We start from the raw sequence: 111,656 nt of genomic DNA, 5'->3' as shown, positions 1-111,656 counted from the left end.
AGACTCAAAGTTCCAGCGGCTGCCCCCACCTGCGCTCGCAGGATCCCATTCTGGGGGCTCCCAGCTGGCTGTTTGTATAACATGACCTTCATGATTATTTTTGCAATCACGTATTTCTGGTTTCTGGAGGAAAAACACCCCTTTGCAGACGGTCTCTTTGCTTAACTATCGCCCCTCCCCAAAAAGGTCATAAAATCAGATCATTCAGATTTATAAAGAACCCCTGCAGAAGATCTTCCAGCTTCTAGGAGCTCTATCGCAGGGATGGCTTACCTTTTCCAGGCTCAGTGCCCAAAGCACGTGTGCATGTGCACAGATGCATGGCCAAACCTCCAAAATACAATGCGCGCATGACATCCATGCGTGTCCCCGCAGCTCACCCCATGCATACATGTGCGGGGCCCCCCACACCCCGCACATGCACATGTGCATGCGCCCCACCCGCTCGCATGCATTGCAGGGAGCCAAAGAGTAGCTGGCTGGTGGGAGGCATGCGTGCATGCGCCGTGGAGCTGAACTGGGGCGACGGCTCGTGTGCCATCAAAGAGCGCACTCTTATCGCAGTAGGTTTCAAACATGGTGACTTTAAGAGTTGTGGACTTCAACTCCCAGAATTCCCCAGTCAGCCTTGCTCTATTGTGTGTAGACATTCCACCAGGTTTGCCGTGACCACCAGCCACCTTCTAAGTAGTTCTTCGGAGCCGCCATTATGGCAGGTGCCGTGTGAATCCAAGACAGGGTTGACTTGGCACAAGGAGCTCTTCCCAGGCTGAAGGACGTGGGGAGTGGTTGAGTGGCCTGTCCCTCATGAGCCAGGGCCAGCCCCGTCTCCTAGCAACTCAGAAGGAGAACCCACTGATGACGACATCTCCCTGCTGTGGCACCACTTGAACAATGGGGAACAGATGCCAAGAACCATAGCTGGGGATGGAGACCCAGCCAGGGCTGCTCCTGCCAATCGTGGTCTTGTTGCAGTTGTGGGGGTCACAGGGCTACAATCCAGAGAGTGAGTAGGGTCTGCAGGAGGAGGAGGAGGAGGAAGAGGGTATCCCTGTTGAGGACTACACGTGGTTGACGGCCGGGTAGGGTCCTGTTTTAAGTCCACCTGGCACTTCTCAATATCCTTGGGACACAGGGCGTTCATTGCCCAGTTGGGGGAACTGGGGAGAACCAAAGTGGACCCATCAAAGGTTCTCACCTGATCTAACCAGCCTCTAAAACCATAAAAAGACCAAACATGACAATTTTGTGCCCAGATTGTCCCAGTGCCCAGAGGAGTCATGTTGTTGCTTTAGGTACCTTTAAATGCAGCTCTGGTTAATTACTTTATTAAGTTCAGTTGTTACTTAAGACTTTTAATTCCAGATCCAGATTTCAGGTTTGCCATTTCTAGCAACCACGTGCGCTGTGGGCTGTGAATCACCCACCCCGAGGCCTTTACAGTTGCTTAAAAAAACACGGCACGCCTCTCCTTTTATAAGCACTGGGAGCAGCGATGGGGCTAATGCTGGGTGAGATCATCAGTGGCTTCGGTGTGAGGTACCAGCTGTACGCTGATGACACCCAGCTGTACTTTTCCACCCCGGGCCACCCCAACAAAGCTATCAAAGTGCTGTCCCGGTGTCTGGAAGCCGTACGGGTCTGGATAGGGAGAAACAGGCTCAAGCTCAACCCCTCCAAGACGGAGTGGCTGTGGATGCCGGCACCCCGGTACAGTCAGCTGCAGCCGCGGCTGACTGTTGGGGGCGAGTCATTGGCCCCAATGGAGAGGGTGCGCAACTTGGGAGTTCTCCTGGATGGACGGCTGTCTTTTGAAGACCATTTGGCGGCCGTCTCCAGGAGAGCTTTTTACCAGGTTCGCCTGGTTCGCCAGTTGCACCCCTTTCTAGACCGGGATGCCCTATGCACGGTCACTCATGCTCTCGTGACATCTCGTCTGGATTACTGCAATGCTCTCTACATGGGGCTCCCCTTGAGGAGCACCCGGAGGCTCCAGTTAGTCCAGAATGCAGCTGCGCGGGTGATAGAGGGAGCCCCTCGTGGCTCCCATGTGACACCTCTCCTGTGCAGACTGCACTGGCTGCCTGTGGCCTTCCGAGTGCGCTTCAAGGTTCTGGTAATTATCTTCAAAGCGCTCCATGGCATAGGGCCGGGTTACTTACAGGACCGCCTACTACTACCAAATACCTCTCACCGACCCGTGCGCTCTCACAGAGAGGGACTCCTCAGGGTGCCGTCGGCTAGGCAGTGCCAGCTGGCGACGCCCAGGGGAAGGGCCTTTTCTGTGGGGGCTCCCACCCTCTGGAACGAACTTCCCCCAGGACTTCGCCAACTTCCTGACCTTCGAACCTTTCGCCACAAGCTTAAGACACATCTATTTATTTGCGCAGGACTGGACTAGAATTTTAAATTTTGAATTTGGTTTTAACGGGGTTTTATTATTTTTATTGCTATTTTAAAATATTTGGCCTTATTTAATAAGTTTTTTAATTGATGTTTTATTCTGTATTTATATGTATGTTTTTTTATCAGGCTGTACACCGCCCTGAGTCCCTTGGGAGATAGGGCAGTATAAAAATGCGAATAAATAAATAAATAAATAAATAAATAAATAAATAAATAAATAAATAATGCAAGGAATGGCCCCATCTATCTATCCTTTCTCACAAAACCTTGAGGAATTCTCTCTTAATAAATCATAATAAATAAGAAAGCCATTCAGAGTTGTTGGATACTAGATGGGCAGCAAATAAATTTCCTAATAAAATAAAATAAAGTCTTCAAAGAGCCAAAGATGCTCCTGGAAATGGAGAAGAGCTAAAAACTCTGTTGAGAGCACACGATGCCTGTTAGGAAAGTTTTCAGTGGCTCAGCCAGAAATCAACCACTGGACATGATGTAAGAGGTACAGTGGACTGAATCACTCTGGCCCTGAAACCCTGAAAATCTGGGCCATGAGCACCAAAGAATGTCAGAATGCTTATTAAAGACTCATCTCCTTTCTAAGTAGGTGGGTCAGCAGATAACGGCCCTCCCACTGCATCTGCCTATGACTCCCAGCGGCCCCAGACACCTTGGACAGTGAAAGGAATGTCTATTACCTATAGCAATTGTCTTTAGACTTATGTATCACTTCACAGTGCTTTAGAGCCCACTCTTACGTGCTTTACAGCAGGGGTCTCCAACCTTGGTCCCTTTAAGACTTGTGGACTTCAACTCCCAGAGTTCCTCAGCCAGCTTTGCTCTGGGAGTTGAAGTCCACAAGTCTTAAAGGGACCAAGGTTGGAGACCCCTGCTTTACAGTGTCAGCCTCTTGCCCTCAACAATCTGGGTCCTCATTTGACTGACCTTGGGAGGACAGAGTGCTGAGTCAACCTTGAGCCTGGTGAGATTTGAACTGCCAAATTGCAGATAGCCGGCAGTCACCAGAAGTAGCCTGCAGTACTGCACTCTAACCACTGTGCCATACTGCAGCTCATACCAGAGTACCGGATGTCTCCTGCTCTAAACATGCAGGGCACCAAGCAGAGGTGAATCTAAGTGACCTGTGAGAGCCATTCCCATTAAAGGACCATTGTCAGAAATCTCTGGATGGTGTCAATGCTATTTTTGCCACTGTCCATCCGGCTTCACAGCCAATCAAATGTCCCCCACAAGAGTGGTACATGACAAACTACTTCTAAAACTAAAATCCTACGGCATCTCCATGCCCCTCCATAATTGGATAACTGCATTCCTGTCAAACAGACAAGAAGTGGTCAAAATAGGGAGCACCCTATCAAATGCTGCACCTGTTAATAGCAGTGTCCCCCCAAGGCAGCGTTCTAGGACCAACGCTCTTCATGCTATACATAAATGACCTTTGTGATTATATTATAACTAACTGCATTCTCTTCGCCGATGATGTTAAACTATGTTAAACTATTTAACACCACCAACAATGCTGCTACCCTTCAAAAAGACATTGACTTTGTGTTGGAATGGTCAAAAATTGGCAACTCCAAATCTCAACCAACAAATCCTCTGACTTACACATTGGCAAAAAGAATCAGAACACAAAATACAAGCTAAGTGGACATGACCTTGTAGATGACTCTCACTCTGTCAAGGACCTTGGGGTACTCATATCAAATGATCTAAGATCATACTGTAACAACATCGCCAAAAAGACATTAAGGGTTGTAAACCTAATCTTTCATAGCTTCTTCTCCAGTAATATTACACTACTAGCTAAAGCATACAAAACATTTACTAGACCAATTCTCAAATACAGCTCATCTGCCTGGAACCCGCACTGCATATCAGACATTAATACAATTGAGCACGTCCAGAAATATTTCACAAGAAGAATCCTCCACTCCTCTCCTTGCAACAAAATACCTTATGTCACCAGACTTGAAATTCTGGGTTTAGAAAATTTAGAACTACGCCACCTTCAGTATGACCTAAGCATAGCTCATAAAATCATCTGCTACAATGTCCTTCCTGTCAATGACTACTTCAGCTTCAACCACAACAATACACGAGCACGCAATAGATACAAACTTAAAGTGAACCGCTCCAAACTTGATTGCAGAAAATACGAATTCAGTAACAGAGTTGTTAATGCCTGGAATGCACTACCAGACTCTGTGGTCTCATCCCCAAACCCCCAAAATTTTAAATTAAGACTGTCTACTGTTGACCTCCCCCCATTCCTAAGAGGTCTGTAAGGGGCATGCATAAGAGCGCCAGCGTGCCTACTGTCCCTGTCCTAATGTTCCCTTTAATTGTATTCACTTTATGTATTCAATTCATGCTTATACTTATATATATTAATATGTACTTGACTAAATAAATAAATAAATAAATAAGAGTCAGCCAAGAAAAACATTGGCATAACCATCTCCTGCTTATGCGTTGGAAGACTATTGCCTCTGAACCGGGAGATCATTTAGAGCCATAATGGACCTATTGCTCCAAAAGTCCACCTCACCCCCCCTTGCAACGTTCCAGCTGATCAATTAAACAGATATAGACATAGGCGTGCACAAACACACACATCATGTGACATTTTCTTTGCAAGGTGATAATTGCAGGCATTGACAATCTTGCAGAGCAAAAGGTGCTGAAATAGCCATTAAAAAAAAATCAAGATCTACAGGAAAGATTTACAGGAAAGGACATCTTTAATCAGCCCAGATGAAGGTCACAATCCTGGGTGGAAACAGTTGTTTCCTGTAAGGTTCTGCCAGGATGGGAAGCAAACAGATCAGAAGAAAGGGTGTGGTGTGATTGATGTCAGACCAGGGAGAGTGAGATGGATGCAGTCTTCCAATACTTGAGGGACTGCCCGGGGGATCTATCTTCAAAGCACCCGAGGGCAGGACAAGAAGCAATGGGTGGAAACTAACCAAGGAGAGAACCAACCTAGAACTAAGGAGAAATTTCCTGACAATGAGAACAATTAATTAGCAGAACGGCTTCCCTTCAGAAGTTGTGGGGGTTCCATCACTGGAGGCTTTTAGGGGCAGCCGCTTGTCTGGAATAGTTTAGGGTCTCCTTCTTGAGCATAAGGTTGGACTAGAAGATCTTCAAGGTATCTTCCAACTCTATTATTCTGTAACTGGAAGGAAGGCCAGTTTCTGCCCCCGTGTATCGTTTCCGATGTGTACCATCCCAAAGGTGCTTTTTCAGGAGGAAACTGGACTTTCTTGTTTGTTCTTTGAAGACGTTTCACTTCTCACCCATGAAGCTTCTTCAGCTCTGATTGGATGGTGGGGAAGGGAAGGATTTATACTCTTTGCAGACAGCTGGTCCTTGGCATTCTTTGAGAGAGTCGTTGAGGCCACTTGGAGGTTTATCTGTGTCTTCAGGGTCACCTGGGTGGTGCAGATGGGTGTGGGGCCTTCTTGGCTGCAGGATGTTTTCTGCCCTGTGTCCCTTCACTGTTGGCACAGGCAGCCTCCGTTGTCTGCATCTCAAACTGAAGTTTGACATGCTTGCTTGAGATGTTTCCAATACTATTGGATATGTGAATTTAACAGATTAACAGAGTTGGAAGGGACCTTGGGGGTCATCTAGTCCAACCCCCACTCACTCAAGCAGGAGACCCTACACCATTTCTGAGAGATGGCAGTCCAGTCTCTTCTTGAAAGCTTCCAGTGATGAAGCTCCCAGAACTTCTGAAGGCAACTTCTCTTCCATTGGTTGATTGCTCTCCCTGTCATAAAACTTCTTATTTCCAGGTTGACTCTCTCCTTGATCAGTTCCCAGCCATTATTCTTTGTCTGGCCTTCAGGTGCTTTGGAAAATAGCCTGACCCCCAATTCCTCTCTGTGGCAGCCCCTCAAATATTGGAAGGCTGCTATCATGTCTCCCTTGGTCCTTCTCTTCATTAGACTAGCCAGGCCATGCAACCCCATGATGGTTTTTTTTTTATTTGCATTTATATCCTGCCCTTCTCCAAAGACTCAGGGCGGCTTACACTATGTCAAGCAATAGTCTTCATCCATTTGTATATTATATACAAAGTCAACTTATTACCCCCCCAACAATCTGGGTCCTCATTTTACCTACTTTATAAAGGATGGAAGGCTGAGTCAACCTTGGGCCTGGTGGGGTTTGAACCTGCAGTAATTGCAAGCAGCTGCTGTTAATAACAGACTGCATTAGTCTGTTGAGCCACCAGAGGCCCTTGAGAAGTTTGGTGGCTTCTACCAAGATTTGCTCTGACAGTTCCACTCAGCTAGAATGGGATTGTCTTAGTCTTAATCTGACTCATTTCTGTTTCCCTTTCAGCCTGCGGGAAGCGGCCCTTGGCGCCCAAGCATGGCAGAAATGTGCGGATTGTGGGTGGCATCGACGCCATGCCAGGAATGTGGCCTTGGCTTGTTAGCATCCAGATCCCCACTTCCAACGGATCTCGGCACTCGTGTGGGGGATCCCTCCTGGCCGAGCATTGGGTCCTCACCGCGGCTCATTGCTTCAAGACAAAGAAGAGGTATGTACAAAGTTGGCATCTGCCTGGGTCTCTGTAACAAAGAGGCTGGTGAGGCTGTCCCCGGGTAAACCCCCAGAGTCACTCATTGGGGAGATATAAACTTAACAAATACTATTGACCCATTGAGGCATCAGCCCTGGGTGAGGAATATACAATCTTTCTGGCCATGTACATAACCTAATCAGCCTTCAGTGTGGTGTCTTCAGAGGCTGGGCTAGAGGAATATGGAGTTGACTTTGGGATAGGAAGAAGGGAGCCATTCAGAAAGGACTTTCAAATAAAGATTACACAGTCCAGAGTTTGAAGGAAGCGTGAGAAAGAAATTGAAGGTAATCCCAAGTTTCCTAGATTCTGTTACTTCGCCCTAAATTAAGGGTAGCATTCCTGAAATCCCTGAAACCTTGACTTGACCTTTCCCAAAGGGCTCCCATCAACCTCCGAGACCATCCCATTTTCTCTCTGCTCTGACTGGGAACCAAGAACAACATCTTCTCTCCCTGGGACACAGCACAGTGGAGCTGTGGCCCAGTCAGTCTTATCTTCTTTTGGCCTCAATCCAGTGAACGGTGCTCTCCTTCCTTCGCAGCGTCAGACCCAAATGCAAAGACGGCACAACGAAACCCAGTTGAGCCACCATCCTGGTCAGGAGGAGGGCTTAAGTGAGGAATCAGCCTAGACTCACTACATAAACACAAGAAGGAGAAGTCTGACTCTTGCCCCCCTTGAATGCCTGACAGCCTTGTTCCCATGTGAAATCTGCTAGTTTGGGAAGATTCCTGTATTATAGGCAGTGAACAATAAAGTAGCTAGTTTGAAGTTGACACATGTGAGACTGATTGGATGTAGTGGATGTAGAAGAAGAAGAGGCAGAGGATGGAGTTAAGTGCATCATTAGCTTAGAGTTGTTACATTGCAACATACGATCCAAGTTGAATCCTTCTTAAATTCTGTTGACTATTATTTAGTGCCAATTTACTATTGAACTTTAGTTGACTAGATTATTAGGTTACATAGGCTTCATATATGACCCTGATCCTTTGCATCCTTTATTTGCTTAGACTTAATGGACGGAATCTCACCAGACTAAAGTTACAGCCTCCTAACTTGCTAGATATACCCTGACAGATTTCAGGGTGTGGGTATCCTAACCTCTTCTCCCCTTCCCCATCCAGATCAGGACTGTGCAGCCTCTTGTCTTGGGCATCACCCTGAAATGTGCTGGATCCACCCTGGGAAACTGGGGTGCTCCTAAGATTCCCCCCACTCTTTCACCAGGTGCACATGCAGATTGTCCACCTGGCCAGACCTAAAGAAAAGCTGGCCATACTAACCTGGCCACAAGGAATTATTAGAAGTAGTAACAATTGTTATCTAACTTGGAAATCATCCTTCTTGACAACCTGGGACCCTGGGAGAGCTTTCGCTCAAAGCTTCCAGTGTAGGGGTGTCAAACTCAAGGTGCTTAGATCTGCCCTGCTGGCCCACCCTGGAAACAGTGAAGGGCTGGCCTGCGGTCTCTGCCAGTGAAAATGGAGCCTGAACGGGCCACGTGCAGCTTCTCCAAGCTCTGTTTTTGGTGGAAGAGGATTGTAGGAGGCCGTTGTGGCCAAAAACGGAGCCTCAATGAATGACACCCTGGCCATGCCCCCCCACCCTGAGGTCAAACACAACCCTGATGTGGCCCTCAGTGAAATCGAGTTTGATACCCCTGTTCCAGTGGGTCTCCTACTAACTGCGCTGTTTTTCTGCAGCTCGTTGCATCTTTGGCGGATTGTGGTGGGTGCCAACGATCTCTCTAAGTTGCCAGAAGATGTGCAGACACACACCGTGAGCAAAGTTGTCCTCCATCAAGATTATAATCCTCTCACGGAGGAAAACGACATCGCGCTGATCAAGCTGGACAGCCCAGTGACGTTCAATGACTACGTGCAACCGGCCTGCCTGCCTCGGGTCACGATGGGCTCCGAAACCACCTTCACCAGCTGCTTTGCTACCGGCTGGGGGATCACTGCCGAAAACAGTAAGGAGACGGACTTCTGTAGGGCCAAAGGAGTGCTTTGCAAACCCTGCAGGGCAGAGATTGCTGAGTTCCTAATGAGCCTTCCTTTTCCGCTGAAGCAGCCAGTATTTACTTACTCCACTCCCTTCAGACTTTACAGAACAAGGGTTATCCTTCACTGCATGCAGGTTATGCTTGTGTGTGTGTGTGTGTGTATGAGGGAGGGAAGGTGTCTCTTCTAGTTAACTCTTCTAGTTGGTGTCTCTTCTAGTTAACTCCTGCAATTTTAAGAAAATGTAGAGATGCGATGAAGTTTTAGCTCATACCATGACCTGCCTTCTTCTACTCAACCTCCAATGAAGGGTCCAATAAGTTATAATCAGAAGGGATACTGGAGGTCTCCTAGTCCAGCCTTCTGCTCCAGCAGGAGACCCTAGACCACGTCAAACAAGCAGCTGCCCCGTCTCTTCTTAAAAGCCTCCAGTGATGGAGCCCCCACAACCTCTGAAGGGAAACTGTCCCACAGGTTAATGATTCTCATTGTTAGGAAGTTTCTCCTTAATCCCAGGTTGCTTCTCTCCTTGATGGGTTTCCATCCGTTGCTTCTTCTCTTGCCTTCAAGTGCCTTGGAGAATCAGTCGATCCCCTCTTCTTTGGGGCAGCCCCACAAATACAGGAACCCTGCTATCATGTCAGCCCTTGTCCTTTTCTCTAGAGTTTAGACTAGCCAAACCCCAAATCCTGCAACCGTTCTTCATGTTTTAGTCTACAGGCCTTTAGATGAAATAACCTTTAAGATAACCTTGGTTGTCATTTTTTCTTTCCTATAGGCACACTGGCAAACATTAAAAATGAAATTCTGTTGCCTGGTCTCAAAAGTGTACACATACATAACACACATATAGATATGCTACATACATACATACGTAGTACATATGTATATACCTACACCCTAATATATAAATGCATATAAACATTAATCACTGTCCACCTTTAATCCTCTTAGTTGCTCTTCTCTGCATTTTCTCCAAAGGCTCAGCATCTTTTTCGTAATTTTGCTGACCAAAACTGGACGCTGTGGCCTTGCCGAGGCTTCATAAAGAGTTCTTGTTCTCGGGACACTTGTGGGGGTCTTGTTCTTGGTTCTTAAAGGAATCTGGGGCAGGGGGTGTTGGGAAGGGAGGAAGTGTGAGCATCCACCAGGTGGCAGAAGCCAAATTCATCGACTTCCTTTATCTACTCGGAGGTGTGAGGACCTCCGATGTCTTGCAGGAAGCCAAACTGAACATCTTGGACAGCCAGAAATGCAACAGCAGCGATTGGTACAATGGGGCCATGAGCCCACACACCTTGTGTGCTGGCTATGAGGAAGGAGGGATCGACACTTGCCAGGTAAGGAACCCCCTAGTCTTACTCTGATAGCCTCGGTCTTGTGGTCAATCTTGCCCCAAAGGTGACTTTTTCAGGAGGCAACTGGACTTTCTTGTTTTTTCTTTTGAAGTCGTTTCACTTCTCATCCAAGAAGCTTCTTCATCTCTGGCTGGCTGGAGGGGAATGGAGAGATTTATACTCCTCGCAGACAGCTGGTCATTTGCATCCTTTTAGAGGGTCGTTGAGGCCACTTGGAGGTTTTATCTGTGTCCTCAGGGTCACCTGTGCTCCTGGTTCCTGTAGTTCTGCATTTTTTCCTCTTTCAACAACCCGCCAAAACAATGCAAATGATCAGCTGTCTGCAGGGAATATAAACCTTTCCATTCCCCACCATCCAGCCAGAGCTGAAGAAGCTTCTTGGATGAGAAGCAAAATGTCTTTAAAAGAAAAAAAACCAGAAAGTCCAGTTGCCTCCTGAAAAAAGCACCTTTGGGACAATCATTACCTGGATGATGGAGAATCTCTAGACTTGTGGTGAATCCTGGTTTGCTTTCTTCCCTACTTAATGACGAGGTGGCCCTTTCCCCGCAGCCCTTGAAATGCAAGCTTGTACCTTGTTATCTGTCTCTGCTTCATTAATCAAGGTGTCCCCGTTACAATCAGTTTAAAGGGCAGCCTGAATGCCAGCCTCTGTTTGAGGGCCGTGCAATTTTCCGCTGACACACGGGGAAAACAGGATTCAAACAGAAAAATCAATGTCTTAAACGAGGAAATCTATTTTTAAAGGATTGTAACTTTTTAATTAACAGCAGCTGGCTCCGTTCCCTTTGTCTCTCTCCAAACATGTCCGGATTCATAAAAAGGTGACTCCAGTGAGTCATAAGTTGAGACCGTTTTAGGACAAAGGGAAGGATTGTTTTGGAAGGGTCAAATCAAACTGTGGGAACCAGAAAGACGGGAAGAACTGTCTGGTGACCAAAACTGGATGCAGCATTCCAGGTGGGTGGTCTTCCTAAGGTTTTATAAAGCGGCACTTTTATAAAGAGTCTCCTTTGCATGTAGTCTGATGTGACAATTCTGTAGAATACAATAGAGCAGGAAGGGGCCTTGGAGGTCTTCTAGTCCAGCCCGCTGCTCAAGCAGGAGAATCTCTACGATTTCAGATAAATGACTGTCTAGACTTCTTCTTGAAAACCTCCCATGATGGAGCACCCACGATTTCTGGAGGCAAGCAGTTCCACTGGTTAATTGTCCTCACTGTCAGGAAGTTTCTCCTTAATTCCAGGTTGCTTGTTTCCTTGATGAGTTTCCATCCGTCGTTTCTTGACTTGCCTTCAGGTGCTTTGGAGAATAGCTTGACCCCCCCCTCTTCTTTTTGGCAGCCCCTCAAATACTGGAACACTGTTATCATGCCCCCCCCAATCCTTCTTTTCTTTAAACTGGCCAAACCCAAGTTGTAAATGCTGCAATACTGGCAGTTTTTAAGGGATTTGGATAACCATTTGTCTGAAGTGGTGTTGGGATTCCTGCCTAAGCAGTGGGTTGGACTAGAAGACCTCCAAGGTCCCTTCCAACTCTATTATTCTATTATTCTAAATTCTAAAATTCTAAAGTCTCATGCACTTCAGACTTGCTCCTCCATGCTTCTCCATCCAGGATCTTCAAGTAGTTCCAGGTAAAAGTGTGTGTGTGTGTGTGTGTGTGTGTGTATCAGAAAAAATAGCTTGGTAGCCTTCAACAGGCAGAGACATGTCTTGAGTCCTGCACTTGTCTAGATCACGCGATTCTGCCACGCTATGCCCAATTGTTATAATAAACAATAGCAATCTGCTTTAATATGAAGCCAAATGGCAGAGATTTGAAGAAACAGGGGTTTAAAAAAACAAAAAACAATGTTATAAAAATGCCCTAATATGAGTTCACTGGGAGGCCACTCTGAGAGTCCTGACAAAAGTCAGACAAAGGGTAGAGAAGGGGCATGAAAAATAATGGATAATTAATTCCCAGTTTGGTGTAGGTGAAGGTACTGGGCTAGAAACTAGGAGAGGGATTGTCTTCCTCCCCCTCCCTTGCGCATGGAAAGTGGCTGGGGGACTTTGGGCCAGTCTCTCCCTCTCATCCCAGGCTACTTGTGATGGAAGGAGCCCTTGGGGAAGGAGAAGCGGGGGTGTCTTGACAGGAGCACCGAGGTTTCCCCATTCCAGAGAGGGTCCCAAGACAAGAGACTGCACAGTCCTAAACTGGATGGGGAGGGAGGTTTGGGGGGGGGCGCACTCCAGGGCCTCCCATATCTGGTATTTTAGAAGGTGATAGCTTTAGTCTGGCAAGATTCTGTCCATTAGGCGCAAGCAAGGATTGGATTTCATGGGGTGGTCTTTGGGCTTCGCAGGTTTGCTGTGATGGGGAGCATAAGAGTCAGGGGGATTAGGCATGCTTTCCACCTTGAGTTGTACATAAAAACTGTGGCATAAAATAACAGCAACAAGAACCTCACCTATGCAGGAAATTAACAAAATCAGCAATATGGTGGTCAGCCGGAAGTAGCCTCGGTCTTGTGGTCAATCCTGGTTTGCTTTCCTTCCTATTTTATGACGAACTGACCCTTTCCCCACAGGCCTCAAAATGCACACCTGAATTTTATTATCTGCTTCGTTCATCAAGGTTTCTGCCTAACAATCAGTTTAAAGGGCAGCCGGAGTCCCAATGCCGTGCAATTTTCCGCTGACACTGGATCCGAGATTCAAAGAAAAAAAAATCAATGTTTTAATCAAGAAAGCCCACTTTTTAAATACTTATTAATTTTTAAACTCAACACAAAAAACGCTGATGTTAAAGCTGAAATGTGGGGCGTTCTGTCAGGTGTTTCAACGGATCACCTGACAGAATGGGTCACTTTCTATCAAATGGTTGGTGATATATGCATGAGCCCAGATGAATGAATGGAAAAATTCTAATACTCAAAAAGAAAATGGTGTACATGAATAAATAAAGAGTAACTAAGATGATTAAAGTCCTGGAGACTAAAACATACGAAGAACGGTTGCAGGAATTGGGTTTGGCTAGTTTAGAGAAAAGAAGGACTAGGGGTGACATGATAGCAGCATTCAAATATTTGAGGATCTGCCACAGAGAGGAGGGAGATCAACTTATCTTCCAAAGCAGAAAGCAAGACAAGAAGCAACAGATGGAAACCAACCAAGGAGAGAAGCAACCTAGAACTAAGGAGAAACTTCCTAACAGTGAGAACAATTAACCAGTGGAACAACTTGCCACCAGAAGTTGTGGGGGCTCCATCACTGGAGGTTTTCAAGAAGAGTCTGGACAGCCACTTGGCTCATACTGGTTAAGGTCTCCTACTTCAGCAGGGGGTTGGACTAGAAGACCTCCAAGGTCCCTTCAGCTCTATTCTGATTGATTGAGAATCAAATCCAATGTATGGATATTTAGGCAGCATTCAAATTATCAAACAGGACGATGATGTTATCCATCCAGTCGTGGCAATTCTTTGGGCCAGGTCTCTTCATGGTTTCCAATCTGACGCTATTTCTGTGGGTCTTTCTATGTTTTGGAAGGCTGGTGTCAGCTTTGATGGTGTCCAGCCACTGTATTCTTTGGGGGCCTGGTTTCCTTTTATCACCAACTCTTCCAAACATATTTATTTTCTCCAGTGAATTCCCCTGCATGACGTGGCCAAAATGAGTGACACGCAGTTTTGTGATTTTGCCTTCCAGAGAAACGTCTGATCTTATGCGCTTGTTTGTTAGTCACCTTTGATTATAGATGAAGCGGTAGAAGAACTTGTCTTCCACGGCCAGGGGCAAGAGATGCTAAAACCAGCATCCTTACTGGGCACAGAAGTATTAATGGCTGTGTTCCGACCCAGTTCCCCAAACACTACAAACCCTCTGAAGTCAACTCAAAGATTCCTTTATTAGGAGCGCGACGGCAAAAAGTTTCTCTCTCACTGCAGGCTAACAAGTCTGTCTGGCAGGGAGAGGAATAGTTGTCTGCCCCATTTATTCATCTCCGCCCCCTGCCTTTGATCCCCAGAGCTAGGGAGGGGCTTCACTTTTGTCCACCTACTGAGTCCACCACAAGGACCTGGAATAGGCAGATGTGGATGTTTGATGATGTCAGCTGTTCCAAGGCTTTTGCAATTGACTGATGGGGAATTTGTCCATACTGGTGGTGTTCAAGAGGTGCTCCAGATGTTCTGGGATTGCGCCCAAGGCTCCTGATACTTTGGTGGTACTTATTATTTTTTGTTGCACATTCAGCCAGATGCTCTGACTGGATTTGGCATTTTTGTCCTTCCCAAGGACCAAGGGACAGGGAAAGGCTCTTGTTTCAGGGTGTTAAAGGTCCCATTGCAAGATGTCAGCTCTTCCAAATCAAGCTGCCTTTTGCAAGTGACCAAGGGCAATTTTGGTCTTCAAGTGGTGCTCCAGATGTTCTGGGATTGCACCTATCCCAAAGGCGCCTATGAGTATTGGGACAGATAGTCCTTGACTTACTACAGCTTTTTTAGTGAAAGTTACAATGGCACTGAAAAGAGGGACCTAGACCATTTTTCACACTTATGACCGTTGCAGTATCCCCATGGTCACGTGATTTACATTCAGATGTTTGACATCTGACTCACATTTATGATGGTTACATTGTCCCAGGGTCATATGACTATTTTTGGGTGATATTTCAAGGCGGAAGCCGGATTCACTTAAGAACCGTGCTACTAATTTAACAACTGCAGTGATCCACTTAACAGCTGTATCAAGACGTTGTAAAATGGGACAAAACCTACCTAACAAATTTTCCTCTTAGCAACATAAATCCTGGGCTCATTTGTGGTCGTAAGTTGAGACCGACTCTCACCCTGGTTTCCCCGTTTCCCTTTGCCCAGCTGACGTTTCTCCCTTTGCTCCCTCTCTCTGCAGGGGGACAGTGGAGGCCCGTTGATGTGCAAGACGTCCCCCACTTCTCTCTTCTACCTTTGGGGGATCACCAGCTGGGGCAAGGGCTGCGGTGAGGCCAACAGCCCAGGAATTTACACGTCTGTCCAGCAATTCCTGGAGTGGATCCTGGGTGAAATGATTGAAATTGATGAAGGAATGGCCCCAGGGGGGGAACAGCACCTCCTAAAGCCCAGGCCCAAGAGTGCTGTGACCCTCCTTCCTATCAAGACGGGGACGTCACAACCTGTAGAAGAACTGGAAGGAAACTTCATAGGCAGCTCTCTGGAACCCTTCCCCAACGAGGATAAGGACCAGCAAGAGGAGGCCACTTTGAAGGCTCTGTTGAGAGAAACGGAACCCACCATCGCTCTTCAAGATCCCTTCGTCCCTTCGGGGCTCTTACCTCCCTCTCTAGAACCTCCCTATGTCCCTGTAGAGAGACTGGTCACCTTGGAACCACCCTTCTATCCTAAAGAACTCTCTCCGACGGCGTTGCCTCTTCCGTATATCCCTAGAGAAATCCCCCCGACATCTCTGAAGCCCCCCTTCGTTCCTCCTGAAGTCAAGATCAGCCTGGAACCTCCATACATTCCCGAACAGACGCCTTATATCACTCCGGAGCCCCCCGTCCTCCCCACGCAGCCCAAATATGTCTCCACCCTATCAGCTGACAAGACAAGGGCCCATCTCTTTCTATTTGCACGGGCCTCTTCTAGAAGTGCTCTAGACCCTCCCTATATTCACTCACAAACCGCCCCCTCTATTGAGGAACCTTACATCCCTCTCGATCTCCCTTACACTCCTCCAAGTCCTCCCCACACTCCTCCAGATCTCCCAGACACTTCTCTAGATCCCCCCCACACTCCTCTAGATCCCCCCTACACTCCTCCACGCCTTCGGTTTATCCCCCCAGCAGCAACAGTCCCTCTGGAGCGCCCCTACATTCCTCCTGAGACACATCACCACATCGAGCGCCCTTATACACCTTCAGAAGACCTATACGTTCCTCCAGAGCCCCCCTTTGTTCCTCCAGAGAGCCATAGGTCATTGGAGCATCCCTACACCCCCGAGCAGCCCCCATACACTCCTCTACAACCCCCTTTCATTCCTAAAGAGGAAACCGCTCTCCTGGAGCAACCGTATCTTCCTCCAGCAAGAGCTCCTCAGGGTTCTCCGAAGCCCTTCCTGACTCCCAGATGGTTTCTACACAACTCTGTGAAGAGAGAAGCACCTCTGGAGCCCATGGATGTTCCTCCAGAGAAGGTTGACTTTCTAGAGCCCTTCTATGCCTACCGAAGGAAAACTCACCCCCTGGAGCCACCAAAGATGCCCCCGAGGGATGTCCCTCAGCAGCTCTTAGCTGGTCCTCCAGCTGAACCACAAAAGGAAGAAGTGCCCGTGGACCTGAAGGCCCCATATCTCACCCCAGAGATATTTGCGCTCCAACAGCAGCAAGAAACTCCTCCAGACAAACTCTGAAATCCTCGCATCTTCTCAAGATGTGATGAATGAGCACTAGGTGGAGCACACGGCCTCTCTACTGGAAATCTTGGAGATCCACTGGGAGCCAAAGGACCTATGACGGCATTCAAACAATCAATGGGTTGACTGAGAAAGGAGCAGCCAACTTTGGTGCAGCCTGTTGGGGCCCCTTCAAATAACCCCTTCATGGTGGCAGAAAGCGAACAAGCCAGCTACAACCATCACTGCTTCCGTTTGGGCAAGCTGCCTCTGTTTCTCCTAATGGACTTTGTTGTTATTATTATTGTTTAAAAGGATGCTATTTAAGCTGCCCTGGGAAACCTTTGAAAGGGAAAGTATATAAACCAACAAATATAAACTTGAAGTACTTTCTTGCTCTTCTTGAGTCTGGCAGTTGTGAGTTGCAAACACTCAGTTTATATCCCGGATGGTCAAACATCTTCTGGTGATTTTGGAGCTGTGGTGGCGCAGTGGTTAGAGCACAGTATTGCAGGCTACTTCTGCTGCCTGCTGGCTGCCTGCAATTCAGCAGTTTGAATCTCACCAGGCTCCAGGTTGACTCAGCCTTCCGTCCTTCCGAGGTGGGTAAAATGAGGACCCAGATTGTTGTTAGGGACAAGAGGCTGCCTCTGTAAACTGCTTAGAGGGGGCTGTAAAGCACTGTGAAGCGTTATATAAGTCTAAGTGCTATTGCTAAATGCTATTTGCATTTCTCAAGAGGGTTGGTCTTTGGGATCAGATGGATCCTTGCTGGAGCCCATCATCAAGCAATGGACAATACAAATTTCCCAGAGAAACATCTCCCCGTGTAAGCTGGCAGGAACAGCCCACAAATAATGCTCAGAATCTTAACAGATTTGCAAAACAGCTCCTTCTCTGAACGCAAGTAGTCCTCACTTAGCAACTGCGATAGAAACCAGCTATTGGGACGTTAAGCGAAAACACAACTGTCCATACTATCTAACTTCAGCTTTGCTTCTCTTTACAGACCCATAAGGTCAGTTGGTTGGAAAATGAGATAGTTGCTAAACAAGGACTACATTTAATTCTTAACAGGGGGTGCTAAGAAGGAAGCCCTGCAGGCAGATGGGAGGCCTCCTTTGGTGACCCCCAAAACCCACTCAGAAAGGATGGGTCAGACATGTTGTTAGAGGAAGATAAAGAGCAAAATAAGTGAGTTTATCTTACTAGATAAGTAACAAAGAGAAGGACTAAGGGGGGACATGATAGCAGGGTTCCAATATCTCAGGGGTTGCCACAAAGAGGAGGGGGCGTTCCACCTATTCTCCAAAGCACCTGAGGGTAGAAAAAGAAGCAACGGATGGAAACTAATCAAGGAGAGAAGCAACTTGGAACTAAGGAGGAATTTCCTACCAGTGAGAACAATTAACCAGTGGAGCAGAAGTTGCCTCCAGAAGTTGTAAATGCTCCGTTGCTGGAGGTTTTTAAGACGAGATTGGATAGTCACCTGTCTGAAATGGTATAGAGTCTCCTGCTTGAGCAGGGGTTTGGACTAGATGACCTCTAAAGTCCCTTCCAGCCCTAGGATTTTATGATTCTATGCAGATTCTATTAAGACATTCTCTTTCATGTTAAACAATGCTAAGTAGCGAAAGGGTGAGTAGCAGGAAGACAAAGAAATGATGTCGGTTAACAAAGACGGGGACAATTAGCTAAAGGTATGCAATGAAAACCAGCATAACCTAGTATCCCTGTTCGTGCTTGTCTGCCTTGCAAACCATCCTCGCACCCACCACAACCAGGCAGTGTGTCATGCACAGCGTTGTCTTCTTGAAGGTCTTCAGCTGTCCCTTTCTGAGGCTCTCTAGACTTCATCTTGCCACAGCTTTGTCCCTCTTTCCCTTCCATCGGCCCCCTTCACACACGGCTTTGCCGGCTGGTTTGATCCCCACTCCTCCTCCTCCTCTGTGTGGCTCAAGCGCTTCCGAATAATTTATTTATTTATTTATTTATTTATTTATTAATTAATTAAACTTTTATACCGCCCTTCTCCCAAAGGACTCAGGGCGGCGTACAGCCTTCATTTAAAACAGTTAATATACATATTAAAATAACAATTAAAAAGCTTATTCAATAAAAGGCCGAAATTAAAACCGTCCAATTGACCATATAAAATACCCAGTAAAATTACCATTAAAAATTTAAAATTTAAAATTTAGAATTTAAAAATCAGGCCAGTCCCGCTTGTATAAATAAATAAGTTTTCAGTTCCCGGCGAAAGGTCCGAAGGTCAGGCAATTGGCGTAAACCGGGGGGAAGTTCATTCCAGAGAGTAGGTGCTCCCACAGAGAAGGCCCTTCCCCTGGGGGCCGCCAGCCGACACTGCTTGGCGGACGGCACCCTGAGAAGACCCTCTCTGTGAGAGCCACGGGTCGGTGGGAGGCATGTGGAAACAGCAGGCGGTCCCGTAAGTACCCGGGCCCTAAGCCATGGGCCGTGACCCTTTCTGTGTCCCAGGGCAGTGGGGCTCTTTTCCACCTGGGGCTGCTCTCTGCTTTGCCAAGGGCAACACACGACGTGGAGAAACAAAGGCTAGGAAGGGTCTGCAAACTAGCACTGATGATGTTGGGTGATGAAATCTCTGCGAGAAAACCTCAAAGAGCACCAAGCACCCCACAGTTGTTCTCTTCCTTCTCCTCCTCTTTGTCCTCCTCTTCCTCTCCTTCAATCCCCTCCCCTTCCTCCTCTTCCTCCTCCTCCTCCTCCTCCTCTCTGCAAAGCCCTCTCCCTTCTAGCGCTGAGGATGTTGGGCGATGAGATGCCTGCAAAGAAACCGCCAAGCTCAGAGAGTGGCAAGTAAGAAAACTCACAGAGAAAAGACATAAGAATATAGTCTCATATAACTGAGCCCACTTCTTCCCTGGGACTCATTCCAGAGTTGATAGCTAAGCCTGTGAGTCTACGCGGGCGTACCAACCATACCAGCCGTGAGCAAGAGAGGGTGGCCCCTTGGGTTGTGTCCTCGCCAGTCCCCCCTTGGGAGAAAGTCAGGACCTCCTGGGCCTCCCCATTGACTGCCCCAGCCCAGCCCCGTCTCCTAGCAACCCCGTAGGAGAACCCACTGATGTCAGCCTCTGGATACTGGGGATGACTTGAACAATGAGGAGCAGTTGATGCCCGGAGCCATCATTCAGGATGGCTGTGCCAGGGGAGTGTCTTTGGCTGGCCGGGGCCTTCTTGCAGCTGGTGGCAACACACAGTGACAGTCCCAAGAGTAAGCCAGGGACGGGGGGGGGGGAGGGAGGAAAGGGGTCCCCTGTATGTTCTGATTAGCTGGTATGGCTGGGGACGCCTCAGCAGCTCTGCTTAGCACTGGGTCTATCACAACTCACCATGGCCAATTAGCTGCAGGTCAACTTGCCATGGCCAACTCACTGCAGGGCAAGAGTTACACTCATATAGAAGAAATGGTGGAATCGTTAAAGAAAGGATGCAGAAGGAGGGACAGAATGAAATGCGGATGGCAAAAACTAAAATAATTTATATTTATTGTAAACCATTAAATAGAATTGTTAAATTGTCCCGGGTGCAAGTTGGCCATGATGAGTTGCCCCGTTCCCTCGGGACCTTCTCCCATCTGCTTGCAGGCTGCCTTCACCCATTTCTCAGGACTTCTTATCAGAGAGGCGAGGATTAGGGTTATGGGTCAGCATCCCCTTCTGATTAGCAAGAGCAAGAGCCCTTAGACATATACCGCTTCACACAGGTGCTTTCCAGCCCCCTCTGAGCGGTTGACAGAGTCAGCCTCTCTTGCCCCCAACAATCTGGGTCCTCATTTTACCCACCTCGGAAGGATGGAAAGCAGAGTCAACTTTGAGCCTGGTGAGATTCGAACTGCCGAACTGTAGTCATTCGGCAGTCAGCAGAAGGAGCCTGCAGTGCTGCATTCTAACCGCTGTGTGCCACCGTGGCTCTTATTTGTTGGGGAAGGAGGTTGGGGCTGGAACCGTTAGCGCTTCTGAAGCAGGAGGGGGCCAGAACGGCTTTTGGGGTCACTGGCTCTCGCCAAATACTTGGGTACACAAAAGGCTATGAAATCCCATCAATTATTTAGCACTTCCTTCAAGGATTTGCTTCGGTTACAAGAAATCCTTGACTTATAGCCATCCATTTAGTGACCTCTCAAAGTTACAACAGCACTGAAAAAAGTGACACAACCATGTTTCACACTTACGACCGTTGTAGCGTCCCTGTGGTCACGTGATCAAAATTCGGACGCTTGGCCACTGACTCATATGTATGACGGTCGCCGTGTTCCCGGGGTCACGTGATCCCCTTCTGCAACCTCCTGATGAGCGCGGTCAATGCAGATGCCAGATTTATTTAACGACCGTGTGACTCACTTAGCAACTGCACTGATTCACTCAACAACCGTGGCAAGAAAGAAAGGTTATAAAAACGGGGCGAAACTAATTTGGCAATTGTCTCACTTAGCAACAGAAATGTTGGGCTCACTTGCGGTTGTAAATTGAGGACATTTCCACCCAACCCACATCTGAAGCCTGACCTCCTTGTTTCCTCTCAGCCTGTGGGGAGCGACCGCTGGCCCCCGACCAGGGCAAGAGCGTGCAGATTGTGGGCGGCATCAACGCCTTGCCTGGAACGTGGCCGTGGCTGGTCAGCATTCAGGTGCCGTCTTCCAAGGGGCCTCAGCACCTGTGTGCAGGATCCATCCTAGCCCCCCTCTGGGTGCTCACAGCTGCTCACTGCTTCAGGTCAGGGATGAGGTAAGAAGCCAGCAAGGCCTCTGCAAGGCCAGGGCTGGGGGAGGGTGGTTTGGGTTTTGTCCCTTGGAGGCAGCTGTGGGGAAACATTTCAGAAATTCAATATCAATCCAATCCAGAATGGAGCTGGAAGGAGCCTTGGAGGTCATCTAGTCCAACCCCCTGATCAAGCAGAAGACCCTGTAACATTCCAGGCTCTCCTTGAAAGTCTCCTATGATGCAGCACCCAAAACTTCTGAAGGCAACTTCTGTTCCACTGGTGAATTGTCCTCACTCTCAGGAAGTTTCTCCTCAATTCCAGGTTGTGTGATTAGTTTCCATTTTCCTAGATGCAGAATTCAGGATTTGGAAGCCCCCTCCCAGTTATCCCAAATGTACACTCCCTCATTCATCTATGATAACACGGCACCTGATCCAAAAGAGATGGGGAGACCCTAGAAAGGTGGCAGAGGAGAGCAAGGAAGACGGCAGGGGGCTGCAGGTTACATCCTAGGAAGAGCAGCTACGGGTACGTTTAGCCTTACAAAGAGAAGGATGAGGGGGGACCTGGTAGCATCTTTCAATTCTTGAAGGGCAGGACAAGAAGCAACGGATGGAAACTAATTGAGGAGAGAACCAACCAAAAGCTAAGGAGAAATTTCCTGACACTGAGAACGATTAATCAATTCAACAGCTTCTCTTCCAGAATGGTAGGTTCTCTGTCCCTGGAGATCTTCAGGAAAAGATTGGACAACCATTTGTCTGGGATAGCAGAAGGATGCCTGCCTCGGGCAAAGTATTGGGTTAGATGACCTCCAGGTTCCCTTACAGCCCTATAATGCTATGAATGTTTAGCTAACTCTTCAGGACTGCAGTATTCTCACAATGGGGTTTATCCTGAAGATCTCCTTCCTTTCCGAGTTTAACATGTGCCCTCAAAGCAATTATTTTCGGCCCACACGTCATTCACGTGTGACATGCTAAGAATTTACATGTGCCGTGGCCTTCAGAGTTCAGCAGTTTGGGAGGTGCACCGCAAGAGCTTAGATCGGAGGTCCCCAACCCTCAAGCTGTGGCCTGTTGGGAACCGGAGGGTGCAAGCGGTGGGGCACTGTGTGTCTGAACCACCATGCGTGGGAGCAGCAACCACTGGTGCTCTCGTGGCAATCTTCACACGTGCCAGCAATGGGCGCTTGCAACCCGCATGTGAATCTCCACTTGTGCGAGTGACGGGCGCTTGTGCTGTTCACAGAAATGGAGTTGTGTGTGTGCACCCGTGCACCTCCCGCTCGCATGGAGCAATTGCTCCCCCCCCCATCCTCCCAGTGGAAGTTAGAGAGAGCTCATGCTGAATCAATGATTGGCCTCCCACTCACAGATCGTTGCAGTCCCAGAGGATTGTCATTGGTGCCACAGACATTTCCAACTTGCTGGACACCGTACAATTACGCTCCGTGCAGCGCATCGTCCCCTACCAAGGCTACAACCCACAGGGTGAGGCCAACGACATCGCCCTGGTAGAGCTCAGCAACCCCGTGGCTTTCAACGACTACGTCCAGCCAGCTTGCTTGCCGCACAGCAACATGAATTCCGAAGCCTTGTTCTCCGACTGCTACGTCAGTGGCTGGCGCACCACCACACAGAGGGGTAAGTGAGGAGGTTAGGGTTAGGAATTTCCTGACAATCATCCTCATCCTCATCATCCTCATCATCATCAAACGACCCTATAATCCCTTGCAGGGTGGAGTCTGGGCAACTGAATGGAGTAGCAGAGTATTTACTGGCCGGATGCCCTTCCTGTTGCCAATGTGGGGTTTCGCTCAGCAGATATATACTCACTGTGCCCAGAGAGAGAAATATCTGCCTCTACCTAGGATCGAACTCACATCCTCCTGATTGTGAGGCGAGAGCTCCACTCCTAGGAATTTCCTGACAATGAGAACAATAAATCAGTGGAACGGCTGAAAAGTTGTGAAGAGATTGGACAACCATTTGTCGGAAATGATTTGGGATCTTCTGCTTGAGTGGAGGGTTGGACTAGGAGACCTCCAAGGTCCTTCCCAGTTCTATTATTCAGTTCTTCTGCTAAGATGTTGTGACTGATATGGGCAACAACCAGAAAGTAAAAAAAAGAAAACTTGTCAAGATCTTCAACCCTGCATATTGGTTAAATACGACCAGTTTTTTTTGCCTTGAGAAAATGCTGTTGGTGCTACGAGTGATGGTTTGTGTGGTGAACTCTGCTAGTTCGGGCTCCTGCCTTAATATTAGGCCCCTTCAGGAAATGGGGTGGTGACGTCATTGTGGAGTTGCAGTTCATTTGGCTTTCTGGGCTTGTCCAGTGATGCATTCAACAGAGAATAGCTTTGGAGCTACCAGTGCAGAGGATTCAGGCTGGGAAATAGGGGAGGGTGAGGGTGAAAAGGAGGCAAAAGTTTCCTATAGAAGCAAGAGTCACAAAGAGCAAAAATCTCAGAAAATAATAATATCCAGCTAATCTTTCATTTTCGCTCCAGGCAGGCAGACCTCTGCCATCTTGCAGGAGGCCAGAGTGAAGATTCTGGAGACCAGCAAATGCAACAGCAGCTGGTGGTACAATGGGGCCATGAGTCCTTACACCTTGTGCGCCAGATATGAGGATCGGGGCATTGACACTTGTCAAGTAAGGAGCTGTTTCTTCTAAGCCTGAGGGTTGATAGTTCACTGGCCCTCCGAGTATCTCTGCTAATCTCCTGGTTTCTCCCTATAAGTCAGCCTAGAAGTGATCTTCTCTAGATGATCATGGACCTTCTCAATCACCAAGGTCATGGCTGTTCCAAAGGTACTTTTTCTGAAAGGCTCCTACAAAGGTGAAGGGGGTCAAACTATTCTCCAAAGCAGCAAAAAACAATGGATGGAAACTAACCATGGAGAGACGCAACCTAGAATTAAGGAGAAATTTCCTAATGGTTGGAGCAATCAACCAGTGGAACAACTTGCCTTCAGAAGTTGTGGGTGCTCCATCACTGGAGGTTTTCACAAAAGAGACTGGACAACCATTTGTCGGAAATGATTTGGGATCTTCTGCTTGAGTGGAGGGTTGGACTAGGAGACCTCCAAGGTCCTTCCCAGTTCTATTATTCAGTTCTTCTGCTAAGATGTTGTGACTGATATGGGCAACAACCAGAAAGTAAAAAAAAGAAAACTTGTCAAGATCTTCAACCCTGCATATTGGTTAAATACGACCAGTTTTTTTTGCCTTGAGAAAATGCTGTTGGTGCTACGAGTGATGGTTTGTGTGGTGAACTCTGCTAGTTCGGGCTCCTGCCTTAATATTAGGCCCCTTCAGGAAATGGGGTGGTGACGTCATTGTGGAGTTGCAGTTCATTTGGCTTTCTGGGCTTGTCCAGTGATGCATTCAACAGAGAATAGCTTTGGAGCTACCAGTGCAGAGGATTCAGGCTGGGAAATAGGGGAGGGTGAGGGTGAAAAGGAGGCAAAAGTTTCCTATAGAAGCAAGAGTCACAAAGAGCAAAAATCTCAGAAAATAATAATATCCAGCTAATCTTTCATTTTCGCTCCAGGCAGGCAGAATATCGCAGGCAGAAAGGCCAGGGTGGCTTTGGAAGGATTCCTAGAGGCATTGAGTTCATATCAGGCCAGGTTCTATTGGGCTGGGCATAGACTGGCTAGCCTTGCAGTCCCAGGTCTGGTTCTGGACATTGCAACTTAAGTAGAAGGGGAGAAGCCAGAGCAGGAAGGATCCAGGCTTGGAAGCAAATCTGATCAAAAAGGTTCAAGGAGTTGGGCCCTTCAACTTGCAAAAGAAGGACCCAGAAATATTGTGTGGGTGTTTTGTTCCCCAACCACTGGATACTCCACAGCAGGCGAAGATACTGCAGTCAATGCTTTATAGCAGAGGTCTTCAAACTTGGCAGCTTTAAGACTTCTGGACTTAAGAATTCTGGGAGTTGAAGTCCACAGGTTTTAAAGTTGCCAAGGTTGGACACCTCTGATCTAGAGGATCTGGTGGATTGCCAGGCAGGCAGACCTCTGCCATCTTGCAGGAAGCCAGAGTGAAGATTCTGGAGACCAGCAAATGCAACAGCAGCTGGTGGTACAATGGGGCCATGAGTCCTTACACCTTGTGCGCCAGATATGAGGATCGGGGCATTGACACTTGTCAAGTAAGGAGCTGTTTCTTCTAAGCCTGAAGGTTGATAGTTCACTGGCCCTCCGAGTATCTCTGCTAATCTCCTGGTTTCTCCCTATAAGTCAGCCTAGAAGTGATCTTCTCTAGATGATCATGGACCTTCTCAATCACCAAGGTCATGGCTGTTCCAAAGGTACTTTTTCTGAAAGGCTCTTACAAAGGTGAAGGGGGGTCAAACTATTCTCCAAAGCAGCAAAAAACAATGGATGGAAACTAACCATGGAGAGATGCAACCTAGAATTAAGGAGAAATTTCCTAATGGTTGGAGCAATCAACCAGTGGAACAACTTGCCTTCAGAAGTTGTGGGTGCTCCATCACTGGAGGTTTTCACAAAAGAGACTGGACAACCATTTGTCGGAAATGATTTGGGATCTTCTGCTTGAGTGGAGGGTTGGACTAGGAGACCTCCAAGGTCCTTCCCAGTTCTATTATTCAGTTCTTCTGCTAAGATGTTGTGACTGATATGGGCAACAACCAGAAAGTAAAAAGAAAACTTGTCAAGATCTTCAACCCTGCATATTGGTTAAATACGACCAGTTTTTTGCCTTGAGAAAATGCTGTTGGTGCTACGAGTGATGGTTTGTGTGGTGAACTCTGCTAGTTCGGGCTCCTGCCTTAATATTAGGCCCCTTCAGGAAATGGGGTGGTGACGTCATTGTGGAGTTGCAGTTCATTTGGCTTTCTGGGCTTGTCCAGTGATGCATTCAACCAGGTGCAAGGGAAACTGATATGCCACCATACTCTCTACAACCTTCGCCACGAAGGGAAGGTTGGAGACCGGACGATAATTACCTAAAACAGCCGGGTCCAGGAAGGCTTCTTGAGGAGGGTCTCACCACCGCCTCTTTCAAGGCGGTCGGAAAGACTCCCTCCACCAAGGAAGCAATCGTAATAGCCTGGAGCCAGCCTCGTGTCACCTCCTGAGTGGCCAGTACCAGCCAGGAGGGGCACGGGTCCAGTAAACATGTGGTGGCATTCAACCTCCCCAGCAACCTGTCCATGTCCTCGGGAGCGACAGGGTCAAACTCATCCCATAAAATGTCCCCAAGACCACCCTCAGCCGTCTCACCCACGTCACTGCAATCTTGGTCTAGGCCCTCCCGAAGCTGAACGATTTTATCGTATAGATAACCGTTAAACTCCTCAGCACGTCCCTGCAGCGGGTCATCCCGCTCCCCCTGATGTAAGAGGGAGCGAGTCACCCGAAACAGGGCGGCTGGGCGGTTATCTGCCGATGCAATGAGGGAGGAGGCATAGCTACGCTTCCTCATTGCCACTAGGTAAGCCCTAGTATAGGACTTCACTAGTGTCCGATCAGCCTCGAACGGCTAGACCTCCAAGGTCCCTTCCAACTCTATTATTCTATGTTCTGTGTACCCCCTCCCTCCCTTTCCACTCTTCCTCCTAGTTGGGGAATTCTGGGAGTTGAAGTCCACAGGTTTTAAAGTTGCCAAGGTTGGACACCTCTGATCTAGAGGATCTGGTGGATTGCCAGGCAGGCAGAATATCGCAGGCAGAAAGGCCAGGGTGGCTTTGGAAGGGATTCCTAGAGGCATTGAGTTCATATCAGGCCAGGTTCTATTGGGCTGGGCATAGACTGGCTAGCCTTGCAGTCCCAGGTCTGGTTCTGGACATTGCAACTTAAGTAGAAGGGGGAGAAGCCAGAGCAGGAAGGATCCAGGCTTGGAAGCAAATCTGATCAAAAAAGGTTCAAGGAGTTGGGCCCTTCAACTTGCAAAAAGAAGGACCCAGAAATATTGTGTGGGTGTTTTGTTCCCCAACCACTGGATACTCCACAGCAGGCGAAGATACTGCAGTCAATGCTTTATAGCAGAGGTCTTCAAACTTGGCAGCTTTAAGACTTCTGGACTTAAGAATTCTGGGAATTGAAGTCCACAAGTCTTAAAGTTACCAGGTTTGGGGACCCCTGCTTTATAGTTTTCCTTCACCCAAGGAGACTTTCTCTCTTTCTCTCTCTCTCTCTCCTCTCTCTTTCTTTCTTTCTCCCTCTACAGGGGGACAGTGGAGGACCTTTAATGTGCAAGACCTCCCCCACCTCTCCCTTCTACGTGGTTGGGATCACCAGCTGGGGCAAGGGCTGTGGTGAGGGAACCAACCCAGAAGTCTACACTTCCACACAACCCTTCCTCGAGTGGATCCACGGGGAAATGTCGAAGATGGAGGGGGAGCCTCTTCAGGAGAAGAAGAGACCCTCAAAGGAAGCTTGGGCTAAACATGCGACAGTATTTCCAGAGTTCAAAATTATGTTCACACAGCGCCCCGAGAAATATTTGAAGGAAGACCTGATCTACTTCCCTGAGACTGAACTTCCAGAGGTGGTCACCTTCCCTTTGCCCAAAGAGCCCCCTCCAGAAGCCCCTGGCACCATGCAGGAGATAGGCCGAGTGCTTCTGCCTGCAGAAGGCCCTTCCTCCCCCCCTCTGAACCCAACGATGGCAATAGCAGATCATCCTAGATACTCCCCTAGCAGAAGATGACACTCCCCAAAGCTTTTCAGAAGGCCAAATTATAACGCTGTCCCCCCCCCACCTCCTGACATGCCTTTCCCCAGAGACAAACCAAGCATCCTTCTGCCCTCTGTATTCATCCACCCTAACACTTCATCCTCATCGCTTGAACTTCTAGACGTCTCCGTAGAGGCAACGCTCCTCACCTTAGAACCTGCACACAGTTCCCCCCAAACCGGACCCACAGCTCTAGTCCCTCTCAATATCCCTGCAGATCAAGCCTTGTGACAGAGCCCCCATTTCACCTCAGGAGTAAAAGCAAATTTGGACCGTCTGTATCAGAAGAAGTTCGATCAGATACCGATGTCCACCATTTGATGGTGCTGTAGATAGAACTTTTATATAGAACAGGGCTGGGGAACCTTGGCCCTTCAACTTGCAAAAGAAGGACCCAGAAATATTGTGTGGGTGTTTTGTTCCCCAACCACTGGATACTCCACAGCAGGCGAAGATACTGCAGTCAATGCTTTATAGCAGAGGTCTTCAAACTTGGCAGCTTTAAGACTTCTGGACTTAAGAATTCTGGGAGTTGAAGTCCACAGGTTTTAAAGTTGCCAAGGTTGGACACCTCTGATCTAGAGGATCTGGTGGATTGCCAGGCAGGCAGAATATCGCAGGCAGAAAGGCCAGGGTGGCTTTGGAAGGGATTCCTAGAGGCATTGAGTTCATATCAGGCCAGGTTCTATTGGGCTGGGCATAGACTGGCTAGCCTTGCAGTCCCAGGTCTGGTTCTGGACATTGCAACTTAAGTAGAAGGGGGAGAAGCCAGAGCAGGAAGGATCCAGGCTTGGAAGCAAATCTGATCAAAAAAGGTTCAAGGAGTTGGGCCCTTCAACTTGCAAAAAGAAGGACCCAGAAATATTGTGTGGGTGTTTTGTTCCCCAACCACTGGATACTCCACAGCAGGCGAAGATACTGCAGTCAATGCTTTATAGCAGAGGTCTTCAAACTTGGCAGCTTTAAGACTTCTGGACTTAAGAATTCTGGGAATTGAAGTCCACAGGTTTTAAAGTTGCCAAGGTTGGACACCTCTGATCTAGAGGATCTGGTGGATTGCCAGGCAGGCAGAATATCGCAGGCACAAAGGCCAGGTTGGCTTTGGAAGGGATTCCTAGAGGCATTGAGTTCATATCAGGCCAGGTTCTATTGGGCTGGGCATAGACTGGCTAGCCTTGCAGACCCAGGTCTGGTTCTGGACATTGCAACTTAAGTAGAAGGGGGAGAAGCCAGAGCAGCAAGGAGCCAGGTACGTGATCAGCAAACCCATCTGACACCTATGGCCCCATCTCACAAAGAGGGATTCACACCCGGCAATCTGAGGTACAGTGGTCTCCCTCGGCTCTAGACTCTCTCTAATCACAACCGCCACCCCCCCACCCCTACCCTGAGCCCTCGGCTGATGGAATGCACGGGAACCCGGCGGGCACATCTCAACAAGGGGCACACCCCCTTCCGTGCCCAGCCAGGTTTCCGTAACGCCTATAAGGTCCGCGGCGCCCCCCTGAATAAGATCGTATATTAGGGGGGCCTTATTGACTACGGACCGTGCGTTGCATAACATCAGCCGAAGGCCCAGGCTCTGAGGGTCTTGACCATCCGGGGAACGGGAAAAGGACGAGGGATCGGGGCGCGCGATCGCCTGCAAACATCGAGCGCGCGTCCCCCTAGGACGATATGATCCCCCCCTTCCGCCATATCTGCCCCTCCCACTTACCATGCAAATCAGACCACCCTCACCAACAGGAACGCAATCTTCCCCTAACCTCCGAACCCGTTAAAACCGCCACGAGCACGCGCAAGGACTGGCTCCCACCCGACGGGCTACCCCAACGCCCGCCTAACCCTCCCTCCCTTAAAACCCTATCTAAAACCCCAAAGGCTCTTTTTTCGCATGCCACCTCTGTGGGTCCCAAGACCCGTCATTGAGGCCGGCCCTTGATAGTGGGCCATTCCTGAGGCGGGGGCACCTCGCAGGCGCAAGAGTTCGAGTGCTGAATATCGCATAAATAGAGTACATAAATAGAGGATAGAGGCCGACGAGAGGCGATGCTGTCCGGAGTGGTCAAATGTCATACCAAGTTCAAATGGACACCCATTGACTAATGAAGATCAAATGGTGGCTGGCTAAAGATGACGAAAGCTGGAACATAGGCAGAGCAACGTCCATGATGACAAAAATACTACTGCTCTGCCCAAAGCTCAGTCCTAAAATCCATGACCTGGAGGAGGTGGTGTCACTCTCCCTGACAGCGGTATCCATAGATGATTCCAAAATAGATGTTTCCAAGATGTTTCCAAGTGAACACGTCCAGAATAGTTACGTCCAGAAATATTTACTGGCCGGATGCCCTTCCTGTTGCCAATGTGGGGTTTTGCTCAGCAGATATATACTCACTGTGCCCAGAGAGAGAAATATCTGCCTCTACCTAGCATCGAACTCACATCCTCCTGATTGTGAGGCGAGAGCTCCACCTCTAGGCCACCCCACCACTCCTAGGAATTTCCTGACAATGAGAACAATAAATCAGTGGAACGGCTGAAAAGTTGTGAAGAGATTGGACAACCATTTGTCGGAAATGATTTGGGATCTTCTGCTTGAGTGGAGGGTTGGACTAGGAGACCTCCAAGGTCCTTCCCAGTTCTATTATTCAGTTCTTCTGCTAAGATGTGACTGATATGGGCAACAACCAGAAAGTAAAAAAAAGAAAACTTGTCAAGATCTTCAACCCTGCATATTGGTTAAATACGACCAGTTTTTTTTGCCTTGAGAAAATGCTGTTGGTGCTACGAGTGACGGTTTGTGTGGTGAACTCTGCTAGTTCGGGCTCCTGCCTTAATATTAGGCCCATTCAGGAAATGAGGTGGTGACGTCATCGTGGAGTTGCAGTTCATTCATTTCTGGGCTTGTCCAGTGATGCATCCAACAGAGAATAGCTTTGGAACTACCAGTGCAGAGGATTCAGGCTGGGAAATAGGGGAGGGTGAGGGTGAAAAGGAGGCAAAAGTTTCCTATAGAAGCAAGAGTCACAAAGCAGTTGACACTGATGTCTTCTAGCTTGAGTATCACACAAAGGAGTACTGGGACAAAAGTTCACGTCAAAATGAGTTGCATATGAAATTTGATAACTTTCAAAGTAGTTGAGTACGGAGGTACCCATTGTACAGGAACCAGTTGGGGCAGGAAGGAAAACCATCGCTGTGGTTTTGGTTCTCTTTCTCTTGCAGGAAGCCAGAGTGAAGATTCTGGAGACCAGCAAATCCAACAGCAGCTGGTGGTACAATGGGGCCATGAGTCCTTACACCTTGTGCGCCAGATATGAGGATCGGGGCATTGACACTTGTCAAGTAAGGAGCTGTTTCTTCTAAGCCTGAAGGTTGATAGTTCACTGGCCCTCCGAGTATCTCTGCTAATCTCCTGGTTTCTCCCTATAAGTCAGCCTAGAAGTGATCTTCTCTAGATGATCATGGACCTTCTCAATCACCAAGGTCATGGCTGTTCCAAAGGTACTTTTCTGAAAGGCTCTTACAAAGGTGAAGGGGGTCAAACTATTCTCCAAAGTCCCCATAAGTTCCTTTAGAGGCAGCCGAAATGTGAAAGTTCTTGAGAAACCTGATATTCTTCATCCATCTTCTAAAAGTAACATTGATTTGGGAACCTCCAGAGACTGCAAAGCAAATGCTCATGTTTAGGTTCCCATAGATGCATGCCTAGGCCCTAGAGTTTCCCTCCAAGCTCCATGGTCATTTTCTGTGTCCTTTGGCCAAAGCAACACCTCCATTATCAATGGCCCTTCTCAGGGTCTCCTGAGCAGGTGGCAGCCCTTTGCCCAAGACAACTATTTGGCCCCATCCTTCAGGGCTGGTCCTGTGTGTTCCCAAAGATGCCATGATGATGGGAAAACACAGTTGTGGTACAGCCTATGGCAGATGTTTGACTCGGGATAATCAGGATCAGATCTTTTGATGAGCATCTTTGCACAAAAGGCCCCATTTTAACCATGGACATCACTACAACACATGGACATCTGATCGAATGGTCAGTACACCAGGCAGACAAACTCTCTGCTTTGGCTTCCTTTGTTTCACTGATGACTTTGGGGCTGTGAGGCGGTTGGGATGATTAAAAAGGTCACCAGATGTGCCAAGAATCCCTTTTCTTCCTGGTAAATGTAAAGACTGAGGCAGACAGCGCAAAACGTTATTCCACTGAGGTCTCAGCCATATTGGTGGCCAGAAAACATGGTGCTTAGGCATTTGTGGATCTCATATGTAATTAAATATGATTCTCTGTTGTTTGAACACGAAGTATGCTTCCTTTGCAAAAAAAAAAACCCAAAAAACCAAGACAAGTACAGTGGTACCTTTGATATTCATTGTTAATTGGTTCCGGAAGGCACAATTATACCAAAAACAATGAGTACAAAACAATTTTTTCCCATAAGAAAGTGAGTCACAAAGCAGTTGACACTGATGTCTTCTAGCTTGAGTATCACACAAAGGAGTACTGGGACAAAAAGTTCACGTCAAAATGAGTTGCATATGAAATTTGATAACTTTCAAAGTAGTTGAGTACGGAGGTACCCATTGTACAGGAACCAGTTGGGGCGGGGAAGGGAAAACCATCGCTGTGGTTTTGGTTCTCTTTCTCTTGCAGGAAAAGAGGTCCTAGGCTGGTCCAGTTGACTACAATACTTAACATGTTGCGGCAATGAATTTCTTCAGGTCCTTAGATGAGATGCATCTGTTCCAATCTGATGCTCCCAGATTTAATTGGGCCAGCTGAGAATGAGAGGATATATCATCTGAAGTAGATCAAAGCACCAGGTTATTAAAAATAGAATATAATGAGATGATACAAAAGGAAAGGAAAGAGGAAAGAGGAAGAGAAGGGAAGGGAAAAGAAGGAAAGGGAGGGAGGAATATGAAAGGAATGAAAGGGAAAAAGGGAAGGAAGGGAAGGAAGGAGACAGGAAGAGAAGGAAGGAAGGAAGAGGAAGGAAGGAAGAGGAAAGGAAAAGGAGGAAAGGAAATGAAGGGCAGGGAGAAGGAAGGGAGGACAGGAAGAGAAGGGAAGGGAGGAGAAGGAAAGGGATGGGATGGGTAGCAGGAAGAGGAAAGGGAGGGGAAGGGATAGGATAGGATGGGATGGGAAGTCCACACATTAAGGACAGTGAAATTGCATTGATAGAGCTCAGGAGCCCAATCAGCTTGGACAGCCACGTGCAGAGCCTGCCGGCCTGCCTACATCCCGTCACTGGGGGCTCTGAATCTTCTTCTCAAGAGTCCTCAGTGCTGGCTGGAGGAGGGGGGTGGGGGGAGGAGGGGTGCTGCCATCCAGAAGAGTAAGCATGGTGTGGGGGAGGGTGACACGGGCCATGTAGGTGCACAACTGGAGAAACAAGGATCTCAGCCTGGCTAACAAACGGAGGCCATTCCACTTATCGTCTTCCCCACAGCTACTGATGGCTGTGAAAGCTGGACCTTAAAAAAACAAGACTCATTGGAGCTGCGATACTGGAGAAGGTCCTCCTGTGTCTTCCTCAGATAGCAAAGCAAGTCCTGGAGCGCACAACACCAGACACGGCACTGGAAGGAAAAAAAAATCACAAAACGGTGTCTCGCTTATTTTGGCCCTGTCATGTGGGGGAATTCACTGGAAGAAGCGATTATGTGGGAAAGAGTTAGTGGTCAAAGGAAACCAGGCCATCAAAGAACACGGGGTGGCTGGACAACCATTTGCCTGTCCAGTCTCCTGCTCAAGCAGGGGTTGGGGACCCTTGTGCTAGAGGACCGTGAGACTAGCCGCCTCCTCCTCCTTTCTGCAAACCTCCTCCCTTCTAGCACTGAGTAGGTTGCCTGTTGGGTCATGAAACTTCTGAAAGAAAACAACCAAGCTCACAGGACGTCAATGACTCCACAGTCATCGTTCTCCTCCTCCTCCTCCTCCTTTACTCAAACCCCTCCTCCCTTCTAGCAGTGAGTAGGATGCCTCATTGGGTCATGAAACCTCTGCAAGGAAACAACCCAGCTCAGAAGCAAAGCACTACTTTCCAGGCCTTTTTCTTCCACCTTTCCTTGGCGCCTGGTGAAGGTCCCCCCTGCGCTTGGCTGTCCCTCTGTCTTGCTCAGAGGCTGCCCTGCCCAGCCTTGAAGGCCTCCCTTCAGCCGGCTGCTCTCCCGCATTCCACAGAGAATGTTAAGGGCCGCAGGCGGCTCCGCCTGATGTCACACAGCACCCATTCTATGATGTCAAGCGCGAGAGACCTGGAGGATGAGGAGGCTGCTCCTCTGCCTTCTGGCCCTCATCCCAATCTGGACGATGCATGGCCAGGAGGACAATTGCAAGTAGGTGGGGTCCCTGTCCAGTCCCCTCCCTCTGCAGAGGAAGAGGGACGGCTGGCAGTTCCACAGGTTACAAGGCAGAAGCTCTGTCAACTTGGAGAGCCATTGCCAGGCAGGCAGAATATCGCAGGCAGAAAGGCCAGGGTGGCTTTGGAAGGGATTCCTAGAGGCATTGAGTTCATATCAGGCCAGGTTCTATTGGGCTGGGCATAGACTGGCTAGCCTTGCAGTCCCAGGTCTGGTTCTGGACATTGCAACTTAAGTAGAAGGGGGAGAAGCCAGAGCAGGAAGGATCCAGGCTTGGAAGCAAATCTGATCAAAAAAGGTTCAAGGAGTTGGGCCCTTCAACTTGCAAAAAGAAGGACCCAGAAATATTGTGTGGGTGTTTTGTTCCCCAACCACTGGACACTCCACAGCAGGCGAAGATACTGCAGTCAATGCTTTATAGCAGAGGTCTTCAAACTTGGCAGCTTTAAGACTTCTGGGAGTTGAAGTCCACAAGTCTCCTAACAAACCTAGCAGACAACTTTGTTTCCCAAAAAATAGAGAAGGCGACAAGGGGGTCAGCCATATTGGACTTAATTCTCACTAACAGAGATGAAATGATAGAAGGTGTTGAAGCTACAGGAACCTTGGGGGCAAGTGACCACGCAATATTGGAATTCAACATTAAGCAAATACAAGTAGTAGAACAAAGTCAAACTAGAGTCTTGGACTTTAAGAGAGCTAATTTCAATAAACTTAGAGAGATCTTGAGAAGGATTCAATGGATGAGAATCCTCAGGGGGAAAACAGCTCAAGAAGCTTGGGAAATTTTGAAAAGTGAGATTATAAAAGCACAGTCTAACACAATACCAATGAAGAAGAAAATAGTAGATCACAAAAGAAACCAGCATGGATGCATAAAGAACTATCTGACAAATTGAAAGACAAAAAGGACAAATATAAAAAATGGAAAGAGGGGCAAATAACTAAGGCAGAATATCGCAGGCAGAAAGGCCAGGGTGGCTTTGGAAGGGATTCCTAGAGGCATTGAGTTCATATCAGGCCAGGTTCTATTGGGCTGGGCATAGACTGGCTAGCCTTGCAGTCCCAGGTCTGGTTCTGGACATTGCAACTTAAGTAGAAGGGGGAGAAGCCAGAGCAGGAAGGATCCAGGCTTGGAAGCAAATCTGATCAAAAAAGGTTCAAGGAGTTGGGCCCTTCAACTTGCAAAAAGAAGGACCCAGAAATATTGTGTGGGTGTTTTGTTCCCCAACCACTGGATACTCCACAGCAGGCGAAGATACTGCAGTCAATGCTTTATAGCAGAGGTCTTCAAACTTGGCAGCTTTAAGACTTCTGGGAGTTGAAGTCCACAAGTCTTAAAGTTACCAGGTTTGGGGACCCCTGCTTTATAGTTTTCCTTCACCCAAGGGACTTTCTCTCTCTCTCTTTCTTTCTCCTCTACAGGGGACAGTGGAGGACCTTTAATGTGCAAGACCTCCCCACCTCTCCCTTCTACGTGGTTGGGATCACCAGCTGGGGCAAGGGCTGTGGTGAGGGAACCAACCCAGAAGTCTACACTTCCACACAACCCTTCCTCGAGTGGATCCACGGGGAAATGTTGAAGATGGAGGGGGAGCCTCTTCAGGAGAAGAAGAGACCCTCAAAGGAAGCTTGGGCTAAACATGCGACAGTATTTCCAGAGTTCAAAATTATGTTCACACAGCGCCCCGAGAAATATTTGAAGGAAGACCTGATCTACTTCCCTGAGACTGAACTTCCAGAGGTGGTCACCTTCCCTTTGCCCAAAGAGCCCCCTCCAGAAGCCCCTGGCACCATGCAGGAGATAGGCCGAGTGCTTCTGCCCGCAGAAGGCCCTTCCTCCCCCCCTCTGAACCCAACGATGGCAATAGCAGATCATCCTAGATACCCCCCTAGCAGAAGATGACACTCCCCAAAGCTTTACAGAAGGCCAAATTATAACGCTGTTCCCCCCCATCTCCTGACATGCCTTTCCCCAGAGACAAACCAAGCATCCTTCTGCCCTCTGTATTCATCCACCCTAACACTTCATCCTCATCGCTTGAACTTCTAGACGTCTCCGTAGAGGCAACGCTCCTCACCTTAGAACCTGCACAGTTCCCCAAACCAGACCCACAGCTCTAGTCCCTCTCAATATCCCTGCAGATCAAGCCTTGTGACAGAGCCCCATTTCACCCCAGGGACTTTCTCTCTCTCTTTCTTTCTCCTCTACAGGGGACAGTGGAGGACCTTTAATGTGCAAGACCTCCCCCACCTCTCCCTTCTACGTGGTTGGGATCACCAGCTGGGGCAAGGGCTGTGGTGAGGGAACCAACCCAGAAGTCTACACTTCCACACAACCCTTCCTCGAGTGGATCCACGGGGAAATGTTGAAGATGGAGGGGGAGCCTCTTCAGGAGAAGAAGAGACCCTCAAAGGAAGCTTGGGCTAAACATGCGACAGTATTTCCAGAGTTCAAAATTATGTTCACACAGCGCCCCGAGAAATATTTGAAGGAAGACCTGATCTACTTCCCTGAGACTGAACTTCCAGAGGTGGTCACCTTCCCTTTGCCCAAAGAGCCCCCTCCAGAAGCCCCTGGCACCATGCAGGAGATAGGCCGAGTGCTTCTGCCCGCAGAAGGCCCTTCCTCCCCCCCTCTGAACCCAACGATGGCAATAGCAGATCATCCTAGATACTCCCCTAGCAGAAGATGACACTCCCCAAAGCTTTTCAGAAGGCCAAATTATAACGCTGTTCCCCCCCATCTCCTGACATGCCTTTCCCCAGAGACAAACCAAGCATCCTTCTGCCCTCTGTATTCATCCACCCTAACACTTCATCCTCATCGCTTGAACTTCTAGACGTCTCCGTAGAGGCCACGCTCCTCACCTTAGAACCTGCACAGTTCCCCAAACCGGACCCACAGCTCTAGTCCCTCTCAATATCCCTGCAGATCAAGCCTTGTGACAGAGCCCCCATTTCACCTCAGGAGTAAAAGCAAATTTGGACCGTCTGTATCAGAAGAAGTTCGATCAGATACCGATGTCCACCATTTGATGGTGCTGTAGATAGAACTTTTATATAGAACAGGGCTGGGGAATAAGATGGACAGGATCAGCCCAAGCCTGGAGTGAGCCCAGGAGGCTTCCAGCATGGCTGCTGACAGGTGGATCTTCTCCAACCTAGATTGGACCCAGATTGTTGGGGGGGCAATAAGTTGACTTTGTAAAATTATACAAATAGAATGAGACTATTGCCTTATACACTGTAAGCCGCCCTGAGTCTTCGGAGAAGGGCGGGTATAAATGTAAACAAAAAACCTATCCAGGTTTTGCATTTCAGACCCACCTAGTGGTGGGTTTTCAGCAGCTCAGCAAGGGAATGGCTTTGGAAGTGTGCCCTCTGTATTCATCCACCCTAACACTTCATCCTCATCGCTTGAACTTCTAGACGTCTCCGTGAGGCAACGCTCCTCACCTTAGAACCTGCACAGTTCCCCAAACCAGACCCACAGCTCTAGTCCCTCTCAATATCCCTGCAGATCAAGCCTTGTGACAGAGCCCCATTTCACCCCAGGGACTTTCTCTCTCTCTTTCTTTCTCCTCTACAGGGGACAGTGGAGGACCTTTAATGTGCAAGACCTCCCCCACCTCTCCCTTCTACGTGGTTGGGATCACCAGCTGGGGCAAGCGCTGTGGTGAGGGAACCAACCCAGAAGTCTACACTTCCACACAACCCTTCCTCGAGTGGATCCACGGGGAAATGTTGAAGATGGAGGGGGAGCCTCTTCAGGAGAAGAAGAGACCCTCAAAGGAAGCTTGGGCTAAACATGCGACAGTATTTCCAGAGTTCAAAATTATGTTCACACAGCGCCCCGAGAAATATTTGAAGGAAGACCTGATCTACTTCCCTGAGACTGAACTTCCAGAGGTGGTCACCTTCCCTTTGCCCAAAGAGCCCCCTCCAGAAGCCCCTGGCACCATGCAGGAGATAGGCCGAGTGCTTCTGCCCGCAGAAGGCCCTTCCTCCCCCCCTCTGAACCCAACGATGGCAATAGCAGATCATCCTAGATACTCCCCTAGCAGAAGATGACACTCCCCAAAGCTTTTCAGAAGGCCAAATTATAACGCTGTCCCCCCCCCATCTCCTGACATGCCTTTCCCCAGAGACAAACCAAGCATCCTTCTGCCCTCTGTATTCATCCACCCTAACACTTCATCCTCATCGCTTGAACTTCTAGACGTGATCTCAGAACCACTGAACTATATCTTTCAAAGATCCTGGAGCACAGGGAGCTGCCAGAGGACTGGAAAAGAGCTGATGTAGTTCCCATCTTCAAAAAGGAAAAAACAGATCCAGGAAACTACAGACCTATCAGTCTGACCTCAATACCGGGAAGATTCTGGAAAAGATAATCAAGCAACGAATCACCGAACACCTAGAAGCAAACAAAGTAATAACCAAAAGCCAACATGGGTTTGTCAAAACAGATCATGCCAGACTAATCTTATCGCATTCTTTGACAAAATGACAAAATTAGTAGACCAGAGGAATGCTGTTGATATAATTTACTTGGACTTCAACTCCGGAGTTGAAGTCCACAAGTCATAAAAGGGCCAAGGTTCCCCACCCCCGATATACAACTCCATAGATATGTCAGAACTGGTGCATTGGAGGATCTATAAATGTCCAAAGAGACACTGTGAAGCACCAGCTCACTCATCCAAATTATCCCTAAATAGTTGTCTAGTTCAGGGATCTCCAAACTTGGCAACTTTAAGACTTACGGACTTCAACTCCGGGAGTTGAAGTCCACAAGTCTTAAAGTTGCCAGAGTTGGAGACCCCTGGTCTAGTTGCCTCTTTGTGGATTGCGTGTCTACTACTGCAGAGTCACCAAACATTCTCCAAAGTCCCCATAAGTTCCTTTAGAGGCAGCCGAAATGTGAAAGTTCTTGAGAAACCTGATATTCTTCATCCATCTTCTGAAAGTAACATTGATTTGGGAACCTCCAGAGACTGCAAAGCAAATGCTCATGTTTAGGTTCCCATAGATGCATGCCTAGGCCCTAGAGTTTCCCTCCAAGCTCCATGGTCATTTTCTGTGTCCTTTGGCCAAAGCAACACCTCCATTATCAATGGCCCTTCTCAGGGTCTCCTGAGCAGGTGGCAGCCCTTTGCCCAAAGAGCCCCTCCAGAAGCCCTGGCACCATGCAGGAGATAGGCCGAGTGCTTCTGCCTGCAGAAGGCCCTTCCTCCCCTCTGAACCCAACGATGGCAATAGCAGATCATCCTAGATACTCCCCTAGCAGAAGATGACACTCCCAAAGCTTTTCAGAAGGCCAAATTATAACGCTGTCCCCCATCTCCTGACATGCCTTTCCCCAGAGACAAACCAAGCATCCTTCTGCCCTCTGTATTCATCCACCCTAACACTTCATCCTCATCGCTTGAACTTCTAGACGTCTCCGTAGAGGCAACGTTCCTCACCTTAGAACCTGCACACAGTTCCCCCCAAACCAGACCCACAGCTCTAGTCCCTCTCAATATCCCTGCAGATCAAGCCTTGTGACAGAGCCCCCATTTCACCCCAGGAGTAAAAGCAAATTTGGACCATCTGTATCAGAAGAAGTTTGATCAGACACCGATGTCCACCAGTTGCTGGTGCTGTAGATAGAACTTTTATATAGAACAGGGCTGGGGAACCTTGGCCCTTCAACTTCCAGAATTCTTCTTCTTCCATGCGGGCTCAGGAATTCTGGGAGTTGAAGTCCACAAGTCATAAAAGGGCCAAGGTTCCCCACCCCCGATATACAACTCCATAGATATGTCAGAACTGGTGCGTTGGAGGATCTATAAATGTCCAAAGAGACACTGTGAAGCACCAGCTCACTCATCCAAATTATCCCTAAATAGTTGACTAGTTCAGGGATCTCCAAACTTGGCAACTTTAAGACTTGCGGACTTCAGCTCCGGGAGTTGAAGTCCACAAGTCTTAAAGTTGCCAGAGTTGGAGACCCCTGGTCTAGTTGCCTCTTTGTGGATTGCGTGTCTACTACTGCAGAGTCACCAAACATTCTCCAAAGTCCCCATAAGTTCCTTTAGAGGCAGCCGAAATGTGAAAGTTCTTGAGAAACCTGATATTCTTCATCCATCTTCTGAAAGTAACATTGATTTGGGAACCTCCAGAGACTGCAAAGCAAATGCTCATGTCTAGGTTCCCATAGATGCATGCCTAGGCCCTAGAGTTTCCCTCCAAGCTCCATGGTCATTTTCTGCGTCCTTTGGCCAAAGCAACACCTCCATTCTCAATGGCCCTTCTCAGGGTCTCCTGAGCAGGTGGCAGCCCTTTGCCCAAGACAACTATTTGGCCCCATCCTTCAGGGCTGGTCCTGTGTGTTCCCAAAGATGCAGTGATGATGGGGAAACACAGTTGTGGTACAGCCTATGGCAGATGTTTGACTTGGGATAATCAGGATCAGATTTTTTGATGAGCATCTTTGCACAAAAGGCCCCATTTTTACCATGGACATCACTACAACACATGGACATCTGATCGAATGGTCAGTACAGCAGGCAGACAAACTCTCTGCTTTGGCTTCCTTTGTTTCACTGATGACTTTGGGGCTGTGAGGCGGTTGGGATGATTAAAAAGGTCACCAGATGTGCCAAGAATCCCTTTTCTTCCTGGTAAATGTAAAGACTGAGGCAGACAGCGCAAAACGTTATTCCACTGAGGTCTCAGCCATATTGGTGGCCAGAAAACATGGTGCTTAGGCATTTGTGGATCTCATATGTAATTAAATATGATTCTCTGTTGTTTGAACACGAAGTATGCTTCCTTTGCAAAAAAAAAAACCCAAAAAACCAAGACAAGTACAGTGGTACCTTTGATATTCATTGTTAATTGGTTCCGGAAGGCACAATTATACCAAAAACAATGAGTACAAAACAATTTTTTCCCATAAGAAAGTGAGTCACAAAGCAGTTGACACTGATGTCTTCTAGCTTGAGTATCACACAAAGGAGTACTGGGACAAAAAGTTCACGTCAAAATGAGTTGCATATGAAATTTGATAACTTTCAAAGTAGTTGAGTACGGAGGTACCCATTGTACAGGAACCAGTTGGGGCAGGGAAGGGAAAACCATCGCTGTGGTTTTGGTTCTCTTTCTCTTGCAGGAAAAGAGGTCCTAGGCTGGTCCAGTTGACTACAATACTTAACATGTTGCGGCAATGAATTTCTTCAGGTCCTTAGATGAGATGCATCTGTTCCAATCTGATGCGCCCAGATTTAATTGGGCCAGCTGAGAATGAGAGGATAGATCATCTGAAGTAGATCAAAGCACCAGGTTATTAAAAATAGAATATAATGAGATGATACAAAAGGAAAGGAAAGAGGAAAGAGGAAGAGAAGGGAAGGGAAAAGAAGGAAAGGGGGAGGGAGGAATATGAAAGGGAATGAAAGGGAAAAAAGGGAAGGGAAGGGAAGGGAAGGGAGACAGGAAGAGAAGGGAAGGAAGGAAGAGAAGGGAAGGAAGGAAAGAGGAAAGGAAAAGGAGGAAAGAGGAAAGGAAATGAAGGGCAGGGAGAAGGGAAGGGAGGACAGGAAGAGAAGGGAAGGGAGGAGAAGGAAAGGGATGGGATGGGTAGCAGGAAGAGGAAAGGGAGGGGAAGGGATAGGATAGGATGGGATGGGAAGTCCACACATTAAGGACAGTGAAATTGCATTGATAGAGCTCAGGAGCCCAATCAGCTTGGACAGCCACGTGCAGAGCCGGCCGGCCTGCCTAGATCCTGTCACTGGGGGCTCTGAATCTTCTTCTCAAGAGTCCTCAGTGCTGGCTGGAGGAGGGGGGTGGGGGGAGGAGGGGTGCTGCCATCCAGAAGAGTAAGCATGGTGTGGGGGAGGGTGACACGGGCCATGTAGGTGCACAACTGGAGAAACAAGGATCTCAGCCTGGCTAACAAACGGAGGCCATTCCACTTATCGTCTTCCCCACAGCTACTGATGGCTGTGAAAGCTGGACCTTAAAAAAACAAGACTCATTGGAGCTGCGATACTGGAGAAGGTCCTCCTGTGTCTTCCTCAGATAGCAAAGCAAGTCCTGGAGCGCACAACACCAGACACGGCACTGGAAGGAAAAAAAAATCACAAAACGGTGTCTCGCTTATTTTGGCCCTGTCATGTGGGGGAATTCACTGGAAGAAGCGATTATGTGGGAAAGAGTTAGTGGTCAAAGGAAACCAGGCCATCAAAGAACACGGGGTGGCTGGACAACCACAAAGCTGATAGCTGCAGTCCCCAATGTTTGCAGCTTGGCAGCCTGGCGGGGTGGGGGGGGGCGAGAGGGGGAAACCAGGCTGTGCAAGTGTCAGGCTGGCGTGCACATGCAGCTCAACTTGCATGAGCATCGGGCTGGCGTGCACAACTTCCACAAGCTGAGCTGCACATACAAACACCGGCCCACTGCTCATGCAGGTTGAACTGCTTGCGTACATGCATGTACCAGCCCACTGTAGGCACAGCCCAGTTGCGAATAGGCCAGTAGTGGGCCGTAGCCCAGGGGTTGGGGACCCTTGTGCTAGAGGACCGTGAGACTAGCCGCCGCCTCCTCCTCCTTTCTGCAAACCCCTCCTCCCTTCTAGCACTGAGTAGGTTGCCTGTTGGGTCATGAAACTTCTGAAAGAAAACAACCAAGCTCACAGGACGTCAATGACTCCACAGTCATCGTTCTCCTCCTCCTCCTCCTCCTTTACTCAAACCCCTCCTCCCTTCTAGCAGTGAGTAGGATGCCTCATTGGGTCATGAAACCTCTGCAAGGAAACAACCCAGCTCAGAAGCAAAGCACTACTTTCCAGGCCTTTTTCTTCCACCTTTCCTTGGCGCCTGGTGAAGGTCCCCCCTGCGCTTGGCTGTCCCTCTGTCTTGCTCAGAGGCTGCCCTGCCCAGCCTTGAAGGCCTCCCTTCAGCCGGCTGCTCTCCCGCATTCCACAGAGAATGTTAAGGGCCGCAGGCGGCTCCGCCTGATGTCACACAGCACCCATTCTATGATGTCAAGCGCGAGAGACCTGGAGGATGAGGAGGCTGCTCCTCTGCCTTCTGGCCCTCATCCCAATCTGGACGATGCATGGCCAGGAGGACAATTGCAAGTAGGTGGGGTCCCTGTCCAGTCCCCTCCCTCTGCAGAGGAAGAGGGACGGCTGGCAGTTCCACAGGTTACAAGGCAGAAGCTCTGTCAACTTGGAGAGCCATTGCCAGGCAGACTCAGGCTCCTCAGCTACCCTCAGTCCAAGCAGAACCCAAAATTTGCAGGGGGGGGTGTAATGAGGGGCAGGCCAACCCCCCCCCCCCCGCTAGCATGGGCTGGGGAATAAGATGGACAGGATCAGCCCAAGGCTGGAGTGAGCCCAGGAGGCTTCCAGCATGGCTGCTGACAGGTGGATCTTCTCCAACCTAGATTGGACCCAGATTGTTGGGGGGGCAATAAGTTGACTTTGTAAAAATATACAAATAGAATGAGACTATTGCCTTATACACTGTAAGCCGCCCTGAGTCTTCGGAGAAGGGCGGGGTATAAATGTAAACAAAAAAAAAAAACCTATCCAGGTTTTGCATTTCAGACCCACCTAGTGGGGTGAAGGTGAATGCCCCCCTTCAAATTAGAAGCTGCAGAGCAAAAGCGGGGGGGGGGTGTTCCTCCATCTACATTTCCTTCTCCCCTCTCATCCACCTTTCTGGAAATTTTCCACCAGGATCAGGATAATCTCCTCCTTTGCATTCATGACTCTGAAGCCACTGTTTTCCATCACTGGAGGCTTTTAAGAAGAGTCACTTGTCCAGATTGGGATAGGGCATCCTGCTACAGCAGGGGGTCGGACTAGAAGACCTCCAAAGTCCCCTCCAACTCTGTTATTCTGTTATTCCAATGACATTGAAAAAGAGTTGCTCGCTCCTTGATTTGAAGGGAACAGCGATGTCTCTTGCTACAAGAACACACACAAAAGCCCACAGACACACAGACATAACCCAGAGAGAGAGAATTTATGAGTAAGATAAACCCAGCAACCAACTGGTGCGTTGCACTCCTCTGCCACCTAGTGGTGGGTTTTCAGCAGCTCAGCAAGGGAATGGCTTTTGGAAGTGTGCCCTCTGTAGGGCAATCATTGCTCCTTCATCACTGCTTTCATCAGCCCTTCACTCCCCAAACTAGTTGTTCCCAATGATGCCGGTTCTTCAAGCCACGAAGCTGTTCAAGAGAATCCATTATATCCAGCAATGGTTTTTTTTTGCTGAGAACTGGAAGTAAACTCTGGTGTCTAGAAAAATAATGCCAAAAATCATGGTCATATGACAATGGGATACCACAAATAATTATAAATGCAAATGGTTGCGAAATACCCAAAATGCAATCACCTGTTCTTGGGAGTCCCAAAGGTGCTTTTTCAAAAGGCAACTGGACTTTGTTTTTCCTTGAAGCTGTTTCGCTTCTCATCCAAGAAGCTTCTTCAGTTCTGACTAAATGGCGGAGAATGGAAGGCTTTATATTCCTTGCAGTCATCTGGTCGTTAGCGCTCTCTCTGGGAGTCATTGACGCCACTTGGAGGCTTATCTGTGCCCTCAGGGTCACTTGAATAGTGGAAATGGGTGCAGAACCTTCTGGAAACTGCTGAAAGGACTGTGTTGCAAACAGTATATAAGTGGTGTCGTATCCCCCCCCTCTTTCAAATCACGGTTGCCCAAAAGGTGCCTTGAAAAAGCACTTTTGGGACACGTGTTCACGGCAAGGGAAGGGCCATCGGAACTTAGGAAACTGGGTTGTAAGTAGCTCTGGAGCGGTCCATCGTAACTTTAAACAGTCATTAAGCACCAAGTCATAAATGGAGGATTACCTGCAAAGGCTACCGAGGTTTCCTTGCTCTTGCTGTTTCTAGAGGTCTTTGCGGCAGGCGCCCCTTGGCACCCAGCCACTCCCTCCCCGTTGTGGGAGGCATCGACACTATGCCAGGCACCTGGCCCTGGATGGTCAGCATCCGGACCCCGTTCAAGTCTGGCTACCAACACACCTGTGGAGGGTCGCTCATTGGCACCAGGTGGATCCTCACGGCAGCCCACTGCTTCAAAGACATAAGGTGAGTGAAAGCAGGTGAGGGAGGGGCCAGGTGTGTAGCTCAGGGTGTGTGCAGGAAGTGCTGCCTGTTTTGTAGGAACGTCATGTGGGCACATAAAACAAGTAATCTAAATGCTGCCTCTGTAGTTTTTGCCCGTAAGGGAGGAAATATCCAGTTCAGTTGATGCATGTGTAGTCTTTTAGCCGTGAGTTAAGACAGAACACTGGCTGGGGTCCACCATTGTGAAGGTAGTCTGCTTGCCCTGTCTATCCCATCGCTACTCTATAGTGCCATATTATGGTGGTTTTATTATAGTTTTAACTATTTTATCTTGTATATTGTATTGTTCTCTCTGTCTCTCTCTCTCTCATTGTCTTTCTGTCTATCTATCTGTCCATATCTATCTATCTATCTATCTATCTATCTATCTATCTATCTATCTATCTATCTATCTATCTATCTATCCTAACCTAACCTAACCTAGCTGACACTTTAAGTGATCATTTGCATATCAGTGATTGCCTGAACTCTGTAGATGCCATAGGCTAAATAAATAAATAAATAAGTGAAGCTTTCATTTACACCATCACAGCTGCCATCTTAAACACACTCCGTAGAAACCCCTGAGTATGCAATGAGTCTTTGTTGATGCATTTCAGACCAATCTGAGTTCCAGTTTGAGGCCCTGGGGACTAGCCAAGTCTAGGGAATAGACCCTCTGTGGGTTCTGCTGCCTCTATGTGGCTTTGGTGTCTTCGACACAGCATCTGTCAGGCCCAAGTAACCAGATCCACATGTGAAAGTTTCATATTGTCTACTTAATTTTATTCTACCTATAGTACAAGAACCTCCCCAGACTGCACTCTTTCTCTCGGGAACGAACAGATAAGGCCCCATGGAACTTAGCAAGTCCTCATCTCTCGCAGCTGCGCAGTGCCTCAAGGCTAGTTCCCCACTTAATACCTCCCTCCTTGCCTGGCTGGGAATTCCCCAACAGCATCTTTCCTCACAGCCACATAAAAACAGAATGACAGAGTTGGACGGGACCTTGGAGGTCTTCTGATCCAACCCCCTGCTCAAGCATGCCATTCTGATAGCTGACCAGTGTTGCAGCACCCACAACTTCTGAGTCAAGTTGTTCCACTGATTAATTGTTCTCTCAGGAAATTTGTCCTTAGTTCTAGGTTGGTCCTCCCCTTGATTTCTCCTTGATCTCCAGCCACAGGTTGAGGGCTCATTATTTTGAGGCTGCTTGAAGATGCTCATTCTCCTTCCACCCTGAGGGTTTTCTTGGGACGGCTTCCTGCTTTGTGCGGTTGATGGCGATGTAGACAGTACAGCAATGGTGCGACAGGAATCCATGAAGCTTTCATGCTCTTCTCTCTCCCAGGCACCTGACCAATTGGGAACTGGTGTTCGGCACGAACAAACTGTCCCACCCAGGCCCTGATGCAGAGGTCCGCTTCCCCAAGAGGGTGGTGCAGCACGAGAACTACCAGCCTCGCCAGCAGATCAATGACATTGCCCTGGTAGAATTGGATGACCCCGTGAAGTGCACCGACTACATCCAGCCCGCCTGCTTTCCAGACAGTTCGGTGGACGTCTCCAGCATGGTCCATTGCTACATTGCTGGGTGGGGCTACACGCGGGAGAAAGGTGAGAGTCTATCAGGCACAAACAACCAGACCCCCCCCCCCATGTGTAGAGTTCAGATTGGCTACACAATTCCTAAGGGCACAGTTGCTTGAATGACTGCAGGAGGATTTCACCACAAGGCTTTTTGCCAATGGATGCTCCCATCAGAGACAACTGCCCACTGAACATCACTACCTCAGTGAACAGGGAGAGGGGAAGGCCTGCTGATTCTTGGCAGTGGAACATGGAACTGCTTAAATATTAAAAAAAGAAGAAGAAGAAGGCAGTTCAATGCAAAGGAATGTGGGGTCTTTGGTGGTTTTCTTGCTGACATTTCACTAAAGAACATCATCAGTGCTGGAGGGAAATGACTTCTCTCTTTGTTTAAATGCTCCCCTTCCGTCTAGCACTCATAATACCTAGTTGGAACATCTGCAAACCACCAAGCTCAGAGAGCACAAAAGACACCTCTTCCCCCATCCTCCTCCTCCTCTTCCTCCTCCCCCCCCCCTCTTCCAACCCCTGAGAATGCTCTTTAGTTGGGTCATGAAACATCTGCAAGAAAACCACCCAGCTTACAGAGCACCACGGACCCCAAAGTTCAGCCCTGATCTACAAATGTTCTTTTGCATCAGCAAAGAAATGTGTGTGGAAAAATTCAGCAACTATCTTTTCCTTTGCAGACAAGTCTCCATCAGATGTCTTGAAGGAGGCCAAGGTGGACCTCATCCCCACAGAGAAGTGCAACAGCAGCAACTGGTATTACGGAAGCATCTCCGCCAGTAACTTGTGTGCTGGATTTGAAGGAGGAGGCATTGACACTTGCCAGGTGTGTGATACCCACATCCGTTCTGGACTGTCATTCTGATTGATTGATTCTGATCATTCATCTTAGATGTAGGTAATTTTGATTTAATGTTCATGACAATGTTATAAAAATCACAGGCTGTATGATTTTTATGTTCTGCTTTGGTATTCATCCAGAGTTAAAACTGTTGGGGGTAGCTTACAAATAGTGCAAATACATGAATACCAGTTTGACCCTGGGCTACAAATATCCTCTTCCATTGGTAAATAAAATGGTCTTCAGGAGATTATCCTGATTTATGGTCTACACAAAGCCTATTGACTGATTGGTCATATACACAAGATTAATCCACCAATGGAAAGGCTTCCTTCCAGAACTTGTGAGTGCTCCATCACTGGAGGCTTTCAAAAAGAGTCTGGACAGTCATTTGTCTGAAATACAGGGTCTCCTGCTCAAGCAAGGGGTTGGACTAGAAGACCTCCAAGGTCCCTTCCAACTTGGTTATTCTGTGTTCTGTATTCTATTGCACCTCCTTTCCAAGACACCAGCAAGTTTTTTATTCCTCACGTCTCTTCCTGGTTGCTCCCTCCATAGCTGACCTTTCTTCCTACTGCAGGGTGACAGCGGAGGGCCTCTGATGTGTAGGGAAAACCGGTCCGAACGCTACTGGATTGTGGGAGTGACTGCCTGGGGACTGGGCTGTGCCAGGGCTCAGAAACCTGGAGTCTACACTTCTACCCAGAACTTCTACGACTGGATCCTAGGCTACACAAAAGAAAAGGCTACCCATGAGAAGGTGGTGTTGCAGGTGCTCCCAGGGACAACACCATCAACCACATCTAGTCCATCGACAACTAAACCGACAACGTCCACAGAAGAAACAAGCCCACCTCCACCCGAACAAACTCCAAGGAAGCAAGAAATATCTTTCCAAACCCAGTCAACCTCCAAAACAGAGACAACATCCCTACAGCGAAATCCATGGCCTTACTTACAAACAGAAAATACTACTGGTTCTTTGATGACCACTTCAACAACCACTGTTACTACCACTGAAACCACCACCGAGGCCACTATGGAAACCATCCCCGAAGACACCACCAAAGAAATCATTGAAACTACCACTGAAGCCACCACTGAAAGTAGTACAACCAGCACCACTCCCACCACCACCAAAGCTCCTCAGCCACAAGTCCCACCTCCCAAGCCCAAACGACACAAGACAATTACGCTGGGCTCCTACTATGGCTACAGTGGGAATCTAAACTGGCCCAAACATTGGCCTTTCAGACACCCACAATCTTGAACCCAATCCCAGACCCAACTGTTGCTGGTCAGTGGCCCATTTTATTTGCTTAAGGGGTCTTCCCTTATGCAGATAAAATATTCTGTGCAATGGAACTTCTCAAGTGATCCAATGAACGTAAGAGATGATTAAAATGATTAAAATGCATGTAGTTCAAATAAATTTTTGTAAAAATGTACAAGACTGGTTTTGGTTGTGTTGGTTGAAACTGCTTTTCCTCTTTCTGGTCCCAAAGAATTGGGCAAAGACCAGTGACAAAAATTTTGATGGTTGTGTCAAAGTATGTACTAAAACAGTGTCAAAGAATAACATCGCCATAGGTGTACATTACAGGCCACCCAACCAAGCAGAAGAAATAAATGAACTTTTTCATCTATATGTAGGAAACACACCACAGTAGTAATGGGGGACTTTAACTACTCTGATGTCAAGTGGGAGATTGGACACCTTCCTTATGAACCTAGCTGACAATTTTGTCATCCAAAAGGTAGAGGGGGGAACTAGAAGGCCAGCTATACTGGACTTAATTCTTATATCAGAGATGAATTGATAAAGGGGGTTGAAGTTGCAGGAACTTTCAGAGAGCACAACCATGTCATACTGGAATTCGACATAACGCAGACACAAACCAACAGAACATAATTGAGCCAGTGTCTTAGACTTTAAAAGAGCTGATTTCTACAAACTTAGAAGAATTCCATGGGTGGAAATCTTAAAAGGGAAAACAACACAAGAAGCTTGGGAAACTCTGATTATAAAGGCCCAGTCTACCACAATACCACTGAAAAAGAAAATTAAGGAATCCAAGAAGAAACCAGCATGGTGTCTTTCCCCAAAGGGAATTGCTGTTAGCCTGAGAGAAAGCTGGGCTATTTGAGCTAGCTGACAATTGGCCTGTAAAAAAATGGAAAAGTCTTTGGAATCTAAATTATGTTGAGAATCACATAATACAACCACCAATTGTATTCACTTTTTTGGCTGCCGTTGCACACGGCTGGCTCTTGTTTAAGTGATCGTCCACTAGGACTCCAAGGTCCCCCTCGTACTTCCTGTTTTTGAGCCAGGTTTTGCCTAATCTATACTTGTACCTTTGGTTTCTCCTGCTTAAGGGTAAAAACTTGCTTTTCTCCACATTTAAATTTCATTTTGTGGGATAGGGATCTTTGTTCAAGTCTGTCAAGATCTTTCTGGATCCTGAGCTTGTCTTCTGGGGTGTTGGCTGTTCCTGCCAATTTAGTGTCACCTGAAAATTTGATGAGTTCCCCTTCCATCCCCTCGTCTAAGTCATTAATGAAGAAGTTGAAGAGTCCAGAGCCTAAGACAGTCACTGTCCACCCTGTTACCTCTTAAGAGGGGTGGTACTAAGAGGGTCCAACCCACCCAATATTTTCTTGTCGATTCATGATGTGAGTTTGGAATCTTACTGAAAATATCACTGTGGCCACAAAATCTGTGACAGGAAAATCAAATGAGCCTGCTCACTGCCTGTCAACCTTAGTTGCTAAGCAACCATGCTCCAGGCCAACCCCTTGGAGAACTTTCATTGAGGGTCTCCTCTGGAAAGGAAGCAGAGAACTGGTGTGATGTCATATTGGCTGCATGCTGATTGGAGGAAGGCAAGCGGTCTGTGGTTTGTGACATCACGAGGAACGTCCTAAGGCCAAGATGGAACTGAGCACTTCTTGAGATATGTAGGATGAAGCAGTTACCTCTTCATATTTTGGTCCTTTTTCTGTTATGGTCTACACATGCATACGATAACAGATGTGGGTGAGTCATGTCAAATCCAGGGGTTGTTCAGAGGAAGTGCCTTTAATGCTCTACAATGCCTGTTCCTCAGCAGACTTGGCTTCTCTGGTCTCCAGATCCATCAGCCGCAGCACTTGGGGCCCACAGAGGAAACCCTGCCTGGGACCTTCAGGCCTCCTTTACATCAGATGTCCACATCGCGCAAGGAAGGCGGGTTGCTGCAGACCCCCAGGCTTCAATTCCCTTCCTGTATCCCCACCTTCCTTGGACTAGCTTGGCCAAGAGGGAGGAGCAATGGCTGCTCCCCATCAGATTGCTCTCAGCTGGATGAATGCCAGACAGCTTCTCTTGAACCTTTGTGATGGATGCCCTGTTCTTGGCCTTCATGTGTTTATTGGGTTCCTGTGGTAGAAAGATTCTTGTGGGGTTTCAAGACAGCATCCATGCCATCCCCACATCCATAGCAAACTGTGATGATGCTCAGCGGATGAGCATGGTCAACATGGTTGAATTGACAACAAACCAAACAGATACATTTGGACAATATGCTAAGTTTGGCTGGTAACATCCTGGCTTAGAGTGTAGTGTCTGCTTCCTAGGACTTCATTCACAAAGCGGCTTCAATACGTTGCATGATTGTGCTTTGATTTTGAGTGTTTTCCAGTTGTAGATTTCTCAGGGTTTTAAACTGCTTCATTCAAATGTGGCTGTGTATGAGTAGGACTCTGTAGGATGGAAGACACTGCTTTAAGCCTCCTTCATCTGTCTCCTTGCCACCCTGAACCTCCCTTGCATTAGTGGGGTCTACAGTGGGGCCTTGCTCACATGATAGGATGGGATGTTCCCATATCTCAGAGGCTGCCACAGAGAAGAGGGGGTCCACCTTATTTATTTTTTTTATTTTATTTATTCTATTCCCCAAAGCATCCAAAGGCAGGACAAGAAGCAACGGATGGAAACTAACCAAGGAGAGAAGCAACCTGGAACTAAGGAGAAATTTCCTGACAGTGAGAACAATTAACCAGTGGAACAGAAGTTGTAAATGCTCCAACACTGGAGGTTTTTAAGAAGAGATTGGACAACCATTTGTCTGAAGTGGTAGAGGGCTTCCTCCTTGAGCAACTCGGTTATTCTGCCTGTGACCGCTATCTTGACCTTTTCAGCCCTCTTCTCACAGGCATTGCTGTCCCACATCTAAGCAACGTTTCTCTCTTCCCTAGGGATATCTGTGGCCGCCGTCCTTTGGCCTCCAGTCACAGTAGCAACCTGCGGATCGTGGGTGGCACTGATACGCTCCCAGGAACGTGGCCTTGGATTGTCAGCATCCAGATACCCACCATAAGTGGCTACAAGCACACCTGTGGGGGGGCCCTCATCAGCCCTCGCTGGGTCCTCACAGCGGCCCACTGCTTCCTCAACAAAAGGTGAGGGGAAGGAAGGGCCTCCTGTCCCGACTGGCTGAGTCAGGGGTGACTAGTTAGGTTTGCAGATGGAGATGGTCAGGCACAAGGAATCAAGAATGACACGATGAATTGCTCAGAATAGTTTCTTTATTGCTGTTCGCCCATACGCAGGAATCTTGCCAGACTAAAGCAACTATCTGAATAACCATCAGAAAAATCCTATAAAGCTTTAGGGACGACCCATCTTGGACCTCTTTCTGCATACCAAACACTCAAGACAGTCAGAAATAGTGTAGGGTCTCCTGCTTGGGGTAGGGGAGGGTTGGACTAGATAACCTACAAGGTCCCTTCCAACTCTGTTAATCTGTTAAAGCCTGCGCTCCTGCAACTGTTCATTGCACAGTTCAGCATCCAGACCCCTAATCAGCTTTATTTATTTTTATTTATTTATTTTGTCACACAGTATATATGTGTGCATGAAATAACTATACAATATATAAGTATATATATAAGTATGAGTATGTAATAACTATATTAATTGGATATAATGAAAGGAAACAATAGGACAGGAACGGTAGGCACGCTTGTGCTCTTATGCATGCCCCTTACAGACCTCTTAGGAATGGGGTGAGGTCAATAGTAGACAGTTTTTGGTTAAAGCTTTGGGGATTTTGGGAAGAGACCACAGAGTCAGGTAGTTTATTCCAGGCATTAACAACTCTGTTACTGAAGTCATATTTTCTGCAATCAAGATTGTTTTGATTCAAAAGCTTTTGATTCAAGAGCTTTGTTGCTCTTCTCTGCACACTGGACAGCCACTTGTCTGGAATGGTATAGGATCTCCTGCTTGGGCAGGGGGTTGGACTAGAAGACCCCTAAGGTCCCTTCCAGCTCTATTCTGATTGATTGAGTAGTTAATAGGGTTGTAGGATCAAATCTACTCTTAAATGGACAGAGTGATGGTCTGAGCACCTTCCCAGACGCAGAAGACACACACAGAGATTTTGAGTCCTAACTCCTTGTAATGAAGTCCATGAACCATCTCCATCCCCTTGTCAGCCTTTCTTAGTTTTGGTTTAATCCCACTTTTCGTCCCCGCTTTCCATACGCTGCGCTTAGGGGCTCCCCTTTCCTTCTCTGCTCCAGATACCTAGAACACTGGAAGCTGGTTTTTGGTGCTGCTCAGCTTTCTCGGCCTGGTCCGGATGCCCAGGAACGCACCATCAAGAACCTGGTGGAGCACCAGCAATACATACGTTCCACCCATTTCAACGACGTGGCCTTGATGGAGCTAAGCCACCCAATCAACTGCAGTGACTACATCCAACCTGCCTGCTTGCCGGACATGGGTGTGGAGATTTCATCGCTGACCCACTGCTACGTCAGCGGCTGGGGAGTGACCGATGTCTCACGTGAGTCCTCCAGCATGTCCATCAAGAGGGAATCTCCAGTCACAACACAACTTGAGCAGCTGTTTTCTTCTCTGGTGGGACTTCCTGGTCCTTCCAGACCGGAGATGCTGAAAAGCTGTTCAGTGGAAACAGCATTTTAAGAACTTAGCCAGATCTCAGCCCTCTCAGTCCTCTCTGAGATCTTCCCTCAACAAGAATTTTTATCAGAAGAATAATTTGGGGTTCCAACTCGAGTCAGGGTTGGGCAGGAGCAAATCAAAATGAAATCCAGACACATTGTCAGGAAAGGAGATTGATTTATTCGCAAAAGCAAAGAGGTTTGCCTGTGGAGGTAGCTAGAGAGAGAATGGAGAACGAAAGGGCGGCTTTATAGGGGAGCTTGTCCTTACTGTAGATGTCTGTAAGTGCTGATTCAAGCTTGATTTCATTGAGGGCCGCATCAGGGTTGTGTTTGACTTGGGGGCCAGGTGGGCATGGCTGGGGTGCAGAGGTGAAATTCAAATTTTTTTTACTACCAGTTCTGTGGGCGTGGCTTGGTGGGCATGGCAGGGGAAGGATACTGCAAAATCTCCATTCCCACCTGACTCTGGGGCCAGCCAGAGGTGGCATTTGCCAGTTCTCCAAACTGCTCAAAATTTCTGCTACTGGTTCTCCAGAACCTGTCAGAACCTGCTGGATTTCACTCCTGCTTCCCCAGGCTCCATTTTTGCTGGCAGAACGGGGCCCTGGGGGACCGTGTGCAACCCCCCCCCCCCAGTTCTGTTTTTGTTGGCAGAGGCACTGTGAGCCAATCCTTCGCTGTTTCCAGGGTGGCCTCAAAGCCAGGGATGACTCTCACCCTGGTCATCACTTCTTTACCCTCCTACCATTGGGAAGGAGATATAGAAATATAGCCAGCCGTACAAACAGGCTGAAGAACAGTTTTTATCTGTGGGCTGTCAGACTCCTGAATGAGAAATAACATCATAACTATGTAGTATGATGGACTGCAGGGCCGGCACAATGTGTAACATGTTCACACTGGTGCAATAGGACTGAGTGTTTGTTAATATGATTTATTGGGTTAGGGATTATCTGTCTTCACTGTGACTTGTATTGTGTTGGGGGGGAGCACTGAGGGAGTTCAACCAATCTCATTGCACATATGTTGTGCACTGACAATAAAGATTTGAATTTGAATTTGAATTTAAGCACCCCATGGGCCGGATGTGGCCATGGGCCTTGAGTTTGACACCCCTGTTCTAGAGTGACCCTTGGGGGAATGGGCTTGTGTAGGCAAGTATCATCTGTGATGTTTATTCTGGTGAACATGTGTTCCTTTGTCATTGTGTACTTTATTGTCCTATTTTATTTATTTTTGCTTCTGTTTACATGCCTTTCATTTTTCTTCCCTTTTGTTATTGTAAATCGCCCAGAGAAGACTCACAGCGAGTTAGGAGGCAAATAAATTTAATAGATAAATTTAACAAATAAATCTCTGACAAAGATTTAACAAATCTTTTAACAAATCTTTTTTTGCATACAGAGCCCAATGTGACCTCGGATATCCTGCAAGAAGCCAAAGTGAACCTCATCCCCACAAGCACCTGTAACAGCACCACCTGGTACAACAAGAAAATCCATCATAACAATCTCTGTGCCGGGCATGAGGAAGGAGGCATTGACACTTGCCAGGTAACAGAAGAATAGAATAACAGAGTTGGCAGGGACCTTGGAGGTCATCTAGTCCAACCCCCTGCTCAGGCAGGAGACCCTATACCAGTGATGGCCAACCTTTTTGCCATCGCGTGCCAGGAGGGGTGGGCTGGGGGTGGGGGTCATGTGTGTGCGTCCCCCACACCCATAATTATATGCGCCCCACGCATGCGGGTGCGACCACCCCCGCTCCCCTTGCTCCTGGTAGGCCCGTTTTTCTCCAGAGCCTTTCTAGGAATCGTGTGTGTGTGTGTGTGTGTGTGTGTGTGTGTGTGTGTGTGTTTGAAAACGACCTCCCCCCCTCCCGGAGGTCCTCTGGAGGCTGAAAACACCCCGTTTGCCAACTTCCGGTGGGAGCGGAAGGCCCATTTTTTGCTGTCCCCAGCCTCTCTAGGAGTCTGGGGAGGGTGAAGATGGCCTCCCCTCCCTCCCGGAGGTCCTCCAAATGCCAGAAATGGCCCATTTGCCAACTTCTGGTGGGAAGGTATATTTTTACTAAAGCCAAGTGGTTACAGTGTACGCAAAGCCAAATCTGAGACTTCCTGTGTAAACCGGGTATTTTCCCTTTCTCCCAGGTCCTCCCCTCCGGTTATCCTGTTTCTGCCCAATGAGGTTCAAATTAGTTGTTTTGTTAACAGTCTTAAGGTTTGGAGCCTCTGGTTCCTGTCAGGCCCCCTCACTACATCCCTCTATTCCCACTCCTCACTTTTGTGGCAGGCTGCTATCAAAGCGAAGTAGGGCTGAAATGGTTTGATAGCAGATCTGATACTATTTCAAACCAACGGTTGTCCAGTCTCTTTTTAAAAACTTCCAGGGATGGAGCAACTACAACTTCTGGATGCAAGTCATTCCACTTGTTAATTATTCTCACTGTCAGGAAATTCCTCCTTAGTTCCAGGTTGCTTCTCTCCTTGGTTAGTTTCCATCACTTCTTGTCCTGCCTTCAGGTGCTTTGGAGAATATCTTGACCCTCCTCTTCTTTGTGGCACCCCTCAGAATATTGGAAGGCTGCCATCTGCCTTTGCACCCCTAAGAAATCTAAGCCCAATCCTACTTGAATCCCATTATCTGCTGCCAATTTGCCTTGATTGTTAGTAGATAGAATAGAATAGAGTTCTTTATTTTTTTCTTTATCTTTTCTTTTATGTACACTGAGAGCCTATGCACCAAGACAGATTCCTTGTGTGTCCAATCACACTTGGCCAATAAAAAATTCTATTCTATTCTATTCTATTCTATTGGCCAAGTGTGATTGGACACACAAGGAATTTGTCTTGGTGCATAGGCTCTCAGTGTACATAAAAGAAAAGATACCTTCATCAAGGTACAACACTTAATGATAGCCATAGGCTACAAATAAGCAATCAGGAAACAATATCAGTATCAATCGTAAGGATACAAGCAACAAAATTACAGTCGTAAGTGGAAGGAGATGGGCAATGGGAACGATGAGAAGATTAATACTAGTGCAGATTTAGTAACTAGTTTGACAGTGTTGAGGGATCAGATTCTTGTAGAGAATTAGCACATATTAAACTTGTACACATTTGAACAGCCTGGCTTCCTGATTTCTTGCACCTGACAGTTCCTGTATTTGACGTTTCCCCCCTTCTTGTTCCCGCAGGGTGACAGTGGTGGTCCTCTCATGTGTCGGGAGCAAAGGTCCGAGCGTTTCTGGCTTGTCGGTGTCACCAGCTGGGGGGCTGGCTGTGCCAGGGCCATGAGGCCTGGCATCTATTCCTCCACGCAACTTTTTCTGAACTGGATCAAAGACATGACAAAGGAGAACTTCTTCAAGACTCCTCGCCCACCCAAAATAAGACCTCCGGCAAAGCCGCTTGATCAGCTGTGGCAACAAACCGCCCCCTCAAATGGAAACCAGCAGCTTGAGAGCTGGGTTCAACCCAGGCCGAGGCCAACAATGTCCCCTTCAAGGCCATCTTCCGCAAACGAAATCCAACAGTTTGAGAACTGGGCTGCAGCTCATATGAGGCCTAGTATGCAACCCACCACACCGTTCAGTATGCCTTGGCCTCAGGACCTTCTGCCTTCGCAGCCATTAGCACCAACACTACTCCCCCCATCCCCGGCCCCACTTCCTGTTCAGACCCCCTCCCCATGGGGTTCACAGAATGGGCAGAACTGGGGCCAAGGCTGGGCTCCAGCTTACCGGCCTCCCCCCAGAACCAGGCCCACCGCGGTGCCTTGGCCAGGATATGGTGCACAGCAGCCCCAGACATGGGGCAACGTGGCTGTGACCAAGACAAGAGCTCCTTATTATGGCGGATACTACCCTAACTGGAACATGCTCAGGCCTCCCCTTCGCGCCACTGCCCCTTCAGGGTGGCCTGTCCAGAAATGGTCTCGCCCAACGACATCCTTGAGTTACCTCTGGTACTCGAGATGGAGCAGGTCCCCTAAGTAGCCCCAGTGCCCCATTCCACAATCAGCCAGTCATTTTCTGCCTTCCCCTTCCTTCAAGAGCACACAGTTTGGGGATCTGTCCCCTCCCTTCCTCCTCCTCCAGGTCTCAAGCTGGGTTGCCCAAGAGAAGACAGTCACCCTTTAACAGATTGATGTAAACAGAAAGAGAGAGAGAGAGAGAGAGGAGACACAACAGATGCTGGAGGTGTGCAGTAGTAAAACAGCTGCTGCTGCAGGGTTGGCTGTGGGGCTTGGTTCTCAGGCCTTGATGTTTCGGAGGACTCACGGGGAAAGCTTACTTGGACAAGGAGACACCTGGATCGTTCAGTAGCTGGCTTCATTCATGCCTACCAACTATTGGAGGCTGCCCCTTTCCCAGGGCTGGTCTTCTGTTGAGCAGCATTTGTAATTCTATATTAGCAATAAAGTGGTGCTTCTTCTAATGGGTTGCACGGCTTATTCCGCTAAACAATAATCTTCATTTATTAGAGCCTTTAAAATGTTGACAGGACAACTTTCTGGCTGTGTTTGTTCTTCACACCTTGGATGAAAGCCTCTCTCTAAATGTCTGAGTGGATCAAGCCGATTTGTGAGATGCATCGGCTCTTACTTGCAGACGTTCACCCTGGATAGAGTAAAGTTAATCTCTGGGGCAGCTTCTGCGTTGCCAGACAGGGTACAGTTGGCACTCCTGACAAACCATGAATGTAAGAACCTGAAGTATAGCCTAGTCCTGTCGTCTCCTGGTGCTCAAACCCATGGAGAATTGCTGCCCTGCAGTCTCCTTGTGAGGACCAGCCGTCCAGGGCAGGGGTCTCCAACCTTGGTCCCTTTAAGACTTGTGGACTTCAACTCCCAGAGTTCCTCAGCCAGCTTTGCTGGCTGAGGGACTCTGCGAGTTGAAGTCCACAAGTCTTAAAGGGACCAAGGTTGGAGACCCCTTGTCCAGAGTACCTGTGGGTAATCACCCGTCCTCTCTTTATCAGGAGAAGGTCCAAAGAACAGATTTACTCACAAGTTCCCAGGTCCTCCCCACTTTTGCAGAGCTGTCTTTAGTTCACCATATTTCCCCCTGGAAGTTTTACACCTCAAATATTCTTAACCATAAAAATTCAAGCATTCTTTTGGTCATGAACTTCCTCACGGTTCTCTTGAACTTTAACTACATATGTTCAATGCATTTAGGACTAGTTTCTTCACCAAAGGTTCTTGAGCAGGAAGGTTTCTTGTGGGGTGGAGTCAAAATCTACAAGATGATCCAAGTTATCTGTAAGGGCTTCCCTAATGCACAGTTCGGGGCAATTTGCAAACACTCTTGGTGCTGTTTGGTTGCTCTAATCATTGCCATTGTCTTAAGGACCTGGATATTTGTTCCTACCCCACTGCACCTAATATGGCTTTTTGTGACTCTCAGACTTGTTCTTAGCCACCAAACCCAACCAATAATGAATCATATTTGAATATTTTTTTCCACCATTCCCCAGTCAGGTGACCGAGTTACAAATCACAGGCTGAGGAAAGTTCAAGGATCCATTGAACTTCTCCAGAACACAGCAGGCATCCAGGTTGATCTAGATTGTGCTATGGTAGCTTTGACCTGAATACTGTCTGGAGCCAGAATCAGGATAGTCCGTCCTGGTCAAAATTGGAGTCCCTCTTAGAGAAGCCCTCAACACTAAATGTAGCTGGTGGTTCTTGCCCGGCTTTCCTGTAATCCTCCAATTAAAACAACAATAACAAAACCACACCTTCCTTTTTAAAGGCAATGTACGGAAGCATAGTTAAGACAGCTGAAATCTCCTGGCAGTTAGAACAATTAATCAGTGGAACAACTTGCCTCCAGAAGTTGTGAATTCTCCAACACTGGAAGTTTTCAAGAAGTGATTGGACAATCATTTGTCTGAAATGGTACAGGGTTTCGCCTGAACGGGGTTGGACTAGAACAGGGGTCTCCAACCTTGGTCCATTTAAGACTTGTGGACTTCAACTCCCAGAGTTCCTCAGCCAGCTTTGCTGGCTGAGGGACTCTGCGAGTTGAAGTCCACAAGTCTTAAAGGGACCAAGGTTGGAGACCCCTTGTCCAGAGTACCTGTGGGTAATCACCCGTCCTCTCTTTATCAGGAGAAGGTCCAAAGAACAGATTTACTCACAAGTTCCCAGGTCCTCCCCACTTTTGCAGAGCTGTCTTTAGTTCACCATATTTCCCCCTGGAAGTTTTACACCTCAAATATTCTTAACCATAAAAATTCAAGCATTCTTTTGGTCATGAACTTCCTCACGGTTCTCTTGAACTTTAACTACATATGTTCAATGCATTTAGGACTAGTTTCTTCACCAAAGGTTCTTGAGCAGGAAGGTTTCTTGTGGGGTGGAGTCAAAATCTACAAGATGATCCAAGTTATCTGTAAGGGCTTCCCTAATGCACAGTTCGGGGCAATTTGCAAACACTCTTGGTGCTGTTTGGTTGCTCCTAATCATTGCCATTGTCTTAAGGACCTGGATATTTGTTCCTACCCCACTGCACCTAATATGGCTTTTTGTGACTCTCAGACTTGTTCTTAGCCACCAAACCCAACCAATAATGAATCATATTTGAATATTTTTTTCCACCATTCCCCAGTCAGGTGACCGAGTTACAAATCACAGGCTGAGGAAAGTTCAAGGATCCATTGAACTTCTCCAGAACACAGCAGGCATCCAGGTTGATCTAGATTGTGCTATGGTAGCTTTGACCTGAATACTGTCTGGAGCCAGAATCAGGATAGTCCGTCCTGGTCAAAATTGGAGTCCCTCTTAGAGAAGCCCTCAACACTAAATGTAGCTGGTGGTTCTTGCCCGGCTTTCCTGTAATCCTCCAATTAAAACAACAATAACAAAACCACACCTTCCTTTTTAAAGGCAATGTACGGAAGCATAGTTAAGACAGCTGAAATCTCCTGGCAGTTAGAACAATTAATCAGTGGAACAACTTGCCTCCAGAAGTTGTGAATTCTCCAACACTGGAAGTTTTCAAGAAGTGATTGGACAATCATTTGTCTGAAATGGTACAGGGTTTCGCCTGAACGGGGTTGGACTAGAACAGGGGTCTCCAACCTTGGTCCATTTAAGACTTGTGGACTTCAACTCCCAGAGTCCCAACTTTGCTGGCTGAGGCACTCTGGGAGTTGAAGTCCACAAGTCTTAAAGGGACCAAGGTTGGAGACCCCTGGACTAGAAGACCTCCAAGGTCCCTTCCAACTCTGTTATTCTGTAGCTGTCAGGTTGATTGCACGGCATTGCTTTAAAGCAGCATCTCCCAACCGTGGCAACTTTAAGATACCTGGACTTCAGTCCCAGAATTCCCCAGCCAGCAATTCTGGGAGTTGAAGTCCACCTATTTTAAAGTTGCCGAGGTTGGGAGACGCTGCTTTAAAGGGCCGTGAGGGTGGAGTAGAGATGGAGACACTTTGCAATCCTAACTTTAAAGTACCCCAGCAAAATGCTTAGAGAATGCTCACTTTGTGTGTGTAAGCAAAACATACGCTAAATAAAATATTCTACAGATAGTTTACTTGCTTCATCCGATTACTTTTCTCCCCAAATTCTGTCAGACAACATTCACTGGAAGGCAGATAAAACAAATTCACCAATACAGATTCTGATTTGAGAAATGGCTAGACCCAAATTCTTTTTTCCAAACCAGATTTATTTGGGAAACTCAAGGATTAGAGTGTTTAGGGTAAAGAGAGTGTCCACTTGCATTTTTCAAATTTTGTCTCACTTCCTTTTCTCAAATCTTTAGGCTCCAGAGAGCAGATGCAAGCATGACTTATCGGATTTGATGGGCTGACTGCTTCCCCCCCCCCAAACCCCCAAAACTTTCCTAAAGAAAAATGGGATACGGGCTGGAAGGACTGGCAGAACAGGGGGAGTGATGAAAAGAGGGATCAGCCTAGAATCACTACATAGTCACCAATGAACTAAATCCAACTATTCTTGACTGCCATTGAGCTTTATTTAATTCTAGCCAGGTGCCCACGTGGTTGAGAAGATTCTTGCACAAGGGCTTTTAGCAATAAATCAGTTAAATTGAACCATCATGTGTGGCCCTTTGGCTTGCTGAGATGTCTCTGGTTTCTTGTTCTTGTTTTCCCATGTCTTCCTGGTGGTTCTATCTTATCTTGCTTGTCCAATCACCCACTTGCCTCCTCCTAGGCGGGCATTGATGTCCAGCTGGGTTGCTGAGGAAAGAGAACCAGGAAACCTGGGTTTTATGATGTCATGGGTTCTAGGAAGATGCAAGAGGAGCAGCAGCACCTGAGCCTGTCAGGAGATGGGATGGCAGCTCTTGCCAGTCCTGGTCCTGGCCATGTTGCAGGAGAAGCTGGCCCCTGGGGCCGCTTTGTCAGCCAAAGAGAACACCTGCGAGTAAGTGGCAAAGGAGGGCTCTGTATGACTGTCCTATGGGTAACACCCCTGCCAGATGTGACTGCCATATCTGCAAGACATGACAGGTACTGGAGGCAGAGATGGGGCCAAGCAAACATTCCAGATTAATAGCATCAAAGCTCCAGGAAGGAAGAATTTGTGTGTGAAGATCCAGGGCAAGGCACAAAGACAACACAGGCAGCTGATCGTTCAAACCGCCCCTTTATTGCCCCAACTTCCCCCCAAACGCTCCCACGTTTTGACAGTCCTAGAGCAAAGTGATCTCACATCCACACACCTCCAGCAGCCTCTGGCTGCAAGTAGTTTAGCAAAAAGCTGTGAGCACAATGGCTGCAAAGTAAGAAATCCAGCAGGGCAAAGGAATAAGTCAATGAATCCAGGAAGCAAAGGGATAAGGCAATTAATCTAGGAAGAAAGAAATAAACCAAAAAGTCCAGGAAAGGCCGAACATTGGCAATGGCACACAAAACTCCTTGAATTCAGTGTTCATTCCCGACAAACACCCCTCCCCATAGAATCTCCTTAAGTCTCAATCCCCAGGTGTGCCTTGTGAAGAGGGGCGGGGCGCTCTCCTCCTGAGTCGTCGGGTTAGTCTGCATTGTTCCTGCCTGGTCTCCACTTTCCATGATCGAGGATCTGAGCAGGTGGTTCTTTCTCATCGCCTGAGCTCTGTCTCTCATGTTCACTGCTTCGCCTCTCTTGGTCCTCCTGCCCCCAGGGTTCCTCCCTGCAAGCAAGCCGTCCCACTCTTGAGGGGCCCTGGCCTGCCTCCTCCCCACATTCCTCCAAAGCCAATGAAGCCGCCCTCTCGGCCTCCCTCGTCTCCAACTCTTGCTCATCTTCCTCCACAGATTTAGGGTTCCACCGGGACATGACACTGTGCTCCAGGGTGGAGAGGGTTGCTTATCCTTAGGATCTACGGTTTCTATCTCCTGACCATTCTTCATTTGTGCTTCTCTTCAGTGGCGTCTGTGGACGTCGTCCGTTGGCAGCTAGCCACGGCCTGCTCCGAGTTGTGGGGGGCACCGATGCTCTCCCAGGGACGTGGCCTTGGCAGGTTTGCTTCCAGCTACCAACGCAATTGGGCTACGTCAACGCCTGTGGAGGAACTCTGCTCAGCTCTCGCTGGATCCTGACCGCTGCCCACTGCTTTCAGATGAAATAGTGAGCAAGAGAGTTGCTGCTTCTTGGGGGTGGGGGTGGGGGTGTCGGTGAGATGCGGGAGGACCCTCCAATCAGGTAGCCTGGATCCTTATGGGGTTAAGTCCATGGTCCATTGATAGGGCCACATGCAGGTCTCTTCCTCTGCTTTCTTCCAACGACCTCCAGAGGTTATCAAGGGTTCCATCCTTCCTTCCTCTCCAGCTTCCTTTCTCAGACTGACCGCTTTAATTTGGGAATTTGATCTCTCCAGAAAGAAGGGCAGCAAAGAACAAGCCCCTCACTGTAGTTAGGCTGAAATAACTTCAGATTACCTTATGATTTCCTGAATAAACTTTCTCTTTCTTTCTTTCTTTCTTTCTTTCTTTCTTTCTTTCTTTCTTTCTTTCTTTCTTTCTTTCTTTCTTTCTTTCTTTCTTTCTTTCTTTCTCTTTCTTTCTCTCTCTCTCTCTCTCTCTTCCTTTCCTATCTCCCTCCCACCTTCTCTCCTTTTCTCTTTCATGCACAAATGTTTCCTTATAAAAGTTATACTATATTCAGTGTCTCTCTTACATTAGTTTCAATGAAGTAATGAAGGAAGGGAAAAAAGAAGGGAGGGAGGGAGGGAAGGAAGGAGAGGGGAGGGAGGGAGGGAAGAAGGAAGGAAGGAAGGAAGGAAGGAAGGAAGGAAGGAAGGAAGGAAGAAAGGGCTGTCCAGACTTTCTGTTTCTGTTGTCCTTACCAGCAGAGCTTCCTTCCCTGTGTCCAGGGCTCTGGGCAGACCCTCAACCTTCTGTTGACATGGATCTGTTCTTCGTTCCAGTGAGATCCGATGGTATAGGGTGGTGCTTGGGCTCAATCGGATCTCCCAACCTGGTCCTGATGCCCAGAACCGTTTAATCAAGAGGGTGATCAACCACAAGTTCTACAAGAACGAGCTCAACAGCACAGATGGAGGGATCCAACACGACATTTCCTTGGTGGAGTTGACTGAGCCGGTCAGATGCAATGACTACATCCAGCCGGCCTGTTTGCCTGACAAGACTGTGACGATCTCAAAGCTGGTCCAATGCTCTGTCAGTGGCTGGGGAACCATGGAAGTCAAAGGTGAGAGACTTGGGAAAAGGGGCCCTGACAAAGGTTGGCTCAGCTCAGGGGGTTTGAGTTAACATGTCTCCGGCATCTCCAACATGGAGCAGCATCCCAGGGAGACGTCCAGATAGTCTTCAGTCTGCCACCTCAAATGGCAGAGGTCTTATTGAGAGATCTTGAAGGGGGTTCCAGATAAGATCACATGAGATGCGATGTCTCTATTGAGGCTGTACTTAGAAATTGTACCCCATCAAGCACTGGACACCCAAAAGGATATGCTGGAACTGGAGAAGGTGTAGGAAAGGGCTATCAAAGTGATTTAGAAGAAAGAGAACCATCGTGGAGGCTCTTTTGTCCCAAGTACAGAACCATCTTTGGGGCAGGTTTGTCAGAAAAGTCAACATGGCAGCCACAGCCGTGTGACCAAAATCCTTTCCCTTTTTAATGTGGATCCAGGCATTTGCTGATGTAAGTCAGTAGTCTTAAGGAACTCAAGCCGGTAAAATTGGATTATGCTGATTGTCCTACTTATTTTTGTTTGTCATTATTTCTACTAATTCTTCTGCGACAGAATTTCAGTTGGATTTGGCCTTTAATTTCCCTGAGAAAGGGGTCATCTCTGAGACCCTAGGTAGAAACCCCTGTCATATTGACTGCCTGAATGTAAGAAAGTTCCAGGCTACGTCCTGGTAGGAAACTCCAGGATCCTAGGTTCTAGAGCTGAGTTCCTGAATCAGTGGTCCTAATGCCACAAAGAAGAGAGGGGTCAATCTATTCTCCAGAGCACCTGAAGGCAGGACAATGGATGGAAACTCATCAAGGAGAGAAGCAACGTAGAACAATTAATAAGTGCAATGGCTTGCCTCCAGAAGTTATGGGTGCTCCAACGCTGCAGGTTTTTAAGAAGAGATTGTTACCATTTGTTTCAATTGGTATAGAGCAGGGGTATCAAGCTCGATTTCATTGAGGGCTACATCAGGGTAGTGCTTGACCTTGGAGGACCAGGATGGGTGTGGCCAGGGAAGGCATGGCCAGCTCAACATCACTCATGTCGGAGGCACCTGTGATGGCCTGAATGCTCTGCCAGCGAAACCGGGTTCCCGAGCTCTGTTTTTGGCTGGGATGGGCTCCTGCAACCCTCTGCCAGTGACAATGGAGCATGTGAGGGCTGCGCATGGCCTTCCCGAGCTCCATTTTCTCTGGCAAAGGCACCATGGGCTGGCCCTTTGCTGTTCCCAGTGCTGCTCCATGGGCCAGATCTAAGCACCCTGTGGATTTGGCCCGCGGGCCTTGAGTTTGACAGCCCTGGTATAGAGTCTCCTGCTTGAGCAGTGGGTTGTGTTAGAAGGCCTCCAAGGCCGCTTCCAGCTCCTGTTATTCTGTTGTTCTGGTTCTCCACGGTAGAGAGTGTTGAGTCCTTGGGCATGGGACAAATGCAGGCTGGTGATTTCTTCTGGCTTCCATTCACAGCCCAAAGGCAGCCAGATGTGATGCAAGAAGGGGTTGTTAAACTCATACCTCACAACACATGCAGCAGCTTATTATGGTGGGACAAGCGTATCCGGCCCGAGAACATATGCGCTGGACACGAGAGTGGAGAAGTTACTACATGTCAGGTAGGTGGATCTAGGCTGGTGACTTAGTTGGGCCTCTTCAGTGACTTGAGTAGAGTTCCAAAAGTTGATCTCTGGAATGTTAGGCCTTTCTTCTGAAGATGCTGCTAATTTTGAATGTTTTCTCCTTCTTCCTTTAGGGCGACAGTGGAGGGCCTCTCATGTGCAGGGAAGAAAGGTCCGAGCGCTACTTAGTCATTGGAGTCACCAGCTGGGGACCAATGAGCTGTGTTGAAGTTCGGAAGCCAGGTGTCTTCACCTCCACACAACTCTACACTGACTGGATCACAACCATGACCAAAGAGAATCTTTACAAGGCTACCCACAAGCCGGTACTGGCTGAGGTCTGGCCTCCTGCAAAGCCAACACCCCCAATCCAATCCAACACCCAAAATGTGATGTGGAAGCGCCCCAAGCCCCCTCCCCCACCCAGGCCTCCAACTTTCCCTTCGCTCACCCCTGGGCCCATGGTTCCACCTTTCACTCAGTTCACACCTAGGCCCAGGCTTCCCCCTCGGTTCACACCTGGGTTTAGGCCTCCCCCTCGGTTCACACCTGGGTTTAGGCCTCCCCCTCGGTTCACACCTGGGTTTAGGCCTCCACCTTCCTCTAGGTTCCCGGTTCGTCCCAGGCCTCCAACTTTCCCTTGGTTCACACCTGCTCTCAGGCCTCCTCCTGTGTGGAAGCCCTCACGGTGGTACTCCATTCCTCCCACACGATGGTACTTAGTTCCTGGGACAAGACCGTCAAAGTGGGGAACCATGACTCCTTCATGGAGAAGACCCCATTCTACTCATCGTCCCTGGACAGGGCCTGCCCTATGGGGAATGACACTACCTTTGAGGACAACTCCCAGAAAGTGGTATCATAGGACAAGGGCTCCTGGGCGGTTTAGGGTGACTTGGGCGTCACGTCAATTACAACTGCAGCCAAACCCAAAATTATCACCCCCTGGTCATTATGTCTCTCACAACTGGAATCCAAGTTTTGGCCAACCTGGCAGTCAGTCCGCTATGCTCTTGCCCACCAGAGGACCAGAAAGGGGATAGATATCTTAAGAGAAGCATGGCAGAAGAGAACAGGAAGGAAGATGATGGCCTGGTCCCCATCCTTCTTCCACTGGGATCCCCAATCCCAACCCCTCATTCTTTCCAACATTCCGAGTTGAAGTTAGGCTATCTTGCAACACGGACTTCACCTTCTTATAACTAACTTTCCTTGGAATTCCTCATAGGACTTTAGTTATACTGGGTTCTTTAAAGTGCACGTTGAAATAAAACAAATATTAAAATTAATATCGAACATCTGAAGATGTTTGTGGTCTGGAATTATATACTGGGAAATTAAGCCTCTTCAGATTTAAGTAAAAATGGGGCCAACGTGGATTAGAGGATTGAGAAAGGGGTTCCTTTTCCCTCCTCCCAAGAAAGTTGAAGTCAATGAGAAGCTGGGCGAAGTTGATAGTGCAGAGATGATGGAGGATATGTTGACCTTCTCAACAGAGAAGATGTCCTCTTGTACAGGAGACATCTCTTCAGCAAACTACTCAACTAGGGAACTCAATTAGTGCTAGAAGGAGGGAGGAGGAGGAGGACGATGACGACGACAACAACAACAACAACAACAACAACAACATTTGTGGGGTCCTTGGTGCTCTCTAACCTTGGTTGTCATTCTTGCATGATCCAACTTTGATGATGTTACCTGGTCATGAAACATCTGCAAGAAAACCACCAAGGTCGAAGACTACCAAGGACCACACAGATGCTGTTATTTTTGTCATCCTCCTCCTCCTCCTCCTCCTCCCTCCTCCTAGCACCAATGGAGTTTCCTAGTTGGCTCATGAAACATCAGCAAGAAAACCACTAAGCTCAGAGAGCAGCAAGGACTGCACAGTTCAACCCTGAGCTGCAAATATTCTTTTCTATCAGTAACATCTATATTCTTTCACCATTCTCAAGGGACTTGTCTTACGTGCTCTTTTTCCTTTTGGCAGCTCTTCTCTGAACCTGCTCTAGTTTCTTTACATTTTTTGTAAATATAACTAGACAAAGTCCTCCAAAAACAGTCCAAGAATCCAAAGTAACAATAACCTTCCGTGATCTGGGAGCAATTCTTCTTTAATGGCAACTGAAGAATGCATGGCAAACATCTGACGTCTAATGTTACTTCTCAATTATTGATCCTGAAAATGGGAAGTATTAGCTGGTATACTCAACTTGGAGTGAGGAACCTCTGGCCTGTAATTCCAAATTCCATCATCCCTCACTCTTAACAAAGCTGGCTTGGACTCCTCAGAGATTTAATTTAGCAACATCTGGCAGACCGCAGGGCTCCTGTAAATGGGCTGCAGAAAACCCAGACAACCAAGGGATAGGAACAAAGAGTTGACAGTTTTGTTTCAAGTTGTCATCATTTAGTGGTTATCCAAAGATTAGCTGCTTATGGGGTGTGGATACTGTGTCACCTTCATCTGGAGAACTTTAGAGGCAGCAAGCTGGGGTTGGGAGGCTTTGCAGGTCTCTCTTTCAGTAGCCTCTGAGTGGCAGGACCTGGGTTCAATTGGCAGAAATGGGGGTCCTGGTAGTATTCTTACTGAAAGTAGGTGAGGACAAGACATAACTGGCTGCACAACCAATTTTCTTACAGTTGTTGTTAGTTGTGAAGTCGTGTCTGACCCATCGTGACCCCAAGTAGCGTTTTTCAATCTTGGCAACTTGAAGATATGTGGACTTTGGGATGCCAGGGTTGAGAAATATCGCTTTAAGGCTTTCCCAGAACAAACCACAGATAAACAGACCTTCTTTTCATTTGTCAAAAGAGAAACCAGCAGAACAAGAAGCAACAGATGGAAACTAGTCAAGGAGAGAAGCAACCTAGAACTAAGGAGAAATTTCCTGACAGTGAGGACAATCAACCAGTGGAACAACTTGCCACCAGAAGTTGTGGATGCTCCAACACTGAAGGTTTTTAAGAAGAGATTGGACAGTTACTTGGTCTGAAATGGTTTAGGTCTTTTGCTTGAGCAGGGGTTGGACTAGAAGACCTCCAAGTTCCCTTCCAGACCTATGATTCTATGATCTCTATAGAATTAAGGAGAAATTTTTAAAGTGTGAGAACAACTTGTCTTCAGAAGTCTTATGGGTGCTCCAACAGCATTAGGATTTCCTGCTTGAGCAGGGAGTTGGTGTAGAAGACCTCCGAGGTCCCTTTCAACTTGTTATTCCATTATTCTGATGGGCAGAATGATGTAAATGACTTCCTAGCAAAATATGCTTGCAGATGACTGCAAAACCATGATTGCTTGTCCATCCCATGTCTACGAAAACATCTTCCATGCCACCACTTCCTCCACAGCTGGCTGCTTGCTGGGGCCTCCTGTTGTTGCTGACTCAGCAAGACAGGTTTCCGTTTCTGAGCCCCTCTGCCCCCCCCTCCCCGGTGCCATGGGTTCCATTCCTAGGCAAGGTTGAAGAGTTTCGAAGGCCACGCCCAGATGCCCAAACTGGGACCCTGCCATTAACCCTTCTAAAGCCAATGGTAGCAAAGAATTGTGGTTCTTCAGTGTGATGTCATATTGTCTATTGGCTGATTGGCTGGGCACTGAAAGGACAGTTTGTGATGTCACGAGCCCTGGGAGCAGGAGGTGGGACCTGACATTTGTTGAGCGATGTAGGATGAAGAAGCTGCTGCTGCTGCTCCTTTGGGCAGCCGATGTGCTCTGTCTAATCTATGATGATGCAGAGGACACTTGCACGTAAGTGAGGGCCACAGCTGGAGTGGGTGATGCCATTGGTAACATTTGATTGTCCTGGTGCCATGGGGCCTCTATACTTCAGCCAGAGTGTGCTGGACGGTTGTTGGAGATGGGCAAGGAAATCAACGGTGGGAAGTGTGACCTTGAGGTACTACTGGGGTTGTCTCAGAACTTTCCAGACTGCGATGACTGGACCCTGGAGGAGGAGGAAGAAGAGGAAAAAACCTGGGTCTCCCATATTTCTTTCCTACCATTCTTGAGAAGAGCAACGAAGAGGATTAGGGGACTGGAAGCTAAAACAGATGAAGAACGGTTGCTGGAATTGGCTAGGTCTAGTTTGATGAACATGGGAGAACATGATAGCAGAGTTCCCATATCTCAGGGGCTGCCCCAAAGAAGAGGGGCTCAACCTATTCTCCTAGGCACCTGAAGGCAGGACAAGAAGCAACAGGTGGAAACTAATCAAGGAAAGAACTAGGGAGAAATTTCCTGACAGTGAGAACAATTACGGGTCTGGATGGGGAGAAACAGGCTCAAGCTCAATCCCTCCAAGACAGAGTGGCTGTGGATGCCGGCATCCCGGTACAGTCAGCTGAGTCCACGGCTGACTGTTGGAGGCGAGTCATTGGCCCCGATGGAGAGGGTGCGCAACTTGGGCGTCCTCCTGGATGAACGGCTGTCTTTGGAAGATCACTTGACGGCCGTCTCCAGGAGAGCTTTCTACCAGGTTCGCCTGGTGCGCCAGTTGCGCCCCTTTCTAGACCGGGATGCCCTATGCACGGTCACTCATGCCCTCGTGACGTCTCGCCTGGATTACTGCAATGCTCTCTACATGGGGCTCCCCTTGAAGGGCATCCGGAGGCTGCAGTTAGTCCAGAATGCGGCTGCGCGGGTGATAGAGGGAGCCCCTCGTGGCTCCCGTATGACACCTATCCTGCGCAGACTGCACTGGCTACCTGTGGCCTTCCGGGTGCGCTTCAAGGTCTTGGTAACCACCTTTAAAGCGCTCCATGGCATAGGGCCGGGTTACTTACGGGACCGCCTACTGCTACCGAATACCTCTCACCGACCCGTGCGCTCTCACAGAGAGGGACTCCTCAGGGTGCCGTCAGCGAGGCAATGTTGTCTGGCGACACCCAGGGGAAGGGCCTTCTCTGTGGGGGCTCCCACCCTCTGGAACGAACTCCCCCCAGGACTCCGTCAACTTCCGGACCTCCGAACCTTCCGTCGCGAGCTTAAAACACATTTATTCATCCGCGCAGGACTGGATTAGATTTTAAATTTATATTGGTTTTTAATGGGTTTTATTATTTATACTGCTTTTTAATAATTCGGCCTTTTAGAATAAGTTTTTTAATTGTTATTTTAATTTGTATTTATATGTTTTTACTTGCCTGTGAACCGCCCTGAGTCCTTCGGGAGATAGGGCGGTATATAAATGTGATTAATAAATAAAATAAATAAATAAATAAATAAATAAATAAATTAACCAGTGGAACAGAAATTGCCTCCAGAAATTGTGAATTCTCCAACACTGGAAGTTTTTAAGAAGAGACTGGAAATGGTGTAGGGTTTCCTGCCTAAGCAGGGGGTTAGCCTAGAAGACCTTCCAACTCTGTTATTCTATTCTAACAGAAAACTTCCTCCTGAGAACCACCTCTTGGTGAAAGAAGCTTCTGGGCGAGAAGATGAATATTGTCAAAGACAAAAAAAATCCAAGAAAGTCCAGGTGTCCTTTTGGAAAAAGCACTTTGGGGACAACGAGGATCCACATGAGGGAGAATCTCCATAGACAACCTTTCCATCTTCTTTCAATTTGCCTTTACAGTCACATCAATGGGCTGGGTTCATACAACTCTCTCTCTCTCTCTCTCTCTCTGTGTATTTGCTGATGCTCTGCAGGTAATCCTTAACTTATGACCACAATTGCACCCAAAATTTCTGTTGCTAAGTGAAACATTTAAGTGAACTTTGCCCCATTTATAAGCTTTCTTTCCACCGTTGTTAAGTAAATCACTACAGTTGTTACATTAGTCAATGTTGTTAAGTGAATCTGGCTTCCCCATAGACTTTGCTTGTCAGAAGGTCATAAAAGGGATCACGTGACCCTGGGACACAGCAACCATTGTAAATATGAGTCAGTTGCCAAGTGTCTAAATTTTGATCATGTGACCACAGGGGATGCTACTATGGTCATAAGTTGAAAACTGGTCATAGGTCACTTTTTCAGTGCCATCGCAACTTCGAATGGTCACTAAATGAACTGTTGTAAGTTGCGGATTACCTGTGCATAGCCTTATATTATTTGTGTTTGTATGTATAATGTGCTTAATTAGTCTTGTGTCTCAGTGATTGCAGGACCTCTGTGGAGGCCATACGCTTCATCCATCCATCCATCCATCCATCCATCTTTCTTTGCAGGAGGGTGTGTGGGAGCCGGCCACTAGCCATGAGCCATGGCATGTTGCGGATTGTGGGCGGGGTTGATTCCCTGCCAGGAACGTGGCCCTGGGCGGTCAGCTTCCAGTTCCCGACCCGGGAAGGATTTCGCCATTTCTGTGCTGGCTCCTTGATCAATTCTCGTTGGGTCATTTCGACAGCGAAATGCTTCCTCATTCAAAGGTGAGTGTAACCCAAAACACCCAAATCACCAACTCAGCAGAGTCCAGAAGGTCCAGGTGTCCCAAGATCAGAAATGGAGACCAGTGTCTCTAGGTCAACGTTTCTCAAGTCTAGCAACTTGAAGATGTATGGATTCCAACTCCCAGAATTCCAAGATGTATGGATTCCAACTCCCAGCTATGCTGACTGGGGAATTCTGGGAGTTGGAGTCCACATGTCTTCTGGTTGCCAAGGTTGAGAAGTTGTCATACTAGGAGGAAGGAGTTGATGACTCTTTTTATCCCTTGGACTTATTTGGCACCTTCTTTGGCCTTGTCTTCTTCCAGACTGGCCCAGTTGACCTTGAAGAGAAATTGTATTGTGTCAAATATCTTATCAAGGAGTGATCCAACCTAGTTCCATTTTCTGCAAGACATGAACCCTCCGTAACGATTTCTGGATGCCACCGTTCCAGATGACTTCCGCTCTAGAAGCATTGTTAAGGCTGATCTCTGGATGCCACCATTCTAAGCATTCAGCACTAGAACATGGTTATCACAGTCCAACCATCGCCAGAAAGTTGCATGCTTCCAACTTTAAACCAGATTCCACTCAGAACGTTCTTTTTCCAAGTTTTTTTTATTTTATAGACAAATAAACATATAATACACAATCCAACATCCAGTGTATCATCTGAGTACATCTTTTGTGTCTTCTTCTTACTCCTCCAATATTTATCATTTCTTAATATCATCATTTCTTCTATTATAACATTTCTCCCACATTTCTTGATTTTTCACTCAGAACTTCTTAAGGGGTCTCCCTCAAAAGGAAAAAGTGTAGAAACATACAAATTTCTAGAGAAACGTCAGCCCCAGAAGTCCGGAGGTGCCTTCAGAAGATCCCTTTTCAGTTAGAACATAAAGCAACATGGCTGGAAGGGACCATGGAGGTCTTCTACCACATGTCTTTTCATGGGGTCCCTTTTGGCATTTCAACCTAGACTCACCGTTATTATTGCTTGATTTGCTGGGGCTTTTTTTGAGACTCTTTGTCTTCTCTTGAGTCTGGGGGTTTTCTCACTGTTCTGACCCATTTCCCAAACATGGCAAACTCTCTGTAGTTATATAAACGTTCCCTCTCTCACCGCTGGCTAACAAGTCTGTCTGGCAGGGAGATGAGTAGTTATCTGCCACACCTATTCATCTCCGCCCCCTGCCTTTTATCCCCAGAGCTAAGATGGGGCTTCGCTAGCAGAGGTGGTTCTTCTTTCCCCAGGATCGGCCCATAGATTTCCACTGCTCTCCTCTCCTCTGCCTTCTCCGCATCTGTGAATCAGGCACTGGACCCAGCTGCTCCTTCTCCTTCCTCATCAGCCACCTCCAGACCTGGGGACTGTTGACTCTCCATCTGGGGGCTGACCGACAGCCCAGGCTCCACCTCTCTCTCTCTCTCTCTGCCAGCTCCATTCCCTCTCCCCCCTCGGAGCTCTCAGGTTGCCTTGATGCCTTGGTCCTGATTCCCACGCCGCCTCCTCCTCCTCATCTGATTTGGCTGCTGGAGGGGCCACAACACTTATGCTTGTCACTCCTCCCCTCAGCATAAGAAATAATCTTAGGAAAAAGCACGAGAAGACTTCCTTCAGGGCTTCTTTCATCCAGCAGGTAATGAACGAAAGGCTACACGATCCCTTTGCCAGCTAGATGAAGGCTCCCTTCTTTCAGCCGAGCCTGAAGTTCTCTGCTGTTCCTCCTCCTTCCCCATTGGCATCCCAAGTTCCTAAACTGCAAGGGCTCATGTGGGGATTGTGTGGGGAGGTCAGTTGCCTTCCTATTCCAAGACATCGTTGGACCTCTTCAAAGTTGACCTCATCTTATCTAACGTGATTTCCTATCTTCCCCTTTCACCCAGGTACCTGAAAGTGGAGTATTTTCGAATACAGATTGGGGCCACCCAGCGCTCCAAACCTGGGCCTGATGCCCAGAACCGGGTCATCAAGAGACTCGTGGACCACAAACAGTACAACCAGGACAAGCACTTGAATAACATTGCCTTGGTAGAGCTGGACAAACCTGTGATTTGCAACGATTACGTCCAACCTGCCTGCTTACCGGAGGGAGATCTGGTCATAGACTCGCTCACCCACTGCTATATCTGCGGCTGGGGCATCACGATCAATTGGAGTGAGAGCTTCCAAAAATTAAATAAATCTATAAATAAACCCCACCCACCCCTTATCCCCATCCCTAGGAACATTGGGGCTCTAGGCACTCTCCGGGTTCCATTGTCAGGTGTTTGGAAGAAAGACTGAGAGTCACCCGACCATCGGCCAGGAGCTCTTGAAGGCATCACACCATAGTTTTGGGATGTATTAAAAACTACGTGGTGCTGAAGTTGAGCACAGGAGTATCAGAAGGGAAACAGGGACAGGAAAAATGGGTCTTCTGTATCCCTTAAGGAAACCTCCCCCACCCCCCAATAGCATTCTTGGTCCTAGTGAGGGCAGGAAGGAGAACGTTGTCCTACAGTTGACCCAGAATTTGGCCAGTTGTGTCCTCAGGAACCTTTGCATGCATCTCCTTAAGCGTATGGCATTGCTTTGGGGTACGGGCTCTCTCTGCCATGTCCATTGAGCGGCAGAAGCTGATCTGGAGAGCCAGGTGAGCCAAGCATAATATTTTTAAAAAATGCTTCTCTTGCATAGACAGAGGTCGGCTGAGTTTGATGTTTCGGTGTGTTCTTTTGAAGAACAGGACTTGGAAACCAAAAACTAGACCTCCCTGGCTGCCCTCCCAAGATGGGCTTTAAAAGTTAGCGGTGCCATTCACACCATGTTCTAAACTTAAACATAGAAATAGAATAGAATAGAAATAGAATCCTAGAAGGAAGGGACCTCGGAGGTCTTCTAGTCCAACCCCCTACTCCAGGCAGAAGCCTTCTCCCAGTGAAACGGTTGTGCAGTGTAACTTGGTTAATTTAAACCAGAGAGAGGGTTGGGGGAGGGGTGTGAGTTTGTTGTGTTAATCCAACTTTGTTAGTTTAGGATTCGGTGCACAGCGTGAAGCCAGCAAATGGCTTAATTCAGTAACAAGGTCAAGGGTGTTATGGGAGTTTAGTCTCAACACAGATAGTCCTCGATTTACGTCAGTTCATTTAGTGACCATTCAAAGTTACAAGGGCGCTGGAAAAAGTGACTTATGACCATTTTTCATGCTTACGACTGTTCCAGCATCCCCAGAGACACGGGATCAAACTTCAGACTCTTGGCAACTGACTCATATTTATGACGGTTGGGGGTCACACGACTCCCTTTTGTGACCTTCTGACAAGTGAAGTCAATGGGAAGGTTGGATTCACTTAACAACGGTGCTACTAAACTGTTAACTGTGGCAAGAAAGCTGATAAAATGGGGACAAATGTCTCACTTAGCGACAGAATTTTTGGGCTCAATTGTGGTCGTAAGTTGAGGACTACCTGTCTAAGTAAAGGGACTTCCCATAATGGTTCTCTGCCTATCAGCCCTTCCGTCTGACCCCACCTGAGGCTCGGGGCCAAGACCTCCGTTGAGGCCAGGGTGATGTGAGGGGGTCCCTGGCCGGGAAGGGGGTCGTGGTGGGGAGATGCAGCCCTCTCTTCTGTTCACAGAGAGCGCCCCGTATTCGGATATCCTGCAAGAGGCCGAAGTCTCGCTGGTCGCCAGGGATGCCTGCAACAGCTCTGAACAGTATTCCACGCTCATCAGGCAGGAGCACCTGTGTGCCGTCTCTGAGGATCCCACCAAGGGCAGCTGCCGGGTGAGTGTCCCTCCTTCCATCGGATCGGGTCTTCGGGCTCTCTCTCCTGGCCGCCTCCAAGAGGGGTCCGAGAGGGGTCACAGAGGGAACCACAGGTAGTCCTCGTTTAAGGGCTGCTTGTTCAGCCGTCGTTAGAAGTTACTATGGTGCTAACTGAGGACATTTTTCCAAAGATGCTTTTACCGAAAAGGCAACTAGACTTGGTTTTTTTGTTGTTGTTTTTCGCTTCTGATCTAAGAAGGTTCTTCAGTTCTAACTTCAGTCCCTAGTTCTTCACCTAGAACTGAAGAAGCTTCTTGGATGAGAAGCGAAACTTTTTCAAATAAAAACCAAGGGAAAAAAAGGCCTCTTTGGAACAACCATGAGCTGGGTGATGGAGACCACAAGGGGACTGACTGGTCCTCATGGCTGCGGCCATCATAGCATCCCTGGGATCATGTGATCACAATTCAGGTGCTTAGCAATTGACTCCCAATTATGACACCTGTGGGATCCCATGGTCATGAGATCTCTATTGGCAAACTTCATTGCCAAAAACAAAGAGGAGGAAGATGGCAGGAGAACACCAATGGGTGATCACAATGAAGTAGCCAATTTAGCCCCCACTGCTAACTCCATCAACTTTGGCAGCCGTTTGTCCATTGTTTATAAGCATTTCTAAAGCGGTATAAAAGTGATTGCTGAGACTCTAGCCTTGTGCTGTTGTATGCACGCTAGGGATGGGTCATGCCCCCATCAGATCCTGAATTGACAGAGGAAGGTGAGCCGGAACTGGATCCTATACAGATCGAGGGAGCAGCTTCCTTGGCTTGGGAGGAAAATGGGGAGGAGCGGGGCCAGTCAGACCAGGGCCCTTCAGGATTGGGACGGCTTGTAGGCAGGGAGGAGTGGGAGGGGAAGGATGACCAAGAGAGGCTGAGCAGTAAATATGAGAGACAGAGCTCAGGCGATGAGCAAGGACCGCCCCCTCCTGATCCTTGAGCACGGAGAGTGGAGAGAAGGTGAGAACAGTGCAGGCTGACCCAAGTACTCAGGAGGAGAGCACCCCTCTTCACAAGGCATACCTGGGGATTGAGCCTTAAGAAGACACTGTGGGGAATTTAAAAAAAACATATTGGGACTGACAATGACAAAAACAGAAACGGTGGAAAGAGACAAAGGGAGAAAGAAGTGGGGAAGAGAACAAATATGAAAAACTTAAATGATCACACTGGGATTAACAGTGGCAAAATAAGAAAGATGGGGAATAAGGAGAGCAGATAGAAATACAGAGCAAATCAGGAGAATAGAGGAAAAGAGAGAAGGTAGAAAGAGAGAAGCAGAAAAAAAAGTGGGAAAGATAAAAAATATTAAAAACTTTAATGATTATATTGGGATTAACAGTGGAAAAATAAGACAGAGGAAAAGGGGAAAGAAGAAAGTAGATAGAAATACAGGGCAAATAAAGAGAGCAAAGGATTTTAGGAGAAAGAAAAAAAGGAGAAAGGTTGAAAATACAATAAACGGATTTAATGGTAATAATTGAATTTGGTTAAAATATTTGAAACTAAAGAATATCTTAAATGGCAATTACGGAACTTACTTAAAATATTTGAAATGATATTATGTTATAAAGATTAAGTTTTCTTGTTGATTATGGTTTAATATGAAGCGATATAAATATACATGTATCTGAATATTATATGAATTTTTTTTAATTTCAAATATGAGATTAGTTTAAAATATTTGAAATTATATTATATTGTGAAGATTAACTTTGTTCAAAGAGCAATGGAAATGAATGATCTAAATGTTAGATAAGTTGTATAAGTAAAATTGTATGAATATCAATTTTTGTGATTGGAATAAGGGAACCTGGGGAAAATACTTTAAATTATATTATGAGATGAAAAGAGAGTAATGGAAAATTAGTTGAATAGGATGTTTTAGAGTTAGGGTCAAATATTAGAAAAACGATTGATTTGAAACTAAAGGGTTTAATTTGGAGGAAGTAATGAGAGAGAAAAAAGGAAAAAAGAAACTGATTAAGGATTAGAATATAGGGCGAACAGTAAGACTAGTATAAAATAGAAATAAAGAAAAGAAAATAAGAATTAGAGAGAAGAATATTAGAGCAAAAAGTGAAACATATAAAGTGTGCTGGAAGATAATCAAAAGTTGTATAAATTGGGAACTTGGCTAATACTTTGTTCATAAAAAATTCATTGTATGTTTGTTTGTGTGTGTGTGTTAAAAAATAAAAAACTTTTTTCAAAAAAACAGAAGACACTGTGGGGAGGGGCGTTTGTGGGGAAGAAACACTGAATTCCTGGAGTGTTGAGTGCTGACCTTTGAACTTCCCAAGAGCCCTTGCATTCTTTCTGGATTTCTTGCTTTGCAGCTGTGGTGCTCGCAGCGTTGGGCTGGACTAGATGCAGCCAGAGGCTGCTTGAGGGGTGTGTGTGTGTGTGTGATCACTTCGCTCTGGGACTTGCCAGAAACGTGGGAGCGTTTGGGGAAATTTGGAACCATTTTGAACTGCCGGCTGCCTGTGTTGTCTCTGTGCCGTGCCCCGGGTCATCCCACGATGTGTCTTCTCCCTCTCTCCTGCAGGGCGATGGCGGTGGGCCCCTGATGTGCCGGGAGTCCCATACCGAGCGCTACTGGCTGATCGGTCTCAACAGCTGGGGCAAAGGCTGCGCCAGTGGCAAAGTGCCGGGAGTCTTCACCTCCACCCAGTTCTTCCTCACCTGGATCAAAGACATCATGGCGAACCCCCCCGCCTCTGGTCTTTCTCCTCCGTTCAGACCAACCACCCCTCGCACCCCCTCCCCTCCACCTCCAAGCCGGTTCACGGGAGTGTATTACCTCGACCCCATTTACAAAAAGGTCAACGGGATGCTAGTTGGGTACTTCCCCGAAGCCAACACGTACAGCCTTCCAACACGCCAGTGGAGACCGGCGGTCAGACGCACCACCTGGCCCTGGTACACGGGACCCCCAAGGACATTTGCACCCTTCACCTTCTATCCAGCCTGGTGGTCCCATCCCACTCCCACCTTCCCAACCTGGGGCAAGGGACCTAGTATAATTTATAGGATGCCCCGGAGAAAGTTCACAGCTGTTCCTCACACCACGCATTTTCGCTGGCCTAGTCCTCATTACTGGAAAAGGCCCAAACTTTAAGGAAACCAGGGTCTTCCATCCCATCATGGCCCAGATGAATCGTCCATGACCAGCATCCTTTTGGTGTAATCCCTACCACCCAGCTCCTGAACTTTTGACAACCTGCCTCCTATTTTTCATTCGCCCCATATTTTATCATTTATCAGATTTCTGTAGCCACTTTTATAAATGCGCCTCCAATGCCAGCTAAATTTTGGAAGGCTTAGGAACATGGCAGCCAACTTTCTTCATGGGCCCAGAGAAAATCCTCAGGAAACCTTACGGTGCAAACGGCCGGTTCCAGGGCCCCGGAGCCAACGTTCTGGCAAACATCTACCCAGCCTGAGCTCCCATTTCTGGAAGGAGAAAGAGCTTCAGCAGAGCCCCCATGGCTTCACACCGTCACCTGGTTAGCTGAGACCCAGTGAATTCTGGCAGATGTTCTCCTGTAAAAACACACCCAAAATAAAGTGTTTCCTTCCAGAAAATGTCTCTTATTTATTTCATGGTAGGAATGCTAAGATGCTTCACTGGGTGCAGGAGCAACACCCATCATTGTGCAGCTGGCATTGAAGAGTAGGCATCTACCCTGGCCAGAGATTGCAGAGATCTACTGAGAAAGGAAATCAGAAGAATATTGGCATTCAGTGATTTTTTTGGCAGAAGAGCTTATTTTTAAAAAATGGTGTTAAAAGAAGGGCCAGTTATGAACCCACTGTTTAAAGTCTGGAGAAATGCCAGCCAAGGCCCTGTTTTCTTGGTGTGGTAGATCAGTGTTTCTCAACCGTGTCAATTTGAAGATGTGCGGACTTCAATTCCCAGAATTCCCCAGCCAGACAACACTGAAGCCATATTTATGACACACATAGGGAATTTCTAAAAATTCAGAGGGAAGAATCCTTACATTTCAATGCTGACTGGAAAATTCTGGGAGTTGAAGTCCACACATCTTCACGTTGTCAAGGTTGAGAACCTTCTGGTTTTGATGTTGTCAGGCTGTGGAATCTCCTCCTTTCTTCCTTCCTTCCTTCCTTCCTCCCTCCCTCCCTCCCTCCCTTTCTTTCTCTCATAGAATAGTCCAAAGAACATATTCCAGAAGAGAGAAGTTCCCTTAGGATGGGTTCTAGCATGAGTCCAAGAGCTCGGAAGAGCAAACTTCTGGTCCAGGTGACAGATCCAGATTGGATCCTGTAATATTATCATGGGACACATATATTTGCCTTCATTCATCCCTCCTCCATTTCTGTTCTACTGCCCACAGAGGGAGGACCATGAATGATGGGTGCTTCTCAAGAGAACCTCCCAAAATGCATGCCAGATTGCGGCTAGCTACTCCTCCAATGATGCGGCTTCGTCTCCACTATCATCTGGGCCAGTTGTTCCAAGGCTTTTGGAAGGAGACCAATGCTTGCTTGCAGCTGTGCGTTCCATGTGAGGTCATACTGCCTGGGTGCTGATTGGCTACAATCGGGCTGGGTGCGCTTGTGACATCACGGCCGGTGGGAGAATGCGGCAATCAGAGGAGCCTCTGGAGCCATCAAGAGGATGAGATGCATTCTTCTCCCACTCCAGATTCTGGCTACCGTCTGGCCCACTCACACCATAGTTGATACTTGCGAGTAAGTAAGAGAGAAGGAGGGAAAAGGAGGGATGGCCCCGATCCAGAGAGGGTTCCAAGAGGCAGCCCTTGGAATGAGGCTTCCAAGCAGACCAGGTGCTTGGGAGAAGAAAGGAGGACATGTGGGTGAGGGGCCAGGCACCATCTTGGTTAGCACGGGTAGGGTTATAGAGCCATGGTGGCACAGTGGTTAGAATGCAGTACTGCAGGCTAATTCTGCTGAGTGCCGGCTGCCCGCAACCAGGAGTTCGATCCTGATCGGTTCAAGGTTGGCTCAGGCTTCTGTCCTTCCAGGATCAGTAAAACAAGGAGCCAGATGGTTGGGGGAAATTATGCTAACTCTGTAAACCAATCAGAGAGGGCTGTAAAGCACAGTGAAGTGGTATATAAGTCTAAGTGCTACTGCTAAGAAGGAAGGAAGGAAAGAAGGCAGGCAGGCAGGCAGGCAGGCAGGAAGGAAGGAAGGGAGGGAGGGAGGGAGGGAGGGAGGGAGGGAAGGGCCGTGGTGGCGCAGAGATTAGAATGTAGAATTGCAGGCTAATTCTGCCCACTGCCAGGAGTTCAATCCTGACCAGTTTAAGATTGACTCAGGCTTCCATCCTTCCAACGCTGGTAAAACGAGGACCCAGATTATTAGGGGCAAGAGGCTGATTCTGTGAACCGCTTAGATAGGGCTGTAAAGCCCTGTGAAGAGGTATATAAGTAAGTGCCCTTGCTGTTAGCTGTAGGGAGGGGGGCAGATGGGCTGACGGTCACCATCCAGCTGCTAGTCAGGAAGCAATGCTTGTTTCTCCATCCAGTGTTTGTGGAAGACACCCCTTAGTGCCCAGACATGGGCGAAGTGAGCAGGTGGTGGGCGGAGCCGATGCCCTGCCTGGGGCGTGGCCTTGGGTCGTCAGCTTGCAGCTCCCCACGATAACAGGACACAAGCACAGCTGCGGAGGCTCCCTCGTTTCTGGCCGGTGGATTCTCACTGCGGCCCACTGCTTCTCAAACAAAAGGTGAGTCCCTCCCATGTGGCGGCACCAAGCGTCAGAAGGGGAAGGACCTTTCAGAGGGAGGGGCTCCCTACGGAGTCCAAGGGGGAGAGAAAGAGTAGGGGACCAAAGGCCAAGACATACAAAGAACGATTGCAGGAATTGGGGCAGTGGTGGGATTCAGCCAGTTCGCACCACTTCGGGAGAACCGGTTGTTAACTTTCTGAGCAGTTTGGTGAACTGGCTGTTGGAAGAAATCATTAGGGCAGAGAACCGGTTGTTAAATTACTTGAATCCCACCACTGAATTGGGGGTGTCTCGTTTAATGAAGAGAAGCACTAGAGGTGACACGATAGCAATCTTCCAGTACTTGAGGGGCTGCCCCAAAGGAGAGGATGTCTGCTGACGAAGACGGAAAGGTGGGATCCTTTCCACCTCCAGGATGACATGTCAAAATGGTGGGTGTGGATTCTTACTTCAGTGAGTGGCTCAAAGGAAACAGCCTTCAAGGAAAAACAAGAAAGCTCAGTTGCCTTTTGAAAAAAAAACCCACCCAAAAGCACCTCTGGGCCCCAGCTGTTGAGGTGCCAGAAAGGGCTGACCCTCCGTCTCTCCCCAGGGACCTTCCACACTGGCGGGCGGTGATTGGCGCATGGAGGCTTTCTTCCCTCGGCTCCGAGGTCCACGTGCGCTACATCAAGCGGATAGTCATCCATGAGGACTACCAGAGGAGCACGGAGACCAGTGACATCGCTCTGATGGAGCTGGACCAGCCGGTGAAATGCAGCGACTACATCCAGCCGGCTTGCTTGCCTGACATGACTGTCACCGTCTCCCTCCTGAACCACTGCTACATCAGCGGCTGGGGCATCCTCGGGAAAGCTGGTGAGATCCCTTCCTCTGTGCCACCTGGGCTCGGCCACCTCCCCGTGCCTTAGAAGCCCAACGCCAGGAAGGCTCTTCCTTTGCTCTCCACCAAAGGAAGACCGAAAACATCCTTCATCGGGTGCCCTTGGCAGCTTCTCTGTTCCTTCACCTGGGGCGTTTTCCTGGCTGGGTGTTGAGGGTGTGGCTGGGTGGGATTGAAGCGCCCTTCCATGATATTAACTGGTTGCGGAGAACTTTGTGGAATCTGGAGCTCTTCCAGAAGTTCAGAATGAGTGTGTTCTGCACTCGCAACGTGGCTGCCAGGGGAGACTTCCCAGTTCCCCTAAATAGCTGTGACAGTGAGCGTGGACAAAAGGCCCACTTGGTCAGTCACTCTCTCTCTCTCTCTCTCTCATGCACACACATACACACACTTCTTCCCAGGGGCTGTGTACCATCCTAGTGTATCATTGTGGAGCAAAAACGCATTCCTGAAAATAATTTCTTTGCATTTTGCCAGCTTCTGATGCATCATCATCATCATCATCATCATCATCATCATCATCATCATCATCACCATCACCATCATCTGCTTGAACCATTTTGGGTTTTGCCAGTGCTGCCTCTTCTCTCCCTTCTTCTCTTCTCTTCTCCCCTCCTTTCCCTCCTCTCCTCTCCTCAATGCAGCTAAGCCATTCCTGATCTTCTCTTTTCTTTTCTCTCCTTCCATTCTTCTTTCTTCCATCTCTCCCTCCTCCTCCACTCGTCTCCTCTCCTTTCCTCCCTTCTCCTCACCATTCTAATCCTTGATGTTTTCTTGTTTTTGCATTGTCGTCTTCTCTCGTTTTCCAATCCTCTTTTCTTCTCCTTTCCTTTCCTTCTCTTCTCCCACCTCCCGGCCTCAAGGAGGTTCCCCCCACTTTAAGGCCACATAGGATAGCCTGGGGGATGCCGGCCCTTAAATCTCTTGGGGGTCACCAGCTCCAAGCCCCTGCTGCTCTCACCCAGGAAGGCCCTTGGCTGAAAGCCCCCTGGGAGGAAGGGGGAAAGCGGGGCTGCGCCTGCTAAGCAGCTGCCTTCCATTTCAGCAGTCAGGGAGGTTTCGGATGTCATGCACGAAGTGAAAGTCAACCGCTTCTCTGTGGCTCAGTGCAACAGCAGCGCCTGGTACAATGGGGCCATCGAGGAACATACTCTCTGTGCAGGTTACGAGGAAGGAGGAGCTGATATCTGCCAGGTAAAGTCCCCGGGGGGAACACCCACTTGGTAGATCTTGAAATCCAACGCACCTCCCGCTAGCCATGTTGGGCCCCCAAATGATGCCTGGGACTACATTGCAACCCCTTCCCTTAAACCAGTGGTTCTCAACCTTTATAGTGCTGCGACCCCTTTAATCGATGTGGCGACCCCAACCGTAAAATTATTTTTTTTAGGCAGCGATCTCAGCGCGCCTCAGCAGCCACAGAAGGGGGAAAAAAGCGGCAAACTTGATTTTTTGAATTTATCGCGCCTGAAGTCGTATTGGCTAGCGATCTGAACTGCTTGCGATTGCCTTGAGGACGGAGGCATTAAAGCAGAGACTCCTCCCCTATTAAGTTTATTGCGCCTGAAGCCAGATTAGGCTAGTGATTGGGAGTGATTGCAGCTGGCTTGAGAGGGAGACATCAGAGCAAAGATTTCTCTCTTTTTAAATTCATCGCGCCTGAAGCCGAATTCGCGATTCTTCGACTCGCAAGTATACTTCCCATATTTCTGATGGTCTTAGGCGACCCCTGGCAAATCATCATTCGACCCCCAATGGGGTCGCGACCCACAGGTTGAGAACCGCTGCCTTAAACGGTCCTTCTGGGTCCAAGGTTCAGTCCTGGAAGGCTGTGAGGCCTTCAATCACAATTGAAACTCCAATATGGGGCACTAGGTTGAAGAAGGCACAAGGTCTTCTTATAGCAAGAGTCAACCTTGCTTTACGTATCTATGGAGATTCTCCATCATCCAGATCATGGTTGTCCCAAAAGTGCTTTTCCAAGTGGCAACTGGACATTCTTGTTTTTTTTTTCCCTCTCTTGAAAATGTTTTGCTTCTCATCCAAGAAGTTTTTTCAGTTTTGGAGAAGTTCTTCATTCTGGAGAAGTTCTTCATTCTTAGAGAAGCTTCTTGGAGGAGACGTGAAACATTTTCAAGGAAAGGAAGAAAAACCCCTAAGAAAGTCCAAATGCTTTTTGAAAAGCACCTTTGGTTCTAGACTGGAAGCTTTAAAAAAGAGAATGGTATATAGGGTCTCTTGCTTGAGCAGAGGGTTGGACTAGAAGACCTCCAAGATCCCTTCCAATTTTGTTATTCTGTTATTCTCAACTAACGGACAACACCTGCTAGGACTTAGATAACGATCAATGGAATTCAAGGGGGGGGGAGTTTCACTTGATTTGCTTGTGGCTATGTCTTGATTCTAGGCTAATCCATCTTTTATCCCCGCCTCTGGGTTCTGCCATTCCTTCCCCTAGATTGTCCTTCTGCATATACTTGTGTGCATTTCCCAAATTTTTCTATGCATCTTTCCTACTCTGCACGTTGTGTCCTCTTAATTTACTCCTCTAATCGGGGGATTTTCTTTTTTTGTGTGTATTTTGCGTTTTTAGAACTGCAAAAGCAAAATTTAGAGAGATCCGAATGTCAGCATATATCAATAGCAATAGCCCTTAGACTTCTTTACCGCTTAACAATGCTTCCCAGCCCCTTCTAAGTGGTTTACAGAGTCAGCCTCTCTTGCCCCCAACAATCTGGGTCCTCATTTTACCCACCTCGGAAGGACGGAAGGCTGAGTCAACCTTGAGCCTGGTGTGAGATTTGAACTGCCAAATAGCTTGTAGTACTGCACTCTAACCGCTGCGCCACCAAGGCTCTTGTAGCTCTATTCCAGCTTGTCTTATTGGTTTCTGGAGTATAAACTGGAGAAGCCAGTACTGTGAACCAGTGAAGCAGGAAAGGTCAGTCCTTGGGCTAGGTAGCCTCCTTAGGTCAACTGTGAAGGGGATCTCCTTCTCAATTAGGGCTTAGGGCTGGCATTGGGAGGGGCAGACATCCCCACTTTGTGGATGCGGAGACCCCCCAACTGAGGTGCTTCAGAACTGGCCCTCCGTTCTCGTCTGCCTTCCTTCAGCACTAGGAAAGTTTCTGCATACAGGTAGTCCTCGATTTACGACCACAACCGAACCCCACATTTATGTTGTTAAGTGAGGCATTTCTTCAGTGAGTTTTGCCCCGTTTTGCAACCTTTCCAGCCACAGTTGGTAAGCGAATCGTGGTAGGGGTGAAGTTAGGAACTTGGCTGGTTAAGCGAATCCAGCTTCCCTGTGGAGTTTGCTTGCCAGGTGGTCACAAAAGGGGATCACCTGACCTCCAGGAGACACTGACACCGTCATAAGTATGAACCAGTTGCCAAGCGGCTGAATTTTGATCATGTGAGTGTGACCTTGTGATTGATCAAAAGGTCGTAACTGTGGAAAATGGTCCTAAGTCACATAACTGTTGTTAAGTCAAGGACTGCCTGTATTATGTGCTCCCTCTTTCATGTCCGTCCAAAGCAGGGGTGAAATCCAAACTTTTCCTTACTGGTGCTGTGGGTGTGGCTTGGTGGGCGTGGCATGGGAAGGATATTGCAAAATCCCCATTCCCATCCCACTCTGGGGCCAGCCAGAGGTGGTATTTGCCAGTTCTCCGAACTACTCAAAATTTCCACTACTGGTTCTCCAGAACCTGTTAGAACCTGTTGGATTTCACCCCTGATCCAAAGGCTGCCTCTTTAACCTCTTTGGATACCTAGGGAGCTGGTAATCACCTAACTCACCACCTGCCATATTCTTCCTCCTTTGGGTGTTTCCTTGTTTGGTTCCGAATCCGAGACCGACCCTCACTCCTCCTTCGACCTGTGTTTTTGTTCCAGGGAGACAGTGGTGGCCCGCTCATGTGTCAGGAAGATGGCTCTCAACCCTTCTGGATCATTGGAATCACAAGCTGGGGGCAGGGCTGTGGGAAAGTGCACAAGCCAGGTGTCTATACTGACACACAACACTTCTACCCGTGGATAAAGCAGTTGGCGGGCCCAATGCCTCAGCCCCCTCCCACGCCCATGCCCATGCCCACAATCAGGGTTCCCCTCCAGAGTGAATCAACTCCCCACCCAAGCTCTCCCCCCAAAAGCTCCCCTTCAGCTCCTGAAGCCACCAAAACCCCAACTGAACCCTCAACTCAGTTGCCAACCACTTCTCAACGAAAGCCTTTAGTCTTCTTCTGGCCTCCAACCACTGTACAACCTCTGCTTTGGCCTAAAACACAACCTTTGTCCCAGTCCACCTCTGAAATCCCGTCGAAGCCCACAACCCAACCTCATGCCAAGTCTCCAAACACATTCCAAATCGAAGTCCTCTTTCAAACAACCCAAGCGCCAACTTCACCTCATGCCAAACCTTCATCTTCTTCTCCAATTCACACAACATCTCAGGTCTCGTCACCTTTGTCTTCCACTCATGCCAAAGTCCTATCTGAATCCACAGTTCAATCCGAGGCTACTCCTCTACTTGAAATTGAAATTGTATCTGAACCCATATCCAAGTCTCCACCTCCACCTCCATCTCCATTGAAGACAGAAGGCACATCTCTGCTCGCATCTATAATTCAATCCGCACTCCAAACATCACCTCAATCTTCATCTCCAACTTCACCTAAGACTGAAACCTCATCAACATCTCACATCCTCTCATCTTCATCTTCCCCTCATGCCAAAGTCCTGCATGAATCCACAGTTCAACCTGAGACCATTCCTGTGCTTGAAATTGAAATTGTATCTGAACCCACATCCAAGTCTCCACCTCAACCTCCAACTCCATTGAAGACGGAAGGCACAACTCTGCTTGCACCTGTAATTCAATCCGCACTCCAAACATCACCTCAATCTTCATCTCCAACTTCACCTAAGACTGAAACCTCAAGTCAGACAACATCTCACATCCTGTCATCTTCATCTTCCCCTCATGCCAAAGTCCTACATGAATCCACAGTTCAACCTGAGACCACTCCTGTGCTTGAAATTGAAATCGTATCTGAGCTGGTATCCAAAACTCCACCTCAGCCATCTCCATTGAAGACGGAAGGCACATCTCCACTCGCACCTGTAATTCAATCCACTCTCCACACCTTACCTCAACACCAAACCAAACCTCTTCCCGAGCCTGAAATTCCAACAGAAGTTGGCTCCACATCTGAAACTGAATCCCACCCTTCTCCTGGAACAAATCCAGAACCTGAAGCTTCATATCAGTCTATAACCACATCTCCACCTACATCCAATGCTCCACCTCAACCATCTCTTCAAACAGAGTCTCAACCAGAACATGAAGCCACAACTCAGTCTGTGACTATATCTCAAACTACAACGGAAGCCCCGACTCACTCTGAGACCCAACCTTCTCGTCAAACCACGTCTGAACCAGCATCTGAAACCACAGCTCATGATGTAATCATACCCCAAACTACATCGGAAGCCCTGACTCACTCCGAGACTCAACTTTCTCCTCAAACCACATCAGAACCTGAAACTGAAACGCCAGCTCATGTTGTAATTGTACTTCATAATACATCAGAAGCCCCAACTCACTCTGAGAGCCTTCAAACAGAACCCAAACTGGAGTCTGAAACTCCCCTTCTATCCATAACACTCCAATCTGCAACCTCACCGCCCACGTCTCCATCCTCATCAGAAACTGTGGCTCAACCTGAAACCTCCAGGCAACCTCACTCCGAAGCTCATCTGAACCCCCAAAGCCCCCAGGCCCCATCCCAGCCAGTTGTTAAGCATAAAATCGTACCCATCATTGAAATCTCCCATACCGACAACATCGTGCTAAAGTTCTTAAGGGTGATTCAGAAGTTCTTGAACATCATTAGGAAGTTGAAAGACGTCGTGTGGGTCTGGCCCGATTTGTCGAACCTGAAACTCATCAAGGAGAGAGATCTGGCTTCTCTCGAGGAGTCAGAAAGCCCACTGGAGGACGACCTGCCTGGCGAGTCCTGGTGAGATGGAAGGAGAGCCAGCGGGCCTTTGACAGGCAGGTGTGCCACCGAAGTGGAGAACCCTTGGCAATGCCAGCAACATCCTCCGGGAGCTGTGGCAGCCCACTTATCGAAACCAGAAATGGAAGTTTTGTTCAGGGTTCTGCTAATCTCATGAGTGCTGGGTCTCTAGGGTGATTTTATACAGCTCAGGGTGGCGAGCCGAGCTCCTTCCATGCCTGGTGCTTCTGAAGCAGTAGTGTGGTGACCACAGGCAGGGCAAGACCTGCAGGCTGCAGGAAAATGGATTAAGAGGCCACTGCATTTAATCTTTCCCTGGGACCTCGGCATTGTCTGGAGAAGGCAAGGTTGCGTTGGGTTGAGTAAATATTTTGTTGTGCACACAAGTAACCCTTAATATGAAGATCGGCTTCTACAAAGGCTAAGAATCAGAATATACCTGTAAGTTTAAATCCTGTCCCCGTCCCTCCCCCCCACCGATTTTCTTTGTAACATGTTTGGCAATGTGTTTTATTGTTTACAAAATGTAAATATCAAAATGTGTTTACAAAATGTACCCGTTCCGGTCCCAGGCTCTTCATTTTCCCCGTCTGCCCCCCACACTTCCTGTATGCCTCTAAACCTATTTTTCCTCACCGGAGAACTTCTGTTTGCCAATTGGCTGTAAAAGGTGTTCAGTTCTGCACACTTGATCAGCGGCTGTTGGGTCCCTGTTGCACGTGTAAAATTCCGGACACGTTTAGACTGCACAACAGCAGTGGAGTGTCATGAAGGTGTCCTCACCTTGACTCTGTAGGGACTTAAAAGTGATGTGTCTGATGGCTCTGCTGGGATGCAACATCCCACGCATCTTGTACAACTTCCCAGCTCAGCTTCCTGAAGCAAGGAAGGAAGGAAAAGTCAAGTGGATCACACGGTCCAGTTCGCTGCTGTTCCTTCCACTGTTCCACCTGGTCATCATCTGAAGACCACTGAAGAGTTGGCAGGTGCTTGTGCCCAGTATCCACAGCCAAATATAGTTGGGTGGTGCAATCAGCCCCGTGGCCAACCCCACAGCTGGCACCTTTCCTTGCAGCACAACATGCTTACTGGCGGTCTGTTCATTGGTAGCTGTGCAGTTCTACCCTTGCCAAGCGTCCATTTTTTCACTTGCGATGACCTGGCCAAGCTTGCCTTTGGGTGAAGTTCGGAGGTGGATCTTCTCTACTTCGGATCTTCACCCAAAGGTAGATTCGGTCAGCTTGACCAAAGGGCAAAACTGCTGGATCTGAAGATGGCACAGCTACTGATGATCGGAGCGCCAACAACCTTCTCCACTTCTGAGGCCAGCGGTTGCTTGGGGTGGGAGTGAGGGAAGCTCCACCTTGGCTGCCTTTTCAATGAAGACCACCTACCCATGCTAGTTACTATTGGTCTTTTACTGCCACACAATGTCCCCCATTCCCAAAAAGGTGAAGAGCCCTTTGCTCAGGTGAGTCCAGCCTCCCTTCCTGCTAAGGTCAGGAATTTCCTAATGATCAGCTATCACAAATCAAAACTCTGGCACGGCGGCCATTTCAGCCCATTACAGTTGACCATAAAGTCTTTCTCCACGTAACGGTCACTCTCTGTGAAACCCAGAGAACTGGGGAGGGGCCATTTGAGGAAAAGAAGACTGTGTCAGAAGTCCTAGAGAAGGCTTGCTGTTACAGCAGGGGTCTCCAACCTTAGCAACTTTAACACTTGTGGACTTCAACTCCCAGAATTCCTCAGCCAGCGAAGTTGGGAGTCTTAAAGTTGCCAAGGTTGGAGACCCCTGTTTTACAGGACCTCTCTAGGATTTTGCCGCGGAACCTAACTTTAGGGTAAATACTACTCAGTCAACGATTGGGGGAAGCATCTTTTGAGAGTGATCCAAATGAACCCTGTCACTTAAATGGATCAGTTGTCTGAGGGGATCTCCATGACCTAATCAGGTGAGCAAACGGATCCGATGGGACCCCAACATCGGGGAAATACAGGTAGTCCTCATCTTACAGCAGTTCATTTAGTGACCGTTCAAAGTTACAATGACCCAGGAAAAAAGTTTTTCACACTTATGACCGCTGTGGCATCCCCCTGGTCATGTGATCAAAATTCAGACGCTTGGCAACTGGCTCGTATTTACGACGGTCGCAGTGTCCCTGGGATCCCCTTTTGCGACCTTCTGACAAGCAAAGTCAATGGGGGAGGCCAGATTCACTTACCAACCGTGTTACCAGCATAACAACTACAGTGGTTCACTTAACAACTGTGGCAAGAAAGGTCGTAAAATGGGGTAAAATTCACTTAACAAATTTTCTGCTTAGCAACATAAATTTTGGGCTCCGTGTTAGTCGTAGGCCAAGGACTACCTGGATCCAAAGCGTTTCGGATACCTGTCCCTCATCTCTCGTGTCGGTGAGCCTCTCTTGGCATCATCTAGTCTGGAAAAGGGGCCGGGGAGGGCGGGGGAGGGGAGGGGGAGGGGCAGGAGACAACTTTGTTTTTCAGGGGGGATCCGAGTCTCCATAAAGACATCACACTGGACTGTGATTGTTTCACACAGCTTTCCTGGGCCGCCTGGCCTGCTGTGCTTGTGTTCCTCCATGAGCTGTGCGGCAGAAGAGCCAGCCCAGCGCAGGCCGTCTGAGTACCTTCCTTTTCTCAGGGTGCAACACAATCGGAGCCCCTTGGCTTTCTCAGAGAAGCTACCAGGCCGGTTTCCAGACTTCCAAAATTTATTTCTCCAGGTGGAATCTTTGCAAACAATAACAACATAGACTAAGGATCCTTCTAGAAGTGAAACGGGGGCATTGATAAGCCTCGAGGTCTCTACCAGAGCCGGCAGCCCCTCCTTTCTGGGCTAGGAAGCCTGGTCCTCCCACCGCCTCTTCCCACGGCAGCAGAGCTGACCTCCATCTGCTGGCCTTCTCGGAGGTCCCTGGCGGCCTCCGCTGAGCAGGGAGGGCTGCTCACGGTCTCCGTGCAGGTGCGGGCGGCCCACGGTTACTCGTTTCCGGGGCTCAGGTGGACCGGGGAAGGCTCCCCTTGACTGGCCTCCTCTGCGGGGGAGTCCTCCTCCTTCGCCTCCAGCTCAAAATTCTACAGGGAAACAAGAAAGAGGATCGAAAGAGATGCTCCACACCTGGGCTCTTCTAGGGCAGCAGTCTTCAGTTACCATCTCTGCAGCCACATGGCAAGGGATCAGGGCAAGAGAAGGCTTTCAGATGGACGGAAGGCAGGGAGGGAGGGAGGGAGGGAGGATGGAAAAAAGAAAGAAAGAAGAAAGGTGAGGGAGAGAGGAAGGAAAGGCAGAAAGGAAGGAAGAGGGGAAGGGATGGAGGGAGGGAGGAAGGAAGAAAAGAAAAAAAGGAGTCAGAAAAGAGGGAGGAGGGAAGGAAAGAAAGAGGGAGGGGGGTGGGTGGGTGGGAAGGAAAGAGGGAGGGAAGGGAGGGGTTTCCATCCCTGAGAAAATGGAGCCAGGGAGAATAAGCCTCATGGCTGCCAGTCACACAAACTACCCACTAACTGCAGCTGCTTCCATCGTGGTTAGCACCAGAAGCCAGACCGTGGCTCACAGAGAGGCTCCCTGAACGACCATCTCCCCCCATCCTGCCAAAGAGAAAATTCCCGGGGGCCCCTTTGTGCCTCCAGCCCCACGCAGCCGCCCAAGGTGCCCCTCTTACCTCCAGCTCCTTCAGGACTTCGTCCATAAAGTCCCCTGAGTTCTGCTTGTAGGCCACGGCCAACTTGATGGCATCACTGAAGAGCTGCGGAAGAGAACGCAGAAGTCAACCAGGGGACCACCACTGGGGTCCCCTTCCCTGCCTGGCCAGTAGCCCCCCCCCCGACCCCCCTAAGCCAGGTATCCAAGCCTTCCTCCCCCACCTTCACAACGTTGGTGCCGTCTGCTGCAGACACGAAGTAGAGAGGCAGGTTGAGCTTCTTGGGAAAGCTGAAACTTTTCTGTGTGGCCTTCAGGTCGGCTAGAAAAAAAAGAGGGAGAATCGGGTGACCTCAGAGCCTTTCCAGGAGGGGCCGAGGCCTATTTGATCCAGGAGGGTCCCAGATGACGCAGCCCAAGACAAGGAAGGGCCTACGGGCTTAATTCAGGGACTGAAATAGCCCAATGGCCAAGTCTGCAACAAGAAGCACCAAGAATGAATGGCCCAAACATGGCAGGTTCTTACAGAGTTGGAAGGGACCTTTGGAGGTCTTCTAGTCCAACTATCTGCTCAAGCAGGAGACCCTATAGTATACCATTTCTGACAAATGGTTGTTCAATCTCTTCTTTGAAACTTCCACTGTTGGAACACCCACAGCTTCTGAAGGGAAGCCCTTCCACTGGTTAATTTCCAGAATAACAAGAGTTGGAAGGGACCTTGGAGGTCTTCTAGTCCAGGGGTCTCCAACCTTGGTCCCTTTAAGACTCGTGGACTTCAACTCCCAGAGTTCCTCAGCCAGCTTTGCTCTGGGAGCTGAAGTCCACAAGTCTTAAAGGGACCAAAGTTGGAGACCCCTGGACTGGACAACCATTTGTCTATACGGTATAGAGTTTCCTGCTTCAGCAGAGGGTTGGACTAGAAGACCTCAAAGGTCCCTTCCAACTCTTGTTATTCTGGAAATCAACCAGTGGAAGGGCTTCCCTCCAAAAGTTGTAAACTTGATCGCAGAAAATACGACTTCAGTAACAGAGTGGTCAACGCCTGGAACGCACTACCTGACTCTGTGGTTTCTTCCCCAAACCCCCAAAACTTTAACCTAAGACTGTCTACTGTTGACCTCCCCCCATTCCTAAGAGGTCTGTAAGGGGCGTGCATAAGAGCACCAGCATGCCTACCATCCCTGTCCTACTGTTCCCTTTTATTCGTACCCTTGTCATTTATTCATAATTATGTTTACCTTGTATCTGTTATCAAATACATGATTGACAAAATATATAAATAACTAAAACTAAAATAAATAGAAGACCTTCCAACTCTCTGTTATATTGCATTTTCCAATGGAAAACATTATTTTCATTGGTGCAGCTTTAAGAAGCAGCAGGCTTGGGGCAACGGGTGTTATGTGGCCTTAAAAGCCTGAAGGCCAGAAGATTCGCCCCTTGTTCAGGAAGTGGCTGAATCAGATCTCCTCCCCCCGGTGGACTTCCCAGAGGTGAAAAGGGGAGAAGGCCCACCATCAATTTTGTTGGCCACTACGATACAAGGGATTTGAGGCCGGAATTCACGCAGCTCCTTATACCAGTTGGTCAGGTTCTTGTAGGTGACCTTCCTCTGGACATCAAAGACCTGGAAGGGGATGGGGGGGGATGGGGGGGGAGGGAGAAGAAGAGGACAGTTGATCTTGATGTCATCAAACTACAACCAAAATCTCAGATCCTGGTGGGACAAAGCTCAGGGTGCAAATAATCCCAGGGGTCTCCAATCTTGGAAACTTTTAAGACTTGTGGACTTCAACTCTCTGGGAATTGAAGCCCACAAGTCTTAAAGTTGCCAAGTTTGGAGATCCCTGCGACATTTCAACATGCCAGGGTGAGAGACCAGCCGAGACTGGAGAAGAAGTCAGGTGGGGAATTAGTCTGGAATCCTTACGTAGGCACAAAAGGGCAAGTATCAGATCTGCCACCTCGCTCCCGCTGGCCTCAGTGCCAGCCTGTCATAGACTCCCGGGGGAGGGAAACTGTCTGGGAGAGGGGAAGAGGGGAGAACTCCAAAGAACGTTGTGCCAGCTGGAGACAAGGCTTCAGGGACGCCTGGCCAGAGAGAAAAATGCAGCTGCATTCTGAGGACACCTGTTCCGAAAACATCTGGTTTCAATCTGATTGAAAGAGGACCAGCAGGAGGGCAGACGGAGGAAACAGAGGATTTCACTAGGGAATTGGCACAGGAGCCTCAGAGCTGGCTTTGCTTCAATGTACTTCCACTTGACTGTTGTAAAACCGATTATACTTGACTCTAAAAATGGAGTCACGGATCATTCTTGCCTTGGGTTCAAGTCGAGGCAGGACTGGCAGCGAGATCCAACCTCCCTTGAATGCCACTGAACCTTGTCTAATTTGGTCCAGGAGCAGATTACCCGTCTTGGAAGATTCCTGTGGAACAGGCACGAGCAAATGAAGTAGCTAACTGAACCCTTTACACACGGATCTGGTTACTCGCGCCTAACATCAGCAGAGCCATCCTCCCACTCTCACTGATCAGGACTGAGTGTGGTGGCTCCATGGCTGCAGTGGAGTTGGTGGGAAGAGGGAATGAGGAATGAGCTGGAGAAGATGCTCTTCTGCCTCTGGGGCACCTCCTGTGTGGAGGGCCAAGAAAAATATGGAATTGTCTCACCAGGATCAGAAAAACGGCAAAGACAACTGAGCCCTGGAGTCAGAAGAAGGATCTCTATCACCCTGAAGAGATCCTTCACTCAAGCATTTTGCCTGCTCAGAAAAACCCACTGGCTTTCACCCCAAACCCCATGTGCCCGTTTCCTTACCATGATGCAAGCATGGGCCTTGTGATAGTAGGAGGCGTGCATGCTCTGGAAACGCTCCTGGCCGGCAGTGTCCCAGAAGTCTGGAAAGCAGGAATTCCACAGCTCACAAAGGACTCACTTAAGTCACACAACCTTTCTAGGTCAGTATTCCTCAACCCTGGTAGCTTGAAGTTGGGTGGACTTCAACTCTCAGAATCCCTCCACCCCCCCCCTCCCCAGCAGGGAGTTGGAAGTCCACCCATCTTCAAACGGGCCACTTCTCTAAGTCAGAAGATCCATTAAGTCAGTCTCCTCCAACTTGGGATCTTCTGAAAGTGTGTGGCCTCTGTGAGCCCTTGTAGGTGCCAGAGAGAGAGATCATGGATCTGCTGCTGAGAGCCAATGACCAGGGGGACCTCCTATACAGCAAGCTTCTCAGCCCTTCAATGGGCAACTTCAAGCCATGGACAGATGTTGTTATCAGACTTGGGTCCCACCCAATGAGATCAGCGAGTGGACTCCACACAATGGTCTCCCCAACTGCGTCCAGCAAGCCCTTACCCACAAGGACTGTCTTGCCGTCCACGGTGGCTGTGTGCTTGTACAGGGTCAGGGCAAAGGTCGAGAGCTGCTGTGGTTTGCTGTGGGTCAGGGTCAAGGAAAGGAAGCGGCAAACCATGGTGGTCTTCAGAAAGAAAGGAGCGAAGTAGAGGTTCCTCAGAAGAGGCAAGCCCATCAACGCAGCATCTTGACTGCTTCTACACACCAGCCCACCCAACCCTAGAGCGAGTTTAGGACAGTTTTAGAACAGGGTGTAGAATCATAGGGCTAGAAGGGACTTCAGAGGTCTTCTAGTCTAACCCCCTGCTCAAGGCTGGAGACCTGGTATCATTCCTGGTCAATCTTCTGACAACGCAAAGTCAAGGGGGAAGCCAGATTCACTTCATAACCGTGTTACTCACTTAACAACTGGGGCAAGAAAGGTCATAAAATGGGGCAAAACTCGTTTAACCACCGTCCTGCTTAGCAGTGGACGTTTTGGGCTTATTTGTGGTCGTAAGTCAAGAGCTACCTATATTTTAATTATAGCTTTAATTATTTCATTAAATTATTTTCTGGGTAGGTAGTAGGTAGGTAGGTACAGTAGGTAGATAGATTATAGGGATGGATGGATAGATCGATGATAATGATTAGAGATAGATATAATACAGTGATCAGAGAGAGAGAGATAAAGATAGATAGATAATATAATTATAAATAGATGATAGATTATAAATAATGATAGATAGATAGATAGATAGATAGATAGATAGATAGATAGAACATATGATGGCTAGACAGACAAACAAATAGATAGTGCATAATAGATGGATGAGAAGAAAGAGAGGAATGGATGGATGATATAGATAGATAGATAGATAGGTAGGTAGGTAGGTAAGAGGCCACCCTGGAAGAGAAGCACCTGCTGCCACCTGGGAAAACAGCCCCAGACTAATTGCCAGTTATCTCCTTTTTTGCGCCATCCGCATCTTCAGGGCTTGGTGGTTGGGGAAGGCCAGCTTTCTTCTGGATGCTGGAAGAAACTCCAGCTGGTTTTAGTCCCCCAAGAGCCGAGGAGACGCCTCTGCCCGCTTCTCCTGGGCTGGGATTTTCCCCCGTTGGCCACGTGTCAAAGGATACAATCCCTCCATGAGGAAGCGTTCCATCAATCTGGAAAAGAGGGAAAGTGGCCCATTGAGGAAACCAGGTCCAGCTTTTGTAGGAGAGCCCGGGGGAGGGGGAGGGGATGGGGGTCAAATGCATCATTGGTCTGGAGTCCTTACACCCCCAAAAGAGACCCAAGACCAGCCTCCCGGTCCCTGTATAGTCCATTGACTCTCATTTGCCTCTCTCATCCATTACTAGATCAGATTCTTATGAGTACAGGTAGTCCTGGATTTACAACAGTTTTGTTCAGTGACCATTCACAGTTATGACGGCGCTGAAAAAAGCAACATGACCATTTTTGACACGATCGTTTCAGTGTTCCCATGGTTACGTGATCAAAATTTGGACATTTAGCAACTGACTCATATTTATGACGGTTGCAGTGTCGGGGGGGGGAGGGTCACGTAACCCTCTTTTTTCGACCTTCTGACCAGCAAAGTCCATGGAAGAAACCAGATTCACTTAACAACCCAGTTACTGACTTAACAACTCACTTAACAAACTTGGCAAGGAAAGTCATAAAATGGAGCAAAACTCACTTAACAAATGTCTCAGCACTGTTAATTCTGGGCTCGATTCTGGTCGTAAGTCGAGGACTGTCCGTAGGTACCACGGAATAAATTCCTTCTTCTCAAACTCTATCCTGGCTTCTGGATTCCTGAGCCCCACAGACTTTGGATCAACCACTGACCAAGCGGCTGCTTCAGGTTCCCTTCCATCGTCCCTTCCCTGGCACCACCACACCCCTAATGCCCAACTGAAGTCCACCTGGTGGAAGGAAGCTGACCCCAATAGGAAGCCCCCTTAGCAAATTTTCACACAAGAACCGGAGGCCATTCAAGCCCGGGTGGATTCGCACCCTGGCCTGCTTCCCACTGCATCTCAAAACTCGCCTTGCACAACCACAACCACCCAATCCCGCTGGGCCCCGTCGTGTGTGTTGCTGCGATCCACAAAACGTGGTAAGCCAGCATCAGGAAAAAAATGAAAAAAAATGAAAAGAATAAGCAATAAAGGAGAATGTTTGTAGGGTTGAACTGTGGGGTTCCTTGGTGCTCTCTGAGCCTGGTGGTTTTCCTGCAGACTTTTCACGACCCAACTAAGTAACATTATCAGGGCTAGGAGGTAGTGGGCAAGAGGAGCGGGAGGAGGAGGAGGAGGAGAATGACTAGGGGTTCTCTGAGGTTGGTGGTTTTTCTTGTAGACCTTTCATGACCCAACTAGGAAACATCATCAGTGTTAGTACTACCACCGATCATTGTTACCAAGTTTGGGTAACAAATGTCTCAGCACTGTTAATTCTGGGCTCGATTCTGGTCGTAAGTCGAGGACTGTCCGTAGGTACCACGGAATAAATTCCTTCTTCTCAAATTCTATCCTGGCTTCTGATTTCCTGAGCCCCACAGATTTTGGATCAACCACTGACCAAGCGGCTGCTTCAGGTTCCCTTCCATCGTCCCTTCCCTGGCACCACCACACCCCTAATGCCCAACTCAAGTCCACCTGGTGGAAGGAAGCTGACCCCAATAGGAAGCCCCCTTAACAAATTTCCACGCAAGAACCGGAGGCCATTCAAGCCTGGGTGGATTCACACCCTGGCCTGCTTCCCACTGCATCTCAAAACTCGGCTTGCACAACCACAACCACCCAATCCCGCTGGGCCCCGTCGTGTGTGTTGCTGCGATCCACAAAACGTGGTAAGCCAGCATCAGAAAAAAAATGAAAAAAAAATGAAAAGAATAAGCAATAAAGGAGAATGTTTGTAGGGTTGAACTGTGGGGTTCCTTGGTGCTCTCTGAGCCTGGTGGTTTTCCTGCAGACTTTTCACGACCCAACTAAGTAACATTATCAGGGCTAGGAGGTAGTGGGCAAGAGGAGCGGGAGGAGGAGGAGGAGAATGACTAGGGGTTCTCTGAGGTTGGTGGTTTTTCTTGCAGACCTTTCATGACCCAACTAGGAAACATCATCAGTGTTAGTACTACCACCGATCATTGTTACCAAGTTTGGGTAACAAAATGTCTGCAAGAAAACCACCAAGTTCAGAGGACACCAAGGGTCCCACAGTCCTCTCCTCCTCCCTCCCTCTCTCTTTCTCCTTCTCTCTTTCGTTCTTTCTTTCTCCCTCTCCTCCATTGCTCCTCCCCTTCCCCTCTCCTTCTTTCCCTCCTTCTCCCATCCCTTCTCCTTCTCCTCCCCCTCTTCCACAAACCCCATTCCCTTCTAGCACCAATGACCAGGCTGAGAGAGCTCCAAGGAGGGAGCTTGAAAGCATCTCAGCTGCCTCGGTTTCCCAAAGACCACCAGCCAGACCCCCATCCATCAGAACCAGCGGTGGCAGAGGGACTTCAATTCCCAGAATTTCCCAGTCAGCTGTCACCTTAGAGATCATCTAAACGCGCCCATCCCAGCACCTGGACCATCTAGTGGAATTTGCTGGGTCCTCAGGTGGCGGCCTTGGGAGTGGAGGGCTAGAGCCCCCACCCCCCCACCCCCCGTGGGGTAGATGAGCCCCCTCTGCTCCGATGCCCCCATCGGCCATCGAGGGTTTCTGGAGGGGGCTCAACCAATCTCACCGCACAGATGTTGTGCGCTGACAATAAAGCTTTGAATTGAATGGGGGGGGGGGCTGCAGAGTTAGGGGGTCGCGACCCCCCGTCCGTGGCTGGGGCTCCGGAGTGTGTGGGGGGGGGGCGCAGAGCAGCGGACCCGTCCCTGCACAACGGTTGCGCAACTCCCCAGGCTCCCCTCCGGGCGGGGGCTGAGCGAGAAGACCCTCCTCTGTGGGGCGGGGGCTGGGGGCTGGGGGCTGTCCTGGCACTCACTTGGACTTGCCGACGGCGCTGTCGCCCAGGCAGATGATCTTCACGTTCTCCTCCGCGTCGTACTTGTCCTGGTCCAGCCCGGCGTTGGGGGGCTCCCCCTGGGGACCCCCCGCCTTGGCCATGCAAGACCGCCGAGCGGCTCAAGAGAGACGGCGGGGGTCCCGGGAGGGAGGGAGGGAGGACGGAACCCCAAAGCCGGCTCGCTCCCCCGGCTCTGCAAGGCTGCGCCCGCGGGCGTCTCTCTCCCCCCCCAGCACCAGCCCGGGAGACGGACGCCGGCTCGGCTGCCAGGCGACCGGCCGGATGCTGCGCGCGGCCCCGCGGGACTCGGGGAAGGCGGCCGCCCCTCCCTTCCTGCTTCCCTTGGCCGGCCCTAAAAGGGGGGAGGGCGGGAGGGAGGGTGCAACCGTGCAAATGGCTTCTGCTGCCCTTTGCAAAGCGGGGGAGGGGAGGGGAGCCCGTCAAGCGTGGAAAACGCCGTGCAAAAGTCTGCCAGGGCCTCCCGCTTCCCCTTGCAAGCCGGAGCGAGACGCCGAGTGTGCAAACGTGACCCAGGCGCTTCTCTCGTCCTGCTTCCCTTCGGGGTGGGGGGCGGGGTAGGGTAGGGGTCGAGCGTGGAAAAGGCGGGCCAAAGCGTGCGAGGAACACTTGCAAGCGACAGGAAGGCGGCAAAACGTGCAACGGCGTCACAGCTGCTGCCTCTCGCTTCCTGCTTCCCCTTGCACACCTAGGTGCGCGCGTGTGTGTGCGAAAAAGCGTGCAAAGGCGTCCCGGCCATCCTTCACTTCCGGCTCCTCCTGGCAGGTCGGGGGCAGGGGCGTGCAAAAGCGTGCAAAGGCGTCCCGTGCTGGTGGTGGTGGGCACGTGGCTGTGTGCCTTTGCAGCGGCGCCTTTCCTTCCTCCGGCCGGCAACGGAGCGCTGGGCAGAGCGAGACCCCTGCCCCACTCCCCGGGAGGGTGCTGAGGGGGGGCAAGATGAGAGCCTCCTGGCCGGGGCTGCGGCGGGCCCTGCAGTTGACCCTGGCCATCGTCAAGCCCGACGCGGTGGCCCACCCTCTGGTGGGGGAGGTAAGGGCAAAGGGCAGGCCGAGGAAGGGGCTTGCACACGCGTCGCCTGGGGTGTGTGTGCAAGGGTGCGATATCCCCCCCCCAAGCATTCTAGAGCAAGGTTGCTCCAGTTTGCTCTCTTTAAGCCTTCTACAGCAGGGGTTGGCTGAGGGACTCTGGGGTTGAAGTCCACAAGTCTGAAAGGGACCAGCTTTGCTGGCTGAGGGACTCTGGGAGTTGAAGTCCACAAGTCTGAAAGGGACCAGCTTTGCTGGCTGAGGGACTCTGGGAGTTGAAGTCCACAAGTCTGAAAGGGACCAGCTTTGCTGGCTGAGGGACTCTGGGAGTTGAAGTCCACAAGTCTGAAAGGGACCAGCTTTGCTGGCTGAGGGACTCTGGGAGTTGAAGTCCACAAGTCCGAAAGGGACCAGCTTTGCTGGCTGAGGGACTCTGGGAGTTGAAGTCCACAAGTCTGAAAGGGACCAGCTTTGCTGGCTGAGGGACTCTGGGAGTTGAAGTCCACAAGTCCGAAAGGGACCAAGGTTGGAGAGCCCTGCTCTAGAGCAAGCTTTCTCCACCTTGGTCCCTTTAAGATGGGTGGACTTCAACTCCCAGAATTCCAAAGCTGGCTGAGGAGTTCTGGGAGTTGAAGTCCACCTTTCTTAAAGAGACCAAGGTGGAGAAACCATTAAGAGCTGTGGTTGATGTCAGGCTTGTTCTTGCCGGTGTTCAACAATCCTGCATGAAGCAACCACAGGTGCAAGACCCCAAGGAAAGAGGGACGCAGCCAACTGCACCCGTAACTCTTTCATTGCCACGCTCCACTCCAGTTTTCAGCCATTATGGAGTCTTCACATCCAACCAGTTAAGGAGAGGAAGGACCAGATGACTTGGCCTCTTCTTAGGACATCCATTGACTTTGATCCAGCCCTGGTGGTCCACCCTCTAGGCTGGGTACAAGGCACGGATGGAAAGCTGGCCCCCTGCCCCACCTGAAGTTTTTTAGAGTTAAGAGCTGTGATGGGTGAACGAGGGTCACCTCCAGAGATCCACTGGTCCAGGGGGATCTTGTCCTCTCAGGATTGCAGTTGACATGGCTGTTCCCACATTTTGAGGGCTTTTTGAAGATTTATTTGGGTTCCAGCGAGAACGGTTTTGCTATGCTGGGTTTCCAGGCTCCCCTCAAAGAGCTTCATTGGTGGCTCCCCAGTCTTTGGAAAGACTCTCATCTTCACCACATTCTCCAGCTCATTCATGAACCCACAATAGGGTCCCCCCCCTTCTCTTCCCTTTATAGAAGGAGCTGGAGGTCCAGGTCAGGTTCTGACTTTCCAGTGGCGCATCAGCTAGCCCAGGGGTCTGCAACCTCAAACACTCAAAGAGCCATTTGGACACATTTCCCACAGAAAAGAAAAGACCGGGAGCCACAAAACCCTTCCGGTGCCTGACTATTTCTTGAGGGGCCATAAAACTAGCCTATGTAGTTGAATTAAACGTTCTGTTTTCTTCTGAAACTTTTCTTGGATTTATCCATGGTTAGCCTACCGGGGGTTGAAAAGCTCAGTAAATCACATGTCGAAGGGTGTCACACATCGGCAGTTGTGACTCATATTTTGAGTGACAAGGAGCCGCAGCAGAGGGGTGAAAGAGCCACATGCAGCTGCAGGTTGTTGACCCCCGGGCACCATCAAACTGGGTGGATGGGGAAACTTAGACCTCCTGTTGCTGTGAGACCCTCTTCTGTTGCAATTTGCTGGCCCTGTTTTGGGGTCTCCAGGGCTTGGATGATTTTGTATATTTTGTGTCTGGATTATTTCTCTCTAAAAATTGGGATTAGGGTCATTCAGCGTGAGGTCTAGTAATCTAGCAGACCTCCAGGGGAAATTGGTCGTGGAGAGCTAAGGTTTTCTCCATTTTGGGACCAATCCTAGGCAAATAAGTGATGATCCACTTCAAAAATGTTTCGGAGTCATTTTATCATTTAAGGCTAATTTCCACATTTCAGAATTCCACTCTTCTATTCTAAAAATCACATCTAATTTCCAATATCTAGCTATTATAATTCTACCTATTATAATCATAATTCTAATCATGTGACATGTGATATTAAAATTAGAAGTGGTGTGTATAAAGAAGATATTTTCTGGAAGACTTGGAAACCATTTGTGGACTATGCGCTTGGAAAATTGGACGCTTTGGTACCTGTACCTCGAGAACGTGGATTTTGGCAATCATGAGGACATATCCGAAGACCCAAATCTTCCTTTTTTTATGTATAGCACAAGGGTGCAATAATGTATTTTCTTTTTTGTTTGTTAGAAAAAAGCAATAAAAAAAAAAGATAAAAAAAATGTTTCGGAGTCTTCACGCTGAAATATATTGTGGGGTTAAAAATGCCATTGGAAGCTGCAGCAAGACAGGTCATCTATGGCAGGGGTCTCCAATCTTGGCAACTTTAAGACTTGTGGACTTCAACTCCCAGAGTTCCTCAGCCAGCTTTGCTTTGTTGGCTGAGGAATTCTGAAGAATTTGCTGGCTGAGGAATTCTGGGAGTTGAAGTCCACAAGTCTTAAAGTTGCCAAGGTTGGAGACTCATGAACTATGGGGATTCTCCATCATCCAGGACTTGATTGGTTTTTTTTTTTCTTTTCCAAGAGGCGAATGGACTTCCTTGTTTTTTTCTTTGAAAATGTTTCACTTCTCACCCAAGAAGCTTCTTTAGTTCTTCAGAACTGCTTCTTGGATGAGAAGTGAAATGTTTTCAAAGGGAAAAAAAAGTCCAGTTGCCCTTTGGAAAAAAACACCTCTGAGACAGCAGGAGAGGGGGGTGTTCTCAGAAGCTAAAGTCTCACCTTCACCAAAAGCCTCTCGGACTGATGGCCAGATGACGTCGTGGGGGGGCCTTTGGGTTCCTTCCCTTTATGTTGCCCCAAAGGTGCTTTTCACTTGACGTTTCACTTCTCATCCAAGAAGAATCTTCATCCAAGAGCTGAAGAAGCTTCTTGGATGAGAAGGGAAACGTCTTCAAAGAAGAGCCAGAAAGTCCAGCCGCCTTGGGACAACAGTGACCTGGAGGACTGAGAATGATCTCCACAGACATTATTCCCCTTATATTCTTTTCTGCCTTCTCTTAGGCTGTGCATGAAGCCATTCTGAACCACAAATTCTTGATCGTCCGGACAAAGGACCTTCTCTGGAGTAAGGAGGAGAGTGAAAGGTTCTACCAGGAGCACTCAGGTTGGTGGGAAGGCTTCTGGATGCAGCAGGGGCTGAAATCCTGGTTACTGGGAAAGACTGAGGAAGGGTCTCTTGTCCTCCAGCCCAGCCTTGAGATCCTCCCTAATGCAGCCCAGTTGGCCTGTGGGTGTCACAGAAGCTGGAGTAGGTGGCCCTCAGGTTTGATCCAGTTCAGATTCTCTCTGATGGTCTGAGGCTTCCTGCCCCACAAATCTCTTCATATCCAGATAAAGGACGTCCATAGGGGTTGCGTAGAGGGAACCTAGAAACCCCTAGCCCCCATTTTGCGGCCTTGAAGAAATAATCTCCAGCTTTCTAGAGATGAAAATCTGGGCCTCCTTAGTGTTGAGCATGTCCATTGTCCCTCAAGGCGATGGAGCTGACAGTCCTCCTGGGTGAACCTGATCCAGGTATGGGCAGACACTCACACAGTTGGGCTGAAGAAAAGGATGGGTCAGATCCTTCCTCCAGGTCCTTTCTGTGGGTCGGTTGACATCCTGGGGTCAGGGATCAACGCTGAAGTCCACAATGTTCTTCTAAGTCTTGGCCATCTTGGCTGCTGCATATCTACCTGAAAGTTGGGGTGAGCTGATGTGCCTGATCCTCTATGCGGGATCCAAGCCACTTCGAAGCGCACCAGCCCTACCTCTCGGTCGCTGTGGGGCCTTACTTGCATTGACGTCCAGCAGGGCGGAGAGCGAGCAGAGCAGAACTTCCTTGTTCCTCAGAAGTTTTGCTTCTTCTTCCTTCAGGGCGCTTTTTCTACCGGAGGCTGGTGGAGTTCATGTCCAGGTAGGTCCAGAGCTGGTGGTGAGAAGACTTCCTTCCTCTTCCCCCTCAAAGGCCTACAGTAGAAACCTTCGGTTCCCCAGCTGCCTTCACACCAAACACTTCATGGTTTTGTTCTAAAGGAGGGTGAAACGAGGAAGGGAATGTTGAAAAAGTAGGAAAAAAGGACAGGACTCATTGGGTCCCAGCCACCATCTTGGCTTTTTTGGGGGGAGATCCTTGTCCATATTCTGTCTTGTCTCCTGATGCAAAAGAGGCGGAGAGGCCTGTTGCCATAAAACTTGACCATGATGTTAGAACAGAGGCCTAAATTCTCCACCAGATGGAAAGGGCAGGAGCAGCTCAAATTCAATAAATGAAATAAATAAACCACCCCATCCTCCTGTATGTCCAGTTGAGAAACAGCAGAAATTCCCAACAGATTCGCAATGGGAAAGATGAGAAATTTCTCTCTCTCTTTTTTTTAATGCATATTTTTTATTTTATACAAAACAGTAAAAATACAAAAATATAGAACTCAAAAAAAAAAACCCCCAAGAAGAAAAAAAAGCAAAAAAAAACATACAAAAGTGTTTAATGTGTATAATGTGTGTTGTTTTTTATTTATTTATTTATTTATTTATTTATTTATTTATTTATTTATTTATTTATTTATTTATTTATTTATTTATATTTATATACCGCCCTATCTCCCTAAGGACTCAGGGCGGTTCACAGGCAGTTAAAACACATATAAATACAGATTAAAAACAACAATTAAAAAACTTATTCTATAGCCAAATTTTTAAAACAATATAAATAATAAAAACCCCTTAAAACCAATTTCTTTAAAATCTAATCCAGTCCCGCGCAGATGAATAGGTGTGTTTTAAGCTCGCGACGAAAGGTTCGGAGGTCCGGAAGTTGACGAAGTCCTGGAGGGAGCACCTTTTTTAATGTTTAGATTGTTTTGTGAGGATTTTTTTTTAAATTGTAAGAAAAGTTTTACTAGCTGTTGTGTTGCCTCTTTTATCAAGATATTTGTACCTGTGTATGTGTGTGTGTGTGTATAACACACACCAAAAAACACACAGGTACAAATATCTCAAAGGCAACACAACAGCTAGTAAAACTTTTCCTATGTGGTGGATGGACTCGGTTGTGAGACCTGAAAGACCAGCCAGGGAGCGTTCTGTCTGGCCCCTGACTGGGTGGATGTGTGACACTTGTGTGTTGTGTTGTGTTGACCACCAGGAGGCAGCAGAAGACCACTTTCATAAATGGCCAGAAATTATTCTAAGAGGCTTGAGGAACTGTCCAGGGCTACTGTATATCAAAGCGCTTTCTCTGTTAATATTCCAGATGGGGGAATGCGGGTGTTGTTCTAGATTGTAAGGGTTCTAGGTTTGGAGGAAGGAAGGAAAGAAGGAAGAAGAGGGGAGGGAGGGGGAGGGAAGGAGGAAGGAAGCAAAGAAGATGGAAGGCAGGAGGAAGGAAGAAAAGAGAGATGGGGAGAGAGGAAGGAAAGAAGGGGAAAGGGAGGGAAGGAAGGAAGGAAGAGAGATAGGAGAGAAGAGGGATAGGGGAGGAAGGAAAGAAGTTGGAAGGAAGATGGAAGGAAGAGGGAAGTGAGAAAAGGAGAGAAGGAAGGGAGAAGAAGAGAAGGAAGGAAGGAATGAAGGAAGAAAAAGAAGAGGGAAGGAAAGAAGGACGAGGATTTTGAAATGCACAGAGACCAGGGAGTTTCATGGATTTATCTCTCCTTGTCTTTTCAGTGGCCCCATGAGGGTTTATATCCTGGCTCATGAGGAAGCCATCACATGCTGGAGATCATTGATGGGTCCCACCAAGGTATATCGTGCCCGCCACACGGCCCCGGAGTCCATCCGCGGGACTTTGGGCCTGACCGACACCCGGAACACCGTCCATGGCTCAGGTGAGCCCCAGAGCTGAGTTCATGGCTCTTGAAGGCCTCTTGAAGTTGTGGGTGCTCCAACATTGGGGGTTTTTAAAAAGTGACTGGCCAGCCATTTGTCTGGAATAGTATAGGCTCTCCTTTCTGAGCAGGGGGTCGGACTAGAAAATCTCTAAAGCCCTTCCGACTCTGTTCTTCTCTCGTTCCCCCCAGATTCTGCAGCCTCAGCCAGCAAGGAAATTGCCTTCTTCTTCCCAGATTTCAGTGAAGAGGAGTGGTACCAACAGGAGGAGCCACAGCTCCGTAGAGAAACAGTTGGAGCTCACGGGGTCATCGGTCGCCACCTGAAAGATGGCTAGATGGAGCAGGATTAGCCAGCTTGAAGTTCCTCTCATGGATGTCAACTGAGGTTCTGCCGTGACCAGTAGGCGGTCTTCGTGAGCTGAGGCTTCATTACAGCATGTGAACTTTGGCGTTGGAAGACGCCCAGTGCAGTGGGGTTTTGCCCCTCTTCCTATGCCAAAGATCAGACACACGTGTGTGTGCCATGTACAGTCTTCACTGATTCTCACCTTCCCTGGGATGTTTCACGGAAGGGCAGAGTTGCCAGGATGGGCTGAGGGGGTTCAGTCCGCATTGGAGTGCCTGGGACCAAGGATGACGTCCAGAAGTTGGGACCCTCACCGGGATAGACCTGCCTCCAATCTAGAATGGTCTTGGGTTACTATCTGGAAGTTGACTCCTGGCAACTGGAAGACCATCTAAGAAGAACTGGGAGAACTTCTAAGAAAAACTTCTCAGGAGAACTGGACCTCTAAGAAGATCTGGAAGACCATCTAAGAAGAACTGGGAGAACTTCTAAGAAGAACTGGAAGTCCAGTTGCCAGGACTCAACTTCCAGGCAACTTTAGGTAGATGACTTAGAATTTTTATTTAGTTCCTGGGTTCTGGGACAGATTTTAGCCACATGCCAAAGAGCCTTTCGCCTTGCGGATTTACACACTGAACCCCTTTGGAGGGGGGGGTGCAGTCTTGCCCCAGGCAGCTGTAAGATTGACACGCTCCCTCCCCACCTTGTGCTTAAGACTTCTGACCTCTTGCATAACTGGCTGGGGGATTCTGGGAGTTGAAGTCTGGGAGTCTTAAAGTTGCGAAGGATGGGCACCCCTGCCTTAGACTTTGAGTTGTCTAGCAAAGGACCCCAGAAAGTCCCTTCCTTGTGATCCTCCAAACATCATCTCCTCCTTTGGAGAGTTTGGAGTTTGACCTCCTTATTTTATATCTTTCTAAAGTATTAAACCCAAGAAAGTTGCTTTTTTCCAAAAAAGGAAAGTCTTCACCTGTTCCGCCTTGGCAGTCTCTCCACCCAGACTGTAAATAATTGTTAGGAGCTGGGAAGGCAGTAAAGGGTTTTCGCCCTGAAAACCAACACATAAATTAGATTATTTATGAGTCTCTCTCCTGCCAACCAAGCGGATTCTGCTGCTTTTTAGACCCCCGATGGTCAAATACATCCTTGTTCAATGGAAGGGCTCCAGGCTAGGTGAGGACTCCTGGAACTTCCCCAGGAATGAAAGATGAGATTATATTTGCCCAGAGTCCATATTATGAAGGATTTAAAAAAAAATATTAATTACATTAATCCCTATTTTGGGTACAAATTCTCCAAACTTATTTATCTTATTGGTAAATCATTCCTGTTGTTTCAGGGTTTATTGGGTTTTGTATTGGGGTTTTATTTCTGTAAGCCGCTCAGAGTCACTGGGGGTCAGTTGGGCGGCCTTATAGATTTTCTTAATGAAATAAAAATAAATTGCTAGATAAGACGAAAAAGTGGCATCGAATCTGAGCGAGTGGCAAAGCATTAGCAAGTTGTCAAGGGACTGGTAAAGATGCCAACAGGAGGAATTAAGTGCCCAGGTAGCCATAAAAACTGCCCAATCAAATGATTTCTAATCATGCATGGGAATTGGGCTGTGATTATTTTATTTTATTATTTTATATTTATTTCATTTTATTTATATTTTTTATATTTTATTTTTATTTTGTATTTTATCTTCAAAAGAAAAAACAAGAAAGTCTAGTTGCCTCCTGAAAAAGTCACCTTTGGGGCAAGATTGACCACAAGACCGAGGCTATCAGAGTAAGACTAGGGGGTTCCTTACCTGGCAAGTGTTGATCCCTCCTTCCTCATAGCCAGCACACAAGGTGTGTGGGCTCATGGCCCCATTGTACCAATCGCTGCTGTTGCATTTCTGGCTGTCCAAGATGTTCAGTTTGGCTTCCTGCAAGACATTGGAGGTCCTCACACCTCCGAGTAGATAAAGGAAGTTGATGAATTTGGCTTCTGCCACCTGGTGGATGCTCACACTTCCTCCCTTCCCCTCTGCCCCAGATTCCTTTAAGAACCAAGAACAAGACCCCCACAAGTGTCCCGAGAACAAGAACTCTTTATGAAGCCTCGGCAAGGCCACACCTGGAATACAGCGTCCAGTTTTGGTCAGCAAAACTACGAAAAAGATGCTGAGCCTTTTGAGAAAGTGCAGAGAAGAGCAACTAAGAGGATTAAAGGTGGATAGTGATTAATGTTTATATGCATTTATATATGTTTTCTGAGGTTTTCGCGGGTGTTTGTATGTAGGTCTTTGGTTATTCGGGTTTTCTCCCGCGTAAAATTGGAAGTGTCTTGGCGACGTTTCGACGAAGTCTCATTCGTCAACTTCAGGCTTCAGCTTCGTGCTTCTGGGAGCAATGTGTGATTGCAGCTGTTTCTTCCTTTTTAACTGCTAGTGGGGATTTGAACTGATTGGGTGGGAGCTTGTCTGTGCTCTGATTGGATGGGGGTTTTTTTGTGCTCTGATTGGATGGGGGTGTGTCCTGTTTGGATGGGGGCTTGGTTGTGTTCAGATTAGTCTGAGTTGCAGGAACAAAAAGGAAGAAACAGCTGCAATCACATATTGCTCCCAGAAGCACGAAGCTGAAGCCTGAAGATGATGAATGAGACTTCGTCGAAACGTCACCAAGACACTTCCAATTTACGCGGGAGAAAACCCGAATAACCAAAGACCTACATACAAACACCCGCGAAAACCTCAGAAAACATACATATGTATGTGTGTATATAGTATATCTATGTGTGTGTTATGTATGTGTACACTTTTGAGACCAGGCAACAGAATTTCATTTTTAATGTGTGCCAGTGTGCCTACAGGAAAAAAAAATGACAACCAAGGTTATCTTAAAGGTTATTTCATCTAAAGGCCTGTAGACTAAAACGTGAAGAACGGTTGCAGGATTTGGGGTTTGGCTAGTCTAAACTCTAGAGAAAAGGACAAGGGCTGACATGATAGCAGGGTTCCTGTATTTGTGGGGCTGCCCCAAAGAAGAGGGGATCGACTGATTCTCCAAGGCACATGAAGGCAAGAGAAGAAGCAATGGATGGAAACCCATCAAGGAGAGAAGCAACCTGGGTTTAAGGAGAAACTTCCTAACAATGAGAATCATTAACCTGTGGGTCCGGTGGTCAGGGCCTGTTTTTGTGTTGCCATGAACAGTGCCTCGGCCTTTTCCAGTTATAGGTTACCTTACATTACCTTACAGATTACCTTACAGATGACCCCCCACCCCATTAAAGACCTTGGAGTTTTCATATCAAACAAACTAAGTGCCAAAACCCACTGCAACTACATCGCAAAAAAGGCTTTAAGAGTTGTAAACCTTTAACATCTTTCACATCATGTTAAAGATGTGAAAAGATGGACTATTGCTTACCCTTGAAGGTTGGACAGAAAAATTAAAGAAACTAAGTTGGAAATATGAACTATTTTTGAGAGACTGCTTAAGGAAGAAAGACATTTTAGAAGAACCCTTGGTGAATATTGGAAGATGGAACGTTGTTTTGATATTGATTGATGAAGGTTGGATATTAAAAATTATGTACTTTATTCAAGAACAAACACTAACTCAATCGGAAACTTCTGAGAACTCTAGGAGTGGAATGGTCTGATATATAATGGATTGGAAGAAAAGTATCTTCTTTGTCTCTGGAAGGGGAGTGGAGGTTTTAAGGAATGAATATGGATTATGATTTGTGCTAGATTTTAATTTTTGTTGTTAGTTTTATACCCTGTATTCGGTTCTCGGAAGTCCTGGGGGGTGGGGGGAGGAAGGGGAAGGGAGGGGGAGGGGGTAGAAAATGGATTGATAGTTAATGTACAAAAATGATTGAAGATGTATAATTAATGTAAGATCGGATCTGCCCGGCTACTACTTTAGAATGATGGGAAAGAAGGAAGTAGAAGAGAGAAGGAGGAAAGAGAAGAGGAGGAGGAGGAAAGGAAGGAAGAGGGGAAGAGGGAGAAGAAAGGAGTAGGGAGGAAAGAGGAGAGGATGTAGATAAGAGAGGGGGAGGATGGTTATGGAAAGTAGACGAAGGTAGAGAAGGAGAGTTTAAGGAAAAGGAAGGGGGTGGTGA

The 111,656-nt window shown here is 48.2% G+C and overlaps 5 protein-coding genes across 6 annotated transcripts; 4 read left to right on the top strand and 1 right to left on the bottom strand.

The window, feature by feature from the left end:
• Positions 1 to 43,659: 43,659 nt before the first annotated feature.
• Positions 43,660 to 49,441, top strand: LOC131202626 (acrosin-like). Its single transcript, XM_058191731.1, has 5 exons — positions 43,660 to 43,733; positions 45,516 to 45,713; positions 47,083 to 47,348; positions 48,011 to 48,156; positions 48,752 to 49,441. Exons 1-5 carry the CDS (start codon positions 43,660 to 43,662, stop codon positions 49,439 to 49,441), a joined length of 1,374 nt encoding a protein of 457 aa, XP_058047714.1.
• Positions 49,442 to 51,137: 1,696 nt separating this feature from the next.
• On the top strand, positions 51,138 to 58,121 carry LOC131202625 (acrosin-like). Its single transcript, XM_058191730.1, has 7 exons — positions 51,138 to 51,211; positions 52,411 to 52,614; positions 53,740 to 54,005; positions 55,531 to 55,679; positions 57,325 to 57,697; positions 57,832 to 57,943; positions 58,043 to 58,121. Exons 1-7 carry the CDS (start codon positions 51,138 to 51,140, stop codon positions 58,119 to 58,121), a joined length of 1,257 nt encoding a protein of 418 aa, XP_058047713.1.
• An 11,953-nt stretch (positions 58,122 to 70,074) lies between these two features.
• On the top strand, positions 70,075 to 79,714 carry LOC131202624 (acrosin-like). The gene is made up of 5 exons (XM_058191729.1): positions 70,075 to 70,154; positions 72,513 to 72,776; positions 74,667 to 74,938; positions 76,401 to 76,549; positions 79,142 to 79,714. The coding sequence occupies exons 1-5, from the start codon at positions 70,075 to 70,077 to the stop codon at positions 79,712 to 79,714; spliced, it is 1,338 nt and encodes a 445-aa protein (XP_058047712.1).
• A 12,227-nt stretch (positions 79,715 to 91,941) lies between these two features.
• On the bottom strand, positions 91,942 to 100,772 carry RABL2B (RAB, member of RAS oncogene family like 2B). Of its 2 annotated transcripts, XM_058191072.1 has the most exons (9): positions 100,216 to 100,232; positions 97,933 to 98,051; positions 97,367 to 97,396; positions 96,248 to 96,327; positions 95,708 to 95,787; positions 94,401 to 94,512; positions 93,110 to 93,207; positions 92,908 to 92,991; positions 91,942 to 92,323 (listed from the first exon to the last, which is right to left on the bottom strand). In XM_058191072.1, exons 3-9 carry the CDS (start codon positions 97,390 to 97,392, stop codon positions 92,228 to 92,230), a joined length of 576 nt encoding a protein of 191 aa, XP_058047055.1. In that variant the 5' UTR covers positions 97,393 to 97,396; positions 97,933 to 98,051; positions 100,216 to 100,232; the 3' UTR covers positions 91,942 to 92,227. The 2 variants fall into 2 exon arrangements, with proteins under 2 accessions (XP_058047055.1, XP_058047054.1); XM_058191071.1 differs by lacking the exon at positions 97,933 to 98,051 and having other exon boundaries at positions 100,216 to 100,772.
• Positions 100,773 to 100,970: 198 nt separating this feature from the next.
• On the top strand, positions 100,971 to 110,131 carry NME6 (NME/NM23 nucleoside diphosphate kinase 6). The gene is made up of 5 exons (XM_058191073.1): positions 100,971 to 101,283; positions 104,397 to 104,499; positions 105,252 to 105,291; positions 107,043 to 107,203; positions 107,396 to 110,131. Exons 1-5 carry the CDS (start codon positions 101,191 to 101,193, stop codon positions 107,539 to 107,541), a joined length of 543 nt encoding a protein of 180 aa, XP_058047056.1. The 5' UTR covers positions 100,971 to 101,190; the 3' UTR covers positions 107,542 to 110,131.
• The last annotated feature ends 1,525 nt before the right edge of the window (positions 110,132 to 111,656 follow it).

This window comes from Ahaetulla prasina, chromosome 7 (assembly GCF_028640845.1).
Source record: "Ahaetulla prasina isolate Xishuangbanna chromosome 7, ASM2864084v1, whole genome shotgun sequence".
Lineage (NCBI taxonomy): Eukaryota > Metazoa > Chordata > Lepidosauria > Squamata > Colubridae > Ahaetulla > Ahaetulla prasina.
The sequence above is the reverse complement of the archived record's forward strand: the minus strand, read 5'-3'. Positions and strand labels throughout refer to the sequence as shown.

What these genes read in the sequence shown, in the direction of transcription:
- LOC131202626 (XM_058191731.1), top strand. Translation starts at nt 43,660, where the DNA reads ATGAGGAGGCTGCTCCTCTGCCTTCTGGCCCTCATCCCAATCTGGACG. An exon ending in CACTGCTTCAAAGACATAAG is followed by an intron (nt 45,714 to 47,082) that starts GTGAGTGAAAGC and finishes TCTCTCTCCCAG; the next exon opens with GCACCTGACCAATTGGGAAC. An exon ending in GAGGCATTGACACTTGCCAG is followed by an intron (nt 48,157 to 48,751) that starts GTGTGTGATACC and finishes TTCCTACTGCAG; the next exon opens with GGTGACAGCGGAGGGCCTCT.
- LOC131202625 (XM_058191730.1), top strand. Translation starts at nt 51,138, where the DNA reads ATGAAGCAGTTACCTCTTCATATTTTGGTCCTTTTTCTGTTATGGTCT. An exon ending in GGGAGTGACCGATGTCTCAC is followed by an intron (nt 54,006 to 55,530) that starts GTGAGTCCTCCA and finishes TTTTGCATACAG; the next exon opens with AGCCCAATGTGACCTCGGAT. An exon ending in TGCAGCTCATATGAGGCCTA is followed by an intron (nt 57,698 to 57,831) that starts GTATGCAACCCA and finishes TGGGGTTCACAG; the next exon opens with AATGGGCAGAACTGGGGCCA.
- LOC131202624 (XM_058191729.1), top strand. Translation starts at nt 70,075, where the DNA reads ATGAAGAAGCTGCTGCTGCTGCTCCTTTGGGCAGCCGATGTGCTCTGT. An exon ending in GATGCAGAGGACACTTGCAC is followed by an intron (nt 70,155 to 72,512) that starts GTAAGTGAGGGC and finishes CAGTGATTGCAG; the next exon opens with GACCTCTGTGGAGGCCATAC. An exon ending in CCACCAAGGGCAGCTGCCGG is followed by an intron (nt 76,550 to 79,141) that starts GTGAGTGTCCCT and finishes TCTCTCCTGCAG; the next exon opens with GGCGATGGCGGTGGGCCCCT.
- RABL2B (XM_058191071.1), bottom strand. Translation starts at nt 100,337, where the DNA reads ATGGCCAAGGCGGGGGGTCCCCAGGGGGAGCCCCCCAACGCCGGGCTG. An exon ending in AGTGGCCAACAAAATTGATG is followed by an intron (nt 93,208 to 94,400) that starts GTGGGCCTTCTC and finishes TTTTTTTTCTAG; the next exon opens with CCGACCTGAAGGCCACACAG. An exon ending in ACGGCACCAACGTTGTGAAG is followed by an intron (nt 92,992 to 93,109) that starts GTGGGGGAGGAA and finishes TCTCTTCCGCAG; the next exon opens with CTCTTCAGTGATGCCATCAA.
- NME6 (XM_058191073.1), top strand. Translation starts at nt 101,191, where the DNA reads ATGAGAGCCTCCTGGCCGGGGCTGCGGCGGGCCCTGCAGTTGACCCTG. An exon ending in CTGGTGGAGTTCATGTCCAG is followed by an intron (nt 105,292 to 107,042) that starts GTAGGTCCAGAG and finishes TTGTCTTTTCAG; the next exon opens with TGGCCCCATGAGGGTTTATA. An exon ending in GAACACCGTCCATGGCTCAG is followed by an intron (nt 107,204 to 107,395) that starts GTGAGCCCCAGA and finishes CGTTCCCCCCAG; the next exon opens with ATTCTGCAGCCTCAGCCAGC.